Source organism: Pseudoliparis swirei, chromosome 21, assembly GCF_029220125.1.
Source record: "Pseudoliparis swirei isolate HS2019 ecotype Mariana Trench chromosome 21, NWPU_hadal_v1, whole genome shotgun sequence".
NCBI lineage: Eukaryota > Metazoa > Chordata > Actinopteri > Perciformes > Liparidae > Pseudoliparis > Pseudoliparis swirei.
This window is the reverse complement of record NC_079408.1, coordinates 16,161,329-16,295,656: the sequence shown is the minus strand read 5'-3', so window position 1 is coordinate 16,295,656 and position 134,328 is coordinate 16,161,329. Positions and strand designations below refer to the sequence as shown.

The following is a 134,328-nucleotide window of genomic DNA, read 5'->3' as shown; positions in this document are numbered from 1 at the left end:
GAGGGATCCTCCTCTGTTGCTCTCCTGAAGGTTTCTTCCCTTTTTTTCCCCTGAAGGGTTATTTGGGAGTTTTTCCTGATCCGATGTGAGGTTTTGGGACAGGGATGTCTGTGTACAGATTGTAAAGCACTCCGAGACAAATTTGTGAAATTGGGCTATACAAATGAACTGAATTGAATTGAACTACTTATCTCTCGTTTTGTCCCTTGCTTAAATGTTTGTCCTCCATCATGTTTGAGAAATAACTCTTAGAAACGTGTAGAATAGCTGACATGCCCGATCCTGTGTCCTGTAACATAAATGTAAAGGGCATTATATTCCATCTGAAAAATCTGCAATTTATTTGGACAAGATAAGGGTTAATGAATATCACAGAGAAAGGTGTGGTGAAAACTCATAACTGGGAACATTGAACTCAGTGATCTTTAATGTGTGACTGTTGGGTTCCAGATTGAATCTTAAATGACATTATAGGCTATACAAAGACAATTTAGCTGGAAATTGAATCTGGGAGTCAGTGAAGTTGCTCCTTGTCTCCTAGTCTACGAACCCCACCCAGACATACCCTGACCACCTGCTTCGTCAGCAGAGAGACAGAAGCCTCAGCTGGTGAAGCACCAGCTTCAGACTGCTTCTTTCCTCTGGATGGGAGATTCTGATCCTCCATCCTGCTTTTCTTGTGTGTTTTTGCAATTTGCGGTGTATCAAAATTGGACTACATTCTGCATTGGTTGTGCAACTCTGTTGTACAATGAGAATAAATAACATTTTAACCTTGTCCTGAACCTGTAAGGATTAACCTGTGTCAATAAGTGCCAGGGGTCGCTTGAAAGACTGCAGGAACATTGACGATGGTAACACGACACCTCTTACAAGCAGAGTCAGTTCCTCAATGTATATTCATTGCTATTTCTTCATTTATATTTGACCATTTTGTGTAAGGTTGTGTGTGTTTAGAGCTTTTGAGTGTATCTCTGCAGCGCACAAATGAGAGGTGCTACTGCATGGTGGTGTGGCTGAAGGAAACAGCACTCAGCTTCCTGTTATCTTCCTTTTTTGGGAAAGATAGGCTGATTTCTCGAATCATGCCGAATAGATCTAAAGAGGGTGAGTATTTGATGGCGCGAAAACATCAACAAACAACAAAAACAAACGGTTACATCCATCTTAATTTGAACAGGGACTCAGAGTGGCCCCTGGGTAAGGCCGGTGAATAAAACCATGTATGGCTGATCTGCAAACATGTTGCAGATCTTAAATGTTTCAGGATAGCAGGAAGAAGAGACAGTGTGTGCGTTATTATTATTTCAGTGCCACGTCGTCTTAAAGGCAGAAGTGTGCTCTTCTTGAATCCTATTTGTTCATTATTTACATGTCAGGGTCCTTCTGTTGTGCTGCAGCTTGGGAATAAATGGAGAGAGCGATGTTGTTGGCTCAACTGGTCTCAGATCAGTGCACTCCGGGTCCCGAGTGGCAGAACAGGAGCAGAGTCGGTTTGAATATTTGATGTCTGAGGGCAGAAGGTGCATCAGTGTTTCAGAGAAGACAGAACTCAACAACACACTCACACACTATGTTACAGATTGTGTGAATATGTTGCACCCCTCTCTAAATCTTTTATAGTCTATATTTCTCTCCATCCACCTTTGAGTTTAGAAATAGACATGCTGTAGGAAGAGATACGGCCGGCAGGTATAGCCAGAGAGCCACATGTATTTCAGGTATTTATGGGGTGCTTTAAATTAATGAAGTTCAAGTGTAATTGTTTTAATTATTTAGTCATTTTTAACAAAATAATTCAACAGACAGCACTTTACATAATGCATGTGCTTGGAAAATGTTGAATAATTCAAAATTGTATATGTTTTAAAAAGAACTAAAATAAAAATAAATCAGTTGACGTGCGCACACACACACACACACCTAAACCTAGAGCTTCATGCATAAGTCAGGGAGGGCGGCAGCGTGTGACCCCTCCATGACCTCAACTACCAGCACACGGCCTGTAATGGCTCCTTCTAAACTGGAGCTTGTATTTAAATATTTCATATTGCTGTGTGTGCGTGTGTGTGTGGGGGTGTTTATGTGTTTGTGTATGTGTGGTTATGTGTGTGTGTATGTGTGTAGGTGTACATGTGTGTGTGTGTGAATTTGTGTGTGTAGGTGTGTAAGTGTAGGTGTGTTTGTGTAAATGTGTGCATGTGTAGGTGTGTTTGTCTAAGTGTGTAAGTGTGTTTGTGTAAGTATGTACGTGTAGGTGTGTTTGTCTAAGTGTGTAGGTGTGTTTGTGTAAGTGTGTAGGTGTGTTTGTGTAAGTGTGTACGTGTAGGTGTGTGTGTACTTGTAGGCGTGTGTGTGTAAGTGTATGTGTTTTTTGTGTATGTGTAGGTGTGTTTGTGTATGTGTAGGTGTGTTTGTCAAAGTGTGTAAGTGTAGGTGTGTTTGTGTAAGTGTGTGCATGTGTAGGTGTGTTTGTGTAAGTGTAGCTGTGTGTGTAAGTGTGTTTGTAAGTGCTAGTATGTGTAGGTGTGAGTGTGTGTGTGTGGGTGTAAGTGTAGGTGTGTATGTACTTGTAGGTGTGTTTGTGAAAGTGTTGGTATGTGTGTGTAAGTGTTGGTGTGTTTTGTGTATGTGTAGGTGTGTTTGTGTACGTGTAGGTGTGTTTGTGTAAGTGTGTATGTGTTTGTGTAAGTGTGTGTATGTGTGTGTGTCAGAGTTGGTGTGTTTTGTGTACGTGTAGGTGTGTTTGTGTAAGTGTGTATGTGTATGTGTGTTTGTTTAAGTGTGTGGATGTGTCGGTGTGTGTACTTGTTGGTGTGTTTGTGTAAGTGTGTATATGTAGGTGTGTTTGTGTGTAAGTGTATGTGTGGTTATGTGTGTGTGTATGTGTGTATGTGTGTTTATGTGTTTGTGTATGTGTGTATGTGTGTTTATGTGTGTGTGTTTATGTGTGTGTGTGTGTAAGGGTAGGTGTGTGTGTGTAAGTGTAGGTGTATTTGTAGGCGTATTTGTGTAAGTGTGTAAGTGTGTGTAAGTCTTGGTGTGTTTTGTGTAAGTGTGTAGGTGTGTTTTTCTAAGTGTGTAAGTGAAGGTGTGTTTGTCTAAGTGTGTAAGTGTGTTTGTGTAAGTGTGTATGTGTAGGTGTGTGTGTACTTGTAGGTGTGTTTGTGTAAGTGTGTACGTGTAGGTGTGTGTGTACTTGTAGGTGTGTTTGTGTACGTGTAGGTGTGTTTGTGTAAGTGTGTGTGTGTGTGTGTGTGTGTGTGTAAGGGTAGGTGTGTGTGTAAGTGTAGGTGTGTTTGTGTAAGTGTAGGTGTGTTTGTAAGGGTAGGTGTGTTTGTAAGTATGTGTAGGTGTGTGTACGTATAGTGTGTGTGTGTAAGTGTGTATGTGTGTGTGTTTGTGTAAGTGTGTGTATATGTGTATGTATGTAGTGTGTGTATATGTGTAGGTGTTTGTGTAAGTTTGTGTGTGTAGGTGTGTGTGTGTATGTGTGTGTGTGTATGTAGTGTGTGTGTGTGTGTACATGTAGGTGTGTTTGTGTAAGTGTATGGTGTGTGTGTGTACATGTAGGTGTGTTTGTGTAAGTGTGTTTGTGTAAGTGTAGGTGTGTTTTGTGTAACTGAGTGTACGTGTAGGTGTGTCTGTGTAAGTATAGGTGTGTTAGTGTAAGTGTTAATGTGTAGGTGTATTTGTGTAATGATGGCATACAATGCAAATACATGCACATTGCTACATGAATATATATTTACAAACACATGAATACATCCGAACGAGGTCTGTAAACTCCAAGTAGCCTACAGATCGGAACTTACAGGAAGTAAGGGTCTCTTTGACTTCCTGTGTATTCTTTAAACTTTAAAGGCAGCTGATACCTGCTGCCATCCCCGGCTCTTCCGGGCGAGAAGCAATTTCTATCGAACAAGCCTATTATGAGATACTAAGTCATAATTATATGTTGCTCAGTCAAAATTATAAGTTGCTAAGTCATAATTATGAGAAGTTATTATTTTGAGAAAGTTATAATGACTTCGTTTCTTATAGGATTTTTCATCACAGCTTCAGAAATGGGTTTTCATAGTTTGAGGTGGACTTTTTGTCTCTGTCCTTGGTGAGGAGCTTTCACCTTTAACTACAACTCAACCAAACTACACCTCGTCGTCAACCTCTTCTCGGAATCTGATTGGTCCAATGTGAACAGCGTTCTTGTTACGCACTCCTGATTGGCTCAAACCGCACGCAGCTGTCATCACGTCGCGTGTCCGGTCAGCGTGTGCTGCGAGGAGGTTTCACCAGTGGTTCACAGGAAACATGGCGGGTTGGTGTGTGCGAGCAGTGAGGCAGAGCTACTCACTTGTAGCTGTACCTGCGCGAATCAGGTAACAGTCTTAAACTCGACGTTGTTAACTGAAATGTCCCAATGCTGGGCTTGGTTTGTGAGGACTGTGAGCTCATGGCTGCTCGGGGAACGGAGTAGTGCAGCCCGGCTAGCAGCCTTAACTTTCTTACCCGAACATGGTCCCTAATGTTGACCTTTCCGCGAGCGACAGGCTGACGGGACGTGTGTGAGATGACCTAATACAACGTTACCTAAACAACTTGTTCAGTGTAGGTTATATGTGTGACATTGTTAGCATGTAGAAGAACGATGACACATGCTAAACGTCACATGCTAAACGCCACATGCTAAACGGTCCACGGAAGTGACCTCGGTCGGTCTGCTAATAGTACTGTCATAGTCATGTAACGGTGTGTGTGTGTGTGTTATTTAATAAGATCATGTAATCGCATTTGATCAGATTAAATGCATTATACGATGTTGTGTGTCGTCTTCTCTTGAATGGAGAACATGCCAAACCCATTCCCAAATCTAACTAAATGTTTCATTTGTCGTTATCCAACATGTAGCTGCACACGGCATCAGCTGAATGTCTCTACACTACTTGGGCCAGAGACAAATGATTACTCATGGTGAAATATGTTATTTCACTTAATTCAGTTTATTTAGTATACTCCATTTTCACAAATTACATATGCGCCTCAGAGGGCTTTACAATCTGTACACATTGACATCCCTGACCTTTGACCTCACATCGGATCTGGAAAAACTCCCAAAAATCGAAAACAACTTTCACAGATAAGAAAGGGATAGAAACCTTCAGGAGAGCAACCAAATTACACTTTTTAGTCTGTATACTAAATGTAAGTTGTCATTGAATGACCACATTGTGGGTCATCCACCTGTTAGTTGTGAGTCTGGACAAGGGTCCAAATACAAAGGCCTCTGGAGAAGAAACGTACTAACTGATGGGTTCAAAGTATTCCTCTAAAATAATGTTCACAACCCTTGAATAATCTACTTATTATGTCCATGGTGATGTCTTAAAATAATTTGTTTGTTAATCCTAAACTCAAAATGATTCAGTTTACCATCATCATTGACAAAGCCAAATCTCTCTCTCTTCCTGCCACAGAGCATCTTCATGTTTGCTGTGCACAGCCACCCAGCAGAAGAATGGCCCCGGGTCCGAGGAGGCTGAGAAGCCGGACCAGAGTGCAGCAGAGACTCTCCTGATGGAGGAGAAGACGAAGCTGGAGGACCAGATGAAGGACATGACGGTGAGTGCTCGCCCAGTCTGACTGGTGATATCTTGTCTGTTGATTATTACTGCGTCTCTTTTTACCTCATCCTTCAGAAGTTACATTAGTCTGGAGAATTTTATAATTCCAAAAATTCTAATTATTTTGTCATTTCGTGTGTAAAAGATCTTTGATTGATGTTTTGTATGTGCAAATCTGCAATATTTTGCGATGATTAATTGAACGATATGACAGATTAGTTATTTACAGCCTTGGTTTAAAGATGGTTTGACCACTGAACATACGCCCGTTTAAACTTAACTAACAATACATCACAATGATAACAATGTTGTATCAAATGGTATTTATTTGTGAATGGAGGACATGGAACATTCTGTTACATTATCTCCAATACCGCTTCAAATAAAAATGCTTAATGGTAATTTAGTACAGATTATTCCTGAGCCTCTTAATGTCAGCCTTGCTTACTTTTTCCACCATGTTTTCAGGAGAAGTACAAGCGGGCGTTAGCAGACACAGAGAACCTCAGGACAAGGACACAGAAGATGATAGAAGATGCTAAATTATACGGTAAAGACTCAATTTCAATATTTCAACAGGATGTATGAATCCTGCAGAAAGGTTTGATGTTTACTCTGCAGTTGCATGATGTAATCATTCGATGTCACGTTAGGGCCACGTGGCCTTTTTGATTGAACTGAATGTCAGTGAAGTGGTTAGCTCCATTTAGTTTACTTGAATGCATTTAGTTTACTTGAAACCTGTATTTGGAATGTTTACATAATATAACGCACGAGATTTAGATTTCCATCACAAGCTTATTCAATGTTTTTTCTAATTTGAGTGTACATGATGTACTATTTTTTGTATACCTGTTATAGGCTTTAAAGTGAGACTATAACCTTTAGGGGATTCTTTGTAGTGTTCAGGTACTGGAGGCACTCTAATTGTACACATGTATACAATCAATTCAGTTTATATAGCCCGATAATACTAATTTGCCTCAGAGGGCTTTACAATCTGTAAACAGAGACATCCCTGACCTTTAACTCACATCAGATCAGGAACAACTCCTAAGAAACAGAAAAATGCTTTCAGGGGGAAAAAGGGAAGAACCCTTCACAGGGTTTTTCCTGGGTCAAAATGGGTCTTCGGTGCTCCCAAAAAAAAAATGTCACCGTCTATTCGTGCAGGTCGGGCTGTTGAGTGAGCGATCAGCAGCTGGCCGCTCTGTCCATTCGCGGACCTCACAGTTGCGTATTGATCAGACAAGTAGACATGCTTATCAACTCCAGTGTTTCCCCTACCAATATAACAGGGTGAAATCTCCCCCCCCCCCCCCCCGTCAACAATTCTCCGCTCGCGCGACAGAGCGATGCGCGCGCGGGCATCGAAGCTCTGCCGTGATGCGCGCACACGGGTGAGCACACTCTCACCCCCGTCAACAACTCATCTCGGCTCGTGCGCGCCAGAGCTCCGATGCCGGCGCGCGCTTCGCTCAGCGGTGATGCGCGCACACAGGTGAGCACACCTCAGTGTTATATTAAGCTTAGGGCACCAACATGGCTCGCGGCACTAGTCTCGCCCCCCTGAAGCTGCACCTAGGGGAAACACTGAACTCGATTACTATTGACCCAAACAGAACGAGGGTTCGGCTGTAGCCGACTTGAAACATACTATTGAGAACATATTCGCTGACATGCACGTGATGAACACAGTTTTTATTTTTTTTATTTTTTCCATCGCAGACTTTTTTTAGCCTTAGGCGCTCGGGATTTGTCATAGGCGCTCGGGAAAACGGCTTAGGCGCGCGCCCAAATGTTCTCTATGCAGGAAAAACCCTGCTTCAGGAGAACAACAGAGGAGGATCCCTCTTGGTGTATTGTAAATATCAGAAAGCAACCTCTCTGAGTTGTTATAACTGGAAGGTTCTTTGTCTATTGTATTGATATTTCATCTCCATTTGAAAAGCTGTGATCAGGGCTGATATTGTAGCTTCAACAGCCTTAAGTGGTCTGCAATGACCGCTGACTAAATGTTGTTTAATTGACTGTTTCCTCGGTCGGTGCCTCTGCTACGCTGCGTGTCAAAGGTATAGCGACAAGTAAACACTACGTTCCACACCAGGAGCTCTCCTGGTTTTGTGGGAGATGTAAAGCAGGTTGAAGAATGTTCTTCCCTCCTTCCATCACTAGGGATCCAGGGCTTGTGTAAGGACCTGCTGGAGGTGGCCGACATCTTGGAAAAGGCCACAGACTGTGTGCCCAAGGAGGAGGTGACCACCCAGAACCCTCACCTGAAGAACCTGTACGACGGGCTGATGATGACCGAGGTCCAGATCCAGAAGGTGTTCACCAAGCACGGCCTGGTCAAACTCAACCCTGACGGCCAGAAGTTTGACCCTTATGAGCACGAGGCGCTCTTCCACGCCCCCGTGGCGGGCAAGGACCCTGGCACTGTCACCATTGTGACCAAAGTGGGCTACAAGCTTCACGGCCGCACCCTCAGGCCAGCATTGGTGGGCGTGGCCAAAGCCCCCTAGAAAGAGGGTGTAACTGACAAAGTGGGATTGCTCTGTTGCCCGAGTGTCTGATGACCTCGGGTACAACAGACTGGAACCCAACGGAGCTGGACTTTGTATCTGGATCACCATCTTTTAGCAGAAACATTTACAAACACACTTCATCTGGCACAGGACAGTCTCTACAGTAGAATTTCAGTTTTTCATGCGAGTGATGTCATTCAGTTTCAGCCTCACCAGATCACAGATGGAGGCTTTAGCTCCTCCTCCTTCCAGCCAAACTCTACCCGTAAGGCTGTTTTGGGTGAGCTATGATGTAAAATCCTTCGAAAATGGAGTAGTACTGATTCTGAATGGTAAATATCATTCCAGACTTTAGTTTGAAGCCCTAATAATCTTGACCCTGACAGTGTCCTTGTTTGTGAGTTTTAATGAGTTCTGTGAATATAGCGAGGAGCAGGAGGCGACTTGAGGATCTGAAGAACTCGTAATGTCCACAAACATCCTCCCTGGTTCTGGACCCATCAGGCCCGGGGAGGGGGGCCAGCCTCACTCATTGTGACCTTCTGAAACAACAACAACAACGGCTTTAACTGTAGACCATGAAAATAGTGATGTAATATCTGCCCAAGCCGTCGCAGCATGATAATAAACTGACCGTTTAGTCTTCTTTGACACATCCTGAAATTTAATGGTCTCTCAGTGCGAAGCTTTTTAAACCGTCAGCCACCAAGTGAGACACGAGGGGACGGCAGCTGCACACCGCTATCGAGGTTGGTTGTTCTCATAAGCCCTTATGAAATGAGTTGGTTTGATTTATAAGTGTAGTTTCCCCGTTGCATTTTATTGACGAGGAAACAGGACTATATACTGTTATAAAGTGTTTGCCTTTAATACAGCTCCATTCATCCAATGATAACATGTGCAACTAGAACGGGCACTCGGTAGAGCGCATACCTTCGCGTATCACAATATTGGGCATTGAATTATGAACATTTTGGCATTAGTTGTATGCCAATTGGATAAAAATTGACCGCGCTATGGTAAAAAGATTTTGACCTTTTCATGACCTTCGATCCGATCGATCCCAAAATCTAATCAAATGGTACCCGGATAATAACCAATAATCCCACTGAATTTCATGCGATTCGGTTTACTACTTTTTGAGTTATGCGAGTAACACGCATGCAAATAAATAAATAAATACACGGCGATCCAAACATAACCTTCCGCATTTTCAATGCGAAGGTAATAACACAAATAAAGGCTCAGTAGCATCAGACCGGTAACGAGCCTCAACAGCACGCCGTCACTATCCAACGCTTCTCTGTATTACTAAATAATTTTTTGTTATTGTAAAATCCATAAACTTTTCCATGACACAAAATACTCTACATTTCACAGGTCAGTAATTATAGTCTCTTTTTCCAATTAATCTTCAACAACGGGGCGGTGGAGAGGTGGGAGCTGCTCTCATGGTCCTCTCACAAGATGAGGATCACACTCAGCAGTGTCTCAATGAGCCCACGACAGCCGGTCCTACTGACCCCATCAGAACCAGCTGGTCATCTGCAACGAAGGAAAGATGGCCCAACTGATGGTCCACCTCCTGTGGCCCCGAAGGGGTCGGGTAACAACACACGCTGGACCCATTAAACACCCCTCGGCTCAAGAGGTTCCTCTCCTCTAGAACTCTCGTCCAGGGCGTAGTCAGTGAAGAGCTCTGGTCTGACCAATAGGATCTGATTTAAAAGACGTGCAGTCTGATGACAGAACTTCTCCAAACGATCTCTTGGCTGAGAGATGTTGACGAGTTGGTTGAAAGTGGGAGGAGTTTGCTCATGACATGCACCGGACTCAAAGGCTTGATGTTGAGCTCCATTTGACATCAGAAATGCAGCGCAGTAAAGAAGTGTCATGAGCTGTTATTAGCAGAGTTGGAGTCCCATTCAGTTGGACTCATGTTCTCCAACTCCATCAACACAAGCGGTTGCTCCTGGCCGGAGTCGAACCTTCAACCTGCAGCCTGTGCACAACAAGACCAACATATGACCCGTCCATCATGAATCCATCCTGCGGAGCGTCGAGCTGACGTTCACAAACTCAACTCTAACAAATCTGAAATACTCATCCTCGGCCCTGACTCCCTCACCCGCTCTGCCCAGACCTTCTCTCTCAATATCGATGGCTCCATCCTCACCCCCTCCACCCAGGTCCACAACCTCGGCATCATCCTTGACCCCACCCTCTCTTTCCTCCCCCACGCCAACCACGTCACCAAAACTGCCTTCTTTCATCTGAGGAACATTGCACGCCTCCGGCCCTCCCTGTCCCCTGATCCACGCCCTCACAGCATCCAGACTCGACTACTGCAGCGGCTCCTCTACGGCTCACCAACAACACCCTCAACAAACCCCAATATGTCCAGAACTCTGCCGCCCGACTGCTCACCTCCACCCGACGCTCCGAACACATCACCCCGGTCCTACACCACCTCCACTGGCTCCCGGTCAGGTACAGGATGGACTTCAAACTTCTACTCATCACCTACCCTAAACAACCTGGCTCCTCCCTATCTTTCAGAGATCCTCCCCCTCAACGCTCCAACCCGTTGCCTCAGGTCCGCCGGCACAACCGCTCTGAAGATCATCAGGACATTATTTAAGCCCTCAAAACACACCTCTTTCAACTGGCTTTCACCTGCTCATCCCTGACCCCGATACGACCCATCCAGCTTCTCCAGTTTGCTCTCCTTTCTTATTGTTCCATAAGTCCTGTTTGTTTGTTTTGTCTGCTTTCTTTTTGTTTTGTTCTGTTTGTCTCTTGTCCCCTGTAAAGCGTCTTTGTGTACCTAGAAAAGCGCTATAGAAGTCTAAATTATTATTAGTATTATTATTATGAACACGAGGCCATAACCTTTGGAACGTTCATATGATCCTAAACTATGAATGTTTGCATCCTTTACATCTGGAAAGTCTGAACGCGTGTTCCATCCTTTCACCTGTCCATCCTGGAGAGGGATCCTCCTCTGTTGCTCTCCTGAAGGGTTCTTCCCTTTCCCCCCCCCCGTGAAGGGTTATTTGGGAGTTTCTCCTGATCCGATGTGAGGTCAAAGGTCAGGGATGTCTATATGTACAGATTGTAAAGCACTCTGAGGCTAATTTGTGAAAATGGGATTTACAAATAAACTGAATGTAATTTAGGTTCAGAGTAACCCTCAGCTGGGTGACAACACTCTGTTGTGTGTGTGCTCATTTTAACAAAGTGTTCCTCGTTGGTGCATTTTGAAATGACAAACACACATAAGCTAAATCACGCTTTGGATACTAACACAATGTTTGATAGAAAAATCATCTAATTGTTGATTTGTCTTTTCTTGTTGACAATAAGAGAAATATAAAAATGTCCCTTATCCTCGAAATAAATAACTAATATGATGATGCACATGGTTTGTAGCACATTGATGAAATATGAAACAGCATGACCAGAACATTACTTCAAGGCAGAAACTCAAGTTCCACAATTCAATGACCTCCTTCCCAAAAAAAGGGCGGAGCTCTACTTTCAATGTCTCCGGCTAAAGAACTAAAGTGACCCAGGACGTTGACCCCAAAAAGCCAAGTTCACGATGCAGGAAGGAGGCACACACTCAGGCGTCAAGCTCCGGAGGATCCACGAGCTCACACGCCGTTCCTCTGAGTCCTGTGAAGTGACAGATGATGCAGTAAATACATTTCACTAGCGTAATGGCCGCTGTGCCCACAGAGCAGGACATGAGGATGCCTTCATGTTCTGCAACCGACACTAAGTGGAGTAACCTGAAGAAGCAGGAGGTGGTAAACGGCCGACAGGCCGCTGCATGTGAAGCTGCTAACCCATAATCACGTGACATCACAACAACAACACACCTGGAAGGACGTGTACCTCTCATTGGTTAATGTCCTTAAACTCCTCATACCGGTTCAATTGGGCGGGGCTTATTTGGAACGATTTCAATTTCCACCAACAGTCCCGATAAAGCAGATTAGCCGGCTTTAGAAGTGTTATAGAAGACTAATCGCAGAAAACAAAGATTAATATTTAATGTTATGGAGAAATACTTAAGATCTGGCGCCAAGTTTCCGGGGGCTTTAAAAGTTAAATACAATAAAGCAGTCGATGTATATTTCTTTGCCATCTACACATAACTAATACATATTAATGATAAAAATCCTTAACATTGTATTATTAAAAGCCACAGTAAGCCCTCCAAAACAAAAACACATTTTGGTTGACCTTGTTGCAGTAAACGGCTCATGGATCCTGGGAATAGACATCGTTGTGGTTCAGCTTTATGTTTGTTGTTGCTCTGAGAACAATAAGCCCAGTTCATCTAGTCTCCAGCATTAAGCAACTTGCACCAAAACTACATTCATAAATCACACAATCGGTAAGAGAAATAAATATGGATTTGAGATTTTGTGGTGAACCGCCCCTTTAAAGAATTGAGAGCAACAAATGTAGCGAGCGGCTTGTTTTGAACAGTTTATGTCACGACAACAGTCTGAAAACCTTTTAATATTCTTTGGCATTTATTTACATACAGTTCTTGTGTACCAATACTGAGAGAGATTATATATATACATATAAATATATATATAACTCTTGTCAGCCTGTATCTGTGGGACCAGACATACCCTTTGCCTTCAGTACAAAGAGCCGATGACTATTGAGGCTTTTTTTCTTCACTTTTAGGCAGTAAGAGGGAAAGTGAGACGAAATGAGAGTTTACTCCGGATTTGATGAAACAGCTGACACCGGTGATCACTTCGAGAAACATCCCAAGCCACAACGTGAGGATACGTCATTTTTCATTCTCATTTCCGTTCAGGTGCAAGTGGCTTCTGCCCCGTCGGCGTTTGGCTCTAAAGTCATCGACGACCCTGTTGCACTAACACAAAGTGTTACATCGTCTTCTCATGTCTGGAGCAACATTGTGGACACTCACTTTCCAAATGTAAAAATATAGGCTAGTTTTTCTTCCTAAACATGGTATGAAAATAAACCGGTTTTTTTTTCATCCTCTTTCTTCGCAATGTACATATTCACAAGGTCGCCGCTAGCTTTGTCCCGCCCACGGAGCTCATAGCCAATCAGCCATCAGCGACGACCACCACTTCCTGCTCGGAGGTCGGCGCTACGAGGCGTCTCTGGAGATCCAGCCGCTCTCCGTGAGGAAGGAGAGGATGCGCTTCTTGAGCACCTTGTCCAGGTAGCCGGGCAGCCGGCTCTTGGCCGGGATGCCCTGCCTCTTCTGCAGGTGGTCTTTGATGATGATGGTCTTGACAGTCAGGTACCGGGCGGGGCTGAGGCTCAGGGAGTTACACAGAACCTTCTCCCGGTCAGACAGCAGCTCAAAGCCCGCCAGATTCTCGATGGCGGAAAACTCGCCATCTTTGCCCTCTTCTTTGATCCCGCCTCCAACGCCCAGCCCTCCAGCGAGGCCACCTCCTCCTGCTCCTGCTCCACCCCCTAGACCCATCCCAGAGCCCAGCGCGCCTCCTCCTGCGCTGCCCCGCTTGGAGGTGACCACACTTTTGTTCTCCTTGCGTTTCTCCCGCTTGTGGCGCGCCGACTCGTACTCGGCCGACTCGTCCAGGCGGATGATGCCGTTGCGGCGGAAGCGCTGCAGCTCCCGTACTTTGGCCCTTAGGAGCCGCTCTTTGTGGATGTTCTCGAAGAAGTCTTCAAACTCCCGGTGGGCCATGAACTGGCAGAGCCCCCGCAGCCGGACCCGCTGGTCCTTCTCCTCCTTGGTGATCTTTCTTTTGGGCGCGCTGGGAACAGAACCCGACCCCGCCGCCGTGGTGGAACCGGATCCAGGTGGGCCACTGCCTGCTCCCGCCACCCCCACACCACCAGGAGTGCCAGTGACTCCAGGCACGCCAGGCTTCTCCTTCTCCTTGTCCTTCTTGTCTCGGCCCAGGAACACCGGCACCAGGTTGTAGTCCCGGGCGATGTTCTTACGCCGCTGGCGCTCTCGGAGCTTCCGCACGTACATGTCCACGTGGGCGCGTTTCATTTCGATCTCCACGTCCTCGTCGTCGTAGTTCACAGAGAGCCCGCTGATGAGCTTCTCGGCGTCCTGGTCGTACTCGATCTCGTAGTCGTCCCGGAGCGGCATGTAGCCCAGCTGCTGCTGCTCGGCCAGGCTGATGTCCAGCGGCGGGAGCGGCGTGGTGAGGCTGGGCGACAGCGGCCCCCCGCTGGGGCACGTGTGGTCCGTCACCCGGTTGGGGATGCTGTCGGGGATGCAGGCTTTGCCCAGGTTCCCGTGGATGTACATGGTGACGTAGTGCTCCATGACCTCCTGAGGGGTCCGGGATGCTCCGACGTGGGCGGCCATGTCCTCCTGGAAGAGAGCACAAACAGGAAGTTGTTAAGAACTTTGAGCTTTATGGAAGAAATACAAAAGGAAAGCTCTTATTTACATCCATTATCTTTGTTTACATGTCATCTTAACCCTGAAAACGTCCAAGTATGTTTCCAGTCGATACCGATGTGATAAGCTGAAGTAAAGAGTACTCAGCTGAACACCTCCTGGCCTGGAGAGCCTTTGGCTATATGTATAATATAGAGTGTACAACTAGTACAACTTTAAAAAGGTAAACTTTTATTTGAGCTTTTGGAGTTTTGTTGTAAATACTTTTCATATTTAGCATATTTTAATTATTCAACTGTGCACACCTGGAATTTAAACCTTTTAGCAAGATTTATCTTAGATATTTGTGGTAATTCTTTCCGTGTTTTAATATTTTATTTAAATTATTTCTTTTGTTGTATTGGAGCTTTTTAGTAGCTTTGCTGTGCCGTGAGCTCGACTAAATGGTTAAATGGTGCTCTGCTTTCAAGGAAATCAAACTCAGTAAGTGCATTATTTGTTATGTACCTCCTAAAAGTGTGTGTTCTGTAACTCTAAGTAAAGTATTGACAATGTCTCAAACTATTTGAACGAATAAGAAAATTAATTATCAAGGTTCAAGTGTGTCAAACCGTAGTATCTTTATTTATTATTAACAGATTCATCAACAGTTTTAGTTGCGACCCTGAACCCGGCTCATTAGAGGAGTCATATGTCATCATTTATTAATAAAGTGATTTTTACTTGGAGTGCGGTTAGTAAAGAGTACAACTACACACACTACACACCTTACGTTTAGTTGAGTTCCTTCCAACGTGTGTGTGTTACATTCCTCCTGGTGTGGATGAACACAGCATTTATATGTGATATTAAATATCCATCTAAAACGTTACGTGTATTATGTAAGCTCCATCCTCCATGGTGCCTTTAATAACACATGTGACATGTTACATGTCACATGTAGAAGAGCTGCCCTCCTCCAGCCGTCCAACAGAACGTGAACAGGGTCATGAACGCCTCCTTAACCTCTCCCGTGACCTTTGAACTCGCCTCCGTGCCGCTGCTCGACATTAAGCGCAGTAAGTTAAAGTGATGTACCCAGTTCCCGAAGCCGTACTGCTCGATGGCATCGAGCAGCGACTGCTCTTCCCTGCTGGTCCATCCTCCCGCTGCCTCGGGACCCCAGAGGGAGAACCGGCCGCCGTCGACCTGCTGGTAGCCGTGCCATCTCCGGTGGTTCCCGATTTCCGCGCCGGCCGAGAAGCACTCTGGACACAGTTCGATGTCCGGGCAGTCGGTGCAGCGCAGCCGCAGGTTGGTAACGTCTGCGAGGCAGTTCACGCAGTACTTCTTCCCCAGGTCGGCCATGTTGCCTGGCTCCTGCTTCTTGTTGTTGGAGGCACAACTCCGCGCATGCGCACAACTAGCTTCGCCGCGCGACCGACTCACATCCTGATTGTTAATATTAATGAGTAAGGCCCGGGCGCTGATTGGTTCCCGATCCCAGTTTCCAGGACAACCGAAACAAAACGAACCGTGTCATTGACTTGGAAAGTTGACGCGCTCTACAGCCACAGATACATGTCGTCACAGTGTTGGTCTTCTTCTTCTGTTGAACATGGAGAGAGACGAGAAGGAAGGGGTGCTGTCAGCAGGGGCCCCCAGGGAGGAGGCCAATGGAGAGGGAAAGAAGGATGTCCCAGATGAACGCCCATCAGGGCCCCCTGGTGAAGAAGAGGCTCCTGGTGAAGAAGAGGCCCCTGGTGAAGAAGAGGCTCCTGGTGAAGAAGAGGCCCCTGGTGAAGAAGAGGTATCTGGTGAAGAAGAGGCCCCTGGTGAAGAAGAGGCCCCTGATGAAGAAGAGGCCCCTGGTGAAGAACCACAAGAGAACCGGGGGAACGGGTTTCCGGGTCTTGATCATATCAACACACGTGAAGATTTGGATGTGAAGAAGATTGAAGTCAACGACCCGCCGATATCCAACGAGCTGAGTATTATTTTAGAAATCAACAGCATTGACGACGATGGACCTCCCAGAATGCATCTGGAGACCACCGGTCCACCACAGGAGGAAGACGAAGGAGGCGTGGGCCTCCTCCAGGAGCTGCGTGTGCTCCGAGCTGAAGGCCTCCAGCGGCGCCGCCTGCTGCACATGAAGCTCGCCGTGTTCTTCCGCAAGAAGGGCGGGGCCGCCGCCCAGCTGGACCGGGCCGCCGCGGGCTCGGAGCAGCAGCAGTACGAGAAGCTCCTCCACACGCTGACGGGCCTGAAGCTGCAGCTCGCCGCTGACTCTGGGTCAGCTGAGCAGCAGGCGGAGGCTCAGAGGTCAAAGGCCAGAGAGACGCTGGACACGGTCCGTCTGATTTCAGGAAACTTTGCCTGATGAAACCGTAGCATATATTTATTATCAACTTTAATTGTTTCTTATCAATCATATTTGTTGAAATATTTAAGATTTTGAAAACAAATTTTCAGAGTTTGAACAGTTCCCGACCCCCCGGGAGTCAAGGGGTCACCACGCAGCGAGCGGGAGGTCGCGTGCACACGGAGAACTCCCCTGGAATGAGTCATCTGACCCCAGTGGTCCTCTTTAGAGATTACTATAGAAACATTTCACAAGAACTCTTAGAATCATATTTTGAATATAACAAATGCATTTTCATATGACTGCTCAACAAACAATCTCGTTGTCCAACTTATGTTTCAGCAACCAATCAGAAGACCTCGTGTCCCGGTGTACTGACCGGTGGCCAATCGTCTCTTCCTCATCCTCAGGTGGAAGGCGAATGGCGAGCGTTGGCGGCGCAGAAGCAGGAAGTCGCCGTGGCGGCGCTGAGCCGGCGCCTCGGTCGACGAGGCGCTCGGGCCAAAGCGGAGGTTGCCGTGGCAACGGAGACGCTGCTGCAGCAGGAGTTGACGCAGCGGCGCCTCGAGCACATCAAGCTGAGGATGAAGGTCCGCCGGCTGGAGGCGTGGCTCCGCGAGGAGGACCCCCACGCCACGGACCCCCGACACCTCCAGTTTGAGGCGCTGCAGGCGGAGCGGACGGAGCTGAAGAAGCACGCCCAGAAGATCCAGGAGGACGCCTCCAGGATGCAGCGGAACGTCAGCAGCAGCTTGGAGGTAGGTGGAGCAGCAGGAGGTCCAGAGGGCTCCGCCCTCCTGGTGACCGCGTCTTCTGCTTACCCCTGCTGGTTCATGTTACAGAGATGATGTTCTCTACGTCACCCCAGGAGAAAAACAAGTTTCAAAATGCTAATAAAATTGATGAGATCCATGTTACACAGACGGCTCCCCCTCCTGCCCTCGGGCCGGCGCTTCAGGCGCTAACGGTCAAGCACCAGCGGTCAGAGTAGCAGCTTCTTCCACAGAGCTGTGACTCTTGAACTCCACCCCCTCTGATCCTCGTCACCACTCTGTAGACACTTTATGCCGTTTGTTGCACTCTCAAGTCAATATGCACTGAACATTGCAGTAGTTTGTTTATATCTCCACATTATTTCATGTTAATTTCATCTGTCTACTGTTTTGTCTAACTTATTACCAACAGTACCAGGTCAGGCCTCTAGTATAGCACTTTATTTACTATAATCTGTATATCCTGTATTTATTATGATACTTTCTGTTGCACTTCTGGTTGGATGCCAAACTGCATTCCGTTGCTCTGCACTTGTACATGTGTAATGACAATAAAGTTAATCTAATCGAATCTTATGGTAGATTAATTATATCTCGATGTTTCCAATGTACTCAAGAAATAGTTTGAAGACGTGTTTTCCATTCAAATGAGTGACTTCTGACGGGTGACTGTGTCACGGTGGTGGTGGTGAGGTATGAATGATAGTAGTTGGGGTTGTTTGGGTTCTGACCACATCCGGCAGGCCTCAGCTCTTCTGAATTCTGGTCATAAGCATCAGTGTTTTCTTTTCCAGCTCCTTTCCAACGTGAAGGAGAAGCTGTACTGGGGCCAGATGGAGGTACTGACCCTGCGGGAGCAGCTGTCCGCGGCGGAGGCCTCGGTGGCCGGGAGGCGGGACCTCCTGACCCGGACCAGGCGGAACCACAGCGGCCTCCTGAGAGACAACCTGCGGCTGCAGGAGCACCAGGGGCTGCTGGGGAACAGGGTCCTGCTGCGAGACTTTGAGGACACGCTGGACGCCTCCGAACATCTGGAGGAACATCTGGAGGCCCTGAGGGGCCGACGAGCCGCGATGGTCTTCAGGAGACCCCTTCACGAGTGACCGAACTGTGCAAGTCATTTAGTTATGTAAAATGTTTAATTATATCTTCACGTTTCTTGTTATGCACCAAACATCAAGAGAAAAGAAACTCCAACGAACCTCTCATAGTGTACCTGTTCTACTTTAACTCTCATGGACAGTGTACCTGTTCTACTTTAACTCTCATGGAGTGTACCTGTTCTACTTTAACTCTCATGGAGAGTATACCTGTTCTACTTTAACTCTCATGGAGAGTGTACCTGGAAGCTCTAGAGCGCCATCTTGTTTCTTTGTTAGACTTCTAACTCAGACCGCTTCCTCCGTCAGTCCGTCCTGTTGCTGGGAAACGCTACAACAAGCCATCTGCTGTCACTCAGGAGAACTCTTCTACCTTCGGTTTGGAGAAAAGCACAAATGGCTTTTTTCCTCTGTTGCCCTCCTGGAGGGTTGCTCCTGATCCGATGTGAGGTCAAAGGTCAGGGATGTCTGTGTGTACCGATTGTAAAGCCCTCTGAGGATATTTTGTCATTTTGGGCTCTACAAAGTACACAGAATGGTTCTAAAACAAACGAATGAGATGTGAAAACTAGTTCTAAAGAATCATGAAACCCAGGTGAGCCAGCACCGCTGGACCACCTCCGCTGTATCCTGGAGGAATCCTCCTGGATCTTCTGGGCGTGCTTCTTCAGCTCCATCCGCTCCGCCTGCAGGGGGGGGGGGGGGGTCCACTCTGTTATTTGAATGAAAATGAATCACAACCCACCAATAAAGCAGTCATTTGTCTGGAAGTTTATTAATATATATACAAGCATGTCTGTCCCCAAGGCGGAGACGGTCTGAGATATACGAGTAGAAAATGTATAAGGTGCAAAAACAAACATTGATGCATTCCCCCCTCCTCCTCCACCCCCACACACACAACGCAGGTTCACATTAACTGGCATCAGACATGTTGCTCAGTCATGAGCCTCAAATGGACCGGATACATAACGACCCACTGCGTCTGGAAACAGGAAGCAGACGACATTCACACCAATGTGTGTGAATTGATTTCCAAACTCGAGCGTTAGTTAACGCCTTGACGACGAAGAGGCACGCAGCAGCACGACGATGTCACAGCGGAACAGCACCACGGACATGTGACACTGAGTGTGTGTGTGTGTGTGTGTGTGTTATAAAGACACTTGCTGTATGTTTTGCTAAGTGAAAGACTGTGACTGTCATTTTCACACACACACATTGTTGTTCAGCCACAGCGGTTGAGGTTTCTGAGTTTTCCAACGACGAGCACCAAATACACACACACTCACACACAATTGGCTGAGGAACCACTCTGTTAACCCTGTAGTGTCCAGAGACGTCTCCTTCAAGCCTCAGTTACATCTGGACAACAGAATATACGGACTGCTAGTGTTAAAGTTAACAAGAAAACATATTTCATAATGTATTTATTTCATAATGTATCACTTTTGTGTGTAAAAATGTCCGACCCATGACAAAGTCAAAACAAAGAATGGCATGTGTGGTTTTAGTGGAACAGCCAGCGGTCCTCTGAGGCAACACAGCTCCAGAACTCACTCTGCTTCTTACCAATAGAGAGCAGCTGTGTGCGTTAGTTGTTGTGATCACTTTGTTTGTTGTTGTTGACACGTGACTGAGGAGGAAAGGGGATTGTGTGGAGCTCCACAAATTCATCAAACTTTAAATACATCAACATAAATAAAAAAGGGAAGCTGGTAATTCCTCGTAACATTTACAAATAAATACTGGGTTTGGACCTTTTTGAACGATCAAGAACAACGTGACTGAAGAGGAAGAAGAGCTGCAACACAACATGCTCCATGTTACACCGTCTGCTCCTCAACTCCATCAACAGTGTGAAATAAATATATGCACAATTTCTTAAAAGAAAACAAAAAGGTGAAAGTGGAGCGGCTGCTTTATGTGCCGGTCTTCTGCTCCCATTCCTGCAAGAGAAACACAGGAAACCAGATTAGCACAGGACGTCTCAGGATGAAGATAACAGTCTTCATCCCTAACACCAGAACATGTGTCATCAATATAGTCCAATCAACATAGTCCAATCAACATAGTGCACTCAATCTAGTCTATTCAATATAGTCCAATCAGGACTCAGGTCAGACCACATAGGAACAGGTTCTGAACACTGACCCGTTATCCTCTGTGATAATGAAATAACACACTCAGGTGTGCGTGCGTGCGTGTGTGTGTGCGTGCGTGTGTGTTTGTGTGTGTTTTCTGGCTCGTGGAGGACTGTAAACCATCAGACTCAGGAGTGACATCACTCCTCAGAGTCATGGACTCGTCTCCGTCCATGACGAGCTACAGACAAGTACTGGACGAGAGGGACTGTTTCCATCATGGAGTCTCGCCCCAGGTCCGACCCGGTGTGTCATCATACATTGTGACCTCTGACCTTGGCCTTCCTGAGGACATGTCCCCGGACTGGTGATGCCTTCAGGCCCCCCTGCTGCCGGCGGAGCAGTGAGGCGCTGTTGACCGGCAGGGAGCAGGACTCGGTGTCACTGGTGTCGCAGCTGGAGAAGGAAGACGACTCCTGGGCCCGCCGCAGCGTCGTTGGCGACTACACACAAACACACACACGATGTGATGTCACGGGAACTACGGACCATTGGAGCATTCATGACCAGCACACAGTCCAGGGGTTCTGACCTGGACTCCGGAGACGCCTGCTTTGGGCTCGATGGTGAGGCCCAGGGTGACCCCCCCGCTCAGGGCTTTCTTCAGGCTCTCCATCACCTCCGTCAGCTCCAGCTCCAGGTTGACCCGCTCCTCCTCCCGCTGCCTGCAGTCCTCCTCCACCTTCTTCAGTTGCTCCGACAGCGAGGCGTGGGCGCGTTTGCCTAATGGAGGGGGGGGGGGGGGGGGGAGGGTTCTGTTTATCACTTCTAAGATGGCTACCTGCCGAGCTGTGAGTGGAGAGGTTGGAGAGACCTGGGATCCTCCATGCCGCGCTCTCATTGGTCCTACCAGCAGCAGCCTCCACCGCGGTGCGCAGGTCTCTCCTCTCCTTCTTCAGCTGGGTCAGACGGCTGCGGATCTCCTGCTTCCTCTTCATCAGCTCGTCCTCCTTGGCCTGCAGCCGCTTGGCGTCGGCCTCCACGCGGTTCTTCCCGTACATGCACTGCTCTGCATCTGCCCCACAACGAAGGAGAACACGTCACATGACTGCGGGCCGAGTGTCAGGAGGCCAGAGCCCCTCTGGGATTTCTTTTAGGAGCCAGTTGCTCCGAGAAGCAATCGAGCTGGTCAAAAGTATTGGTTATTGATTACTGCATTTTTGGTTTCACAAGGAATTCAACACTGGATTAAGATATGAATATTAAACCACTGAATCTTAAAGGGCTAGCGGGGTCGTCCGACCCATATTGACGGGTCAATAGCTGTTATATATTGCACCTTTATGCGTATGCTACATGTAGAATATTTTCTTAAGGAGAACTGAGCCTTTGGAAAATATCGATTTTTAAGTAGTTTGAGTGAAGCTTTTTGACTTCCCCCTTCGGTCATCAGTGAACATGTGCACCACTCACTGGAGCCGTTCCGTCTCAGAGAGGCCGTCCCACTGGTCCCATTGACTGCGGTCTTCTTGGTCTGGCTCTTGGGCTCAGGCTTCTGTTTGGAGGCCGTCCCATTGGACCCCGTTCCCTTCTTTCCCTTCAGCTGATTGGACAAGAACAAGGAGGAGGGAGTCTATCAGAGTTCAGACTACACTGTAATAAAGCAACACACATGCATCATTTGTCTCAACAATTGTACCGAAAAAAAACACTAAACAAAGATATTTAGCAGTTTATAGATTTGTAAGCACTCGACTGCTAAAGAGACGTTGTTCCTTCTTATAAACATTCATATACAGCATATATTCCCCGACTTCTATGCACATAATAGTTCGCATATAAAAAGTTTGTTTGTGTACTGGCCAATGCAACCAGATTCTGAATCTGAAAACATTGAAGACTCTCAAAAGCTGCTACTGTAATAAACGTTATCCTTAAATTAGACTATTACAATAAAAGTTCATTTCAATATTCATTCATGAAGTGTGCCCGTGTGTCCAACAGTGGTTTCTGTCTGCGTGCTGAGAGGACCAGAGAGATATCAACATCCACATCATCTAGGCAATTATTACAAACAAAAACAATAATAATAAAATAACCAACAATAATTTAATTCTTAAAATTCCAAAAATTCTGATAAATAATTCTGAAATGGAGATATACAATCTGAATTGGCTGTACAGAATCACTCAGAATCGTCGAAAAGGCTGTAGTTAGTTCTTTCAGGTGTGGTGTAACTAAGAACAGAGCTTAAGAATGAATTGTAGTGTAATTTGATTAATTAGGGATTTAATTATGCTCGATTCAAAGATGGCTGCTCTCCCACCTCTCCTCGAGTGGGGCGGGTGTATGAGTATTAATATATGACTATTCAGGCAGGATGACCTTCAAGACATATTGTTTCATGGCTTGATTAGGTCTCAGTTTAAATCATCCAGTAAAATGTATTTATGATGACAGAAATGTCATTTTAAGACAACTTTAGATTTAAGAGATGTCGAATATTTAGAGAACTTATAATAATACTGCTATTTTGCACTGCTGAAAATGTTGGTTTACTGTTGTAAGGTATTGTTGTACGACTCTCTTCAGTGTACTTTTGATTATTTTAATTGAAGTGGGGCAGTCTACAGTCCTGATGGAAACTCAGAAAGTGTGGGTAACTAAACGAACTGAAGAGCAGAAGAAGACCCTTGGTTAAGCACAACTTCTGCTCCCAGTGAGACCTGGACCTGATAGTCATATTCGCAGTGATTGATCAAGGTATTCATATATGATAAATGAGACGCTCCCTCATCAGATCAGAATTTCCCGTCTCTCATCAGTCATCAGATCAGGTTTCCCCCCTGTTGTGTCCAGTTGACCTGACAGCCAGCCAGCTGGGCACCGACCGCCCAACCAGCGGGGTGAAAGCGACATTCGGCTTCGGTCGTCTGTCTAGTCCGTTTGGGAATTACAGAGAAAGTACGGTGTCCGACAACGTCTTGGCAATTTTAGTGAGTTTTACATTAACATTAATTTTAGTGAGTGGCCCGGCTGGCGTCATTACCACTGCCAGTACGCTTTATGTGTTGTAGCATATCCCTTAGCCAGCTCAAACCGTCCACACTCCCGTGGCTAGCCCCCGGAAACACTGCGACTCTGGTCCGTGCTTTATTTACGTTCCTCGATATCTATGGGTGTAACCAGCCCAGGGTGGTGTGTGTTCGGGAGCAGGAAAAGCTGAGGGGGCTTTCGTGGTTGGGTGGGAGCGTGCAGGGCGGAATTACTAGACTCCCGACTCCTGCGACCCAGGTTACACAACCCGGCGGCTTCAGCTAGCGGGGAACAGCTAGACTGTAGCTTACGCGGGCTCACTACGACGGGGGAGGGCTAATAATATAGCTGTCTGTCTGAGCTTTATGGGCCAGCAACCCTGCCTCAACCTAGCAACCCCTCCAAACCTAGCAAATAAACCGCAGCTTGTCATTAGTCGTTATCATTGAAGGCAGGAGATACACACATGACACAGAGGAGCGGGGAGGAGGAGAGAGAGAAGAAAGTCATGCTTTGAGCTGGCAGCAAAGCTTACCGGAAGAGTGAGATGATGCGTTCAGGAGCAGTCTCTTCCCTCTCTTGGAATGTCACACACACACACACACACACACACACACACACACACACACACACACACACACACACACACACACACACACACACACACACACACACACACACACACACACACACACACACACACACACACACACACACACACACACACACACACACACACACACACAGTGTGTACTTCACCTCGCGCTGCAGTCAGTTCTTCATTTTAACCACAAAATACCAGCTTAAGGGAACGTATGTGCACCTGATGAATATACACGGTTAGAATCCATATTCCACCTGAGTCTTCTCTAGCTTTTTTATTAAGATTATTTTCTGTTCAATTTTAGAAATACTTATCAGAGTTTAATTAAATGTACACCTTGTCCAAAATAGTTTAATGACTCAATCTGAAGTTCATGTAAACACAGTCGCTCAGATTTAATTGAATGTGTTTTAACACTATTGCTAAAGCTCATTAATTTCAACATCTGATGGTTTAATAATACCTTCTGCCCCCAATGGATGGGCTTAGATCACCCAGTTGTTGGATTACCTCCCCTCCCCCCTTCCTACTCGTTGCAAGTCATGTCTAAAATGTATGTGCTTATGTGCTAAGGTGTTTTTTTCCTGCTCCCACACTGTACCCCTCTCGGGGCATAGTCGGGGGGTTGGTGTTTTTTCTCGCCTTCTTCCCTCATGTTATGCTGTAATCTTTCATCCACCCTTTCTTGTAATTTCGATGCTTTTGTACCTGTACTCTGGCAAACGACAAATAAATATATCAATCAATCAATCAATCAATCAAAAATCTAGTTTGAAAAGGTCCAAACGATGTCTGAAGAACTACACAGGCTGTCTGTGATGGCCTCGGTTGTAACTGAGTCATTGTTTATTCTCAATAGTTATTGATTGTTGTCATATTGCTAACAGCATAAACCATAATTACGCCTCTATGATCTCATACTGTATATATTGTGTATGAACTTGAGCTCTTCACTGAATATTCATGGCTGCACCGTCATATGGAACTTCATGTCCGGTGTAGTCTGTAGACTGGCTCAGTGGTCAGCAGGGCCGTCTTCCGACCACAGGGGTCGGTGGTTTGATTCCAGGCTCTGCGAGTCCACGGGACCCTGAACGCCCCGCAGCTGTTTGACGGTTCTGAATGTCGCTTTGCAGAACGGCGTCAGCTGAAGGAATGAAACGTGTCACTCTTTAGCCGGCAGGTCGGTGGGCGCTGAGCGCCATGACACCACAATATTCCCATCAGTTCCAAATAAAAACAGTCCAAGACCATCTGGAATGCGGCCGATAGAAACACGACATGTGCCGGTTGGCATGAAGCCGGACCGCTGGAGCCAACAGCTTCCTTCTCAACAGGTGTTGTGTGTCAGGCGATTGGTGGGCGTAGGATGCTGGCTTTCCATAACACGGGGAGCACCTGGTGAAGACCCTCCCTCTCTCCCATCGCTCCCTAAAGAGGAGTGGGGTTCTGCCCGGCCTCCCCAACACGGATCAGTGCATGGGAGAAACCTGGACCATGACGGGCCCTCAGCGGTGCCGCTGAGTGAGGAGAGGTAAACGCAGCTGCATGCAGCTCCTCATCACAAAGCATCCAGTGGCTGGGCATCAGCTACCACAGAGAGACACGCTGGACATCAGCTACCACAGAGACACGCTGGACATCAGCTACCACAGAGACACGCTGGACATCAGCTACCACAGAGACACGCTGGACATCAGCTACCACAGAGACACGCTGGACATCAGTTACCACAGAGACACGCTGGACATCAGCTACCACAGAGAGACACGCTGGACATCAGCTCCACAGAGAGACACGCTGGACATCAGCTACCACAGAGACACGCTGGACATCAGCTACCACAGAGAGACACGCTGGACATCAGCTACCACAGAGAGACACGCTGGACATCAGCTACCACAGAGACACGCTGGACATCAGCTACCACAGAGAGACACGCTGGACATCAGCTACCACAGAGACACGCTGGACATCAGCTACCACAGAGACACGCTGGACATCAGTTACCACAGAGACACGCTGGACATCAGCTACCACAGAGACACGCTGGACATCAGCTACCACAGAGACACGCTGGACATCAGCTACCACAGAGAGACACGCTGGACATCAGCTACCACAGAGACACGCTGGACATCAGCTACCACAGAGAGACACGCTGGACATCAGCTCCACAGAGAGACACGCTGGACATCAGCTCCACAGAGAGACACACTGGACATCAGCTCCACAGAGAGACACGCTGGACATCAGCTCCACAGAGAGACACGCTGGACATCAGCTCCACAGAGACACGCTGGACATCAGCTCCACAGAGAGACACGCTGGACATCAGCTCCACAGAGAGACACGCTGGACATCAGCTCCACAGAGACACGCTGGACATCAGCTCCACAGAGAGACACGCTGGACATCAGCTCCACAGAGAGACACGCTGGACATCAGCTCCACAGAGACACGCTGGACATCAGCTCCACAGAGACACGCTGGACATCAGCTCCACAGAGAGACACGCTGGACATCAGCTCCACAGAGAGACACACTGGACATCAGCTCCACAGAGAGACACGCTGGACATCAGCTACCACAGAGACACGCTGGACATCAGCTACCACAGAGACACGCTGGACATCAGCTCCACAGAGAGACACACTGGACATCAGCTCCACAGAGAGACACGCTGGACATCAGCTCCACAGAGACATGCTGGACATCAGCTCCACAGAGAGACACGCTGGACATCAGCTCCACAGAGAGACACGCTGGACATCAGCTCCACAGAGACACGCTGGACATCAGCTACCACAGAGACACGCTGGACATCAGCTCCACAGAGACACGCTGGACATCAGCTCCACAGAGAGACACGCTGGACATCAGCTCCACAGAGAGACACGCTGGACATCAGCTACCACAGAGACACGCTGGACATCAGCTACCACAGAGACACGCTGGACATCAGCTCCACAGAGAGACACGCTGGACATCAGCTTCACAGAGACGCTGGACATCAGCTACCACAGAGACACGCTGGACATCAGCTCCACAGAGAGACACGCTGGACATCAGCTCCACAGAGAGACACACTGGACATCAGCTTCACAATGTCCTCCCACTGCAGGCTCAAGTTCTCATGGGACAAGCAGCACGGGGAAGGACGTGTGGACCTGGTCATCCACAGCACCCCCCACAACACATGGAGCCACATGGCCTCAGAGCTGAGGAACATGTCCGCTGGGGGTTCAGTCCTCCAGTGATCTGGAAGTCTGTGTTGTCAAGTCCCCATATTTGATGGAAACGGTCTCACAGAAACTTGTTCGATCTCAGATGAACAATCAATATGATCAATAACTTTGAATGGAACATGGAGGTGTCGACAGAAGAAAAACACTCAGAGTTACATATTGTTAAAGTATTATTAAAAGAGTTAGAAGAGGAAGAGAGTGATTCAAGAGCAGAGTGTTAGTCACCTGAGCAGAAGCTTTAGTTTTAGAGTCAGCCGCCAGGAACTTAGAAGAGACTTTAGAAACAGGCGTTCTGTAGCGACTGGAGGAGGAGGAGGAGGGGGAAGAAGAGGAAGGCTTGGGAGCAGAGGGCATGTTTTCATAGAGGTCAGCGTTCTCATAGTGCATCTCCTCTTTCAGCTGGCTCCCCCTTGTGTTGGGACTGGAGTATTGCACCTCCGGGTCCTTCGGTTAAAGCATGCAAATAAGCAGAGGAGAGAGGAGAGAGAGGAGAGAAGAGAGGATACGAGAGGAGAAGAGAGGAGAGAAGAGAGGAAATAGGAGATAGGAGAGAGCAGAGAGGAGAAGAGGTGAGAGAGGAGAGAGAAGAGGAGAACAGAAGGGAGAGATGATAACCAAATAAAGTTAGTTACACTATTGTGCCACAATAAGGTTAATTGTGATATAGACTAAATGTGTCATATCATAATAATAATAATAAATTGGGCCACAAAGGAATATTCCTGCATATTTGAACCTGGATTATTTCCCCTCATTGTGAGGCCTGCTCTCCTCTGGGCCTCCATCTCTGAAACCTCTTTCTGTTTCCAACGTGCTGCTCTAGGTATTCACCGGAGCTCCGTCAGCTCCGTCAGCCCCGTCAGCTACATCAGCTCCTCTACTAGAAGATTGTGTGTCTCTGTTTCATCAAACCACTCCCACCACCTGCACCTGACCTGTCCATCATCTCAACCTGAATACGCAGCATGTAATGGAGCCACAGATGATGTGGCTGGTCATCACTGTGGCATCAAGGTCCTGAGGTCAATATAATCTGCATGTGTATTGATGTCCATGGTGCTCTATCTTTTGCCTCCTTACCGCTCCGTTGATGGCCACGTCGTCGTAGTGCAGCGCCATCCCAGTGGGGCAGGAGTAGCCATTGACGGGGCTGTCCAGGTACGGGTTGGGAGACACGGCGCGCTTACTGGTGAAACTGGGAGGACACATCCACATTCATTCACAACTTCCTGCTGCTGTGGTCCCACATGAGCATGAGGTCTGAACGCTCTGCACATCAGAGGGAGGAGCATCACGTGTGACCCGAGTCCCTCGTGTCTCGCAGCTCTCTACGTCTGTGTGAAGTCAACAACTCAAATAATATCCCATCAATATTCATTATCAGTTTACAAGTTTAACTGGATGAATTATAAATACTCTCATAATGAATGCATAGATTATCCTCCCATTTCAGTTACAATAATGGCTCGATTTAAAAAATTGATTTTGAAAAGAGTTTCTTAAAAATGTTTATTTTACAAAAATGATTGTATGTTCCTTGTAGTTTTAGATTCTGTTCATTCAGGCGTCTAGTGAAAAGCCATGATATTATATTATTCTCTGATGAAATGTGTTATTGACAGCACTTGTTTGTCTATAGTTGGACAGTCATGTGTCAGGACTCTGGTCCTATTGGATGCTTTGTGAGTCCGTGTGAGTCGGGTGAGCTTCGTCTCACTTCTAATGCTCGGCAGTTCTCTGAACACACGAGGCATCCTAGCTGTCAGAACTGAACTCAGAAGAGTCTTCCTGGTTTCTGTCTACATGACTCTTGTTGGAGAACATGCAACATAACTTCTCTCCCTCCTCCGGTCTGTGTACATCTCACTCCAACCGCGACACTTATCGGTATACGCATCTTTGCTTGGCCGAGTAGCATCACATGATGTGATTTACAGGCTGTAATTGGTCGGTGTGTTTCCGGACCGCTGACCGAGGGCCGTAAAGGCTGGAGAAGCTGCGCCGGTTCAAATACAAGCGCTCTGTCGACATTGAATAATTCTCATTAAGAGGTCCGGGGTCCAGATACATCCGGACCCCTGCTCTGTATTCAGCCCTTCAACATCACATTTATTTTACACAACTGCAACTTTTCCAATGACTCAATAATCCATAGGTTTACTATCTGATAACAAACAAGGGTCGCACTTCCTCACCAGAAGGACTGCTTGGCCAGCTGGATGACGTTGGCGGTGGTCTCCACGTCGATGTAGTCGTAGTGCAGCGTGGCGGGGTCGGTGCTGGAGCCGGTCTCAGCCAATAGAATCCCCAACCAGCGACCCATCTCCTCAGAGGAGGCGGCCTGGAGGAACACGATGAGAGTCAGTGGTGCCTCTTCCTCATTTATCCATTTAGCATTCAGAGGTCCTGTTCATTTGTCATCAATAATGCTAAGCCATACGTTATTAACACTTCTAAAAATGCTTTTCTTGACTCTGGTGTTCATCTTCTACAAGATACTTCCTGCCTTTCAGTGAAGGGTGGCCTGACTGCAGCTCAGAGAACTGTCAGGACGATGAGAAGCATCCAACAGGTGCCTGCAGCTCACCTCCAGCACGGCCACCTCCTGGCCGTTGCGCAGCAGGCGGAAGGCGAAGGGGTGCTTGTGGTCCAGGCCCGGGCTGACCTCACAGCCTCTCAGGGGCAGAGAGGCGATGTGGCTCTTCAGGTCATCGCGGTCCTTGTGGAGCAGCAGCTGGTTGTCCTTCAGGCGGCACCAGCGCTCCCTCCAGCGGTTATTGGACAACACGTTGAGGTAGCCTGGAGACCGAGGGCACAACGTCAGGTCAGAACCAAGACGTGCCGTCATTCTTAGTGGAGGTTCTCCTTCTCCACCCGCAGGACTCACACCGTGAGCCCTGCGGGGACATTCAGGGACCTTCAGGAACCTTCTCATAACCATATGGAGACAGACGCACAACGTCAAGACACGCTTCAATTCTCTATTCATTATGGAGAGACACACAGAGGAGTGTCAGAGACACATATAGGAGTGACAGAGACACACATAGGAGTGACAGAGACACACAGAGACACACATAGGAGTGACAGAGACACAGATACATAGTGAGTCATGAAAGACAAACACAGACTGCGCCGAGTTCAAAGTAATAACTGAAGTGATACCATTCTCATTCAGCTGTTTACGCCTGGTCACAAATATTTAGACCTGCTGCTGACCCACGGCCCAGAGGTCGGGAAGCTGCTCCACATGGTGCACTCCACCAACATCGCTTATCTGAAAGCGTGGACCGTTATCCCCATTTATGCAATGAATTACATTTAGCCTTCAAAGACTCTCAACAATTCTTCAGTGGGGTTCAACACAGGCTGTAGTCATTGGGAACACTTTGACCTTTAGACTCGGTTGGATGACACACTTTGACCTTTAGAACATGAACTTGAATGTATTTTTCTCACCACATGAGGGCACTTCTTCTTCTGCTGACGACGTCTGCTCATCTGTGGACGGCTTCTTCTTCCCCAGCCCGATGATCTTAGTGATCTTCTTTCCTGCTCCCTTCCCCACTGTCCCCGTCTTATGCTCAGACTTTGAGTTCTTCTTTCCTTTTGCTGAGCGGGAGAGAGAGAGTACATGGAGAGGACATGAGTACCACAGTGTGTAATGTCCTTCGTCTGAAGGGTCCCTGCAGACTTCATGTGCTCGACCCTCATGATCTAAACATGGGAAGTTGTCCTGTGTTCCTCTCTGTTCACTGTGAGGTTTTAACAAAGCTGCAACCGAGAGAGCAGAAGAGAAGAAGCAACTCTGGGCTCTGCTGTCCACAGACAGGAGATGAGAATAAGATGCGTTGGTCTAATCACACCCTTGTGGGTTGTAAAGCTCTTGCTTGGTGAATTAGGTTCAGTGTGCAATGCCAGCGTGCCCACTGGTCGGAGGGGGCGGGTTTTCAGGCGGCCTAGTTTCTATCCAAGGAGAGAAAGAAAGGGAGAGTAATGACACACACACACATTGTGCTTCAGTGGGGTAAGCTAGGTTAAGAGAGGACATGCCCGAGGCCCTCTGTACATCGGCTTCTTCTTCTCAACTGCCGGATATTGAAGAGACAGTGGAGGAAACCAGGGGAGGAATCTACCAAGTGGTCCTCTCCACTGTTGTCGTCATACCAACATGTGAGTTTAGACACGCACCCACAGAAGGAAACTTTATTTAATGATCAGGGCAGGTTGCTCACACAAACCACACTCAACCAATGAATAGTAGTCCAGACCAATGGCAGGAGCTAGTTGTGTTCAATTATCTTTTAATACAGAACTCCATAAACTCCTATTTCAGCTTGGTATGATGTGTTTCCTACCATGGCGACTGCCTCCATCAAGTAGGAAGCTGTCGCAGACTTTTCTCCAAATATAAAACGTATACAAACACACGTCACACACACACTGCCGTCCTGAGGTGGAAAGCAGACACACAGATGTGAAAGTGATTCAAACAGTTTTTAAAAAGGAGGAATTATTCAGATTTGTTTCCCTTCAGGATGCGACGAGGAGGAAAACTCCGATCGGGTACATTTGACCCCGTTTGTTACCAGCCATGGAAAGAATGTGGATGATTACGTTGAAAAGAGGCTTTTCCCTGAAGGAGGGACTGACTGGAGACAAAGGGGTCGGTTTGTATTTCACCGTCTGTCGTGCCGACTGAAAGACAATGCAAGGAAGCAGAGCTGTCTAGTTTAGAGCCTTCAGGGTGAAGAGTAGGCTCACATGGGAACAGAGCGGTCCATCACATGACAGCTCTGAAGTGATGTCATCAGTGTCGCTGTCGGGGTGAAGGGGTGACGAGTCATAGATATAGCAGCTACTGTGTGCTGATGGAGACCCACAGGTCCACTCCACATTCCATGGGCCAAAAGCCCAACATTAGGACATTGGATACCTCTCTCTCTCTGTGTGTGTGTGTGTGTGATTACTCCTCTCAGCTGATTGGAGGCGTTCACTTTAAATTAACCAATTCTGCACAGTTTCCTTGAGCCAATCACAGCTGCAACCAGCATCAAATTAAGAAATATTGTACTTTTGTTTTTCGATTTTTTTTTGTGTCATTGTTTGCAGTCATTGTTTTAAATGGTTGTAAAATATTCATATTAATTACATTACATTACATGTCATTTGGCTGACGCTTTTATTCAAAGCGACTTACAGTAGTTACATTCATTCACTGTAGACGCAGCTACAGGGAGCAACTCAGGGTTAAGTGCCTTGCTCAAGGACACATCGACTAGGGCGGGGATTGAACCTCCAACCCCCTGATGGAAAGACGGACCTGCTACCCACTCACCCATAGTCGCCATATTCAGTTCTCTAATTATGACACAAATGGAAAAAGTTCATACCGAGGATATATAGGTATGCTCCTCCATAGTAACATTCATCAGACCTCAGCATCACTACTCTTCCAATTATTTTACTTTGCAGTATTTAAATATTCTGCATATTGTTCCAATATAAACAAGTCTCTCCTGACTGAACCACATGTACCTGTATATGGACGGCAGTATTTCAGTGAAACAATCTTTGGGTGGACGAACCAACGCAACTGTTCCCCCTCTGGGAGCGCACGCCTCCGCTGGAGGGGGAGAACCATGACTGCTGCATCTGAATGACGGATTTTATTAGATGGCGCGGCTGTGTCCAGACGCCGTCGAGGTAGCTCCGCGGAGATTGTGCGCTCTTTTAGTTTTTGTGTTTATTTTTAATGTTTTCTTTGCCACAAACACATCGGCACTAACAGCATACGACCACAGCACACTTTTGGACATAAACTTTTGCGCAAAACAAGGGTTTTTGTCCACTTTTTCCATCGATCCAGCGTGGCCGGCAGAGATCGTACGAGCGAACCACAACAACAACAGTGGAGCCGCTACTACGGGAGCGACGAAAACATCGAGGAAACGGAGCGGAATTCGGAACAGACTGAGAGTTCAAGCCCACCGCCCACCTCTGCCCAGCATCCTTCTTGCTAACGTCCAGTCTCTGGAAAATAAGATGGATGATGTTAGGGCAAGAATCAGATTCCAACGGGACATGAGGGATTGTAATATCTTTTGTCTGACGGAAACATGGCTGAACCCGCTGGTGCGGATCGAGTCATATGCCCAACCGAGTCCTTCTCTGTTTTCCGTGCAGACAGAACGGAAGAGTCTGGTAAATCTAAGGGTGGAGGGGTTTGCTTCATGACGAACAACATGTGGTGCGACCCCAAGAACATTAAGACTCTTTCTCGTTCCTGCTCGCGAACCTGGAACATCTGACGATCTCATGCCGTCCATTCTACCTTCCCGGGAGTTCAGCTCGGTCATCACCACAGCCGCCTACATACCACCACAACCGGACACCGCAGTAGCACTATCGGACCTACATGATGTGTTATGTCGGCATCAGAACAAGTATCCCGAGGGGCTGTGGTGGTGGCTGGGGACTTTAATAGGGCTAACCTAAAAAAAGTCATGCCGAACTTTCACCAGCACATTACGTGTGCTACCAGAGGGGAAAGAACGTTGGACCACTGCTATACGCCATTCAAGAGAGGCTACAAGGCTGTCTCTCTCCCTCCGTTCGGAAAATCAGACCATGCCGCCATTTTTCTGCTTCCGGGATACCGGCAAAAGATCGCGCGGGAAGCCGTAGTGACGAGGAACGTGAAGCGGTGGTCTGACCAATCAGAGGCTGAGCTACAGGGCGCTCTGCGTGTCGTCGACTGGGACATGATGCAATCCAGTGCCAGTGACGTCAGCGAGTTCTTGGAAGTAGCAATGAGCCTCATAGCAACGCTTAACGGACACCATCGTCCCCACGGTAAAGTTAGGGTCTTTCCTAACCAAAAGCCGTGGGTTGATAGATCCATCCGTGAAGCTGTGAACGCCCGCATTGCTGCCTATAACTCCGGTCTTGTATCCGGCAACATGGACGAGTACAAGGCAGCGGTCTATGGACTGAGGAGGCGGTGAAGGAAGCCAAGAGGAAGTACCGAGACAGAGTGGAATCACAGATGGAGCAGCGCGACACCAGGCGCCTATGGCAGGGGCTACGGACTATCACAGACTACCAGAGCAGACCCCGCGCTATGGTGAGTGCCGACGCATCCCTAGCGGACGACCTGAACTCATTTTATGCACGGTTTGAGGCTAGCAACAACAGCGCTAGCTCGCCGCTAACAACAACACCGTTAAGCGTAGCCGAGGTGAGTTCTACCGCTGGGGATGAACACACACTCTCTGTGACCGAGCACAGTGTGAGGAGGGCTCTGTTGAGGGTGAACACCAGGAAAGCTGCAGGTCCAGATGGCATATCTGGGCAGTACTGAAGACCTGTGCTAACCAGCTAGCTCCAGTGTTCACCACAATATTCAACCTCTCCTGGCTGAGTCCGTGGTCCCCGCCTGCTTCAAGAGATCCACTATTGTCCCTGTGCCCAAGAATGCTTCTCCAGCATGTATGAATGACTACCGACTGGTGGCCCTCACCTCGGTGGTCATGAAATGCATTGAGAGGCTGATAAAGGACTACATCTGCGCCTTCCTCCCTTCCTCCATGGACCCGCTGCAGTTTGCTTATCGCCCAAACAGATCCACAGATGATGCTGTCTCCCAGGTACTGCACACCACACTCTCTCATCTGGACAGCCAGAGGGGGGGCTATGTGAGACTGCTGTTCATTGATTATAGTTCAGCTTTCAACACCATAGTCCCTCCAGACTGGCCGGCAAGCTGATTGAGCTGGGACTGAACACCCCTGTGTGCTTGGATCCTGGACTTCCTGACCGCCAGGCCACAGGTGGTCAGGGTGGGCAGACACACCTCAAATCCCTCACCCTGAACACAGGATCCCCAGGGTTGCGTCCTCAGCCCCTACTGTACTCCCTGTACACACATGACTGTGTGGCCAGGTTCAGCTCAACACCATCATCAAGTTTGCGGATGACACAGTGGTGGTGGGCCTGATCTCCGACAACGACGAGAAGGCCTACCTGGAGGAAGTTGCTGATCTGTCACTCTGGTGCCAGGACAACAGCCTCATCATGAATGTCACCAAAACTAAGGAGCTGATTGTGGACTTTAGGAGGGTACAACAACAGAGGACGTACTCACCACTGGGGATTAACGGGACTACTGTGGAGAGGGTGAGCGGGTATAAATACCTGGGAGTCCACATCACCGAGGATCTGACATGGTCAACAAACACAGACACTCTGGTGAGAAAGGCAAGGCAGCGCCTCTACCACCTCAGGCAGCTGAGGAAATTTAAAGTTTCCCAGAGGATCCTTCAGTCCTTCTACTCTGGAGCTGTAGAGCGTCCTGATAGGAAGCATCACAGCCTGGTTTGGCAACTGCTCCGCTCAGGACAGGAAGGCTCTGCAGAGAGTAGTGCGTTCGGCTGAACGCACTATTGGAACTACACTCCCCACCCTGCAGGACTTGTACACCAGGAGGTGCAGAACCAGAGCCAGCAGGATCATGAAGGATCCTCACCACCCCAACAACAGACTGTTTCAGCTGCTGCGGTCAGGCAGGCGCCTCCGTAGTCACGCTGCAAGAACAGAGAGACTGAGACGGAGTTTCTTTCCTCAGGCCATCAGGACTGTGAACTCCGACCTCACCAGGACCCCCACATAGACCCACACAACTGCCCCTCTTAGGCACACACACACACACACACACACACACACACACTTACTGTAAATATTGTGTTGTTTTTTATTGTAAATAGTGTGTACTTGTTGCCCTTGCACATTCCTGCTGAGCATTGCCACTTTCATTTCACTGCACACCCTGTGTGTGTATGTGACAAATAAAACATCTTGAATCTTGAATCTTGAATCTTTACATTTCTACACGTAAGAGGGAGAACGGTCCAGACCTGGCTCCCTGGAGAAGTTATAACATGTTCATATGCTCATCTGGAAGGTCCCTGCGGCCCTTAGTTTCACAGCATAGACACAACCAAGTTCATCAATTACAGCAGTTACATGTCCTGAATCCCAAACCCAACTGGAATGGAAAGTGAACTACTCGTGGGGAAACAGTTTTAGACATAATGTTGGAAAAATGCACTAATCTCAAAGAAAAAGAACAAGAGTTACATTTGATTTAACAATCCAAATCACTAAGCTGACGAGTAAAATGAAACTTCTCTCCCCAGGAATGTTGCCTGCTAAGCAAACAAACAGTAAATAATGGTTACGGTCATCCCTCTTTGTCGGGACAGACTGCCTCCGCTATAAAACACTGCAGGAAACAACATCCTTTAATACCATTCTCCTAAGTGTCAATAAAACAGTGCGGTTGGTATATTGACATCTTTCCTGTTCCCTGGTCTGCATGGTAGCTCATCTAGGGTTGCTTATTTTAACTACCCCGTTATTCTTTTGATTTTAATTAACCAGAAATCAGAATGTCCTCTGCCCCAGAGAGGGGTTTTCCCAGGACGCTGCTTCCAGACGTATCTTGTTCACCACAAAAACTCAAACTCACTCATGAACTGGATGAAAATGACAAACTCATCTGTTTGCAGCAGATGTTTTTCCTTTTCCAGCGTGAGGGTCCAAGGATCAGACATTGCATGTTGTACAGACTGTAAAGCTCTCTGTGGCACATGTGTGTTTTGTGATATTGGGATATACAAACATTTCTTTCCATTTAATTGAAAACTGAATGATTATCCTCCAACAGTGTTACAGTCGGTGCAGGTCTTGCTGCTGTGGACTCTCACCGTGGTCCTTGCAGTCGCTCTGTCCGTTCTCATGAGTCACTTCCCCATCGGAGCTCGGTCTGTCACACGGTGCCTTCTGGCAGGGAGGGAGGCCACACAGAGGGGAACCCAGAAGGGACAGAGTAAACACAACCGGACTTTTTAATGCAGAATAAAAACAGGGTGACATAGTCAATAATGGACACAGCTGTCTCACTACAATGTACATTGTGAACATCTTTAAACGCATCTACAACGTGGTGTAGAGGAATAATCCGGCTGGCTGGTGTTTGCTGTGCCAAGTTGGGAGCAGTTTGCCTCATTTTCCATCACTAAACACACATGTGCAAATGCAGGCACACACACACGTGTGTGCAGTGTGTCTCCAGTGTTGTGTTACCGGCCTCTTTCCCAATGAAAGGCAGTGCTCTCCCTTCAGCTCCCTACATGTTCCATCGGGTGCCAAACAGAATGAAGCTCTTACTGCCCGGTGTGATTGTGTTTGCTTATGCCAAGAAAAGAGGCCCTAATGGGATGGAGGTAGAATCCAACATGTGTTTGTTGGTCTGTCCACGACAACAAGATCCAATTCAGCCAACACTGACATGTGAGGAAGACAAGAAAAACAAATCCTCTATTGATTCACCAGAATGAAGGATCCTTTACTGGGACATACAGTAGACTGGACCAGTCGATTGGCATTTCAGGCACCGCACTAAGTTGGTTTAAATCCTATTTATCAGATCGATCTCAGTTTGTATTTGTAAACGATGACGCCTCGATAACCACCAACGTTAGTCACGGAGTTCCACAGGGTTCTGTGCTTGGGCCACTTTTATTTACCTTATACACGCTTCCTTTGGGCAATATTATCAGGAAACATTCCATAAACCTTGATTGTTATGCAGATGATACTCAATTATATCTATCGATTAAGCCAGAACAAACATTTTAGGATACACCGGGCCCCTCTCTCTTCTTCTATCTCTCCTTATGGATGAATGTACATCTATTGGACTTAGATTCATCAGATATGACTCCATATGAATGCTAATGTCACACTAATGTTTCACTATTATCACTGTTTCAACTTTAAATATGTCAGTGTTGTAATATCAGCTTGTTCTGCTTCCCCCGAGTGGTCAATGTATCCATTTTCTGCTGCTTCATCTTTCAATTAAGTTTCAATTGTACATTTAAAAAAAGGTAGTAAATAACTAATATCTAAAGACTCAGTTGAGATCTGGAATCCATCGTTCTGGCGAAGGCAGAAAAGAGAAAAAAAGCCTACTTTTGTTTGCCCAACTTACAGCTCCAAAAACTAAAAAGTCTTCATTCAGAACTGGAACTTACTTCCTGTTAATCTGCGTAAATGGTCCTCTTATGTCTTAATTCTGTACAAATGACAGCTAATGTCCATCCTGATAGAGGGATCCTCCTGAAGGTTTCTAGCCTTCTCCTTAAAGGTTTTTTTGGGGAGTAGTTCCTGATCCGATGTGAGGTCCCGGGATAGAGGATGTCGTATGTGAACACATTGTAAAGCCTTCTCAGGCACTTCCCTAATTTGTGATTTTGGGCTGTACAAAATAAACTGAATTAAATGTAACTGAAGGACAATGTGGTGTTCACCAGAATGTACATCAGTTTGGACAGCATGGTGAAAGATAGGACCGGTGTTTACCTTTTCCAGTTCCGGTTTGTGAACAGGTGATGCAGATCCAGCTCGATCCGAGTCTACACCCCCATTAACACACACCTCTCTCATCACCTGAACAACACAAGAGAATACAGCGTTAGTTCCTGAGACCACCGTTTACAATAGACACAGTGAGGGAGTTCAGATCCGTACTCTACTGCGTCGGACTGGGCCGGTCCCAACTGGGATCAGAACACATGGGTGGATCCCTTCTTTAAAACTCCTCAAATATTTCCTCACATCATTGCCACATAATTAAGCAGCTCATTGCTTCAGGCTGGAAAGCATGCCTGGAGTAATGCAGGCCACATGTACGGTGAACTCCCTCCTCTCTCACATCCCATCATGCTACTGAGTGGCAGCCAAAGGACCACAAGGCAATGCAGCCCATGCAGTGGAGTCACTCCGGGAGGCAGAGAGCGTGCATGCATGGGGGGGGGGGGTCTGGTCCACACACTAGACACCACAGAGTTTTACGATGTCCATGGAGTCCTGATGCTCCGAGGCCCAGATGGGCGAATGAGATCCGCAGGGCTCTGGACGGGGCGCCAGTGTACATTACCATGACCTCATTGGATCCAACGGGTGTTTGGAGATGAGCGGTGGGCAGCGGGAAATTACACATTTCAATCAAACCACGGCGCACACACAGGCGCACGCACACACAGACGCACCCCCCCCACACACACACACACACTACCCACACACCATTTCCACAAGCATTCTGAACCGTCTCTGGCCTTGCAGAGCTCCTCAGCTCATTGCTTTTGGCTTGGAGGAGCATAATTGGGTTTCGCGGGGGAAATGACAGACTGTGGCTCCATGGGTTTGGCTCCGTGAGCCAGGGAGTGGGACGGAACTGCAACATCATGTCTATCGACCACTGGAGAGCTACTCTGACAGACTGGGGTGCTAAGTAGGTCTGATGATGTGCTACAAATCAAACTCGAGGAGATAGTGGGACTGAGTGCAGTAGTTTTGGGTGCTCTATAAAAACTATAACACAACAAACACATCTTATTTTCTATTATTATTATTATTATTATTGGAAAGCAAGCAGTAGTGATGACAGAAGTAGAAGAATGCCGAGATGGGACATTCCCACCCAAACCAGGGACACTTTGGTCCATGGTTGGCACCCTAAGGACACAGGGTGCACCATCCCTGGGAATTCAAAAACGTAATTCAATTGAATTTCTTCGTTCAAGATGCTTTGCAATTGAGAAAGCACTACACACTTACAGTGCCCCACTACAAGTCTATCATGTCAATACACCTGACCAACCAGGCTGCTCCAGTGCTCAGTCACTTGGGAAACCCCGTCAGGAACACAGGGAGCTGAAGCCGTGCTGCTGTATGTGGAGTTGTTTCATGCTATACACTTAAACTATACAACAATCATTAAACAAATACCATGGTGACATTCAAAAGATGGCCATGCATGTCAGTTTGCAATGGACAACAATGATGACCTCTGATGGACAACAGTGATGACCTCTGATGGACAACAGTGATGACCTCTGATGGACAACAATGATGACCTCTGATGGATAACAATGATGACCTCTGATGGACAACAATGATGACCTCTGATGGACAACAATGATGACCTCTGATGGATAACAATGATGACCTCTGATGGACAACATTGATGACCTCTGATGGACAACAGTGATGACCTCTGATGGATAACAATGATGACCTCTGATGGACAAAAATGATGACCTTTGATGGACATCAATGATGACCTCTGATGGACATCAATGATGACCTCTGATGGACAACAATGATGACCTCTGATGGATAACAATGATGACCTCTGGGTAGTCAAGGACGCGTTTGAGAGCACACTTGAGCGATAAGCTGTGAAGACTCAACCGGTGAACTTACAACTTACTTTCCCAGAACTTGGTGCAGAGAAAGTAGCACAAGAAAAGAGAAGTTCGGAGGGAAGATATTGCACCAGTCAGAATCAGGTCAAACTATAGCAGAGGGCCACTGGGAGAGGAGGCAGAAGAAGGCAGAGAAAGACATACACATTTTAAAAAAGGATTGTGAAGGACAAAATATGGAACTGGGTCAGCAACAGTGAACGTCTGGGAGAGTCACGACTGTACCGAGCGGGCGTTGTAAACCTCAGTACTCTCTTACCACGTCTCTCTTCTCTTCCGTTCATTACCAAGGATGACGAGACCCTCTACAGGAGGGAGGTCAACCTTCTGACCACGTGGTGCGGAGCCAACAACCTCCTGCTCAACAACAGCAAGACCAAAGAGATCGTTGTTGACTTCCGGAAAGGCCACACCCATCACCCACCACTGACCATCAACGGTGCGGACATTGAGCAGGTCAGCAGCACCAAATTCCTGGGGGTGGAAATCAGTGAGGACCTCTCGTGGACAGCCAACACTACATCGCTGGCAAAGAAAGCACAGAGGCGCCTCTACTTCCTCCGGAAACTGAGGAAAGCAGGGAGCCCCCCATCCATCATGTGCACCTTCTACCGCGGCACCATCGAGAGCATCCTGACCAACTGCATCACTGTGTGGCGCGGAAGCTGCACAGACCACAGCAGGAACGCCCTGCAGCGCATAGTGAAGGCAGCTGGAAGGATCATGGGTGCCTCACTCCCCCCCCTCCCATCCCTGCAGGACATATACAACACCCGCCTCACCCGCAAAGCGACCTCGATTGTGAGTGACCCTGCCACCCCTCACACGGTCTCTTCAGCCTCCTGCCCTCTGGGAGGAGATACCGGAGCCTCCGGGCTCACACCGCCAGGCTGTCCAACAGCTTCATCCACCAGGCTGTCAGGAAGCTGAACTCTCTCCCCATCCTCCCACTCCGTCCTCTTTCAGACTCACATGTCTGAATGCTGCTAGCACAATTTATGTTGTCTATATGTTTACATGTTTCTTACTATTTTTGCACTTTATGTTGTCTATGCACTTTATGTTGTCTATATGTTCACAAGTTTTTTACTATTTTTGCACTCTATGTTGTCTATATGTTGCACAATTCACTTTATGTTGGACAGAAGAGAAACGCAATTTCGATCTTCTGTATGTTTGCACATATGGAAAATTGACAAATAAAACTGACTTTGACTTTGATTACTGTCTTTCTCCTTCTTTTTCTTCACCGTCCCTTTACTCCTCATGCTTTACCAGCTCGGCCTCATCCCCTCTCTGTCCCTCATCTCAATGCGCTAACACAGGGGTCCCCAACCCCCGAGACGCGGCCCGGTACCGGTCTACGGCTTGGTTGGAACCGGGCCGCGGAAAAAAAGTGAATAAAAAAAGTTGTAATTTTTTAAATGTAATCAGTCGGAAAAATATATTATTTTGAAAAAGGACCGGATACACCCGTGTGTACGTCTGAGCTGCGTTCAGGAGTCTTAAAGTTCGGGTTTATCGCTGCAGGCGAGTCTCACGCGCCGAACCCTCTGCTGGCGGCACATTTCAGTGACAAAGAATCTTAAAACATATTCAACCTGCTCAATGAATTATGTCACTTCAGGGAAATGACAACTGTTTTCAAGTTGGCCGATAAAGTCGCTAGGAGCAGCGTACCAAACACACGTCTGTGTCGCCGTCTCCATTAGCGGCTCGTTGCAGGTAAACAAGCGCACGGCTCACACTAATTCGGCGTAATGATGAGTTGTAGTTTTGGCACTTTATGCCCTTCGTATAATTGTATGAAGTCATATTTATTACGTCATTTATATTGCCGGTCCGTGAAAATAATTTCTGACACAGAACCGGTCCGTGGCTCAAAAAAGGTTGGGGACCGCTGCGCTAACACACTGTTGGCTGGTTCAACAGGGCCGGGCAATGCCAAAGACACCTTTATTTCCACCATCCAAATCGGTGAGAAGAAATGCAAGTATTGCTGTTATTGGAGTCTGAGCATCCTGGGTAGAAGACAAGTTCCAGAGAGACGGACAAGAGTCCAAGCAACACCGCATTCAAGTACAGAGAGAGACACCACTACAGGCCCTGAAACCCTGACGGCCATCGTGCTACAAGTTCAAAACCTTTCCGATATCCAGTCACCTGACTAAACACGCGGAGAAACAGTTTCTCCAAGCAGCAGTTAGTGCTGTGGTAACCAACCAGGTTACTCGCCTTAGCTAACCAATAAACAACGTGGAACAAGTAAAACATCTTTTAATATTTGTGTCTTGACAGCCGTGAAGAGGAACTAGTTGAATTGAGAAATAGACAGAAGCAACCACTGCCAATAAGAAGACTGCTTTCTCCATCAAAGTTCTGAGGGGAAAACTCGCTCCACCCTTTCTTTCTTAACAAGACCCTCAGGGCCAAGAAGGGGGGCGGGGTCTTAAAATAGTGCACAATGCATGGATAAACAGGGAAGACCAGCTGATTCTCAGGAGAGCGAAGACGAGCAGAGGTGAGGAGGAAGAGGGGGCTGTACGGTTTCTTTTAAATCCAAAGACCAGATGGGGTCCGTCTTTCCTCAGAGGAGCTGGCACCGCCCCAACAGCACACAGACGGAGGGGTTGAACAGCAGAACACAGCAGAGTGGAGCTGATGCCGGGAGGGTATGTTTGTTTTGCAGACTTGTCGAGCAGCCAGAGGGAAAGATCAGAGAGTGAAAGAGGAGACGGGGGGAGAGACAGAGAGAAAGAATGTGTGATACCAGAGAGTTCAGAGGAAAAGTACAAAGCAAACATCTTCACGTCAGAGTTAGACCTGTTCAAAACAAACCAGCTAGTCTCAGGAACAGGTCCATCCTGAAGAACTCAAGCTGGGGGCTACACCCTCTCCTCTTCAGTGCTAGCAGCAACATGGAAGTTACAAAGAATCTAAGTGTAACGTTCAAGCCGATCCCAAGAGCTTCCCCCCAGTGTGAACCCCGCGATCATGATCTATGGTGAGTACCTGAGCCACAAGTCATTTTAGAACAGCTCACAAGGTCTTTAAGTCTCTTCACTTTTCAACAATCCAATGGTGACATTATTCTTTTAAAAAGTTGCTTTCTGAGCTGTTATTAAATAGTTGCAGAATCCTAGTTCTACAGGATTGATACCGTTACCTTGAGCCACTCCTCGGCCTGCTCTTTGCTCTGCACAGCCAGCACCAGGGCATCCGCCCCCTGGTGGACAATCTTCAGTTCGTGCTTCTTCTTCTTGCTGTCTTTGGGGATGTGAATGATGCTGCACCCCGTCAGGGTCAGCTCCATCTGGGGGGTGTGGTCTTTGGAGGACTTGTAACACTGGAGGGAGAAAAAAGGGACGCGATTAAACTGGATGTCATGTTTTCTCACTCAACATTGGACTCAGAACTTTCATGTAGCCATTTGCACAAGTATGTCCACCGGTGTGACGTGGGACCTGGACACGGTGCCCTTCTGTGCTCCCTCACCAGCAGCTTGTTGTCTTTGATGACACAGAGGAGTTTGGTCCACTGGCCGAAGCGCTTCTTGCGCAGCAGGAAGGCACAGATCCGAGCGTCCTTCACCAGGTCCATGGACGCTTCTGCAGATGGCCACTGGTGACGCGTCTTCTGGCTCTTCCCATCCTCCTCTTCCTCGTCGTACGACTCATAAGAGCTGCTCATGGCGTCTGAGTCATAGTCTGAGAGACAGGTGCAAAAGGATGATGTTGTTTACATACTGCCTTTTATTTTCTGTCATGAAAGTAAGTACACATAAAACCAGAAATGTACGTGGACAGATTGTAAAGCCTTCTGAGGCAAATTTGTAATTTGTGATTTTGGGCTTTACAAAATAAACTGGATTGAATTAGAAAGAAAGCTATAAATCCACTGTTCATTTAGTGTTCATTAAGTACTTTGCATATGAGTAATGATGTGCATGTAAATCCTCCACCCACTGGCAGTGATGTATTCAGGAGCCTTTCCAGGACTTAAAGGAACCGCTTCCTCGTAGTAGCCTTCTGGTAGAGAGGAGCTGGGCAGAGGAGGGGGGCCGTTGTTTGGAGGCTGCAGAGAGAAGAGAAGCTTCTATTGATTAGTGACAAGGACAAAGTACAAAGTACATCGAGAGAAAACTAAACTTTAACTCTATAAAGCGTTTAACAATTACTTCTTTGCAATTCACGGGCAGAGAATGACAATTTTCAAATAGTTCACTCATGTTAAAGTGTTGTCAAGCACACCTAATATTTCTTAAATATGTTTTATATAATATTAGATACATATATATTATAATATATTATATTTGATATTCTGGTCATTGTACTTCAGACCATATGATTACAGTCATGACAGTAAACGGTATCAAACCAGCAGAACATCCACTGAACATGTTCTAGATCCTCCGTCTACCTCTGAGGACGTCGGTGTCGGTGTCACGTTGTGATTGAGGTAGTTCCGTGACAAAAGATACCCTAAATATCAGGAATCATCTTTGTGCTCCTTCAGTTGACTGAATTGATGCTCCAACTGGGATTTTAACTGTGACTATCCAGACTCTCCCTTTATGAGCCAGCCTCCAGTGGCGACTCAAAGAACTGCAGCTTGTGGCACTTTTGCTTTATCTCTCGGCAGTGGTGGCTGCCACTTAGTCTGATGCTGCGCTCACACCAAAAGCGTCGAGAATATGTGCAACGCTTTTGATGTTACCGCAGCATCAGCATCAATTGTGTCACCCACTCCCATCTTTAATTAATGTTGGTTGCAGTGGTGCTGCCTTGAAAATGTGATTTCTTATCAGCCAATTATAATGTCTGGATTTGTATACATTGGTAACAATAACAATGCCAATGACTTTTCCCCAAATGTATTCATGTTTTCCTTTATTTGTGTTGTATTTGTTAGCTAGTAGTATTGTTATTCCATTCATTTATGGGCATGTATAGGTTTGCCCTTTGTTTTAGCAATATAAAAGACCCAAATAAAACATTGTCTCTTTACGTACCAGTGAGTCAGCATGAACAATACCAGGACCCTGAAACTGAAGTACAGCCATCATTCATTGGAATATTTACACAAGTCAGTACCAGACAACCTCAAAGTGCATGAAATAGTGTAAAACTATAACTTTTTGAAAGGACCATGATCAAGCTGTGATGGCTGCAAACTTTCCTCTTCTCATGGGAAGCCTGGTTTTTATTTTATTTACTGTTGGCATCACTTATTTTCCACTTTTGGCCAGCTATAAAAGAGAGAAACTCCATAACAGTTATGAAACAGTTTGTGCTACGAGCCGTTGGTTAGAGCTCACCCAGTGAGGCGTCAGTGCTGCAGTGATGTCAGCATCCATTGTGGTAACAACGGGGAACACACATAAAAGGGTTTGGCTGACGTGCAGCTTCAGTGGATAACTTCTAAGTGCAGAAAGTATGTGTCATTGAGGACACATTGGATTGAGGAGGACGTGTGTCACAGCGACTCTCACAAGATCCAAGATGGCGTCCCCCAGCTGTTAGATGACTGATCCAAACAAAGATCTCTCTCCTTTGTCCATTCAAAAACCAGACTGCAATATGAAATGGCCCCGACCATTTTGAAGAATACAATGATGAGTGCTTCAACATAATCTGCATCATGAACCAGGGAAAAGCCAGCTTTACTCCAATGAAAAAGAGACTCAGGGGCAACACCATCCACATCTCCAGAACCCCCTTGCTGCACAGATGTAACATCATTCTCGTTTCAATCGAAAGTAAACTTACCGCACTTCATAAAACTCCAGAATTGCCCTCATCGAAGTATTGGACAAACGTTCCAGGCACTGCGCCAGAACCTAAAAGAAAGTCGGAACTAAATAGACACTCACAGAAGAAAACAAATCCCTCTCCAACACTCTGTCACCACCCAGCTCGACTGTGTCACCATCAACAACGAAGCGATGAAACCGACCATGCTGGGCCTAAAGCCACAAGTCTGACAATCTATCTAGTTTTCACAACCATTTCCCCAAAAGACACAGAGGACCCCTAGAAACCATGTCCAATCAGGTCAAACCGCCAACACAGACCGTCGACAATACCACAGTCCAACACACCGAGATCTGGACTGAACAACATCAATAACCGCCCACGGACGATCAACGGCGAATGAAAACACGACAAACCAAGGAACGGACGGCGGACTCAAAGATCATCATCAAAGAGAAATCATGCAACGACACAAACATCCACCAGCTGAACACTGATGATAAAGGGAACACAAGGCAGTCATCTCCACATCCTGTGGCACCTAAAGAGGTAGATGCTGAAATATAAAGAACTGAAGAGTATTTCTTCATTGAAACAATAAATAAAAAATGTCTCTATGGAAACAATGTGTTTGCTCTTCTCCTGACTGGCCTTGTAAGAGAACGATGGCTCATCCCATCTCCTGCCAAGTATGGAGTCCAGAGTGCCGACCTTTCCAACAGCAGCGTCTCTCGTGTTTCTGTGTAAACAAAGCATCTGGCCAGTCAGATACGTGCTTACTACACGCCTCTCAGAATCGGACTATAATGAATTAAAATCATCACAATTCAATCACTTATTCTCATCTTAAATTAACACAAAGCAATAAGGGATCAAAATGGTCACACATCATAAGATTAGTCTCTATGTGGATGATATAATGTGTTGACTGATGACCTCCGGCACTAGATGGACCTGCCACTATTCGTGGCAGTCGGCGCGTGGCAGTCACTGCGTGGTAGTCACCGTGACGTGTCCCGTTTTGCTCGTGGACTGACGTTTTGAAGACTCGAGTTTTGTCCATCACCATCTTGGATTACGGCTTGAATGGAGGTGACCATATTTGTAATGTGAAGTAGTGACGTAGTGACACTGTATAACTCTCTGGCAGCAGCAGTGCCGTGTCAGCCTAAAGCATACTCACATCACTATGACTATTAAGCAACCATAGCATCGATAATCATGCAGAAGCTAATTTTTTGGATGAGCATTCTTCCCTCCGAGCACTGCAGCAGGATGAAATAAACTTCAGAGAGTGATCCAACCGCTCTGCTATTTTATGACTCAAAGCTTAGAGGCACAGAGTGTGTTTGCATAAACGCACACTTGAATCTAGACGGGCATATAAACACACAGCCTGACGTTTCCCTGAAACAACAGCTTGGCCCTGTCACACGAGTGGTCAGGAGATCAATTATGATGCAACTCACTAACTTTAAAGAAGTGATTCATTCTGCATTTTATTCAATGCCACGTCCCAATGTGATATTATGTAATAATTGTCGATTGCGCTACAGGCTCACTGACAATGACACTGGACTCGATAGCCCCTCTGAAGAAGAAGACAGTGAGGCAGAGGAGGTTTGCTCCCTGGTATAACCCTCAGACCCGCAAACTAAAGCAAACATCACGAAAGCTTGAAAGCATATGGCGTTCAACTAATCTGGAAGAATCCCGCTTAGTTTGGCGAGATAGTCTTAAAACTTATAAGAAGGCCCTCCGTAATGCCAGAGCAGCCTATTACTCATCAGTAATAGAGAAAAATAAGAACAACCCCAGGTTTCTCTAGTCTTAAAAAGTAGGATGGGAGCCAGAGCCTTCAGTTATCAAGCTCCTCTTGTATGGAACCAGCTTCACCTTCAGTCCTGGAGGCAGACACAGTCACCTCATGTAGAGTAGACTGAAGACTTTCCTCTTGATAGTCTTATAGTTAGAGCTGAATCAGGTTCACCTGGTCCAGCCCCTTGAGATGCTGCTATAGGCTTATAAGCTGCTGGGGGACGTTTTAGGATACACTGAGCACCTATCTCCTCTTCTCTCTCTACTTATGGATGCATTTTCATCTCTCCATCACACATTATTAACTTGCTTCCTCCCCGGAGTCCTTGTGACTTCACATCTCATAGGGTCCATTGGACCTGGTGAATCTGAAGCTGGTCCTGCCTCCTTCCCAACGGCCCTGCCTTCCTCTTTATGCCTCCCTCCTCAAGGGCCTGGCCTCACTGGTCCAGCGTCTTTCGCGATGCTTCCTGCCATCACATGACATTTGCTCGTGGTACCATCTCGTCCTATGGACGGTATAGACAGGCGTAACATAATAATCGTTCTGGCTCCGGATGTTGCAGAGCCATAAAACGTGTAACAAATATGCAAGCAACACTGCAACTTTATATTATCATAGAATTCATATTATGTCATACTTTATTCACCTAAAGCAATGACAATAAGAGCTTGAAGGAGTTGTTCATGTGCCTTCATGGTTTGAATACTGTGCCTCCCGGACGAGAATACATTTCCACAGGAAGCACCGATACAACCATAAGACCAGCAGCCGGAGCAGGTCATGTGCATGGATGCAGATCAGAAATGTCAGAATTCCACAGTCATAATGTGTAATTAGCTAGTGGTAAAGGAGTCCTGACCTTGGTTTGGACTACTTTGAGTGGGAGGTATGTCTGCTGCTGCTGCTGCCCTGAAACTCACGTCCAAACATTTATGCCAAGTATCAATTTTTGCCCTGCGTAGGAGGACTGGACCTGAATAAATGTTTCTGCTGTTGTGCCAATGGGACGCTGGAATGGATAAACGGAGTGGACACAGGAAAGCCACTCCCTTAGGAAAGGCTTTGGAAAGGGAACACTGCATTTCCAATGAATCTTGGCAAATGACCCGATGTGGAAGCACATAGGTTTCCAACTTCAGCCCATCTTCACAGATTCTCAGAATTTTATTTGACAGTGAAAGATGTTGAATAAAACCAGTTAGTATTGGTGGATTACAAGATCACCATTGGAACTTCAGATATAAAGTAGTTTTTGTGTGCGTTTTAAATGTTGCTAAAATGACGTTTTGTTTGTAATATCGATGGTCGAAAAAGTTGTTTAATGATCAAAAGACACTTTCAGGTGACTAGCAGTTGTAGCATCTCCAAGGATGGACCTGAAATAGTCCTGGTTGAATCATCAGGACCAAAGATGATTAACAGTTTTAGAAAATAACTGGTTCTTCGATTAAAAAAAAGAATTTTCAAGCCGACATAACAATGTCAAATCATTAAAAAATAATGTTTATTTTTGGATAAATAATCATTAAAAAATAATGTTTATTTTTGGTTAAATTTTTTACGATTATTTGTGTGTGTGTGTATATATATATATACACACAAATAATCATATACAGGACTGTCTCAGAAAATTAGAATATTGTGATAAAGTTCTTTATTTTCTGTAATGCAATTTAAAAAACAAAAATGTCATGCATTCTGGATTCATTACAAATCAACTGAAATATTGCAAGCCTTTTATTCTTTTAATATGGCTGATTATGGCTTACAGCTTAAGAAAACTCAAATATCCTATTTCTAAATATTAGAATATCATGAACAAGTATACTAGTAGGGTATTAAACAAATCACTTGAATCGTCTAATTAACTCGAAACACCTGGAAACACATTTTCAAATGTTTGATTTTGTTTTGCTGTTATAAATCTTTTTTTTTACTTGGTCTGAGGAAATATTCAAATTTTATGAGATAGGATTTTAGAGTTTTTTAAGCTGTAAGCCATAATCAGCAATATTAAAGAATAAAAGGCTTGCAATATTTCAGTTGATTTGTAATGAATCCAGAATGCATGACATTTTTGTTTTTTTAATTGCATTACAGAAAATAAAGAACTTTATCACAATATTCTAATTTTCTGAGACAGTCCTGTATATACATATATATATATTATTCTTATTCAGTCAAGCATATATGCATTACTACTGGAACACAAATATGGAAGTTGAGTGCTTTGAATCAAAACTGTAAACTTGTATACTTGAAGAAAGACAGATGCAAGTACCTAAAAGGTACCAAAAGGTTTTATTTGGTGACCATATTTGGAATGTGAAGTAGTGACGTAGTGACACTGTATAACTCTCTGGCAGCAGCAGCGTCCTGTCAATCTCAGTTAGCCCCGCCCTAAAGCTGATCGCTATGTGGTCAAAAGGACCATCATTTACTAAAGGAACATCTGAGTTATTAAAGAAGAATTTGTTCATAAAGTTCCATTCAATGGGACTTCTTTTTGCAACTGAAGTCACACACACACACAACCACATGCACAACTACACACACACAACCAACTACACACACGCACAACGACAACCACACTACAGAACTGTACACATTTGTGTCAGACTCACTGTGATTCTTAAAATTATAAAATGATCCCTTAAATCTGAATATTTGTTTCAGATTTATAAACAATAAATGTTTTGAGTGGAATATTTTACAGTTGGAAAACAAACTCGTTAAGAATTGCCTTTTACGCTTTGAATGAGTTAGCATTGCACAAAGATTATTATATTATGAAATGTGTTCTTACCCACAATGCAATCGGACAGTTGTGTTAGCCTCCTTAAGCCAGCAGCCGAGATGAGGAGCGACAGAGGTGTGGTGACCTCACTTCTCCCTTTCCCCAAAAGCCCAGATGATGTTATTTCTCAAACTTGTAGTCAAGTATCAGTGAGAGAAAACTACAGACATGGTAGTCTGGGCCCAGAACGATGACGGTGACGCCGCAGCACGCTCACTGCTCTCAAGTGCAGCGTTTGGATTGTTTTCGGGTTGAGATTGTTTCATCGTTGCCGTCTCAGGTTCTTTACATGCAGCCGTTGTCTGGACAACAATGTTTTAGAAAGACGTGGAACCATTTACAGTCAGTGCTAATGTCAACGTGTCACCAAAGAAAGTCCATTCATTGTGTCTGTCAGCCGCCCGGGACGTCATCTGCTTCAACAGTAAACTGTATTAGCTCTCTCGTCTTCGAGACTGCACAAATAGCTACAATTTCCCCTCAGTGCTTTATTAAGTCATTGGGATCACATCATGTGTCAGAAAAAGAAGAAAAAAAATCTTGGCATTGTAAAAAGTCTTCAAAAGCACTTGAATGGGGGAAAAAGTCGTGAAATAGTTTTTCCATTTGTGGCCCAGTTTCTCAGCGGGGACTTTTTCCACAGAGTGTGACTGTAAGAAGGCAGAATACATTCTGAAGCCCAGATGTACTCATGCTGTGTGGCCATGTGTCACTCACTGAGCACCCAACTTAGGACGGCATCAATCTCCAAGTAGGATCCATTCGATAGGATCTGCTAAACATCCCAGCCCATGACAGAATAGTGATGATGTCACTGGATGGTTAGCTGCGGTGAACCAGGCCTCAAAGCTGGGGAACCCCACTGAGAAACGAAGTCAAACCGATTCATCAGCACCAAAATATACCGTGCAACAAACTCCCAGAACCATTTCTGAAGAGGTACACAGACCGATTCAAGTGAAATGGTGTGAGTCGGACCCAACTCCAGCCTGACGCACCGACCCGCTACAGTGTGCTCCACTTTCAGGCTCCAAAACATTTGGTTTGGCCAAATACAAAAACACAATGCCGCTGGTCTGCGGCCACCAACATGGCAACGGCCTGCTGTGAGACGGAGACGTGACTCTGTGTGTACAGTATGGTCTACACTGGAACACAAGGCGAAAGCACAGACACATATTTATCTTAAAGAAGGCTGGAGGCGGAGGGGGTTGTCTGATTCAAAATGAGAGGGGGAGGAAATGAATTCCAAATGGAACCCAGACTGCAACCTGGCTGCTGTGTATACAGTGTATCCATCATCTCAACACACTTTGGTTGACTTGCCTGAAGGGAGGGTCTGTTTGGGGGAAGACGGAGGAAGGGGTTGGGAGGGGGGGGGCACTGCTCTCCAACATCAACACAGATGGAAATCATTTGTCTCGACAAAGGGACCGGTCCACATTCTACGTGGAGGCGGAGCCTCACACAGTCTGATGCTGCGACTGCAATACGGACTCTAATGGAGCTGTTGCTAGAACGATTAGTCAACACTTACAGAGAGATGCAGCCTCTTTGAACTGAGGATGTGCATCTCGTCTCCGGTATGATGAATAGAATATTTAGGGGGATTTGGCTGTTGGCCGGACAAAGCAAATCATTTCCTTTCAGCCATTAGCTGCAAGTCCCGAAGGCATCAGCTGTGTTGTTGTTCACAGGAGGAGAACAGACGTGTGAAAGGTGAGTGAGGCCTTAAAGAAGAGTCTCGTGCTGCTGATGCTCCTGAGACACAAGTCGATGGGCAACATGAAGTCTGAAGACTCCAGGAAGCAACCAGCATGTGACCAGACACGCATCCTTCCCTGAATAGGTCAGCTGGTTTTCTCCATCTGGAGGTCCATTTGTTTGCCTCATGGAAACACACATAATGTACAGTCGATGTTGAAGGATGTTGGTTCTGACTGCTTGACAGCTGGATGGAAACGGTTCATGTGGCCGAGGCCGTGAGCTCGTTGATGATGACAGGAATGTGGTCCATGCCAAAGATAAAAGAGCAACGTTGGTGTGCCATGAATCCTGGATATGAAAAGCGAAAGAGGGAGATCATTGTCGTCCGACAAGACTTCAGCGGGCTTTTGCCACACTTAGTGGCCCTTACGTTGTAATGAGAGACAGGCCGTGTGTTTTGTGGGCTTAGATATGTGTGTGTGTATGTGTGTGTGTTCACGCGTTACACATTGTCACAGGGATCCTCCCCTCAGATCCCTTTAGTGATTTATGAGGAGGGTCACACTGACTGGTTGAGTGTAGACCATGTGTGTGTGTGTGTGTGTGTGTGTGTGTGTGTGTGTGTTTGTGTGAGTGTGTGTATGTGAGAGCAAAGTTACGACTCAAGGTCATTACAGTCCTGCACACAAATGATTATTGATTATGAAGAGCTCAAGTAACAGGATGAAGGGAAGTATTTTAAAAGAACTAAAAGCGTAATAATCACATTCAAAATATGTGAATTATATTATTATTTAATTAATGAGTTTACACACACACACACACATACTAACTGAACAACTAGCATGGTTTTCTTTAGGCTGTGGCTACTTGGTGACGCAGCAGGATGACAGCTCCAGGTTCTGCCGGTCCAGTGGCTGAACGCAGGCGGGAACGGGCGGTGTGTGACACTGCAGAACATCGAGTAAACCCATCATGAAGGTCCCTATAATTTGATGACTGTTTGATTCACAAGCAGAACATTGCAAACGTCCACTCTAACCATTCTGGATGACGTTTTGGTACTTTACGATTAGTGCAATAACACGGTCGCTGTCAAACATTTACGACTGCATTTCAAATCCACAAGAGCTCCGTTAACTATTATTCCTTATATAACGGAGAGCAAAGCCACAGGCTCTCAGCGTCGGTTTGGCTCCACGGGTCACAGACAGAACGTGGCTCCATTCTTTCTGCTGCACAGACAGAAACTCATGCTAACATATGACATGTGATGCATTAGAACATGAGAAACAAGGTCCAGGCGTTTTGTCTCTGGACCGTTTGACCCTGTACTCTTTTCTATTTCGTCTGCTCCCCTTTGTTCCCTTTGACCATCTCTCTGTTGGGCCAGTCTCACATATACAACTAAAAGGAATGGAGAGCAGCAGAAAGGATGCTTTCTCTCTGCCTCAACAGCTGATCCAGAGGTCAGAGTGGAAATGTAATGCAAGAGACCGCAGCAGAGAGTCAAAGAGCTGGAAGAACTAAGAGACAGTAGCTGGGTCTCCATCCAAGTCCTGCTCGGCCACCAGCTCGGTCCCTGAATGTTATCATTGGAAATAATGAAAGGATGGATGGACCACAAATACAAGCCAACACGATGTGCTCAGCAGCCTCATTATGTATCAACTGGTCAGAATCAAGAGCAGCAGAGGAGGATCCCTCTATCGGGATGGACAGAAGTACAATATATGTCATCTATATATATACCCTGAATGATTTAGGCCATTGCACCCATATTTGATGTACACTTGGCATATAGGTGGCGCTGTAGCAGCATCTTCTCCAGAGACATGCAGGCGTGTCCTTCACAAATGCAGAGAACTGTTATTGATAGAAATACAGCCGCCGCGTGGGAAGTCTGAGTTAAATATGAATCAACTATTACCAAACGGACAGCCCTTTGTGCAGGGCTATTGTTATAATCAGCTCCAAGAAAACCAATCCATAACCGATGATGGAAGTATCTACAATAGTGTTATCACCTCAGCTGACCGTTGCACATGTGCAGTATTGATCGGGCCGGTCCTAGCAAAGATATCATCAATTCTGTTAATGTTTTTAAAGGGTTTAACCCGAGCCAATCATATCACATCCATACAGAGTTAGTTCTACATCGTTGTTAAAGAACAATAGATGTTGTTTTGAACACACTGGTATCAAATCGATAACTGGTACTGGCTTAGATGTAAGCCTTTTATTTCATTTTAAAAAATGACTAAGACAGTAAATATTGCTATGAAGACAGGAACAACAAGCAGGGGGACTTAGCTCCTCCCCTTTCATCCTGGGCTGTGATTTCCAGAACCACACTGGGTCACTGGCTGCTCATGATGTGGAACAAGGTGTTGCGTCTTATTGTTATGGTGACGAGGCTTTGCACAGAATTACTTAATGATCAAAGTATCAAATCCTCTCTCTCCTGTAATCCTGTAGCGGTCCCCACTGGAGCACTAATACAGGATTATCTTAAACACATCACACAGCCTCCACATCCCATTAGATTACCACATCTCACATTTATGTTGCTGTGCTTTTATTCAACCTTTAACCCTAATGGCGGATGCTTCATACTACAACTTTACACAATGCTATTTATAGTTATGTACTGGTGCCACATGGAAAGCTATGATTCTTTTGATTAGAGTCTTCAGTTAACTGAAAGAAAAAGTCTGATTCGTGCATTTCTTTGTTTGGACAACATTTAACAACATTGGCTTATTTTGTTACAAGTAAAAACTGAAAACTCATTGCAATGGCACCAGACTCAAAACGATTCAAAAGCTTTCCAGCCCTAATTCATTCCATTCCGTCTGTCCTTATAATCCAGAGATGAAAAAAGACACATTTTATTTAAATACTTTGAGAGAACATCTGAAGCCGAGCATGAAGCCGCAGGACTAAATGTTGGCAGGTGACTCTTCAGCTTTAAGGTCAAAGGGTCAGGGTCTTACCAGCCAGGGGTGAGGGATCTCAGGGAGGGGCATCTGAGGCGGGGCCGGCAGACCACTGTGGATCTCGGACTTGAATGATGGCTCTGGGAGGAAGGATCAAGTATCAGATCACGTGACAACGTTCTTAACTAAACATGTAGACAGTGGGAGGAACTTTGATGTTATCGCATACAACTTTCACCGGTTGGACGACGAGTCACAGCCGGCTCTGATGACACAGATAGGAAAGGACACAATGGATGACGGTAAACTAAAGGTATGTATTGTAATGAAGTAAAGAGACTACCATTGTGAAGTGTGTCAGTAACATCAGTAATGTAAACATGAATACATGAGCATGATGAAGTGCATTAGTAATGTAAACATGAACACATGAGCATGATGCAGTGCATTAGTAATGTAAACATGAACACATGAGCATGATGCAGTGTATTAGTAATGTAAACATGAACACATGAGCATGATGCAGTGTATTAGTAATGTAAACATGAACACATGAGCATGATGCAGTGCATTAGTAATGTAAACATGAACACATGAGCATGATGCAGTGTATTAGTAATGTAAACATGAACACATGAGCATGATGCAGTGTATTAGTAACATCAGTAATGTAAACATGAACACATGAGCATGATGAAGTGTATTAGTAATGTAAACATGAACATGATGAAGTGTATCAGTAACATCAGTAATGTAAACACGAACACATGAGCATGATGCAGTGTATTAGTAATGTAAATATGAACACATGAGCATGATGCAGTGCATTAGTAATGTAAACATGAACACATGAGCATGATGCAGTGCATTAGTAATGTAAACATGAACACATGAGCATGATGCAGTGTATTAGTAATGTAAACATGAACACACGAGCATGATGAAGTGTATTAGTAATGTAAACATGAACATGATGAAGTGTATCAGTAATGTAAACATGAACACATGAGCATGATGCAGTGTATTAGTAATGTAAACATGATGAAGTGTATCAGTAACATCAGTAATGAAAACATGAACACATGAGCATGATGCAGTGTATTAGTAATGTAAACATGAACATGATGAAGTGTATCAGTAACATCAGTAATGTAAACATGAACACATGAGCATGATGCAGTGTATTAGTAATGTAAACATGAACACACGAGCATGATGAAGTGTATTAGTAATGTAAACATGAACATGATGAAGTGTATCAGTAACATCAGTAATGAAAACATGAACACATGAGCATGATGCAGTGTATTAGTAATGTAAACATGAACATGATGAAGTGTATCAGTAACATCAGTAATGTAAACATGAACACACGAGCATGATGCAGTGCATTAGTAATGTAAACATGAACACATGAGCATGATGAAGTGCATTAGTAATGTAAACATGAACACATGAGCATGATGCAGTGTATTAGTAATGTAAACATGAACACATGAGCATGATGCAGTGTATTAGTAATGTAAAACTAGTTTTATCTGCTAAAGTTACTGTTGTATTTGTTGTCTAAAGCTGCTAGATTGTTAGTCTGTCCTGTTTTAAGGAGTTGTTTTGGTAGAGAGGTGTGTCCTGTGTTCCGACACCTGAATCTTCACTGATTGGACGAGCGATCATCACCTGGTTTCTATTGAGTGTCATTTGAATACCAAAAGCCAAGGGGCGGTGTCAACGTGGCTGGCTGAGTGTCTTTAAAAAGATCTCCCGGGGCCAAGTCTGCAGTGTGCATTTTCTACCTGTGAGGCGAGACTACTGACTACTTGGATCCTGCTAAGTATCTTCTTTAAACTAGTTTTATCTGCTAAAGTTACTGTTGTATTTGTTGTCTAAAGCTGCTAGATTGTTAGTCTGTCCTGTTTTAAGGAGTTGTTTTGGTAGAGAGGTGTGTCCTGTGTTCCGACACCTGAATCTTCACTGATTGGATGAGCGATCGTCACCTGGTTTCTATTGAGTGTCATTTGAATACCAAAAGCCAAGGGCGGTGTCAACGCGGCTGGAGGTAATTGGTACTAACTTGGGCTCATAACCGGGTGGGGTTTTCGCGTCAGCTGTAGCGTCAGCGTGACTCATCGGACAAGACTCGGAGGACAAAGACATAGGAGTCTTCCGTTGGAGTCTTCGGGGGTGGCTGAGTATTTCCCCATTTTTTAAATATGTGTGTCTTTTCCATACCTGTGCGTATCTCTACCGTAGTTACTATAGGACTCGCTCATTCATGTGCCGGAACCCCTCCTCTGTTATCCTTCCTACCCGTTCTACACACCCAGCACCTGGTCACAGGAGGCCTCTGGAACTGTCAGTCAGCCAACCGCAAGGCCGACTTCATCTCTGGCTTTGCTGTGGAGCAGTCGCTTGACTTCCTGGCTCTCACTGAGACCTGGATCACAGCAGACAACACGTCTACCCGGCTGCTCTCTCCTCTGCCTTCTCCTTTAGCCACACACCCAGACCCTCTGGTCGGGGTGGAGGTACAGGTTACTCATCTCACCCACATGGTGTTTCTGTCCCTACCGCTTCCACTCTTTATCCCACTGACTTTTGAGTTTCATGCGGTGACCGTTACTCATCGGTTCAACTTCACATTGTTGTTCTCTACCGTCCCCTGGTTCTTTGGGAGATTTCTTGGACGAGCTAGGCGTCCTCCTATCGAACTTCGGAACCACGGCCCCCGCTCATCCTTCTGGGTGACTTTAACATCCAGACAGAGAAGTCATGTGATCTCTTACTCTTACTGTCTTCCTTTAACCTCTCACTCAGTCCCTCCCCTCCTACTCACAAAGCCGGCAACCACCTTGACTACATTTTCACAAGAAACTGCTCTACCTCTAACCTCACTGTGACTCCTCTCCATGTCTCTGACCACTTCTTCATCTCTTACTCTCTCTCGCTCTCTGGTACTGACAACCCACCCATATCTACAGACTCTGCACCTGTACGCCGCAACATTCGCACCCTCTGCCCCTCCTCTCTGGCCTCCTCTGTCCTATCTGCTCTCCCCTCAACTGACTGCTTCTCACTCATGCATCCTAACTCTGCCGCAGACACTCTCCTCTCTTCCCTGTCTTCATCTCTTGATTCTCTTTGTCCTTTTAAGACACGACCGGTTGAAATCCTCTCCGGCTCCGTGGTTGTCGGACTCGGTGCGCGCCGAGAGAGCCACCCTGCGAGCGGCGGAAAGAAAATGGCGCAAATCGAATCAAGCGGAAGACTGCTCTTCTATCAATCTCTCCTCTCCTCCTTCTCTTCCTCTATCTCTGCAGCCAAAAGCTCGTTCTACCTGACCAAAATTCAGTCTTCCTTCTCTAACCCCAAAAAACTCTTCTCTATCTTTTCCAACCTCCTTGATCCTGCTTTTACCCCTCCTCATCCCACCCTTTTGCCGAGACACTTTGTCGACTACTTTACTATCAAGATAGGCGACATCGCTCCTCCTTTACAAATCCATCTTCTATCACCTCACCAACACTAACTTCTTCATCCCCCTCTCTTTCCTCTTTCACCCCCTTGTCTCCCAATAAAGTTCTTAGCTTGGTGACCTCCGCCCGACCGACCACCTGCGCCCTTGACCCCGTCCCGTCTCCCATTCTCCAGGCTATTGCTCCTGACCTTCTGACCTTCCTCACCCATCTTATTAACAGCTCCCTCTCAACTGGCTGTTTCCCTAACTCTCTGAAGGAGGCGAGTCAACCCTCTCCTGAAGAAACCCACGCTCGACCCGTCTGAAGTCAGCAAGTACAGACACGTCTCACTTCTTCCTTTTCTCTCCAAAACTCTGGGCGAGCTCTCTTGAGCCAAGTGTCCTCCTATCTCCACAGTAACAACCTTCTTGACCCTCACCAGTCTGGATTCAAGGCCGGCCACTCGACAGAGGCGGCCCTCCTTGCTGTCTCTGAGCAGCTTCACACTGCTAGAGCAGCCTCTCTCCTCTGTCCTTATCCTTCTCGACCTTTCTGCAGCATTTGACACCGTGAACCACCAGATCCTGATCTCTTCTCTTCAGGACCTGGGGATCTCAGGCACTGCACTCGCTCTTTTCTCTTCCTACCTTAAAGACCGCACCTACCGGGTAACTTGGAGAGGATCTGTGTCTGATCCTTGTCCTCTCACTACTGGGGTTCCTCAAGGCTCCGTCCTGGGTCGCCTCCTCTTCTCTCTGTATACAAATTCTCTCGACTCTGTCATTCGTTAACATGGCTTCTCCTACCATAGCTATGCTGATGACACCCAACTGATCTTCTCGTTTCCACCGTCCGAAACACAGGTGGCGGCACGAATCTCTGCCTGTCTGACTGACATCTCTCAGTGGATGTCTGCTCACCACCTGAAGATCAACCCTGACAAGACTGAGCTACTATTCCTTCCAGGAAAGGCTCCCCACCCACGACCTGACTATCACCTTCAACAGCTCTGTGTTGGCCCCTACCGGACTGCCAGGAACCTCGGGGTGACACTCGACAGTCAACTCTCCTGACGGCCAACATCGCTGCGACGGCAGCGTTCCTGTAGGTACATGCTGCACAACATCAGGAGAATCGTCCTCTTCTTACTCAGAAGGCGGCGCAGGTTCTGATCCAGGCTCTGGTCATTTCACGCCTCGACTACTGCAACTCCCTCCTGGCTGGTCTACCTGCTAAGGCCATCCGACCCCTGCAGCTCATCCAGAATGCAGCAGCTCGACTGGTCTTCAGCCTCCCGAAATTCACCCACTCCGCTCCTCCGCTCTCTCCACTGGTTACCGGTGGCTGCTCGCATCCGCTTCAAAACACTGGTCCTGGCGTGCCGTGCTCTGAGCGGATCGGGCCCGTCTACATCCGGGATATGGTCACACCGTACACCCCGGCACGTTCACTCCGCTCGGCAACAGCCAATCGACTTGTGACTACTGCACCTCGAGCTAATCACTCGAAATCCAGACTGTTTGCTGTCCTGGCTCCTCAGTGGTGGAGCAGGCTCCCCACTGACATCAGGACAGCAGAAAGTCTCTACATCTTCCGTCGGAGACTGAAAACACACCTTTTCCGACTATATCTGGATTAAAACACAGATTAGCACTTCAGTGGCACTTAGATAGCACTTACTTATGGTACTTTTGTAGTTCGACTATGTTGAGGAAATGTTACTTCCTGTATTCTTGTTGTTCTTAGTTTGTACTCTAGGTTGAAATGCACTTATTGTAAGTCGCTTTGGATAAAAGCGTCTGCTAAATGACATGTAATGTAATGTAATGAACACATGAGCATGATGAAGTGCATTAGTAATGTAAACATGAACACATGAGCATGATGCAGTGTATTAGTAATGTAAACATGAACACATGAGCATGATGAAGTGCATTAGTAATGTAAACATGAACACATGAGCATGATGCAGTGTATTAGTAATGTAAACATGAACACATGAGCATGATGCAGTGCATTAGTAATGTAAACATGAACACATGAGCATGATGCAGTGTATTAGTAATGTAAACATGAACACATGAGCATGATGAAGTGCATTAGTAATGTAAACATGAACACATGAGCATGATGCAGTGTATTAGTAATGTAAACATGAACACATGAGCATGATGCAGTGCATTAGTAATGTAAACATGAACATGATGAAGTGTATCAGTAACATCAGTAATGTAAACATGAACACATGAGCATGATGCAGTGTATTAGTAATGTAAACATGAACATGATGAAGTGTATCAGTAACATCAGTAATGTAAACATGAACACATGAGCATGATGCAGTGTATTAGTAATGTAAACATGATGAAGTGTATCAGTAACATCAGTAATGAAAACATGAACACATGAGCATGATGCAGTGTATTAGTAATGTAAACATGAACATGATGAAGTGTATCAGTAACATCAGTAATGTAAACATGAACACACAAGCATGATGCAGTGCATTAGTAATGTAAACATGAACACATGAGCATGATGAAGTGCATTAGTAATGTAAACATGAACACATGAGCATGATGCAGTGTATTAGTAATGTAAACATGAACACATGAGCATGATGCAGTGCATTAGTAATGTAAACATGAACACATGAGCATGATGAAGTGCATTAGTAATGTAAACATGAACACATGAGCATGATGCAGTGTATTAGTAATGTAAACATGAACACATGAGCATGATGAAGTGCATTAGTAATGTAAACATGAACACATGAGCATGATGCAGTGTATTAGTAATGTAAACATGAACACATGAGCATGATGCAGTGCATTAGTAATGTAAACATGAACACATGAGCATGATGCAGTGTATTAGTAATGTAAACATGAACACATGAGCATGATGAAGTGCATTGGTAATGTAAACATGAACACATGAGCATGATGCAGTGTATTAGTAATGTAAACATGAACACATGAGCATGATGCAGTGTATCAGTAACATCAGTAATGTAAACATGAACACACGAGCATGATGCAGTGTATTAGTAATGTAAACATGAACACACGAGCATGATGCAGTGTATCAGTAACATCAGTAATGTAAACATGAACACACGAGCATGATGCAGTGTATCAGTAACATCAGTAATGTAAACATGAACACACGAGCATGATGCAGTGCATTAGTAATGTAAACATGAACACACGAGCATGATGCAGTGCATTAGTAATGTAAACATGAACATGATGAAGTGTATCAGTAACATCAGTAATGTAAACATGAACACATGAGCATGATGCAGTGTATTAGTAATGTAAACATGAACATGATGAAGTGTATCAGTAACATCAGTAATGTAAACATGAACACATGAGCATGATGCAGTGTATTAGTAATGTAAACATGAACATGATGAAGTGTATCAGTAACATCAGTAATGTAAACATGAACACATGAGCATGATGCAGTGTATTAGTAATGTAAACATGAACATGATGAAGTGTATCAGTAACATCAGTAATGTAAACATGAACACACGAGCATGATGAAGTGTATTAGTAATGTAAACATGAACATGATGAAGTGTATCAGTAACATCAGTAATGTAAACATGAACACATGAGCATGATGCAGTGTATTAGTAATGTAAACATGAACATGATGAAGTGTATCAGTAACATCAGTAATGTAAACATGAACACACGAGCATGATGCAGTGCATTAGTAATGTAAACATGAACACATGAGCATGATGAAGTGCATTAGTAATGTAAACATGAACACATGAGCATGATGAAGTGCATTAGTAATGTAAACATGAACACATGAGCATGATGCAGTGTATTAGTAATGTAAACATGAACACATGAGCATGATGAAGTGCATTAGTAATGTAAACATGAACACATGAGCATGATGCAGTGTATTAGTAATGTAAACATGAACACATGAGCATGATGCAGTGCATTAGTAATGTAAACATGAACACATGAGCATGATGCAGTGTATTAGTAATGTAAACATGAACACATGAGCATGATGCAGTGTATCAGTAACATCAGTAATGTAAACATGAACACACGAGCATGATGCAGTGTATTAGTAATGTAAACATGAACACACGAGCATGATGCAGTGTATCAGTAACATCAGTAATGTAAACATGAACACACGAGCATGATGCAGTGCATTAGTAATGTAAACATGAACACACGAGCATGATGCAGTGCATTAGTAATGTAAACATGAACACACGAGCATGATGCAGTGTATTAGTAATGTAAACATGAACACATGAGCATGATGCAGTGTATCAGTAACATCAGTAATGTAAACATGAACACACGAGCATGATGCAGTGTATTAGTAATGTAAACATGAACACACGAGCATGATGCAGTGTATCAGTAACATCAGTAATGTAAACATGAACACACGAGCATGATGCAGTGTATTAGTAATGTAAACATGAACACACAAGCATGATGCAGTGCATTAGTAATGTAAACATGAACACACGAGCATGATGCAGTGTATTAGTAATGTAAACATGAACACATGAGCATGATGCAGTGTATCAGTAACATCAGTAATGTAAACATGAACACATGAGCATGATGCAGTGTATTAGTAATGTAAACATGAACACACGAGCATGATGCAGTGTATCAGTAACATCAGTAATGTAAACATGAACACACGAGCATGATGCAGTGTATCAGTAACATCAGTAATGTAAACATGAACACACGAGCATGATGCAGTGCATTAGTAATGTAAACATGAACACACGAGCATGATGCAGTGTATCAGTAACATCAGTAATGTAAACATGAACACATGAGCATGATGCAGTGTATCATTTACTCCTTTGTTGCTCTCCTGAAGGGTTCTTAGCTTTTCCCTCCTAAAGGGTTTTCTTGGGGGACTTGTTCCTGATCTGACGGGAGGATCGAGCCAGAGGATGTTGTACGTGTACAGATTGTAAAGCCCACTGAGGGGAGTTTGTCATTCGAGATTTTGGTCATCACAAAATAACTTGAACGATTGAAGGATGATGAGGATGGACGAGGATGCTGATGGATGGTTACAAAGGTAAATATACACAGAGTCATGCAGCCCTATCAATCCAGATATCTGTAAAGTGGTGGATGGGTGGTGGATGCATAGATGATGTTTAAAATAAGCTCTGTGAGGGGTTTGTCTTCTCACCTTTATCCGACAGGACTCTGAGGAGGATGTTGGAGAGGTGGATCTTCTTCTCTCGAACCCCAGCGCTCAGATACTCCCTGTCCAACAGGTCCAGGAACAGACGGAGCTCACACACCAGCTCCTCCATCGCTGTACACACAACACACAAGACACACACACACACACACACACACACTTTAGGGATGCCATCATCATGTCACACAGACGTGTTTCACATACTACCCTCTTTAAATGTGATCATGTATGGCCTTCTTAGAAGTCTGATCTGCAGTAAGTTGGAGACGTTTCTAATCTTCAAGCCATTTCGCGGTCTCCAAAAGTACGGCCCTCCATGTGATAACGTCTGTTGTGGTTTGGCGCTTTATAATAAAAAATAAAATGTACTTTAGAAAGTACCGGAATTGATTTCTAGCCTCAGATCCCCCATGATGCTACACTGTGAACAACGGGCAGAAGGAGAGCGAGTCAGTAACAGCTGACATGGAGACACCACCTGACCATCTCCCAGGTCCATAGTGTTAGCTCTACTGTCGTCCTTTATACTGTTAGAACTAGAAGCATGGTTATATAACACACACACACACATATATTTATTAGAAATGCACCGATCAGGTTTTTGGTGCCGATCACGATCACTGAAATCAGTATCTGCCGATCACCGATAATACCGATCACCGATCACTGAAATCAGTATCTGCCAATCCGATAATACCGATCAACGATCACGGTGTCGATTGAAGCATTCTATTTATTGTGTAGCATTATTACCTAGTACTATGAGGAAATACATATATAAAGCACCTCAAACATGAAAGAAATTAACGATTTCTTTAAACATTTAGGATTTTTACTTTGAAAAATGTCCTAATTGATACATTAAAATAGTTTAATTGCTATTGTAGGGGATTCCAGATATGTATGGAACACATCTGCATTATTCATTTCCTGGAACTCTTGGGGAAATCTATATACAGGACTTTTTTTAACATACAAAAGTCTGACTTATTTTTATAAACTCTTCCTTGGTCCAGTAAAAATGTTTTAATGTTAGCATAATTTAAGCTAAATCTCAGAAATGATCTATAAAGATACAAAATCAGTTCATTGTTTACTTTTATATGTAATCGTGTATGATTTGTCGACATCTTATTTTGATAAACGGATGTTGTTTCACGTGGTTCTTTCCGCTAACTTTGCAAAACCGGATGTTGTCACATAAATCCTTCCGCTAACTTTATCAAAACCCTCGCGCGCTCCCGATCGAATGCGTTTACCGTCAACATCAGTCTATAGGGGCTCAGACATGTGAGTGTCGGCTGAGGAGACACGATTTCAGTTCAAAGCGGTGTGCCTTGTGATTATGGTACTGTGCCTCATTGTTGGATGTGGGACTGATTCAGAATATGAGTTTATCAGCTCAACAAGACAGGCTATTACTTCAACTTGTCATGCATCTCCTTCGGCTTCACTCGGCGTATGAGCGTTAGGACTGTTCTCATGTGTTTCTGTCGATACATCGGGTTGTGGGCACGTTTCCATTGACACGCTCTCGTCAATAATCTCTTTTTGCTTTTTTCGCCGAGCGAAAATCAATGTCTTTCACTTGCGCAAAAGGAACTGTGGATGGAAACTTGGGAGGAAGCCGTGAACATGGCAACTCCGTCGGGCGATGTCTGCCTTTACTCTGTGATTCATTTCAAGGTCAAATAAAACACTGGCTCCATGGGAACAGCACTCAGCACGGCCACCAAACAGTCACTGCTGGTCCTGAAGGAGCTGGAAGCGGCTTCATCCAGACACTCGTCCTGGAGGCGGAGCTGTGCGACTACGGATCATATATGAACCCAGACACGGGGCGCTTGATGTTCCGACATGTGTGGTATTTCCACAACAAGTATAACGCAGAAATAGTTGTTAATGTCCCATGGTCGATAGCGGAAATGAAAACTGTTTGACAGGAATGTGACCGGGCTATGTGCTGGTAACTAGGGGTAACTAGCGAATTAACCACAAAGTGTTGAGCGAGTAAAATCAGGTAAAAAAGTGCTGCGAATATTCAATTCCAACCGTTGAAATCTTTCTTTGGTAATGCAGAAGGACATGAGGTTGCTGGGCTCTCGCATAATCAAACAGCGGACACGATAGGAGGTCAACTTCTTCTGACATTTAATAAGTGGGACCCCAAGATGGCGCGATTGAGATTCTGACGTCACGTGAATACGCTCTATAGGGGCTCAGATATGTAAGTGTCGGCTGAGTTGACCACGGAGATTCAACTCGGGGGACAGGGACGCCGCTCGGCGCGTGAGGATCCCCTCGTGGACATCTCACTCTGCGGCCCTCGCCGGGCGCATTGTCTCCGTTGCAATGCGCTGCGATTGAAACGTCTGATAGTTCTCGCAGATGTTACGTCTTTTGATCGGCCGTTTTGAGAACGCCGATCAAAACCGATAATGGGAATATTGGCCGATCCATCTATTTATAGCATATTTAATATATAAAAAGTGGATTTGGTGTGTTAATATGGAGGTTTTCCCCACATCAAACCTCTAGTCTAGAGAAACCCAAACTACACACATGAGTTCATTCTGATGTAATGGTTTAGTTTTGCTCCACACTAAACTGGGACTGAACACAAACACGTCACAGACAAGTGGGCACTAGAGACGGCAGGCGTGTGGCTGACCTGCAGGCACAGACCTGGCAACCCAGCCGAACGACAAACTAGTGCCGAATTATTGCTGCAAATGGAACATACACCAAGGCCCCCCTACCCCGCAATACCAAACAACAGGAGGGACTCCGGATGGAAGCTCACAGACCTGTGGCGTCGCGTCACGCCTCGAGAAGAAGCAGCAACTTATCATCACACTAGCTTTGTGAAAGATCCACCTAGGCCACCGTACCTGGACGATTTCCTCTGCGTCAATGGCGCTTTTCATCTGATTGGGCTCGTCTGCAACTCTGCATGCACTCAAGAATTATGAAACATCTTTGATCTTTTATCCAGGATGATGCAGCTCAGTCCCTCCAGCCACATGTTGGATTCAGGCTCAGGATTAGAATGTACTAGGGCTGCAACTAACGATTATTTTGATAATCGATTAATCGGTTGATTATTTTATCGATTAATCGATTAATCGGATAAAAAAACTAAAAAACTTTCATTTTCAACCCTTTATTCAAAACAGGGTCCGTACGGTCATGGAAAACCTGGAAAAGTCATGGAATTTTTAAATGGCTATGAGCAGGCCTAGAAAAGTAATTGAAAAAAATAAAATCCCAAAATATTTGGAAAAGTAATGCAAATTAGTTTCATTCAAATTTTAATTCACACGGTATATATACGGTATGCTTTGGAATTCTCATTGTTAGTTTAAATACTACATCTTCTCACTTTGTCACGTATAGACAGAGTTTTCACAAAATGTTTAATCATGGAAATGTGGTTTAAAGTCATGGAAAGATCCTGGAGATCCACTGGTCAGCATGTGGATAAACCCGTCACAAACAGACTGACAGCTTTCCTCTCCTGAGCAGTGGTCCCCATGTGGATCGGCCCCCTGAACAATATCAGAGACGCGTTCCGATTTATTATTATTTTCACCTGGCCCGCTGCCGTTGAGATTACAGTGAGACGCGGAAAAAATGTGGAGTGGTGCTCTTCGCAATAAAACATCTTTGATGGGACGTGTCGAGTCTCGGCCAATCAGCGTTCAGATGTCCACAGCGTTTGGGAAGTTAGGTTAGCTTGAATGTTAGTCCGCTACATCTGCTGCTGTCATGCTGCATGGTGTAGCGATACTAACAAATGACCCGTACGTTAAAAACGATGTGATTTAGCATATTTTTAGTATCGATACTTCATTAAAAGAGCGATCAGAGCGCCCGATCAGAGCGCACGCGCTGCTCCGCTCCGTTAAATGTCTGCACGCGCAGCGCTCACACAGCGATTGGCGTCGTGGCTTATCTCCGTTGCCTTTCTCCGTGGAAAAATATTTTCCGCTATCTGCCACGGAATAAATAACCACGTTTTCTACGTTATACTCTTGTGGAAATGCTACACACGTCGTGCCATGTAGCGCCCTGGTGTCTGGGTTCATAACGTCACCCGTAGGCGCACACAGCTCCGTGAATGTCTCCGACTACGTGAATGACTTCCGCATCCAGCGCCACGTGAGCAGCAGCAGCCAATTAGATTCATCAACAGACAGCTCAGCGCTGATTGGCTCTCACAACGCAGCGTTCAGTCTCTCCGCTCCGCTTGTGTTTCTCCTGCGCCGCTCTGCGCTCAACTCTACTTTGTTTATACTCCGTGACTTATTGAGCGCTGTAATAATCGCGCTACACAACGAATCGATAATGAAATTCGTTGCCAACTATTTTAATAATCGATTTTTATCGATTGTATCGATTCGTTGTTGCAGCCCTAGAATGTACCAAAAGGTATTTTTGATTATAATGTACCAAAAGGTCTTTTTGGTTATAATGTAGCAACAGGTCTTTTTGATTAGAATGTACCAATACGTCTTTTTGGTTATAATGTACCAATACGTCTTTTTGATTAGAATGTACCAATACGTCTTTTTGGTTATAATGTATCAAAAGGTATTTTTGGTTATAATGTACCAATAGGTCTTTTTGATTAGAATGTATCAATGTATTTGAATGTCTTTTTGGTTAGAATGTACCAATAGGTCTTTTTTTCAGGGACTAGATGTTGTTGCTACTTCATGCCTGGTATCTGTGATGATGCAACAAACTCTTATATCTTCTTCAAAACATGTCAGAGTGCCAGTTGTGATCAGCACTCTGCCGAGCACAAAGGTAGGTCAGCGGCTGACGATGGACCAGATTCACCCCGCAGATTTTTATCAGGCCATCTCTGTTATGACAATGAATTATCCCACAGAGATTATAAATAACCATAAATCATTCTCGCAGCAGCAGGAGGCATGTAGGTATTGGACAGCAGCTCTGAGGCACACATTCCTCAAATAATCGGATTATCCAACAGGAGGGAGGGGGAGGTAAACCAGACAGGACAGAGAAAGTAGTGTAGCCAGGCTGAGAGAAAGACCAAACTAATGCAGAAATTGATGCTTTACTAAAACTATATATTTGTGTAGCTTTGGCCACCATTTCTCTCAGGTATATATATATATATAAATATCACAGAAGTACAATATACATCCAAATGTGTGTGGAATGTGTTTCCAACAGTCACATTTAAGTCGGAGTTTCACGATTCTCCACCACAACTCCACCTTTAATCCTAAAGTCATAACTCCATTATTGATTTAATTGTTTTTGACCCTTGCGAACATTAGACTATTGAATGAGAATTTGTAAAGAGATTCTTCTTTACATCGATGGAGCATAAAGGTATCAGTGTGGTACGAATGGCATATTATTCAGGAATGTCCCATATTGTATTCTAAATGCAAGCTAAGCAGTTTGGTCTTTCAAGCATTGTCTTTTCTTTTGAATCAACAACAGTGTTGTTCCCACTTTCTGTATTTCGTTACTTTCCCGTTTGGACATGGCGTTGGCCGAGAAATGGAGTCCACATCCAACATCTGGAATAAAGTGGAGCAGGCGTTGGTACCCAGCACCAGTGTGGACCTCATTAAATCTGAAGTCACACATGGGAGGAAATCCAAAATATGGAGGAAAGCCTTCCAGGAGAGTGGAGGCTGTTACTGAAATGTTACTCAAGGGATCAGTTCATTATTCAATTACTTGATGAAAAGAAAACTAGATTGCGATCTTTTATTTTTTTATGTCCCACATTTGCAGCTTTTCTTCAACCTATGACAGCAAATTAATTATATTTGGGTTACTCTTGGTCAAATGTAGCCTTTTGAAAACATAACGTTGGGCTTCGGGAGGTTTATATGGTTGATCAACTGATGAAGGAAATAATCATTGCAACCATGTAACACATTACTATACGTGGGTATTTAGCAACAAAGTAAATTGAATACCTATAGAAGAAAAAAATGTAATTAAAAAAAATCCAAGAAAAATCTCAGAAAGCATCCTGGGCATTAAGGATGCTGATATTAGCTTTGCACATTCAGAGATAATAAAGTAGCAACCACCTTGGTAAAATAGCTCAGCGCTCGCTTTGTAACTGGAATGACCTTTAAGGGTCTTAAGTCATCTCCACTCAACTCTACCGCCTCCATGAGCAGCTACAAGAGAACTCAGAGCATCGCCTTCTCTGAAAACGGAACTTCACGGTCATCATCAACCGATCCCAACTCCTCAGAGCATCCTCGTTGTGAAGGTCCTCCCTCACTTGTTTTTGTTTTCTTAAAAGCTAGATAGCTTCAGCCTTGACGATAAGCTACTTTCTTCTTTTGTTTTATTCTGATTGTTGTATATTTTGCTGATCGAAATAAACTCAACTCAAACTCACAGCCCGGACCATGTTCAGCTTCTATAGCACACGGAACAGCCACGCTCTCTTTACTGTTGCATTTACCGTTTCATAGCCGTGTGCAACCTATGCCTCTACCGGGGTGGCCAAAGAGCGTGTGAGCGTGTGTGTGTCATTAAAACCTGAACAAGCTCTCTAGATCAGGGGTCCCCAACCCCCGGGCTGCGGCTTGGTTGGAACCGGGCCGCGGAAAAAAAGTGAATAAATAAAGTTTAACTTTTTATTTTTATTTAATCAGTCGGAAAAATATATCATTTTGAAAAAGGACCGGATACACCCGTGTGTACGTCTGAGCCGCGTTCAGGAGTCTTAAAGTTCGGGTTTATCGCTGCAGGAGAGTCTCACGCGCCGAACCCTCTGCTGGCGGCACATTTCAGTGACAAAGAATCTTAAAACATATTCAACCTGCTCAATGAATTCTGTCACTTCAGGGAAATGACAACTGTTTTCAAGTTGGCCGATAAAGTCGCTGCTGTGTGGGCGAGTGAACAGCGGAATATTCTACATGTTTCAGACGTTGACCGGGTGGAAGAGGCTTTTAAAAGAGTTTGAGCGGTACTCCAACCACAAAAGACCCGACTGCAAAAGAATAGACCTGCAACCCATTTGTAAACAAACCCACTCGGTGAATCGAGCCCGTCCGAACTAGAAAAAAATGTGTTCGAGATGCAAATGACGGTGGCCTTAAGGGACATTTCACACAACAACTCTGCCGGTGTTCTAATGACAGCGACCAGAACTCGGTTAGGAGCAGCGGACCAAACACACATCTGTGTCGCCATCTCCATTAGCGGCTCGTTGCAGGTAAACAAGCGCACGGCTCACACTAATTCGGCGTAATGATGAGTTGTAGTTTTGGCACTTATGCCCTTCGTATAATTGTATGACGTCATATTTATTACGTCATTTATATTGCCGGTCCGTGAAAATAATTTCTGACACAGAACCGGTCCGTGGCTCAAAAAAGGTTGGGGACCGCTGCTCTAGATCACCAAAGGTGTGGAGGGGAAATTAAGTGGCATGGAGCGAGAAGGACCACACTCCAACCAGCCAGGAGCAGAAATACCTCTTTAATGCAAACAAACCACCCACCCTCCTCCTCTCCTCATCTTCTCCTCAGTCAACTCCCTGCTAACTAGGGCTGCAACAACGAATCGATAAAATCGATTATTAAAATAGTTGACAACGAATTTCATTATCGATTCGTTGTGTCGCGCGATTATTACGGCGCTCAATAAGTCACGGAGTATAAACAAAGTTGAGTTGAGCGCAGAGCGGCGCAGGAGAAACCAGAGCGGAGGGAGAGGACAGAACGCTGCGTTGTGAGAGCCACTCAGCGCTGAGCTGCTCCTCTGTTGATGAATCTAATTGGCTGCTGCTGCTCACGTGGCGCTGGATGCGGAAGTCCTTCACGTAGTCGGAGACATTCACGGAGCTGAGTGCGCCTACGGGTGACGTTATGAACCCAGACACCAGGGCGCTACATGTCACGACGTGTGTGGTATTTCCACAAGAGTATAACTTAGAAAACGTGGTTATTTATTCCGTGGCGGATAGCGGAAAATATTTTTCCATGGAGAAAGGCAACGGAGATAAGCCACAACGCCACTCTTTGTGAGCGCTGCGCTGCGCGTGCAGACAACATTTAACGGAGCGGAGCAGCGCGTGCGCTCTGATCGCTCTTTTAATGAAGTATCGATACTAAAAATATGCTAAATCACATCGTTTTTAACTTACGGGTACTGTTGAATTAGATAATTTACTAAAGCAATGTGTAAATTTGGATTTACTAATATACCATTACTTCATGCATGTTGTTATGGAATGTGTTATTGTTTAATAATTTACAATATTGTTTGGTAAATGTCTGTGGATTATTATTTAATGGATTACTGTAACTGGTAAAATGAATCTTTCTGTGTGACAAGGAGCAGATCAATTGCAGCAAGGGATCCCCTTCCCCCGACATGGAGAGACCCCATTCATGCGAATTGGGGCCGGAAAGGAAGTTCACACCTGGCTCGGAGAGACTGAGTAGCAGACGGAGAGGCATCCTGAGGACCCCTGCGATGCCATTCAGAGCAGAGGACAGAACGACGCAGAGGAAGATGGACAGATGACTTCAAGTGTCAAGAGGCGTGGACACGCTTTCAACACCGACGGACAGACAGCTCAGCCAATGAGTAGATTAGGACTAATGTTTTACCTAGACAGGTTAACCAATGAGAAGAGAATATCTCTCCTGGGGCCGGGACGCCCGGGAGGTATAAAAACAGATGTTGACCAGAAAGACAATGCTTTTGACCTTTGGATGACGGCGGAGATGCACTGCATGCAGGTTAGCTGCATGTAGGCCGTGATCCTGTGAGAAGCCCTCAGCTGAGGATTAGATTTAGTGAGCTTGAATCACTGTTAGACAGTTAACTGCTTTGGCGGTCTGTGGACGCAGTGATTCATGCTCCCTCAGCTGAGTTATACTCTGTATCTGAACAGTTATTAGTTATTATCAACGATTGGTAATACTTTTTATTAAATACATTTTATTAGAACTTTTCGACTCCGGACATTTTATTCGGTTCAGCACCAGGGGATTTCTGAATACTTAACAGTACTTTGTTAGTATCGCTACACCGTGCAGCGTGACAGCAGCAGATGTAGCGGACTAACATTCAAGCTAACCTAACTTCCCAAACGCTGTGGACATCAGAACGCTGATTGGCCGAGACGCGACACGTCCCATCAAAGATGTTTTATTGCGAAGAGCACCACTTCACATTTTTTCCGCGTCTCACGGCAGCGGGCCAGGTGAAAAAAATAATAAATCGGAACGCGTCTCTGATATTGTTCAGGGGGCCACATGGGGACCACTGCTCAGGAGAGTAAAGCTGTCAGTCTGTTTGTGACGGGTTCATCCACATGCTGACCAGTGAACAGGGTTCATCACCATGGTGACCAGTGAACAGGTTCATCACATGCTGACCAGTGAACAGGTTCATCACATGCTGACCAGTGGACAGGGTTCATCACATGCTGACCAGTGGGTCTCCAGGACCTTTCCATGACTTTAAACCACATTTCCATGATTAAACATTTTGTGAAAACTCTGTCTATACGTGACAAAGTGAGAAGATGTAGTATTTAAAATAACAATGAGAATTCCAAAGCATACCGTATATATACCGTGTAAATTAACATTTGAATGAAACAAATTTGCATTACTTTTCCGAATATTTTGGGATTTTATTTTTTTCAATTACTTTTCTAGGCCTGCAACATAGCCATTTAAAAATTCCATGACTTTTCCAGGTTTTCCATGACCGTACGGACCCTGTTTTGAATAAAGGGTTGAAAATGAAAGTTTTTTAGTTTTTTTATCCGATTAATCGATTAATCGATAAAATAATCAACCGATTAATCGATTATCAAAATAATCGTTAGTTGCAGCCCTACTGCTAACCTTTCTTTAGTCTCTCTTTATGGCATGTGTGGATGTTTTGCATACTTTGGATAGTGCAACTGCATTTATTTTAAAACACAAATCACATTTTGATCACTTATCTGATATTTGGAATCTTGTGACCTAGAAACCCCCACAGCCTAACTGCAGTCCGGTCAGACGGGGGTCTTGTCAATAATAACAATAATAAAAGTCCATATTCATAACCTGTGTTGACATGACAGGTCAGTGATAACCCTTACAATAACAAAAAGTAATGTAGTGTACAGTACTCCTGTAGTGTACAATACTCATGTAGTGTACAATACCCATGTAGTGTACAGTACTCATGTAGTGTACAGTACTCATGTAGTGTACAATACTCATGCACTGTACAGTACTCATGTAGTGTACAATACTCATGTAGTGTACAATACCCATGTGTTATGATTTGGAGTGTTTCCTCTTTTGTTTTGAAGTCCCTGTCTCGTTTCCTGTTTCCCTGCGCTTCCTTCCCTGTGCTTGTCCGTTTCATTCCTGATTGTTCCCAGCCACGCCCTGATTGTTTCCACCTGTGTCTCGTTTCCCCAGTGTATTTAGCTTGTGTCTTTCTGCTTGTTCTGTGTCTGTTCGTTTTTGTTCCTGTCCGGTTCTTGTCCCTGTTTCTGCTAGTTATTAATAATAAATCCCTTGATTTTTTGAGAACTCTGCCTGCTGCGTTTGGGTCCAAACCTTGCCCTTCCTAACACCCATGTAGTGTACAATACTCATGTATTGTACACTACTCATGTAGGTACAAGGCTGCGTTTTCCCCTCTGCTCTTCTCCCTGTAGACCAACAGCTGCACCTCCAGTCACCAGTCTGTCAAACTCCTGAAGTTTACGAATGACACCACCCTCATTGGGCTCATCTCTGGTGAGGGTGGATGACACCACCCTCATTGGACTCATCTCTGGTGAGGGTGGCTGACCACCCTCATTGGACTCATCGCCAATGGGAATGAGTCTGCCTACAGGTGGGAGACGGACCATCTGGTGACCTGGAGCTCAACGCTCTCAAGACAGTGGAGATGGTCGTGGACTTCAGACAGACTGCAGCCCCACCCGCCCCCCTCACCCCGTGAGACTCCCCCGGTGATGCTGTGGAGTCCTGCCGCTTCCTGGGCTCCAACATCACCCGGGACCTCAAGTGGGAGCTGAACATCAGCTCCACCATCAAGCAGGCGCAGCAGAGGATGTTCTACCTGAGGCAGGTTCCCCCACTGACCCTCATAAACAGAGCCCGGGTCCCCCACTGACCCTTATGAACAGAGCCCGGGTACACATGGCATCTCCTGAAATTTCCCGACTGTGGGACTAATAAAGGGTTATCTTATCTTATCTTATTCTTCTGTCCATCCTGGAGAGCGATCCTCCTGTTGCTCTCCTGAAGGTTGCTTCCCTTTTTTCCCTGTGAAAGGGTTTTTTCTATTTCTTGGGACTTTTTCCTTACCCGATGTGAGGTCAAAGGTCAGGGATGTCGTATGTGTGCAGATTGTAAAGCCCGCGGAGGGTAATTTGTAATTTGTGATATCGGGCTATACAAAATAAACTGAATTGATTACAAACAGATGTTTCCCTGACTGCAAATACACATCTTCAAAAACCCTGAACTAAAGGAAGAAAGAGAAGAGGGTTAGATATTGAGAGAGGCGGGGTTTACACTCCATATCGGAGAGCAATAGCGAGCTAAAGACAGAGCGTTGGACGCTTCAAACCACAGGACCAGGAGAGGGATCCCGTCTTGTGGTGGATGTGGCTTCTCTGAATGGAAGCTGCCTGAGAGTAGGGATGGGTATCGTTTGGGTTTTTTCCGATACCGGTGCTAAACCGGAACTTTTAAAACGATACCGGTGCCTAAACGTTGCCTGAACCGATACTTTTTTTTTTTAACACACAATGAGGACATTAAAAACCTCTTTGGCCATATTCCCTGTAGAAGCCGTTATCATGGAGCACTGACACACAACGGATATCAGACTGTTAACATACACAACACATGTTCTCCATTATATGATGTGATATGTATTGTCATGTGCAGACTTTATAGGGTTAATCATGTCACTGTTTTGATGGGCAAAGAGAACAACCAATCAGAGGTACTGAAGATGACATGTGACAAATAAAGTTTTGCTTCTGACAGCGAGAGTTACACTGAAACAAAGTGACGCCCCACGGTCTTTATTCCTCCGTCATTATATTCCCGGTAACACCGGGTATACAGCCGGGACCGCTGTACATCAACACATCTGCTAGCAGACTGTTACGCTCGTAGCTAGCGCTAGCTGCGAGCTAGCTTAAACATGGTTATGATGGCTAATTTATTATTTCTTGGGCTACTTTTATGAATGCAAGACTTGCAAACAACGATACGGTACTAATCTGAGTTAAGGCTGCTCGTCATCATCGGTCTCCACGTGTTCAGGGGGACCGGTGACGGTCTCCCCGTCGCGCCCAGCCTGACGCTGCTCGATACGGGCTCACGTAGTCACACACGGCGCAGCCTCCGCTGTCAACGTTAAATATGTTAGGCTATCGTAACCTGCTGACAGGGCGGAGTCACCTGAGAAGTTCACAACAATAGTTTTTTTCAATTTCAATCGGCTCAGGCACCGGAAAGAAGCACCGGAATGTGCGTTGCGTTTTGGTCCGGGTAATACCGGTTGTATTGGAACCGGTACCATATTGGCACCGGGTTTCGGTACCCAACCCTACCTGAGAGTCACACTTTCCAAAACCCTCTCATTAGAGAAGTTATGGAGGTTGCAGGCCTACTAAGCTATCATCGTATGATCTATGTGTGAACCAATGACATAACCCAGATACAAGCAGGGCCCTGGGATCATCATTGATCACACTTCGCCCGTAAAGCATTGGGCCATAATCCTTCTCTTCATTTCCCATCTGTGAAGTACGTCAAGTCACTTACAGACCCGTCAATAAACACCACAAAATAAATATACATGAATATATTTGATTTCCTGATGTTTTTAGTGCTGTTTTGGACTCCGAGTCAAACAATGTGAGGGCATTCCTTTCTCTATAACCTCCCTGCAATGTGTGTTGCCAACAGGTCACACTTTGTGTTGCTGAGGCGTTTGGAGTTTCCCACTAAATGAACAGAACACCGATCATCACGTCAGACAGCGCTGTCAAAGTACACACCGGAGCTCGTACTGCTGCAGCTGGAAACAAGACACCTCTGGGCAACATGTGCAACTCGGTTCAAGCTTGGGATGACAACACAGATCTGGCAACTAGAGCTTTCTTTAAAGTTTGAGGTTTGGCAGAGTTGTGCTCACCCGGGGGAGGGGAGGGGGGGGGGGGGCAACAGAGAGAAAGCAACAGAGAGAAAGCGACAGAGCGAGCGAGACAGAGACAGACAGAGAGAGAGACAGACAGACAGACAGAGAGAGAGACATACAGACAGAGAGAGAGACATACAGAGACAGACAGAGAGACATACAGAGACAGACAGAGAGAGACAGACAGACAGACAGAGAGAGACATACAGAGAGACAGACAGAGACAGATAGAGAGAGACAGACAGAGACACAGACAGAGAGAGAGAGAGAGAGAGACATGGACTGAGTGCAGACTTGATACTTTCTTCATGGACTTGAAGTCATCCTCTGCTGTCCAACGTTCCCGACGTCTCCCTGCTCTCTTTATTCCCCATGATGAGGGATCATGCGTCTTCTTGTCCCTGCAGTAGCTCTCTTGTGTTCTTTCCTGTGACTTGTTGGACATTCACTCAAATCCAGAAAAACACCCATTTACATGAAGAGGGTGGTGCAGATTGGCGATTAAAACGCCCTGACATGCATCACAGTGTAGAGGTTTTCCTTTAAATGGAATTAGGTGTACTAACATTTATTTTAACATGAATTATATTTGTCCAGATACCTTCTTGATGTGTTTGTTGTGAGAGAAGGTGCTATCCTGTAACTTGGTGCATTTTTGGAGAAAACCTTTTTTTTGATTGCTTTTTAATATTCTAGAAAAGTTGTAACGAAGGTTGTTTAGTTATTAAAAAGAATGAAAACTGGAATAAAACAAATCAAAAAAAGGGCAGGTCAGAATTTGCCCAGCACATTGCCATCTGCTTCTCACTTCAGGAACAGGTCTTTTCATCTCTGCAGCCCGGTTACATCCCACCTTGGAGACCAGGGCACCGGCTCCCCCGGCACCAGAGCCGCCGCATGGGCATGTGAGAGGAAAATCAAACACACAGGACCTCAGCCCTTCTTTGTTGTTCTCAGAGACCTCTTGCTGTGTGACCCCCCCCCCCCCTCCCCCCTCGCTGCACCACACCCTGTCCTGGTGCATCACCAAGACAGCTGTGTCATGTCATCCTGAAAGCTTTGACAAACAGGCACCCTGACGCGCTAACAGGGTCGTTCCATTACAACAATAAGCGTATTAAAGATGCCCGCTGAGGCAGATCCCAACGGATCCTCTCTTAATGGGCCCAAATTAGCACCAAGACTATTTCAACTGCTAGTTTTACAGTTTGAGGAAGGGCTCCAAAAGGTAAATTCTGAGATGATGATGATGATGATTAAGTCAACAGGCCGGTTGCCGGTTGTGTTTCAGCCATATTAAACTGTCCTCTTGGCATCCATCAGGGTGTTCTGAATAGATCCCCTTCCTCCTGGTGTTTTTCCAGAAGAGTATTGACACAGGGGGAGGCCGGCCGGGCGATGATTAGCCAGCCCCAAAAAGGTCTCTGTTCCCGCAGGCCAACTTACTGACAGGCTGGCGTTGCAGAGAATACAAACTAATTTCTCCTCATCTCTCCTCGAGACTTCTGGGATCCTTCTTCCCCACCAACACCAACATAAAGGGCGGGGCTCTCACGTGAAAGCTTTTAAACTTCAATCATCGTTGGGGCAAACGGATTCTCAGAGAAAGGCGGAAAGGGAAAGCCACCCCCGACTCGAAAGCAGAACCAAATAGGCCAGAGCGGTGACACCATGTACCCGTTCTGCCCACATCACACACACCCCAATTAATTGTCAGTCAACTCAAGGTTTCCGTGAGGAAAGCTGTAATAATATATGGCAATAAACACAAATGGCGCCCCTTTAAGTGGGAGAGCTCTTGAGCAAGGACTTGCTGAGAGGGATCCCTGATCGGGTTAATCACAGGTTTTTGTGGATTAATCATGATTAATCACATATGACCGATATTCTCGGTATATTTTGTGAGAACATAGAGATTTATGACAAAAGACGGATATATACATTTATACATTCTTCTATACAATGGTGCTGCAACTCAGCAGTTATTTAGCAGTTTTCTTCCATATGGAACATTAATACATCTTCATCCTAAACAGAATGTTTAACCCTCCTGTTACCTTTCGGGTCAATTTGACCCCATTCAATGTTTAATGTCGGTGTTCTTTGGGGTCAATTTGACCCCAGGCTGTTTTTCACTGTGTCAAACATATAAGAAATATCAACTTTTTATTTATTTAAAGGGCTATTTAGGTAGTCAACAAACAAACATAAAGTACCTCACACTTAAACTTGGGAAGCAATATTAATTCTAATAATTTTCTGGAGGTTTTAATTGCTGGGGTCAAATTGACCCCGAGGGTAAAATATGTTAGTAAATGTAAAGGTAACAGGAGGGTTAAACAGAACATTTTTCTCTTGTTTGTCAACCATTAACTCCACCATGATACAATCTAAAGGCCTCTAGTCTTCCTCGAGCAGCTGCTGAGGCAAACTGACTGTGTGGGTTTTCTTCATGAACTGGGCCGTGATGAAAGGGACGGCGGGGACACCGCTGCAAAGCTGAAACCTCACCGGCCCGGACACGGGGACAGATTGACAAGTGACTTTTTTTTTGCTCGGTTCCGATGCGCGCACGGAGCTCTGTGGTGCGCGAGACGGAGATCGATAAGTGTTAACGCAACGCGAAGAGACAGAAATGACATGCTGCTGTGGAGATACGATCAACAACAGACGTTTAGTTTAATAAAAGAACAAAGACGTGCTATAGAGAACATGTCAGGGGGCGGGCCAATCTTTTTAATGTCATGCGATCTACCGACACGACGCCGCGATCGACTGGCAGGTCGCGATCGACGTGTTGAGACCCTGATCTACAGGAAGTAAAAGTCGAAACAAGGTTTCCGTAGGTGAACCTGCGGAAGGATCATTACCGATGAACAGACCGTCTGCATGAGAGCGGACAGAGTTCAGATTGAAGTGGTGTATTGGAAGCTCATTTTGCAAGTTACTTTTTTTTCGTCCCGACGACCAACAACAGACGGATTGGAAGCTCATTCTGCGCATGCGTTAAATGCGTTTAAAAAAAACAACTAGTTAAACCTGAAATTGAATTAACTGAGTTCACGCGTTATTTTTCACAGCACTAGGAAATACATATATAAAGCACCTCAAACATTAAAGAAATTACAGATTTCTTTAAACATTTAGGACTTTCACTTTGAAAAATGTCCTAATTGATACATTAAAATTGTTTGATTGCTATTGTAGGGGATTTCAGATATGTATAGAACACATCTGCATTATTCATTTCCTGGAACTCTTGGGGAAATCTATTTACAGGATTTTTTTTAACATACCAGGGTTTTTCCTGCATAGAGAAAATTTGGGCGCGCGCCTAAGCTGTTTTCCCGAACGCCTATGACAAATCCCGAGCGCCTAAGGCAAAAAAAAGTCTGCGATGGAAAAAAAAAAAAAACAACAACAACTGTGTTCATCACGTGCATGTCAGTGAATATGTTTTCAATAGTATGTTTCAAGTCGGCTACAGCCAAACCCTCGTTCTGTTTTGATCAATAGTAATCGAGTTAATAAGCGTGTCTTCTTGTCTGATCAATACGCAACTGTGAGGTGCGCGAATGGACAGAGCGGCCAGCTGCTGGTCACTCAACAGCCCGACGTGCACGAATACACCTGGACTATCAGAGAGGTTTCAATCGCGGCGCACCTCAACGGAGTAAATGCGCCCTCCGAGGGCCGCAGAGTGAGAGGTCCACGAGGGGATCCTCACGCACCGAGCGGCGTCCTCGTCCCCCGAGTTGAATCTCTGGGTCAACTCAGCCGACATGTCTGAGCCCCTATAGACTGATGTTGACGATAAACGCGTTCGGTCGGGAGCGCGCGAGGGTTTTGATAAAGTTAGCGGAAGGATGTATGTGACAACATCCGGTTTTGCAAAGTTAGCGGAAAGAACCACGTGAAACAACATCCGTTTATCAAAATAAGATGTCGACAAATCATACACGATTACATATAAAAGTAAACAATGAACTGATTTTGTATCTTTAGAGATCGTTTCTGAGATTTAGCTTAAATTATGCTAACATTAAAACATTTTTACTGTACCAAGGAAGAGTTTAAAAAAATAAGTCAGACTTTTGTAAGTTAAACAAAGTCCTGTAAATGGATTTCCCCAAGAGTTCCAGGAAATGAATAATGCAGATGTGTTCCATACATATCTGAAATCCCCTACAATAGCAATCAAACTATTTTAATGTATCAATTAGGACATTTTTCAAAGTAAAAGTCCTAAATGTTTAAAGAAATCTGTAATTTCTTTCATGTTTGAGGTGCTTTATATATGTATTTCCTCATACAGGCATGAAAACGGGTCAGGGGTGAAAAAGGTGAGGATAGGCGCGCAGGGGGGGGGGGGGGTGCTGGTGGTGACTTCCACGAACATCGATGTTGGACGTTGTATGATAATCTATAGGCCCTCCATTCTGACACCAAGTCAGTGATCGGGCCCTATAATACTATAATAATAGTAATATTGTGTATAATATGGTCATTCATGAACCAACTTCCTTTTTTTGTTGTTGGGGTGAACAAGTCTTCAAGTCTTGTGAGCCATGAGTCTGTTCCTCGAGTCTGTTCTGCCTCTACCTGGTTGTCACAATCTTCTATACCATAACTGCCATAGATATCATGATACAATACCATAAAAACAGTATACCATAAATACGATACTGGTATATTTATCTATAATAGTAATAAATAAAATATCTGTATGGTTCACTTTTTACCAACTTTTTCAACACTTAACAAATAGCAGTAATATTAGTATTAATACAGCAAGATATTAATGAAACTACATGGAGCCTTCATAGCATTGATGATACACTATGAGGCCGTTAGTCTCTGACCAGATGATACAGAGTTCATCAGGAAGAGCAGCTGTAGAGTTACACAACTTTACAGACTGAACTTAAACATTTCACTTCTGGCATCTTTTTTTATTTTTATTTTTAAAGCCGAAAATTCCGCCACTTAACGCCCCTCTCTGTTAGCGCTGCGCAGTGTGCGCAGACAGCTCGACACGGAGCAGCGCGTGCGCTCTGATCGCTCTTTTAATGAAGTATTGAGACTAAAAATATGCTAAATCACATCGCTCTTAACGTACGGGTACTTTGTTAGCATCGCTACACCGTGCAGCGCGACAGCAGCAGAAGTAGCGTCTAACATTCAAGCTAACCTAAACCACCAAACGCTGAAGACATCTTGACGCTGATTGGCCGAGACGCGACACGTGCCCATCAAAGATGTTCTATTGCGAAGAGCAACACTTCACATTTTCTCCGTGTCCCACTCCAATCTCATAAACGCCGGCCGGCCAATTGACACCCCCCCCTACCCCAAAACAAAAACTCTTCGGTTCTACACGATTCACGTAAGTCACCTATTTTAGTTTCAAAACGGCGAATTTCGCCGAAAGGTGAGGGATTCTCATGCCTGCTCATAGTCCTAGGCAATAATGCTACACAATAAATAGAATGCTTCAATCAACACCGTGATCGGTGATCGGTATTATCGGATGGGCAGATACTGATTTCAGTGATCGGCACCCAAAAACCTGATCGGTGCATCTCTAATTGTCAATCTATTAGCCTATCTATTTTAGCAAAATGATTTCCTCAAGCATTGCCTCCATTATTTATGGGGAAAAAAGCAAAAAAAATACATAGATGCCTGCTAATTCCAGTGCTATAGCAATAGAGACCGTGCGCGCGCGGCACCCAACATTTTTTTTGGGGAGCACCGAAGACCCATTTTGACCCAGGAAAAACCCTGCATACAAAAGTCTGACTTATTTTTATAAACTCTTCCTTGGTACAGTAAAAATGTTTTAATGTTAGCATAATTTAAGCTAAATCTCAGAAACGATCTATAAAGATACAAAATCAGTTCATTGTTTACTTTTATATGTTAGTGTATGATTTGTCGTCATCTTATTTTGATAAACGGATGTTGTTTCACGTGGTTCTTTCCGCTAACTTTGAAAAACCGGATGTTGTCAATTAAATCCTTCCGCTAACTTGATCAAAACCCTCGCGCGCTCCCGATCGAATGCGTTTACCGTGAGCATCAGTCTCTAGGGGCAGACATGTGAGTGTCGGCTGAGTTGACGCAGTGATTCAACTCGGGGGACAGGGACGCCGCTCGGTGCGAGAGGATCCCCTCGTGGTCCTCTGCACTCTGCCGGTCCTCGCCGGGCGCATTGTCTCTGTTGCGGTGCGCTGCGATTGAAACGTCTCTGATAGTTTTTCTCGTCATCTGATCGGCCGTTTTGAGAACGCCGATCAAAACCGATAATGGGAATATCGGCCCATATGGATCGGCGCCAATCAGATCGGTGCATCCCTAGTACTTACATGCATTTTTATTACCGACACTAACTAATGCATTCACTGTTCTTTCCAGATCGGTGAAAATGCTTCTATAGACAGGGAGGTTGTGGTCATAAATGTATCATCAGCCAGATCAATACACTCATGTTCGCCACCTATTATGTGAACACTGGGGCCCCCTCACGGAAATCAAACACTCCACTGGGGTTGTTCTTATGTTTCTCTATTACTGATGAGTAATAGGCTGCTCTGGCATTACGGAGAGCCTTCTTATAAATTTTAAAGGACCCATATTATGCCCATTTTTCCACAAGTTGATATGGTTCCTTGAGGTCTTAATGAAATGTTTGTAACATATTTAGGTCAAAATACCACAGGAATAATTTCAAACAGCACCCTTTTTACCCTGTCAAAAACACCTACCCACAGATTAACCTGTTTTGAGTGCCTGTTCCTTTAAATGCTAATGAGCCAGCTCCCCCCTCCTCCACGAGATGCGCTCGCCTAGCTGCTGCCTGCCTACTGCAGATGAAGATAGCGTCCTGCAACCATCTCGTTTTGAACCAGAGTCAGACCCTGAACAAGAAGAGGCTCCCGAACAAGTTCGAGAAGTTAGGGCTCAACAGGACGTTTCTGAATGTCACTTCTACATTTGTGTTTGTTTGTACATTGGCTAAGGTCTCACAGTCTTGTTAGCGGTTTTGAGAGCATCGTGGTGCTAGAGATTCGAGTACGTGAATAGTTTGTGCATGTATGAGTATGTAGCAAATACAGTATATTTATGTAAGTTACTGTTTGTGAAAGTGTTTGTGTAAATGCTAGTAACGGGAACGCCATAAAGATATAAATGCTACATGAGTAAAGTTCCATCTGTAAACTAAAGTGTTATCTGACAACAGTAAGTGACCAAGCAGGGCGGGGGTAACGTTTTACCTCCATTAATTAGCGTTTAAACCTTGTTTACTTATTAAATCGTTGTATTTGATGACTTATGACTTATTTGATGACTCATGTCTGTAATATGAACACAACTTTCAAATAAACTTTACCTGCAAAGTTGTGGTGGGGGGCGGTCCAAGGCCATGTAGCCAGACTCCCTACATGGGCGTGCTTCAAAATCTACGTTGACGTTGGTGGTGATCCCTTTGGACGCACTCAAGCATATCGTTTCTGATATAGAGGAACCACAACAAGCCGCGTGAGGTTTTTTTCCCCAGCGTTTTTGTGTTGGGAGACATGCCAGATACCCAAATTAACGTATAGAAGCACTAAAAAAGTGGAATTTTCATAATATGTCCCCTTTAAGACTATCGCCAAACTAAGCGGGATTCTTCCAGATTGGTGGAATTGGCCTAGAAGTCAATTAACACGCTTCCTAACACACGCTCTATTTCTTAACATGTACATTTTTTATGCTTTTCAGTTGTCTATTCTGGCCGGTTTCCTTTGTGTACAAACACAGCAAACACATAAGTGTTTCAAATGTTTTTTTTCGTTTCCCAAAGTTGCCAGAGAAGGTCTCCCTCTGTCCCCAGCAAGAGGCTTCTGTCTGTATTTGCAGTGCCGTCTGTTCAAATTCAAAGAAAAGTATCCGCCGTACCAAACTGAGAGCCCAAAACGGGTATGAACCTGATTGAACTTTACCGAGTAGAGACTGTGTCTGTCCCACGGCCACTTCAATTAAATAAATCAAAAGTAAGCAGAAGAGGAGTCGTACACAATAACCTTATACAAGTTAACACAATTATTTCAGCAGTGCAACAAAATAGGTCTATTAAATGTGGTCTCCTAAATATTCGATCTCTGTCATCTAAAGCTGTGTTACTGAATGATTTAATATCAGATAATCACATTGATTTATGTTGCCTAACTGAAACCTGGCTGAGCCATGAAGAATATGTCTGCCTGAATGAATCGACTCCTGCAAGTCATATTAATACTCACATTCCTCGAGGCACCGGTCGAGGAGGTGGAGTAGCAGCCATCTTTGAATCGAGCCTATTAATTAATCCTCAACCAAAATTACACTACACCTCATTTGAAAGCCTTGTTCTTAGTCTTTCACATCCAACCTGGAAAACACTACAGCCAATTCGATTTGTGATTCTGTACCGGCCACCAGGTCCATATTCAGAGTTTATATCTGAATTCTCAGAATTTATATCAAGTTTGGTTCTTAAAACCGATAAAGTTATTATTGTTGGAGATTTTAATATCCATGTGGATGTTGATAATGATTGCCTTAGTGCTGCATTCATCTCCTTGTTGGACTCGATTGGCTTCTGTCAGAGAGTACAGAAACCCACTCACAGCTTTGGCCACACGCTTGATCTTGTTCTTACTTATGGCGTTGACATTGAGCATTTGAACGCCTTCCCACAGAATCCTCTTCTGTCAGACCACAACCTCATAACTTTTGAATTTATACTACCGGAGTGTACTCCGTTAGTCAAAAGTTTCTACACTAGATGTCTAACTGATAGTGCTGTAGCTAAATTTAAAGCGATTCCTTCTGTATTTGATTCGATACCACGTCTCAATATAACAGAGGACTCCTGGTCTAACTTTAGTCCGTCCCAGATTGATCATCTTGTTGACAGTGCCATAGGCTCTCTGAGAATGACACTGGACTCGATAGCCCTCTGAAGAAGAAGACAGTGAGGAAGAGGAGGTTTGCTCCTGGTATAACCCTCAGACCCGCAAACTGAAGCAATCGTCACGAAAGCTTGAACGCATATGGCGTTCAACTAATCTCGAAGAATCCCGCTTAGTTTGGCGAGATAGTCTTAAAACATATAAGAAGGCCCTCCGTAATGCCAGAGCAGCCTATTACTCATCAATAATAGAAAAATAAAGACAACCCCAAGTTTCTCTTCAGCACTGTAGCCAGGCTGACAGAGAGTCACAGCTCTGTGGAGCCGAGCATTCCTATAAACCTTAGTGGTAATGACTTTATGAACTTCTTTAATGAAAAGATTTTAACTATTAGGGACAAGATTAATAATCTCTTGCCCATAACCAGTGCCAATCTGTTCTCAAGTGGAATGGCCTTGGAAACCGCTGTATGCCCTGGTGTATATTTGGACGCATTTTCTGCTATTAACCGTGACCAATTATTTTCAACGGTTTCTACTTGAACACGTCTACCTGTCTCTTGGACCCCATCCCGACGAGGCTGCTTAAAGACGTTTTGCCTTTAATTGGCGGCTCTCTATTAGATATTATCAATGTGTCTCTGCTAACAGGCCACGTACCACACTCCTTCAAGGTGGCTGTTATTAAACCTCTCCTGAAGAAGCCCACTCTGGATCCAGAGGTATTGGCTAACTACAGACCGATCTCTAACCTCCCTTCCTCTCCAAGATCCTTGAGAAAGTGGTCGCAAATCAGTTGTGCGACTTTCTACATCATAATAGTTTATTTGAGAAATTTCAATCAGGATTTAGAAAACACCACAGCACCGAGACGGCACTGGTGAAAATTACAAATGACCTCTTAATGGCAGCAGATAAAGGACTCCTCTCTGTCCTGGTCTTGTTATACCTTAGTGCTGCATTCGACACCATTGACCATGACATCCTGTTACAGAGACTGGAGCAGTCGATTGGCATTTCAGGCACGGCACTAATTTGGTTTAAATCCTATTTATCAGATCGATCTCAGTTTGTATTTGTAAACGATGACGCCTCGATAACCACCAACGTTAATCACGGAGTTCCACAAGGTTCTGTGCTTGGACCAATTTTATTTACCTTATACATGCTTCCTTTGGGCAATATTATCAGGAAACACTCCATAAACTTTCATTGTTATGCAGATGACACTCAACTATATTTATCGATAAAACCAGAGGAGAGCAACCAACTCTGTAAAATTCAAGCATGTCTTAAAGACATAAAACATGGATGACCTGCAACTTCTTGATGTTAAACTCAGACAAAACCGAAGTAATTTTAATCGGCCCTGAGCACCTCAGAGATCAATTATCTGGTGATGTGGATTCTGTAGACGGCATTGCCCTGGCATCCAACACCACTGTAAAGAATCTTGGCGTTATCTTTGATCGGGACTTGTCCTTTAACTCCCACGTAAAGCAAATCTCAAGGACTGCATTCTTTCATCTACGTAATATTTCAAAATCAGGCACATCTTGTCTCAAAAGATGCAGAAAAATTGGTTCACGTTCGTTACTTGAGACTGGATTACTGCAACTCCTTATTAGCAGGCTGCTCTAATAAATCTCTTAGGTCCCTCAGTTGATCCAGAATGCTGCAGCTCGTGTTCTCACTAAAACTAAGAAAAGAGATCACATCACTCCTGCACTAGCTGCTCTGCACTGGCTCCCAGTAAAATCAAGAATCACTTTTAAAATTCTTCTCTTAACCTACAAAGCCTTGATTGGTGATGCTCCATCATATCTTAAGGAGCTTGTCGTACCATATTGCCCCACTAGAGAGCTACGCTCACTAAATGCGGGACTACTTGTAGTTCCTAGAGTCTTAAAAAGTAGAATGGGAGCCAGAGCCTTTAGTTATCAAGCTCCTCTTTTATGGAACCAGCTTCCAATTTCAGTCCGGGAGGCAGACACAGTCACCTCGAGTAGACTTAAGACCTTCCTCTTTGACAGAGCTTATAGTTAGGGCTGAATCAGGTTTGCCCTGGTCCAGCCCCTTGATATGCTGCTATAGGCTTATAGCTGCCGGGGGACGTTTAGGATGCACTGAGTACCTATCTCCTCTTTTTCTCTCCTTAAGGATGAATTTTCATCTCTCAATCACACGTTACTAACTCTGCTTTCTCCCGGAAGTCCTTTTGACTTTACGTCTCATGGGGTCATCGGACCCTATGAGACGGCATAGATCTATCTGCCTGATGGATCGTCTGGGTCGTGGAATTCCTGCTCATGACTACGCCACTGTCCTGTTGAGACTCCGCCCACTCCTCCTCCCCACCGCCATCTGCCTGATGGATCGTGGAGGTCTCCATCGTGGAATATGCCTACTATGAACTATTCATACACTCTGTCATATTCATTGAATGTATTTTAACTCTAAATCTGTCCTTCTGTACACATTACATCTATTGCATCTGTCCATCCTAGGAGAGGGATCCTCCTCTGTTGCTCTCCTCCAGGTTTCTTCCTTTTTCCCCTGAAGGGTTATTTGGGAGTTTTTCCTGGTCCGATGTGAGGTTTTGGGGCAGGGATGTCTATGTGTACAGATTGTAAAGCACTCCGAGACAAATTTGTAATTTGTGAAATTGGGCTATACAAATAAACTGAACTGAACTGAACCGTATACTTCATTCCTGTATACTAGTTGTCATTAACTCACATTGGTTAAACCCCCGTCCAGATGCCAAACCAACACATGATCCGCGCCACTGAGATGTGATTACACCCCCAACACACAATAGGTGTCTGTCAGGAGCTGAGCAAATGCAGGGCGGAGAAGCGCTCCGGGCCACCCGATACCCTGCAGCTGCTCGCGGAGGTCCTGTTGTTGTAGGAGCACATTCACTGCTACAAGCAGGACCCATTAGAGAGGCCAGGAGCATTTGAGGAAACCTCTGGCTGCATGGACTCACCCCATCATGGCTCACTGCAGCTTCAGTTCAACTGGGAAATCTGATGCAATGCATTGACTCTAACATCGAATACCGGAGCTGTTTAGGGGATGGACTTTATCCTCATGAGGGACAATAAAAGAGCTTTAATTCATTTAATCAGCTTTTAAGTGAGTCTCAAACTCTAAAGCAAAACCAAAAGGTGGTTGGAATGCCTCGTTTCTTTTCGAATGAAGTCTAGAAAGTCAGAGTGGGTATCATTTCAAATGGAGGCCAAGCGGGTCCAGGATAGAGCCCCCATAGTTCTACCTTACAAGTCTGACACTACTGCTCCATTATTTTAAGTTTCAGTAAAGCATGAAACATTATACATGTTGTTGATGGATCTGTTGTCTATCAACAATAAGGAAATGAAAACCAGACTTGATTAGGTCACAAAACTAGAAAAATTACGTGCAGTCATAACAGTGGGCTCCGTCAGAAAGCTGACATTATAGCAAAGTACAGTAAACTAATATTAGCAGCAGCTACATGCTTTAAAGTGAGTTGTTCAGAATTCAGAAGGGAGTACAATACATATATTCAGTCAAAAGACAATATTTCTGTTGTTTTCAAGGACAATTTAAAGGTGAACTGTGACTACCATCTAACGAAAAACAGCCTGCAGGTTTATGTACTGAACAGACCAGACATGAGCAGCCGCAACGAGACCCAACGAGACCCAACGGTTCCATTGGGATCAACCAAAAGCTACACAGGGGTCATAAAACCAGGTCCAGGTCCAGACCCCCGAAGACCAAAGACATCCTTCACATTAGGAGCGTCGTGACCACATCACTTCGACAGATGACTGAAGGGAGCTTGGTGTGAGTTCATACCACATGGGCACGTGACCACGACCACAACCCTGATGACGCTGTCCTCCCCTCTCCTCCAGCACCATAGGTTGAACAACATTGATCAGAGACTGCTCGACCACCGGCTCTGCACAGTCATGACCCAAGAGAGGCCAGCTGCTGTTTTACGGTGGTCGCGTGGATAGGCTAGAAAGTACAGAAATGTACCTGGAATGGATATCCTTTTGCGCGTGCGTGCGCGCAGCACAGATACTTGCATCAAATAAAATAAATTGTAGCAATTTTGCAAGAATGCTTTGTATAAATTAAGAAAATAGAAGCACAACATCCACAACACAAGATAGTAGAAGTGGCAGACCGTTATCAATTCATGGAGGCTGAGCTACAACCTCTCGATGCGAGCAGCTCGCGCGCGCCCACAGACCTTTTAAGTCGAGTTATGATAAGGAAAGAGACTCAGTGGATGACGTCACTGTAGCCTCATGGAGGGGCTCCTGTCCTGTGAATGTAACTAAACGGTCAGAATGCAGCCCCAGGTGGAGCAACTCACCCCGGGTGGAAGTGAACAGAAGAGGGTCGCTCCTCATCGTGAAGTCAAACGCATCCGCCCGACGACGCACACGGCAGCGGGCGCGTGCCCAGCGGCTCCCCGGCAGCGGTACAGTCCACGCCGAGAGACGGCACAGCTACAGCGTTAGTTCCTCCACGGGTTCCTTCTCTGGCGAGCCGACCACTGAAACGCCCTCTGTTGCTTTGAGAACTTCTCTCCGGGTCTTTCTCTTTCTCCTCCTCCTCCTCCCTCTTCGTTCCCCTTCCTGCTTCTTCGTACCTCCGCCCCTCAGCTTCTCCAAACGTCCCCCAAACCCTCGCGCTCTCTCCCCTGCAAACGGCCCGCACGGATACTCATGCTGCATTTAAAGACCATCGGAATTAAAACAATTCCTTGCCTGAATTATGTATTTGTTTCACACTATCACAATAACTAGATCAGGTCTCACATTGCCTGTTTTTCATTTATTCTTCATTATTTTCAGTATGGAACAACAACAAATGATTTCTATTATTTTCTTAATAATTGCTATATCCAGTTACGATTTACCTGAGCGACCCTGAACGCCTCTTCTTGTTCTGCCTCCTGCCTCCTCCTCTCTGTCTGCATGGACAATCTATCGCCAGCATTCTTTAGGCTCATATTTCTAAATATACTTTGTAAACATTTATTTAATCAATTTTTCAAACAGAGTGCAATTATTTTTGGCAATTCCATTACTGCTTTGATTATCATTATTTATTATTTTACAATATCCACTGTTATTTTTGGTAGTTATAACTTCTATTACGCCTACTGCTCTCATTATGTGAATCATCTCTCTCATATTTTATTGAAAGTGCTATAACTCTGTTATGTTGTTCATCCTGGTCACATGGCATATATTATACTTCTGTCTCTGTTTCCTCCCCAAGACCCAGGAGGTCGTATGTGTACAGATTGTAAAGCCCTCGGAGGATAATTTGTGATTTGGGGTTATAAAAAATAAATGTAATTTAATTTAATTGAACCTTCATTGTTGTTCCTGGGGATATTGTTACTGTACCAGGCCTCGACCATTCATCTCTTTACTATTAAATGCTTGTAATTTTATATTGGTTTACGTGGTCACTCCCTGGATGTCACCCTGGAGAAAAGTGTGTCAAAGCAAAGGATTTTCTTCTCTTCTGTAAACCTCGTGTTTACAGAATTATAACCTTCATAACCCATTAACTTCAAATCAGATTGTTCCTCAGCAGCTCAGTCACACGTTGCCACATACAGGAGAGCAGGAAAGAGACAATAAAAGAGAGCAAAAGGCTAGCTGTCCTAATTACACCCCATTACTATAAGCTGCAGACCGACCCCCCCCCCCCCCCCCCCCCATCCCCCATCCCCAGGGACAGGAACCAGTCTGAGTTCAATATCCCATCTGCCATAAGGCAGCAGCAGGAGGAGGAGGAGGAGGAGGAGGAGGGGAGGGGGAGGGGCTGGAGGGTAACCAATGTCGGGGTTTTCCATTTCTCTTCTCTACACTTTTCCAGAGAGGAACCTGAGAATGAAGTGTGGAGAGAAGAAATAATGACTGGGAGAGGTTCTTAGGAGTATATTTCCCTCAAGGATAATCACCATAATGGTCCTGTAACTGACAGAGTGTGTGTGTGTGTGTGTGTGTGTGTGTGTGTGTGTGTGTGTGTGTGTGTGTGTGTGTGTGTGTGTGTGTGTGTGTGTGGTGCTTCGTAGTAAATCTATGCAATTCTTTTTAGTTTATGACTTGTTTATGACTTGTTTATGACTTGTTTAGCTATTATTGTATTAACTATGCATTGTGGTATGTTGCAGCGTGTGTGTCTGAGGAATAAGTGTGCACGCTTTTCATTGAGAGAAGCACCTGCACAGCTCTGCACCTCTGGTGGGGGGCCAGGCCCCTTGAAGAGGGAACGATGTACGGCTTAGGCTGTAGATAAGAACACGCGTGCAGCTTCAGAAATACAGCGTGTTCAAACTGTGACGTTCTATCTATCTAACTGACTGGGTGTCATATATATCTGCTCATTGCATGGATGGAGTCTTTTCAAAATAAACTTCTGCCTTCACAGGAAGTTAGGGAAAGGCAACACAACCAATTAGTAAGGTGTAAAAAGAGTCATGTGACCATCAACACTAACGATTCACGTGCAAAGTGTCTCCTGGGTAAAAAGTTCTCTGCGCACAACGTGTAGGGCTGTCAAGAGGACATTGCGTCCCTCTTGCCTGCAGAGGGACAGATCAACACGGTTATCCAATGAGGGAGAGAGGAGAGGGTGACGTACGGATCTAAAGACACACCGTGTCCTCCTGCTGCGTCAGCAAAGAGAAACAGATGTTACGGTTTCGAACCCGCCACGGGGTTCGAACCCGCCACCTCTGCGTTCTGCTGCTGGAGTTCCTGTGCGCTATCCACTGCGCCGTCCACACTCTACCATCTAGACACTCAGGCTCATCTGAGCCTTCCTCCCTGGTGACGAGCTGACTGGGCGTTGGCACTGCACACCTGCTCTCAGTTACAATCAACTCCAGAGACTACAATAACCCGGTCTTCACTCCTGCTCCTCGCCAGATCATCCCATAGAATCACCTGGGAAGGACCAGTAGAAGCTTAGAGCTACATTGTTGCTGTCCGTACTTTGTAGAGCTGTTTTCAGTGCTTTGCTGCATTCCTTCTGCCACCTTTTTTCACTCCAGACCTGCCGTGCCACGACCCCCTGCCTGGACTCTGACTACTCTTCCGAATGCCCCTAAGTATATTTTATATTTTAGATATCTACCTAAATACGTATGCTTAACAACAGCCTGTGAGTTTTATGTATTCAGGTAGATTTATATATATATATATACATCTAATTGCCTTGTTGGACATTAAAACGCCTCGTTAGGCATTAATTCATTCCCTGCCTTCGGAGTACTGCATTTTGGGTTCAAACACCACTCAGTCCTAACAACAGAAGCATCAGCTGGTGAAGCACCAGCTTCAAACAGCTTTTTTCCTCTGGATGGGAGACTCCTCATCCTCCATTCTCCTCCATCCTCCTCCACCCTCTTCCATTGTTTGTATTTTTCTTATGCAGCCAAATGGGACTTTAAACTGCATTTTGTTGCACATACTTGTTGTACAATGACAGTAAATAACCTTGTTGCCTTACTAAACTAACAGCTGTGACAGGGACACGTCCAGTCTGTCCACAACACTCACAACACTTACCTGCTTATACAAAACAATTCATGCCTAAATTATGGATGTTTTGTCTTGGAAAAGCAGAGGAAAAAATACATTACGTGTTATGTTGTTATTTGGATTGAAATCCTCTATCTCGCCTCCGAGTAGTGAACACTGGTTCATCTGAGCTCTTTCACTGGCTGCTGCTGAGAAGCCAAACCAACCAAAGAACCAGCTACAAAAAATCCACAGAGCTGAGGTCAACTGCAGGTCATTCTCTGTTGGCTTGTTGTTGTAGTGCCAGTTTCTTGTTTTTTTTGTTTCTTGTTTTATACAGCCCATAATCAGACATTTCTTTAGAGGGTTTTACAATCTACACGACATCCCACAACTGGCACCAAAGTATCATATTATGTTTCCATACCTGCTGTGATTGGCTATAATGTTCTGTGATTGGCTAGTACTACTGTGATTGGCTAGTACTACTGTGCTCTGATTGGCTAGTACTACTGTGCTGTGATTGACAAGCACAACTGTGCTGTGATTGGCTAGTACTACTGTGCTATGATTGGCTAGCACTACTGCGCTGTGATTGGCCATCTACACTGTGCAGATTACCAATTAATTGGCCCTTGGAAATGAAGCGACTAGTTCACATTCTTGTTTGTTCTTGTTTTGTGGGACAACTGCTTCAGACATTTCAAAACAAACGGTCAGCTACTCTGAACCCAAGAACCCTCCAGAGTTGATCTCTATTAAAGCCCATTTCACCCAGGAGAAAAAAACTCACAAGAGGCAGGTTGGGTTGGGATGTGTTCATGGGTAGAACAAAGTGGCATTCCTCACAGCACTGTTCATTGTATCTGACTGAGGCAGTATGGAAGCCAGATGACCCTAAAACCAGTCAAGACAGAGCAATCCAGTGGGAGGATTTCATCTTGAGCTCTGAGACTTATCAGGCTGAGATATGATGAGGGAGTGTGAACATGCGATGAAATAATGGCTGCTTTACAGAATATGTGTTGTAACTCTCTGTTTATTCTTGACTCTCTTCTGCATTCGAGTGTGTATAATGTGGACGTGCGTCACTTGATAGATATGTGGCCTTGTATCAAAGTCAAGAGTGACATCAGTGTGTGGCCCCCTGGCTGAGATGAAATCTAATAGAGCGTAAGATAATAACTTAGACCCTTCCCTGCCTCGGTCAGCCATCAATCTATTATGTTATTCAGACACCCTGCTGAGCAATCTATTGCTTTGGACTAATTTGAATTACAAATATCCATAATAATACATATGTAAACAATGTTGTATGATTTCTCTCACAGCTGGTCAGCAGCTACAACCAGAGAGCAAGGACTGCCTACTGCACATGGCTCTGAGCCAACGGCTAGCAGCTAACAGTGCTAGGCTAGAAGCTAACAGTGCTAACATGGCGAACAATGTCAACAACAGCACTGACAGAGCTAAGGGTTATAACCTGGAGGGAACCAACAACAACACGTTACCAATGGTTACTGCTGCATGAGCTCTGTAAGCCAGTGGTACACACACACACACAGCTTCAATTCTCAGGATGGATATCTAAGTACTCTATTGGTATAAAGTATCCTGGTATTAGTACTACACACAGAAACATGAAGGTGCCATCTGGAACCGAAAATGTTTTTTTAAGAGTGATGCCATAGAAGAACCATTTATGGTTCCACATAGAACCTTTCAAACCAGGGTTCTTTAAAGAACCATTTCCTTAAAGAGTTCTTCAAAGAACCTATACAGGACTGTCTCAGAAAATTAGAATATTGTGATAAAGTTCTTTATTTTCTGTAATGCAATTAAAAAAACAAAAATGTCATGCATTCTGGTTTCATTACAAATCAACTGAAATATTGCAAGCCTTTTATTCTTTTAATATTGCTGATTATGGCTTACAGCTTAAGAAAACTCTAAAATCCTATCTCATAAAATTTTAATATTTCCTCAGACCAAGTAAAAAAAAAGATTTATAACAGCTGAGTGTTTGTCAAGGCTCAGGAAACCCTTGCAGGTGTTTCGAGTTAATTAGACAATTCAAGTGATTTGTTTAATACCCTACTAGTATACTTTTTCATGATATTCTAATATTTAGAGATAGGATATTTGAGTTTTCTTAAGCTGTAAGCCATAATCAGCAATATTAAAAGAATAAAAGGCTTGCAATATTTCAGTTGATTTGTAATGAATCCAGAATGCATGACATTTTTGTTTTTTTAATTGCATTACAGAAAATAAAGAACTTCATCACAATATTCTAATTTTCTGAGACAGTCCTGTAAAGGTGTCTCACACTAAAGAATGGTTCTTTGGTAGGTGATGGTTCTTCATAGACCTTTCAAAGCCTTTTAAAGAACAGTTTAAGAACCTTTATTGTTCTGTGTGTTGCATGAAGTAAAATAAAAAGAACAGCCAGAGTATACAATGCAGAGAGAATAATGAAGCCTGAACTCTAACATCTGGAACCTTTACCTGCACTCTACACCTGAACTCTAACATCTGGAATATGTACCTGTACTCTAGACCTGAACTCTAACATCTAGAACCTGTACCTGTACTCTAGACCTGAACTCTAACATCTGGAACCTGTACCTGTACTCTAGACCTGAACTCTAACATCTGGAACCTGTACCTGTACTCTAGACCTGAACTCTAACATCTGGAACCTGTACCTGTACTCTAGACCTGAACTCTAACATCTGGAACCTGTACCCTAGACCTGAACTCTAACATCTGGAACCTGTACCCTAGACCTGAACTCTAACATCTGGAACCTGTACCTGAACTCTAACATCTGGAACCTGTACCTGTACTCTAGACCTGAACTCTAATATCTAGAACCTGTACCTGTACTCTAGACCTGAACGCTAACATCTAGAACCTGTACCTGTACTCTAGACCTGAACTCTAACATCTGGAACCTGTACCTGTCCTCTAGACCTGAACTCTAACATCTGGAACCTGTACCCTAGACCTGAACTCTAACATCTGGAACCTGTACCTGTACTCTAGACCTGAACTCTAACATCTGGAACCTGTACCCTAGACCTGAACTCTAACATCTGGAACCTGTACCTGTACTCTAGACCTGAACTCTAACATCTAGAACCTGTATCTGTACCCTAGACCTGAACTCTAACATCTGGAACCTGTACCTGTACCCTAGACCTGTACTCTAACATCTGGAACCTGTACCTGTACTCTAGACCTGAACTCTAACATCTAGAACCTGTACCTGTACTCTAGACCTGAATGCTAACATCTAGAACCTGTACCTGTACTCTAGACCTGAACTCTAACATCTGGAACCTGTACCTGGACACGAGACCTGAACTCTAACATCTGGAACCTGTACCTGTACTCTAGACCTGAACTCTGCTTCATTAATTTTACTCTCAAGTTTCCTGATGTAACATTTTGCTGGACCTTATACCCGGCTGGGGTCATCAGAGGTCACAGGTGACTTTGTTATTAAGACTCGACATGCATTTGCGCGAGATGGAAGATATCCAGTGCTAAGCCCCGCCTCTGGCGGTCAGGAAGCATGAACTAGAACTACATAGTACGTGCACCAGTACAAATACACAAACTGCTCCAGAGCCTTGAGATGGGTGGTAACCCTCTGGGAGTCTCAATCAGGGACCACGTTCACATTACATCTACGACTCATTGTTGATTATGTTCAGTCGGAATACATTTGAGAGGAAGTCCAAGTCAAGTGTTGTGAATTAAGGCTAACCCACGAGAGAACTGGAGGAAAATACCAGAAGGAACTAGAGCTTGTGTTGAGATCTTGCTAAACTCAAGATACATACCGCCGCATGTTTGATGTGGTGACAGCTAGAGTAGCTACAGCTAACCTCAGAGCTATGGCATCCACAGTTAGCAACACCTTTACACCTATCACAAAGACACACCAGTGGACCATGCAACCACATCAGAGGCCCACATTAATGATGTGTCTTTAGGTAAAAATACAAATAATTACAACTGCCCTTCAAAGCTCATATTATCTAAACATGCTGTTTGTAAAAGAAAAAGCAGAAACAACGGGGGGAGACTCAACAGAACAAGACCAGATAGAGTTTGAATACATGTGAGTGAATATAGTCTTTGTCCAAGAAAGGCTTGAGTGTGTAAGTGCTCGGCAGCCTGTTGTGTTCAGTGTGTTTCTGTCTTCCCAGACAAAGGTTGGTATTCCAGGTATGCCTGTCAGAAGCTCTCGGCAGGCCAACACAGAGACCCCATCTACTGCTGCGTCAAGACCAACAGGGCAGGGAGACTTAAGAGGGACGGCTGCTCTGGATTTGGTTGTATCCCTTCATTAAAATGTGTGTGTGTGTCTCTGTGTATGTGTTTGTGTGTGTGTTCTTGATAGAGTTTAAGGTTAGACAAAGGTTGCATAGGAGCTTGAGAAATGTTGGAGTGACAGTGTTGCTGTGAAGGTATGACGCCTGGTACAAGGTCAAACCGTGACACGTGCTTCCCAACCTGGCAACCCCCCACTGACTCTAAATGTACAGAGAGTCACTCATTCTCTTTGTGCGTGCTCCAGAATACTCCTTGTTCCCCCAGGAGGGTGAGACGTTATTACATTACATTACATTACATGTCATTTAGCAGACGCTTTTATCCAAAGCGACTTACAATAAGTGCATTTCAACCTAGAGTACAAACTAAGAACAACAAGAATACAGGAAGTAACATTTCCTCAACATAGTCGAAACAGTACCATAAGTAAGTGCTATCTGCTGCCACTGAAATCCTAATCTGTGTTTTAATCCAGATATAGTCGGAAAAGGTGTGTTTTCAGTCTCCACGGAAGATGTAGAGACTTTCTGCTGTCCTGATGTCAGTGGGAGCTCGTTCCACCACTGAGGAGCCAGGACAGCAAACAGTCTGGATTTCGAGTGATTAGCAGGTGCAAGAGGCACAATCCGATAGCGGAGGCGAACGTGCGGGTGTACGGTGTGACCATATCCCGGATGTAGACGGGGCCGATCCGTCTAGAGCACAGTACGCCAGGACCAGTGTTTTGAAGCGAGCAGCCACCGTAACCAGTGGAGGCGGAGGCGGAGTGGTGTGGGTGAATTTCGGGAGGCTGAAGACCAGTCGAGCTGCTGCATTCTGGATGAGCTGCAGGGTCGGATGGCCTTAGCAGGTAGACCAGCCAGGAGGGAGTTGCAGTAGTCGAGGCGTGAAATGACCAGAGCCTGGATCAGAACCTGCGCGCCTTCTGGAAGAGGACGTATTCTCCTGATGTTGTGCAGCATGTACCTACAGGAACAGCGTCGTCGCAGCGATGTTGGTCGGGAGAGTTGACTGTCGAGTGTCACCCCTGAGTCCTGGCAGTCCGGTAGGGCCAACACAGAGCTGTTGAAGGTGATAGTCAGGTCGTGGTGGGGCCTTTCCTGGAAGGAATAGTGGCTCAGTCTTGTCAGGGTTGATCTTCAGGTGGTGAGCAGACATCCACTGAGAGATGTCAGTCAGACAGGCAGAGATTCGTGCGCCACCCGTGTTCGGACGGTGGAAACGAGAAGATCAGTTGGGTGTCATCAGCATAGCTATGGTAGGAGAAGCCATGCGAACGAATGACAGAGCCGAGAGAATTTGTGTACAGAGAGAAGAGGAGGGACCCAGGACGGAGCCTTGAGGAACCCCAGTAGTGAGAGGACAAGGATCAGACACAGATCCTCCAAGTTACCCGGTAGGTGCGGTCTTTAAGGTAGGAAGAGAAAGAGCGAGTGCAGTGCCTGAGATCCCCAGGTCCTGAAGAGAAGAGATCAGGATCTGGTGGTTCACGTGTCAAATGCTGCAGAAAGGTCGAGAAGGATAAGGACAGAGGAGAGGCTGCTCTAGCAGTGTGAAGCTGCTCAGAGACAGCAAGGAGGGCAGTCTCTGTCGAGTGGCCGGCCTTGAATCCAGACTGGTGAGGTCAAGAAGGTTGTTACTGTGGAGATAGGAGGACACTTGGCTCAAGATAGCTCGCTCCAGAGTTTTGGAGAGAAAAGGAAGAAGAGAGACCGGTCTGTAGTTGCTGACTTCAGACGGGTCGAGCGTGGGTTTCTTCAGGAGAGGGTTGACTCGCCCTTCAGAGTTAGGGAAACAGCCAGTTGAGAGGGAGCTGTTAATAAGATGGGTGAGGAAGGTCAGAAGTTCAGAGCAATAGGAGCAATAGCCTGGAGAATGGGAGACGGACGGGGTCAAGGCGCAGGTGGTCGGTGGCGGAGGTCACCAAGCTAAGAACTTGATTGGGAGACAAGGGGTGAAAGAGGAAAGAGAGGGGATGAAGAAGTTAGTGTTGGTGAGGTGATAGAAGATGGATTTGTAAAGGAGGAGCGTATGTCGCTATCTTGTTTGTAAAGTAGTCGACAAAGTGGCTCGCAAAAGGGTGGAAGGAGGAGGGGACAGGGGGATCAAGGAGGTTGGAAAAGATAGAGAAGAGTTTTTGGGGTTAGAGAAGGAAGACTGAATTTTGGTCAGGTAGAACGAGCTTTTGGCTGCAGAGATAGAGGAAGAGAAGGAGGAGAGGAGAGATTGATAGAAGAGCAAGTCTTCCGCTTGATTCGACGGCGCCATTTTCTTTCCGCCGCAGGGTGGCTCTCTCGGCGCACCGAGTCCGACAACCACGGAGCCGGAGAGGATTTCAACCGGTCGTGTCTTAAAAGGTGAAAGAGAATCAAGAGCTGAAGACAGGGAAGAGAGCAGTGTGTCTGCGGCAGTGTTAGGATGCATGAGTGAGGAGCAGTCAGTTGAGGGAGAGCAGATAGGACAGAGGAGGCCAGAGAGGAGGGGCAGAGGGTGCGAATGTTGCGCGTACAGGTGCAGAGTCTGCAGATATGGGTGGGTTGCCAGTACGAGAGAGCGAGAGAGTAAGAGATGAAGAAGTGGTCAGAGACATGGAGAGGAGTCACAGTGAGGTTAGAGGTAGAGCAGTTTCTGGTGAAAATGTAGTCAAGGTGGTTGCCGGCTTTGTGAGTAGGAGGGGAGGGACTGAGTGAGAGGTTAAAGGAAGACAGTAAGAGTATGAGATCACATGACTTCTCTGTCTGGATGTTAAAGTCACCCAGAAGGATGAGCGGGGGGCCGTGTTCCATGGTTCGATAGGAGGACGTCTAGCTCGTCCAAGAAATCTCCCAAAGAACCAGGGGGACGGTAAAGAACAACAATGTGAAGTTGAACCGGATGAGTAACGGTCACCGCATGAAACTCAAAAGTCAGTGGGATAAAGAGTGGAAGCGGTAGGGACAGAAACACCATTTGGGTGAGATGAGTAAACCTGTACCTCCACCCCGACCAGAGGGTCTGGGTGTGTGGCTAAAGGAGAAGGCAGAGGAGAGAGCAGCCGGGTAGATGTGTACAGTGAGAGGAAGTCCAAGTCAAGTGTGGCTGAGAGAACAGGAAGGATAACAGAAGGAGCCGCATGTTTGATGTGGTGACAGCTAGAGTAACTACAGTAACAGAGCTATGACACATATCACAAAGAGGCAGGGAGACTCAACGGAAGACCTATGTCTTTGTCCTCGAAAGTCTTGACTCAACGGAAGACTGTTGTGTTCAGTGTGTTTCTGTCCTCCCAGACACTCCTATTGACTCTAACAGAAGACTCATTCTCTTTGTCCTCCCAACCTGGCAACCGTATCTACTTTCAAACCACAAAAGGTCTGTCTGTCTTCGAGGTGGCTCCCTCAAGGAACATCGGGCGTCATCTCACCCGACCTGGAAAGCGCCTGCTTCAGCTTCAGGAGCTGTCATTTCTCTCAATGTTGAACTGGCAGTCAAAGGTCATCGCAGAGAAAGCCAACAGAGAGAAGCCTTCAGATGATGGGTCCTTTTCAACTTGCTAGAATGAGGAATGTTTTCCATCGGCAACAGATGTCGACAGCTCAGGAGGTCAGGAGGTCCAACAACACAGAGGTTGAAACAGTAAGTCCACTTCAAGAGTGTAAATCCACTTCATTAATGTAAGTCCACTTCATTAATGTAAGTCCACTTCATGAATGCAAGTCCACTTCATGAATGCAAGTCCACTTCATGACTGTAAGTTGACTTCATGAATGTGATCAACTTCATGAATGTAAGTCCACTTCATGAATGTAAGTCCACTTCATGACTGAGTCCACTTCATGAGTGTAAGTCCACTTCATGAATGTAAGTCAACTTCATGACTGTAAGTCGACTTCATGAATGTGATCAACTTCATGAATGTAAGTCCACTTCATGAATGTAAGTCCACTTCTTGACTGAGTCCACTTCATGAATGCAAGTCCACTTCATAAATGCAAGCCCACTTCATGAATGTAAGTCCACTTCATAAATGCAAGTCCACTTCATAAATGCAAGTCCACTTCATGAATGTAAGTCCACTTCATGAATGTAAGTCCACTTCATATGAGTAAGTCCACTTCATGAATGTAAGTCCACTTCATGAATGCAAGTCCACTTCATGAATGTGATCAACTTCATGAATGTAAGTCCACTTCATAAATGCAAGCCCACTTCATGAATGTAAGTCCACTTCATGAATATAGAGCAACTGTGGGTCAGTGGGTCGCAGGTCCGTCTTTCAATCAGGGGATTGGAGGTTCAATCCCCGCCCTAGTCGATGTGTCCTTGAGCAAGACACTTAACTCTGAATTGCTCCCTGTAGCCGCGTCTACGGTGTATGAATGTACCAGGATTGTAAGTCACTTTGGATAAAAGAGTCACCTAAATGTAATGTAATGCTAATCCACTTAATGAATGCAAGTCAACTTCATGAATTTAAGTCCAATTAATACATGTAAATCCACTTCATAAATGTTAGTCCACTTTAATGAAAACCAAGAGATGCATATTGTGGCTCCATAGTCCAACAGGCCTAGTTGTGACTCCTCCACAAGAGTAGCAGCGCTGTGGTCATCATGTCTTTGTGTTGGGACAGAGGAGCAACAGGAGGTATTTACACCTCCATCAAACACGCGTGTTGCTCTCCCAACACACCGAGTATCAAACACAACTCCACAACATGTGTGCCTATACATCTTTCCATCACAGTAGTAGGATCTCTGCACTGATCCAGCTGTCTGGTCCAGTTGTCTGATCCAGCTATCTGGTCCAGCTATCTGATCCAGCTGTCTGATCCAGCTGGTTCTGTTTGCACAACATGCATTGGCATATCTCCATGAATATGTATCTGTTTTTGAGTTAGCTATTGCTTCATAGACACAGGTCACTGGTTACCACGGTGATTGGGGGACCAGGGCGAAGGCAGACGAGATCTTAAGACCGGCAGTGGATTTTCAACCAAACTATCTGTTAAAAAAACCTGGCTTTCGATTCAAATCCCCAAAATATTATAATCAAAATCAATAGAGAGGAAAGACTCAGCCGAACGCGTTAATATGCTTGTTGTTTGTGGAGATAAAACATTAGTCTTAAGAGGGGGAAGCTGACAGGTGACCAACTGACTCACCACCACCACCATGCTCCTTCACTCATTACCAACCACGTCAGGTCTGCACACGCATTCTGGACACAACCAACTCCACCTTAGTGTTCCAACTCTCATAGGAAACCACTGGGTCCTTATATATTATCATATATATATATATATATGTGTGTGTGTGAGGGAGGCTGTGGTCAATCAGCAGACAGGAAATCTGAGCAATCCTCCTTAATGGCAGCACTGATTGACCCTCGGTTCAACCAGACCCGGGCGTTGTGTTTGTGTGTCGTCCAATCAGACGATTCTTCCTCCACACAACAGAAAACTGTCTGATGACATATACAATACAAGCTTTTGTTGAAAGACCTCCGTGGTGAAGCTGCTCTCCTCCGTGACGTTCTCCACCGTATCCTCAGAACTTACCAAGCCCAAGAAAAGTTACTCTTCATGTGTTGTGTGTTTCCTCAACAAAACATGCAACATGTGTCAATTTGCATTCATTAAATGCATATACCGTCTTTTCAAAATAAACTTCCCTCTTTGGAGTGAACTCTGTAAAGACTACTTGGTGTGGTTTAGGAATAGATGGTGATTCATGATGCTCATGTAGCTTTAAACCCCTGGATCCTGGTCAAATGGGTATGAACAGCAGTAAAGACCCACTGCAACCAAACATTTAACAAATCCTTAACCCTGATAATTGCCTAATGAATTCATAAATTTGACAATGAGATCAAATAAGTCCACTTGTTTTCAATCAGCTATCTTTCTAAACGAAGAGTAGTCAGAACATAAAACCTGGTAGCATTTTCCTTCCCAGTGCAGCAGAGAGGGAACGCACTTCACCACAGCGGCGCTATATAAAAGCCATATGCTCCAGCCATGTGGCGGGTGATCTCTGAGATGGAATGACTTCATCTCTTTCCACAGAGAGGAAGACTTTGGGTGGAGGAGGTGGGGCAGAGGGAGCGTGGAGCGCAGAGGAGATTTCATCATCACAGAGACCTCATGTGGTATTTATAGCATGATGCTTGTTGAAAGGCATCTGTGTGTGTGTGTGTGTGTGTGTGTGCACGTGCTTGACGTTTCATATTTATGCAACTTCACAGCAAATACGCAAAACTTTATGCACACACCTCAGATACTCGCCGTGCTGGTTCTGTTTGTCATGCAGGCAGGAAACTGCACACAAAGAATGTGTGTGTGTATGCACATAATCCGTGGATGCAGGAGATGTCTGTGTATGTGTGTGTATGTGTGTGTGTGCATATAATCCATGCATGCAGGAGAGGTGTGTGTGTTTGTGAGTGTGTGTGTATGCACATAATACATGCATGCAGGAGAGGTGTGTGTGTCCAAGCAAATGAGTTGGCAACACCACACACACTCTTAAGTATTCAGAGCAGGCTCCAATCAATATTTAGTCAAATCCCAACAGCATTTCCTGTCTAGGAATCTCAAAATGTTATACATGAAACTGGATATTTATATACATATATATATATATATATATATACATATATACAGGACTGTCTCAGAAAATTAGAATATTGTGATGAAGTTCTTTATTTTCTGTAATGCAATTAAAAAAACAAAAATGTCATGCATTCTGGATTCATTACAAATCAACTGAAATATTGCAAGCCTTTTATTCTGATTTATTGCTGATTATGGCTTACAGCTTAAGAAAACTCAAATATCCTATCTTTAAATATTAGAATATCATGAAAAAGTATACTAGTAGGGTATTAAACAAATCACTTGAATTGTCTAATTAACTCGAAACACCTGCAAGGGTTTCCTGAGCCTTGACAAACACTCAGCTGTTATAAATCTTTTTTTTTACTTGGTCTGAGGAAATATTAAAATTTTATGAGATAGGATTTTAGAGTTTTCTTAAGCTGTAAGCCATAATCAGCAATATTAAAAGAATAAAAGGCTTGCAATATTTCAGTTGATTTGTAATGAATCCAGAATGCATGACATTTTTGTTTTTTTAATTGCATTACAGAAAATAAAGAACTTTATCACAATATTCTAATTTTCTGAGACAGTCCTGTATATCTTTATCTACAACACTAAGTATTGAAGTTTAACCTTTAAGTTTGATAAAATCATTCGCATTATGATGGTATTTTACATCTTCAGGTAAAATACTGAGAGGTTAGATGTTTTCACACAGGTCAGTTAAATTACAATTGAATCTTTTTAAAAGTCAAATGAAGGCCATCCTGTTCCCGATTGGTTGGGACCAGGCACGTGCACAGACATTTTGGGGGGCAGGTGCTCAAACCAAAAAAAAGGGCACCGAATGCCCAAAAAAATTCGGACAGAGTTGAAGCATAAGCAGCAATACACTGATGATGCTGTCCTCGACCTGCGTTTCCTCTGGGCAGCATCAGACCGCTAGCTTACATTTTCTTTATGAATAAAGATGAATTATTATATAGCAACAACAGTACAAGCATTCTGATTGGCTAATGGGTCGTCATGCCAGCCACGTATTGCCCTACTCGCTGGTGTGATACGGATCCGGACTGCCCTCTTACGTCATTTTCAAAATGAGCGATATTGATAGACATCAACAGCCAAGAGCAGTGGTCCTCAAACTAAGGCCCGCTGGCCTCCACATTTGGCCCGGCCCTCTGAACAAGAGAGGCCTTATGAATTTTTTTTCAGTCTGGCCACGCAAATCCTAGACCAGCCCCTGTTAAATAAAACGGAATAAGAATTCTCTCTCTCTCTCTCTCTTCTCTCTCTCTCTTCTCTCTCTCCTCTCTCTCTATTCTCTAAACATAACTAACGTCAGTAAACAGCTGGACGAGGCTTTGAAATCACGGAGTTTTTGTTTGTTAATTTTTTTAGGAAACGTCGGACCACTGTCATGATCTGTTTGCAGGGCTCTCAAGTGTCACGCATTGAGCGTGACAGTCACGCATTTCGGTCTTAAGTCACGCACTCCCGCCACACATCGTATTTCTCTCGCTGAAAAAAACTCTCGGCTATCTAATGTTTTAATGTGCCGCAGCGCGCAAACATGAGCTGGCCGCGCTGCCCTCACCATGGAGGAATCAAGCGCTCCCCTGGAGTTCTGCTGTGAGGTGCCGCTTATCAGCCGATCCAACAAAAAGAAATGGGCCAATCAGGAAAAAAAACGTATCTGTTGTATCTGGGTAAGATTGAATCCAGCAACCAATGAAAATAAAGCATCCTGGAATTGCGAGCGTCGCAGAGCATGTCGGGGCGAAATTCTCACAAGAACTCATATAAATGCCCCGTCGGATATTAAAACACATTTGGGGGGACTTGATGACAGAGAGAGTAACTTTTATTCTTAAATACTGATGAATGAAAAAAGTGGGCTCCAGCAAAAAGGGCACTTTTCTCATCCAGGGCAAAGGGGCTGGTACTTGAGCACCACTAGGGCTCTATCTGTGCACGTGCCTGGTTGGGACTACACCAGACTGTGGCCTCTCTTCTCTTTCTACACTATCACTCTCCTTGTTCTCTCTTCCAAGAGACACTGAGAACCGAAACAGCAGCTTGAAGCTAACAGTCTAATATCTCTGTCACGATAAGTCATGTAAGTATCTACACAGCTAGAACATCAAAGAGAGCAGAGCTCCCCACATCAGAGCGGGGGCCATGTAAGGGTACACCAGAGGTCCACACCATTCATTAGGATGACCAACCGTGGTCCGCCATGACACACCATAAATAGCTTCAGCTTCGATGCTTCTTATTACTGAAACCTCACTGAGTCTCTTTTAGTTCTAAATTACAGAACAAAGCCAAGCTATATTAAGAGATATGAGGTATTCCAGTAATGCAGAACATGTCCTCCTCTCACTCCAGGCCTGGGGCATTAGTGGCACAGACACTGTGGCTGTGTCTACTACCGGACACTTGAGCACTTCGAGCACTGACTTTCAGTGCTTAGGGCGCCACACTGACAAAACCAGCAGAATTCAGTGCACTGAAAGTACCCGGATGGCGCACTGCAAACGGGCAAAAAATGCAGTGTAAAACGATGGACACTACTCGCCCTAAACGGGTGCCATCTTGGCTACGTAGCGGAAGAGGAGGAGCCCTTTTGCCAGCTTTTCATTTTATTTCTAAAACAATGGCGGACGAGATGGCTACGGTAGCACAAGCGGTAGACCACGGAGGCTCCTGCCGCGATTGTGGAGGTATCGCAGTTTCCACATGGGGTGGAGAAAGGGGTAAACAAGGGACAAAAAGAGTGCAAGAAGTGCATTCATTTTGTCAGTTTTTGTATTTCAGAAATGTCAAAGCCGGTTGAAGCCTGTGACGTTACTTTAATTCGGAACGTAACATACTAGACTTTTATTGTGAAGGAACTTTTCAGTCAGCTGACAGGAAGTGTGACGTCTCATCGCAGCGAGCATAGTGATTGGCTGTTGGAGACTTATATAAAAAGTCTGTGCAGGTGAAGGTCCGGTCTCTCGTTCCGGTCCCTTTGTACCGCAGATCTGCTCTCCGGTGTTTACAGGGGGAGGAGACTGTGGGGCTCAGGTCGGAGCGGAGCCACGATCACGAGCATCGTTTGTTTGTTTAAACTTCTTGCCATTTAATAGTTAAACTTAATTCACCGCATCCGATCCGGATCTCCATCGTCTGCGAAGTGCCCATCAGAACCCCTAATACTGGCTACAGCAGTGGTGACAGGCCTCTAATCAGGACACCTCCTAGTGGAGGTCCAGAACACACTTTAGGGCTGACGTTCCCCGCCCGGCCCCGGCTCGCCTCGGGGGTCCCCAGACGGAGCTTTCGGACATGGAGAGCAGCCCCCAGCATCCAGACATGAACAAAGACCCACTCTGTCTCCTCAATGTTAGTTTGAACACCGGTTGTAACAACAGAACGTCTCTGATGTTGATTATTGACTCGACTGCTGTGTCCAACATTGCCAACGCACAAGCAGAGCAGAGATCTAACCAACACTGTTTTCCTTGTGGAGTCGATGGAGAGGAAGGGCTTACGCTAATTAGATGACAAGTGATGTCTCTATTCATTGTCTGGCAGCTGACTTTCAGTAGGAGACTTCCATGTGTGGCGGTGCCAGCAGAAAAGCTGGCACTAAGTAAACAACCCACAACTCCACTGCGTTGCATCATTTTCTTCTCTGGCGAGAAGTCGAGGTGCAGACACACGTTGCCAAAGGAAACACCGATTTTGAAATACACAAATTGTGCCGTAAATCCATAGAGCTGGACCCAGATTTACAGTGTGATGGAGGCAGAGAGAGGAGCATGATGAGTTTCATATGTCTGCCTCACTAAGACAGAAGGAGATGGAGACCATGCGTCAGCCTTCAAGAAACACTCCATCACAAAGATGCTCGATGGTAAACACACGACTGAAGAACACAGCTGGATGACATCATGTACCTGTTTGGCATTCTTCTGTACTGTATTCATCTTAAACCATGCTCAATATCCAATCATGCAACAACAAAGCCTCAACATTTAGTGCAGCAGCTTATAATGTCATGCTTAAACTTGATTGCTTGAATAAAGAAACTGAATCGTAAACTCTACTACATGTATACTTTACATGTTATGCAACATTTAAGTGAAAAATCTGACGTACGTTTATCTTGTGTTAGCTGTCAGTCTGAGTTCACAAGAAAAATAGTAGTCTGATCAAAAGTCTGATGCTGATTAACGCCTTCTAAGGAGACAGGAAATCCTCATATTATTCGCATATGGGAACCTTGTTTTCACAACATTAAAAAGGATTAGATTGTACGATTAGTGTTCAAATGTAAAGTTCCAGATGCAGTAGATTTATTCCAGACAGACCTCACAACACACAAACAGTCCAAGTTAAATACGGATCGGAGAAGATGAGGCAGAGTCAGCAGAGTGATAGAACTGATGAGGTGGGTGTAGCTACCAGGTGAGCCGAATAAGATGATGAGGTGGGTGTGGCTACCAGGTGAGCAGAATAAGATGATGAGGTGGGTGTGGCTACCAGGTGAACTGAATAAAATGATGAGGTGGGTGTGGCTAATAGGTGAACAGAATAAGATGATGAGGTGGGTGTGGCTACCAGATGACAGATTTGGTTCCACCGTGCCCACTCCGAGAACACACAAACACACCTGGGCGTCAGAGGTTGATGCAGTAATGAGATATTTGTGTAGGCCAAACTGGAAGTTAGCTTCACACTGGTTTCTTCAATTAAAAAACAATGGGGATTTTGGAGCGTTATAATGTAAGCTCTTTGGCAAACACAAGTGTATGTTACCTATACTGTGTCTTCAGCATCTTTACAAATGCCTAACAGCATTTTTATGATCTTCCAAACCCTAGACGTGAAAAGCTAACGTTAGCCTCCACCACGGTCTCATGAGTATAAACACACCGATGTTGTTAAGATGCACTAGTGGGGCGTGATGATGATTAATGTCCCTGTAGTCAGCCACAGGCACAGATGAAGAGAACGAAAGTCATCTTTCATAGACAATTAGTGCAGACTGGAGTAAAACATGACAGATGAGTGTGTGTGTACGTGTGTGTGTGTGTGTATGTTTGTGTGTGTGTTTACACACAACAGCCCTGGAAAAGCTCAAGCTAGCAACCTAGATCCTCAATAGACACAAACTATACACAGTCATGACAGTCGAGTGTTGTGTCAGTGTGTGTGTGTGTGTGTGTGTGTGTGCAATGGGAAGCCATAGACAGACGATACAACAATTTCCTTTCATAGGAGACAGACGCATTTGTCTGCAATATTCGTCTTCTCTCACATTAAAACACCTCCAGTGAAATCGGACATTTTCTCTGCTATCAGTTTGAAGCCAGGATGCTCCTTCAATGACCTGGAAACCAAATGCATGGTGGAGGTTAAGCTCAGGGTTGAAGTTATTGAATGCTAATCATACAGGAAGAGGCAGACATAGATAGATAGATAGATAGATAGATAGATGGATGGATAGATAGATTGATAGATGGATATGTGGATGTATAGAAAGATAGATACATGGATGGATAGATGGATAGAGGGATAGATGGATAGATAGATAGGTACATGGATGGATAGATGGATAGGTAGGTAGGTAGATAGATAGACAGATGATAGACATATAGATGGATATATGCATATATATATATACATATATATATTTAGTGTCAAAAGCTACATACATAAATGCCATAGCAGCATATAGAGGTTCATTCTCATGGTCCTCAGTGATTTATGAATCAGACCAGTGTGAGCATGAGGGATGGGCTGAACAGGGAATGGACTCATTTATACACTGGCTGGGGAGATTTAACGACTCAGCACAGCAGGAAGTGACTTTATAAATCTGTCACCGGTCATTTCCTCTCACAGGACACCTGTGGTCAATGGGCTTCCAACACTTCCATGATTTAAATGTTCCCTTGTTCCTTCCTTCTCTCACTCACACCTCTGTTGCCCTTTTTTCACGTGAGAGGAGGAAACGCTCTTTTACTTTTAAACAGCCAACAAAATGACAAGTATTTGTTTCCTGTCCCCCAAAAATGGAGGAGAGCGTGAAGAGGCAATAACTAGAAAGAGACATATACACGCCATAGAAGGCTGGCAGACACGACACACACTCACTGGATAAGACATTAAACATTAATGTGTGTTTGTGCACAAGAGGTAGAGAGGTTACGAGTGAAAGGGGGCGGGATAGATAAAACTCCCACACACCCACACAAACACACACTTCATCCTGTGCTGGAAGAGTTTTTGGCCACAGCAGCAATGTGCCTCATCACATTCCATCCAATCAGCCTTCAGCAGGACTTAGTGTGTCTTGCTGGTCTTCTGGTGTGAAGGAATGCAGAGGCCATAGGTGTGTGTGCTGCATGCTGCAGTGAGTGTGTCTAAATGCATATTTCTTGTCCCAGAGTGTGTGTTTCTCTATGTTATTGGGGTCAGACAGCTGTGTGGAGGGCTTCTGGTTGTCTCTACTGTTTTCTCCCTGCAGGCTTTTTAATAAACAGCCTGTATCTGTGTTCAGCCTGTAATAACAAGGCAGAGCCAGACATACATCCTTCATTCAGGAACTAGAATCCCACTGGCATGAAAGCTGGGTGTCAGGACAAAAAGTCAAACATTTGGACGACAAATCTTGTAAACCGACAGCCAAAAATTAGGGTGGTATCTTTCATCCATCTATCTATATATATATATAGATTTTTCCTGATCCGATGTGAGGTCAAAGGTCAGGGATGTCGTATCTGCACAGATTGTAAAGCCCACTGAGGGGAATGTGTAATTTGTGAGAATGAGCTATACATATATATATATACTGTATGTGTATACATGGTTGTTCCTCAACAACCACAATCAAAAACAGACATCATCTCAGCTAAGGTCTCAAAAGAAAGGATCCACACATTAATGGGTTAAAATGATCCAAAGTGAATTTGCTCCTCATCCCTCAATGTCTCCTGGTTGCTGGTGAAGCATCTTCTCAATAGACTCTTAACAGGAGCTGGGGCCCTCAACCAGATGAACACCACCCTCACTGCTCGCATTACCCGGCTCCCTCAAGGTGCGTGAGGCTGAAGCTCCACCCGCTGCTCTTGAAATACATCTACTCTGGACCAGAGCCACGCCACTTCTCCTTGGATGTGGCTGAGGCGCTAACGATACAGCGCTCCTTCATCCCTCCATCTCCATCTCTTCATCCCTCAATCGCTGCCATGTGGAGATTACTCGGTGGTCAGGTTCATGGTTCAAGATTCAAGAGAGATTCAAGATGTTTTATTTGTCACATACACACACAGGGTGTGCAGTGAAATGAAAGTGGCAATGCTCAGCAGGAATGTGCAAGGGCAACAAGTACACACTATTTACAATAAAAAACAACACAATATTTACAGTAAGTGTGTGTGTGTGTGTGTGTGTGTGTGTGTGTGTGTGTGTGTGCCTAAGAGGGGCAGTTGTGTGGGTCTATGTGGGGGTCCTGGTGAGGTCGGAGTTCACAGTCCTGATGGCCTGAGGAAAGAAACTCCGTCTCAGTCTCTCTGTTCTTGCAGCGTGACTACGGGCGCCTGCCTGACCGCAGCAGCTGAAACAGTCTGTTGTTGGGGTGGTGAGGATCCTTCATGATCCTGCCGGCTCTGGTTCTGCACCTCCTGGTGTACAAGTCCTGCAGGGTGGGAGTGTAGTTCAATAGTGCGCTCAGCCGAACGCACTACTCTCTGCAGAGCCTTCCTGTCCTGAGCGGAGCAGTTGCCAAACCAGGCTGTGATGCTTCCTGTCAGGACGCTCTCTACAGCTCCAGAGTAGAAGGACTGAAGGATCCTCTGGGAAACTTTAAATTTCCTCAGCTGCCTGAGGTGGTAGAGGCGCTGCCTTGCCTTTCTCACCAGAGTGTCTGTGTTCGTTGACCATGTCAGATCCTCGGTGATGTGGACTCCCAGGTATTTATACCCGCTCACCCTCTCCACAGTAGTCCCGTTAATCCCCAGTGGTGAGTACGTCCTCTGTTGTTGTACCCTCCTAAAGTCCACAATCAGCTCCTTAGTTTTGGTGACATTCATGATGAGGCTGTTGTCCTGGCACCAGAGTGACAGATCAGCAACTTCCTCCAGGTAGGCCTTCTCGTCGTTGTCGGAGATCAGGCCCACCACCACTGTGTCATCCGCAAACTTGATGATGGTGTTGGTGCTGAACCTGGCCACACAGTCATGTGTGTACAGGGAGTACAGTAGGGGGCTGAGGACGCAACCCTGGGGGGATCCTGTGTTCAGGGTGAGGGATTTGGAGGTGTGTCTGCCCACCCTGACCACCTGTGGCCTGGCGGTCAGGAAGTCCAGGATCCAAGCACACAGGGGTGTTCAGTCCCAGCTCAATCAGCTTGCCGGCCAGTCTGGAGGGACTATGGTGTTGAAAGCTGAACTATAATCAATGAACAGCAGACTCACATAGCTGCCCCTCTGGCTGTCCAGATGAGAGAGTGTGGTGTGCAGTACCTGGGAGACAGCATCATCCGTGGATCTGTTTGGGCGATAAGCAAACTGCAGCGGGTCCATGGAGGAAGGGAGGAAGGCGCAGATGTAGTCCTTTATCAGCCTCTCAAAGCATTTCATGACCACCGAGGTGAGGGCCACGGTCGGTAGTCATTCATACATGCTGCAGGAGCATTCTTGGGCACAGCCACTATAGTGTATCTCTTGGAGGAGGCGGGGACCACGGACTCAGCCAGGGAGAGGTTGAATATTGTGGTGAACACTGGAGCTAGCTGGTTAGCACAGGTCTTCAGTACTCGCCCAGATATGCCATCTGGACCTGCAGCTTTCCTGGTGTTCACCCTCAACAGAGCCCTCCTCACACTGTGCTCGGTCACAGAGAGTGTGTGTTCATCCCCAGCGGTAGAACTCACCTCGGCTATGCTAACGGTGTTGTTGTTAGCCGGCGAGCTAGCGCTGTTGTTGCTAGCCTCAAACCGTGCATATGGTATGTGTGTGTGTGTATATATGGTCTCAATCTCTAGTTTCAAGTCTTCTTTAACACAGTAGAATCAGAATCAGCTTTATTGGCCATGTGTGTGTAACATGTAATTTGACTCGGGTTGCACGTTGCTCATGTCGTACATATGAACATAAGATATACAATAAACAAGGGAAATATAACTAGTATGTACAACAAATACATACATGTTGAATAATACATATGAACAATTGTAAATAATATATACTACAGCTTAGCATAGCCTAGAGTTGTGTGCATAAATGTTATGTGTAAAGTGGAAAAATCACTGTGGAAGGTTAGAAGCTTCAGCAGGGCATTCCGGCGCCTGACTGAACAAAGAAGATAACAGTGACACACGAAAGAAACTTAAATGAACCACACATCCTAGGTTTGAACAGAACAAAGCAACATTCATGCTCACATGAACAGGAAAGTCACAGGAGACATCTACGGAGCGCAGATAAGACAAGAAATGGCCCAACTGTTCCAACTATTATCCGGATTCAACCACAGGCTCTCTCTCTGCCACTCACACACACACTTACATACACACATGGCCTCTCTGAACCCTCACACACACACACCTGTACTGGCCCTTTGTAACTATCCTGGGATCGTCCTAGATGCAGCACATCCCATCTCGGAAGAGATAAGACTATCTTAGAAGACTCCCAAGCTCAGTGGAAGAAGCTTCAAAGAAAGCAACAAGTGAAACATGTCTTTTCTTTTCCCACACTTTTTCACAACATATGCATTCATTGGCGGGCCGAGAAGGACCAATGACTGAGCGACAGTGGTGGAGGCGGAGAGAGGAAGAACCAATGAGAAGACACCGCCCTCTCTTCACTGGACCAATCAGACCTGTTCTTGATGACTATTTAAACTGTCGCGCGCTCTGCTCAAGCACCTCTCTCTGGTCTGAAATACCTTAGGTGTCAGACTGATGGGGTCCATGCATGATGTCTACTTGTATCCTGATTTTGAATAAAACGCTTAATAGATTTAAAGTAAAGTCTACCGCTGTTTTCTTCCAGTCAGAGCCATCCGGTGGAGATCCTGGTCAACCTCAAAACAATGACCCATGAATTTGGGATATTAGTGCAAAAAGAAAAACTCTGACTGTACGTCAACGCTCCTTGGCTTCATGCGTATCGCCTCATTTCTGGTTGCCAGCGTGTCTGCTTTCTGAAAATTTAGATGCGCGTATTCAAACACTCGCATCTCTTCTTCTTTTAGCGACTTATTTTCACATTGTTTACTTCTGCTAAGGTTAGCTACCATACGTTAGCTTAGCATCTAGCGATGGCTTCCTTCTCTTCCTCTTCCTCTCCCCTCCCACTCCCTCTTGCTCAGTGTGTCACATGTTTAGCTATTCCTCTGCCTCCCTTTATCATAACGGTACATGCAAGGGCGCAGGTTTGCATATGGTCACAACCAAAGTTTTGGGAAAGATACACTTGTCCCCAACTATATTTTGGGTTAAACATCTCTCTTGTTCTGCCTGTTTTGTGATATACATGCCTAAAAGGTGCCTAGTGCGTGTTATGGGAGCGGCGGCACTGGTAGTAGTGTATAGCATGCCGCACAAACAACAATGCAACTAGTGGAGGCGGCAAGGTGCTCAGTGTTGCCAGATTGGAAATGGTGAAGTATCGTACCAAAGGCTCAAAATTGTCATATTTTGAGGATAATTATCGTGTATCTGGCAACACTGAGATCGGTCGACCAATGACTTATCTCTACAGTCAGAGCTCGCGCAAGAAGGTGGAACGTAAGGGAGATACCATTTCCAAAACTTGTAAGGGGTAATAACTACTTTGTGAAAGACCCAGAGAAACACAAATATCCGACGAAGCAAAATCCCAGACGTTTTTGGAATCCCTGCCGGACGCACTTTTTAGGTCTCAAAAAGAGGACATGTCTGGGGAAAAGAGGACGTCTGGTCACCCTAATATAATACAGCCTCATATTAGTTGAGTTTGGTCTCAGCATTGATATTGTTGACCCGGTTGTAGATAAGACAATGTCACCAAAAAAGAAAAGAGATATCTGAAGTTCTTTCACCACCCACCAGAGGGTCGTTGTAGTTAGCTAGTAGCATACTAACTACCCACGCAGTGCAAACCTGCATCATTTTGAAACGCATTCAGGTTGAGGAAGCAGCAGCTGGACCATCGAGGCTCCAGGTGAGGTCTCACTCACCTACCATTCACTTACAAAGCCTTGATTGGTGATGCTCCATCATATCTTAACGAGCTTGTAGTACCATATTGCCCCACTAGAGAGCTTGTAGTACCATATTGGCCCACTAGAGAGCTTGTAGTACCATATTGGCCCACTAGAGAGCTGCCTTACTAAATGCGGGGCTACTTGTGGTTCCAAGAGTCTTAAAAAGTAGGATGGGAGCCAGAGCCTTCAGTTATCAAGCTCCTCTTTTATGGAACCAGCTTCCACCTTCAGTCCGGGAGGCAGACACAGTCACCTCATGTAGAGTAGACTGAAGACGTTCCTCTTATAGTTCGGGCTGGATCAGGTTCACCTGGTCAAGTCCCTAGAGATGCTGCTATACGCTTATTCGATAAAAATAACATTTTCAATTCAGCGAATTTTGTTTAGCCCAATTATCACATTCTATTCAATTCAGTTCATTTGTATAGCCCAATTTCACAAATTACAAATTTGTCTCGGAGTGCTTTACAATCTGTACACATAAACATCCCTGTCCCAAAACATCACATCGGATCAGGAGAAACTCCCAAATAACCCTTCAGGGGGAAAAAAGGGAAGAAACCTTCAGGAGCGCAACAGAGGAGGATCCCTCTCCAGGATGGACAGGTGCAATAGATGTAATGGGTACAGAAGGACAGATTTAGAGTTAAAATACATTCAATGAATATGACAGAGTGTATGAATAGTTCGTAGTAGGCATATTCCACGATTAAGACCTCCACGATCCACCTGGCAGATGGAGGTAGAGAGGAAGAGTGGGCAGAGTCTCAACAGTGGGCAGAGTCTCAACAGGCCAGTGGCGTAGTCGGTAGTAGGAATTCCACGACCCAGACCTCGATGATCCATCAGGCAGATAGGATCTATGCCGTCTCATAGGGTCCGATGACCCCATGAGACGTGAAGTCAAAAGGACTTCGGGGAGAAAGCAGAGTTAGTAATGTGTGATGGAGAGATGAAAATTCATTTACACATCCAGCAGTATTCACGTGTGGGTGTGTTAAGTCATGCTTTACTTGGAGCTCTGCTCGAATCTCTTCCCTCTGCTTGGCTGCTCAGCGCTCCGACATGTGTTCATCAGCTGGTTGCTGGCTGGTCTGGGGGTTCTCAGCAGGTTGTGGCTTTATGAGAGTTATTTTACTGGAAACCAAAACAATGAGCTGAAAGCTGATACAACGCTCCAGCTGAGGCGATCATTGTCTATGGGTTTATACAAGTGACCACCTTCACATCACATGGTGCATATGGAAACATAGTAGTGGCGCTTTAACCTTTGCTGCTTCATTGGCCTGAAGGGGGGAGCGGAGCTTTGTTCAGTTGGATACGACCACAACCTCACGGGCTCTTACTGGTTTCTGTTGTCTAAAAAGATTTAATCAGAGGCTTTCTTGGATATAGAACAAGTAGATACAAAGAAGGCAAAAAGAGGGAGAGTCCATGAGAATAGTGGTAATCTGTGGGACGTCTGATGGACGGATTTCAGAGAGTGAGACAAAGGCTCCCCTGTGTACCCATCAACACGCAGCGCAGACCCCCCCAGACAGTGACTCAACACAGGGATGCATCTGTTAAGTATTTTGCCTTTATACACACACACACACAGACACACCCAGACACACACACTATTCCTTTTCACGCATTGAAAGCCAAACAATAACCTAATTTGAAACATATTTCTGCCTTCAAGAAGCCTTTGGATGGATATTGTGTTTCCATTAATATAGGGTAATGAAAATAACTCCCCCAACACACTCCTGGATGTGTTCTACCCTGCCCATTGCTCATGTTAAGAGCCTGCTTGTGTCTGCATCACAGCATGTCAATGAGATGTGTTAGTCAGCGGAGACAGGAATGACAGGAATGACGCTGTGTGGACATTGACAGGCTGAACTATCCACACAGACCGAGAGCTGCAGATGCCGGCCGTGTCCCGACTTGAAGTTTGGCTCCTCTGCTCCTTGACTCAGTGCCATCATGCATTCTGTCTCTTGCAAACACCGACAGGAGGAGGTCAGGACCGACCGACGTGCTCTGATAACAGACCAGGCAGCAGTCCACAGACCGACCGGCCATCAGTGCAGCAGGATGAACACCGGGTCATTTCAGATATTGTGTCTCTACTGATTAATACAACTGAATGAATGCTGATCGATCAGTTTCTCCTCAGTCTTCTTCCCAAAACAAATCAATGGGTGCAATCATGTTTAAATTATAAATGTATAATAAATGCAGTGCACAAAATCCTAAAACTAATTTCACCAATGCACAGTGCCTATGCATCATAAGTTATAACAATTAGACACTTTGATTTATCTTAATGAAATGGACTGTGTCTCAATTTAATATATACAGACACACAGTGTACACGCATGCACACACCCGAGAACACGTTTTATAATGTTCTTTTCCCACATGAAGGCAAACACCCAGACCTGTGACGAGAGCGAGAGAGCATGACCGGAGACAGACAGCAGGTTGGAATGTTGGCCTTAACTCTTTATAGGGCACTCATTGAAATACTTTGAAATTCAAAATGTCAACACTACAGTGCTATTAGAGGACATAACAATACTGTTTTACTGTTGTGAGATTAGAAAATAATATTGTTTTTAGGTAGAAAATCAACATCAACGAAGTACCCATATTTGGTTCTTTGCCCGTTTGTGGTAGAAAATGAAGTGCCCATATTTGGGTTTTTTCCCATTTGTGGTAAAGAAAATCCAACAAGTGTATATATTAAAAAAATACAATAAATACATATACAAGGTGAAAGGAGCATGCATTAAATAATATTCTAACATCACTTTTAGAGGATTAAGAAGTGTAAACACGTGCTGTTACTGGAACAGTCAACATACACATCAATATAAGGCCACAACATGTGGCCACTTATTCACTGCAGGGTTTCTGCACAGGTGAATATTGCAAACCCTGCAAACCACATGTGATTTTTGATTTGTTGGCCTTCCTGCTGCAGTACTTGCAGGTCTGGTGTTCGGCATCGACAGGGACATGAAGAGGAACCGATGGAACCGGTCAGCATCACTTGGGTGTGGCTGGACCGACTCAGGGGTATCTGGCTGTCAACAGAGGTCAATAAGCTCCTTCTGGAGCCAGATGAGGCTGGCCTCGGGCTGCAGGCAGCCCTAAAGACCTTGATTCTGAAATCCTTCAGGCACGGGCCTTTGACACCAGGAGTAGGCAAACAGTGCATGTACTCCTGGTGTCAAAGGCCAGTGTCTGAAGGATTGGCTGGGTGAAGTCCATGTGATTATTGAGCTCACTGAGGCACGGAAGTGCCCATATACGGTTACTTGTCCAATAAAGGGTTATGGCTCACTTGGGATACAAATAATGTATGAAGGAGAAGAGGGAGAAGAAGGAGACAGAACGAGAGATGAAGAGTAAAGAGCAGAGGGTGAATGAGGAAAAAGAGGAAGAAAGAACAGAGAAAGGAGGAGGAGAGGACAAAGGGAGGAGGGGAGATGGTGAAAGAGAACTAAAGCACTCAGTCAATCCTTCACAACTAGAGTACCATCAAAACAAGTTGATTGAATTCAGAATATGTTAGGCAGCAGTTTACAACAGGAATAATAAACTCAACACACTGGGGGCTTTACTGGGGGGACGGGGACGTATCAAATCTCATCAGCTCACACTGTTACCATAGCATCTCAACACGCACGCATACTGGACCCAGATGTCCAACAGTGATGATGTCACAGGGCTAGAATAATGGAGACAGCTGCTCAGAAAGCTCAGAGCTCATGTTATGTAGTCAAAGCTTATGGAAGTACATAGTTATGAAGTATGTTTTTAAAGTTGCAGTTACATGCTTTCCCCCTCCCGATGCAGACGTGAATGACCCTGCATCAATGTGACCAAACATAATCGTGAGTCTGGGCCTCAGTGACTGTCCGTCACGCTCGTTTCTCTTCTGTTACTGATGAGGCGGAGCTTACGCTCACAGCATTGTACTTTTTGGGGGGGGGGGGGGGGGGATGGAGAAACGCAGGTTCAGCTCTTTTCCCATGTTTAAATAGAACGGGCACTCGGTAGAACGCATACCTTCGCCGCAGGCACTTTTTTGGTACCTTTTCATGACCTTAACCTTTGACCCGATCCATCCCAAAATCTAATCAAATGGTCCCCGGATAATAACCAATCATCCCACCATTTCATGCGATTCGGTTTAATACTTTTTGAGTTATGCCAATAACACACAAACAAATAAATACACAGCGATCAAAATATAACCTTCCGCAGAATGCGAAGGTAACAATGTTGTAATATGTTAAATATCCTAGGATAACTAATGTTGTAATTTCAACATAAAAGTGATCTTCTGTAAAAAAATTAATTAAAAAAAATCACAAATTCATATCACTAATCTCATTTTATTCCAGTTATGAACCAGAAACATCATACAAGACCTCTCCGTGGGCTCAGAGCTCTCTCTCCCAGCCAGCAGGATGTTTACAATGCGTCTGCTGCTATTGTCCATTGTCCCTGGCTGTGGTGGAGCTTTCACACAAGCAAATACCTCGGCATCGAGAGTGAACTCAAACTCAGGGCAGAGCCGGGGCAGGAAGTCAGAGCCAGGGCAGGAAGTCAGAGGGCAAACATGTAGTAGTCCATCCTATACTGGACACCTGATTCTATACCATGAGGAAAACACTAACACAATAAACACTTGGAGCTGGTGTTAGAAAGGTAAATGGACTGGATGCGGTGGGCGTGGCTAACAGGTGCCCTGGATGAGCTGACGAGGTGGGTGTGGCTACACAGGTGCACCTGATGAGCTGACTAGGTGGGTGTGGCTAACAGGTGCACTGGATGAGCTGATGAGGTGGGTGTGGCTAACAGGTTCACTGCATGAGCTGACGAGGTGGGTGTGGCTAACAGGTTCACTGCATGAGCTGATGAGGTCGGTGTGGCTAACAGGTGCACTGGATGAGCTGACGAAGTGGGTGTGGCTAACAGGTGCACTGGATGAGCTGAAGAGGTGGGTGTGGCTAACAGCTTCACTGCATGAGCTAACGAGGTGTTCTCCGTTATCTAGCCCAAAAGGAGCCGACTGCTAACGTTAACTCAGATTCCTCCAGTCGTAATCCTCAATGTAGCATCATCAGGGACAGTTCACTGTATCAGGAGGACGTGTTCTTTAGCCCTGAACCCTGGTACCTCTGAACCCTGGTAGCTCTACACCCTTGATAAGCACATTAATCAATGAGTTATTGGTTGAACACAACGTGCCCTTTTCAAGCATAATCACTGTTTTCTGGCATGTACAAATGTATGACTGTATAATCAAGTAAATGATTAGCAGATGAAAATAAACCTGATGTATCCTTAATTTCTAACACTTGAAAGCAGCAAGTAAAATAAGAGACGCGTTACTTTAGACTAGCCTAGATGGCTAATGCTCATTCTTAAGTCATTTCCAATGTTGTACTTGTCTTGATCCACAGCTCCTCATCTCTGTCTGTTAAACTCATTGGATTTGAGCTGCTGGAGGCCCTCCTCCATCCACAGGAGGGCCACGCTGCAGAGACTGAACCAAGCCCAACACAATGTCTGAACATCAATCAAATGCATATGTCCAAGAAAATATCATTGAAAAATAGATATGTTGTTGCCCTCACTAAAGACCCACGGAGCTCTCCTCTGAGGTCACATCATGGGGGTTGGTCAGAGATCTCGGCTCCCAGCTGTTCCCCCACTCCACCCTGCAGGGCTCCTGATGATGCTGGGAGCAGCCTGCAGCACAGGGCGGCCCACACCCTTTATACCAATTAATCACTCCTCCTCCTCCTCCCATCTCCTCTCCTACCACATGGTCCTTTGTATCCCTAACTTCCTTATTACTGCTGAGATGAAACCTTCAGTTAACTCTATGGATCATACTCGTGGATATATATATATATATTATGATTCAGTGTTATATTACGCTAATGCACACAAGGATGCTAATAAGATGAAGCTATTAAAGATGATAAAAAACAGTAAATAACAACAAAAAGACAATTAATGAAATTGTTGTCCTGTTATTGGGCCTAATAATAAAGAGAACAAAGTAAACCACTACTTGACACCATAGTTGTAGATTGTGTCCTGACATCAGAGCCATATATATATATATACATATGTGTGTGTGTGTGTGTATAATTGTCTTTATGCAGGAGTGTGCAGTGGTTATAAGGAGCAGAGCTTACCTTTGTCGCTGTTCTCCATGCTTCACATCAATAGACAATGGAGTGCATGTGGGCGTGCCTGTCAACCCCCAGCAGTGACTGACAGCTGTGTCGGCCAATGGTCCTCTCTGTTACAGGAGGCGGGACTTCTGTGGTTCAGAGCCCTGTGGGACCTTTCTCCTCAAGGTGATAGAGGAGTTATGGTGTCCTCAAATAAAGAGAAATGGAATTACAGACCTATGTATTTGAATTATTATTATTTATATTAACACCTAAGCAGAATTTTAATGTGATGTTGTTCTCATCTAAAAATCAACAAATAATAAAATCATAATCATAGCTTCATTATTTTAATTGAGTTATTGTTTCTGTAGCTGTCATGGTGTGTCACAGATGTCGCAGCGAGAGAGGACCCAAATGCCGACATAACTTCTGCAAAAAACAATGTTTAATCCAACAAACCAGACAGGACGACAAAACGCGGACCAAACAGTACAAATCCACACTGGGAATGAGACGAACAGGGTTTACATACACAGGCAAGGTGAGAGGATTGGGCAACGGGGAACGAGACACAGGTGAACACAATGAGGGAGGGACCAGCAATCACACAGAAGGAAACAATCAGGACCAGGGCAGACAATCACAGGGAGACAGTTGACACAAGGACTTCAAAACAAGACACAAAACAAGACACAAACTCCAGATCATGACAGTAGCTAATTTATAGAGAACATGTCTGACCCCTAACCCTGACCCCATATGAGGGATCTGGGAGGATGTCGGACGGAGACCCAGCCACTAAACATGTGGAACAAGAGAAGAGGGGACATGTTATATTATTTATTATAATGTTTGTTGAAGATGTTTTGGTAACATGCAGTCATGGTAAAAAAAGGCACTAAAATGTAAAACTTGAAATTGGGAAATGCAGAGAAAAAGAGAAGCTAAACATACACACACACAACACAGATACACAACACAGAAACAAGCACAACAAAGACACACACACATGCACATACACAACAGACACACACACACACGCACACACAACACACGCGCACAGACCAGCGGCTGGTGAAATTTGGGGGGGGGGGGGGGCGCAGTTGGGCGGCGCGGTTTAAATAGCACTCCACAATGAGAAGAAAAGAGGTTTTGAGTAGAATATTGTAAAAAATAAAGCTTTATTTCAAGAACACAGTGCTCAACACTGTCCAATAACAACTAAACAAACAAAACATTGGATTCAGAAAGAGATGCATCACATTGTACATTGGCCCCACTACTTGTAAAGAAATTTAGCCCTCCTCTCTTTCAAGTTGGCAAACTTCTCAATGACTCTCTGCTTAAAGTCAATCATGTCTGTGACCAGCCATTTTTCCATTGAGAGCATGGCTAAGGCATTCAGTCTCTCCTGAGTCATGGTGTCTTGAGAAAGGTTTTAACCCTTTTCAGTGTTGAAAAACACCTCTCAGCCTCAGCAGTGGTCATGGGAGTTGTGATGATGATTTTCAGCAGTGTTTGTGTCTCTGAAAATACCTCCGATAGATTATTTTCCATGAACAACTGGAAAAGATCCACAGCACCACAACAGGATCGAAATTCCTCTGTGCCATAGATGAGGCTAAGCTCTGTCTTCAGCTTACTTCCATTGAGCATTGGATAGGCCTTCAATGTGGTGGCCAGAGCAACTTCAGGGAATACATTGACGTAGCATTCAAACTGGGGGCCCTGCAGTAAGGTGGCACTGATGAGGTGGTCTTTGAAGGCAAAGCGTTCCCTGGTGTGTCCAAGTATGGTGTCACAAACCTACAGATAAATATAGAGCGAGAGACAGACAGATAGGTTGTGGGGAAATATCTACTACAAACAGGCTTCATACTACAGACAAAAGCCAACAATCAGAGTTGACAAAAAAATACATTTTGTGTGTCTGGATGGCTCATCAACATAGACAAAAGGCCAGGAGCCACCTTGATGCTCGAGCCTGGAGCTATCACTTTTTTGACACTCACCTCTGCAGCGATCCTTCCAAGCTCATCTTCCTTCATAGCCCGGCGCTTCCTCGGCTGCTCAGAGCCACTGCGTTGCTCCACCACCATTGCATCGATTGGATCTCTGCAAATAAAAAGAATACTTTACAAATCATATTTGTCTTATTACTATGGTTGATGTAAAAGAAGAATGTTGTGACTACGCTTACAGAATAATAACAATAATGAAATTACCAGATTTTTTGTATGTCCGCTTGGAACTGCTGGATGCATGTATTTATATGGACTGAATCTATTTTTCTCTTCTGGAGCTTGGCATAGAGGATGTCCACGTGTGGCATTATCCCATGGAACAGTTGAAGGAAGAAGTTGAAATCAGGATCCTCCAGTAGCCTGATGTGGCCCCCTGCTTCTTGGCTGGTCTTGTCATCAAAGCCACCTAATGCTCGAATTCTTCCAAAGCATTCAATGAGGTCATCTTTATGCTCAAACACAGTGTAAATAACCCCTTAAAAGGTTTATTGTTTTGTGTTGATTGCCTTATTTTGTATCTGTTTTATTGGTTTTGATGTATGCCTTTTTATATTGTATTGTTTTAATGATTTTGTATATGTTTTAATCTACTTCCGCTTTGAGCTAAATGTGACTTTTATTTTGAAATGTTAAAAGGAAGCGCACCTTTATTTTATGTAATATACAAACTTGACGGTACGGCTAAATGTTACGGAGGGATGCGCATTTTATTTAAAGTTTGATAGTTTTAATGGACCCGTAGAGGCTAATGCTCTTAAGGTGGTGACAAGGAGGTATTAATTCAAGAGTTTTGGTTCATGTTTATACAACGAAAGAAAGCAAATAAAGAAGTTCACCAGCAGTAAAGTCTCACGCCGATTGATATACGGGGATCCGTTACATACAGTATTAACGGCATGGCTGCGAAAGTTCCACCTCACGTTGCTGGCTGTTGGCAGTCTATGGACCACTGTTTCATCAAGGACAGCGGTCCGCTTGGAAGATCTTGAAAAGAACGCAGCAAATCCACCCAGGTCGGAAAAAAAGTTTTTAACTTTGACTATGTTAGATACAACCGCGACGCGGTGATCCTTGACTTGACTTCCGGTCTACAGAGGGGGACGCTGGTGAAATTAACGCCACTCCGTCTGGTCTGTTTTTTGTTTTTATTTGTTTGACCTTCTCCCAAATTCACACCCACACTATTTCTTTTTGTTTTGTTTGTTGTTTTTGTTTTGTTTGCTACCTGTCACACCTGCTCTCCACTGCCACAAACAGCTGGCTTGCTAGCTAGCTAGCTGACGCCTACCCGCGAACCTACCGGCTTCCTACCAGATACTCCTGCCCTCGGTCCCAGCGGTTCAGCTCCGACGGCCTGCCTGCCGCGGATCGTGCCGGCCACTTCTCCTGCTCTCCACCTCATACCTCCTCCCTGGACAACTAGCCGGCTGGCCGCCGGTCTCCCGCTAGCAGTCGGCTACTAACGAGCCAGCCTCTCACCTACCACGTCCACTTCAACCACCCCGGCTGCCATGACTCTACAATACTCCTCCTCACAACTCCTCAAACTAAACAACTGCTCTGCTACTCCGTTAATTGCAGCCATCACAGCACTTGGACTCCTCCGCCGTCGCCGTTACATCCACAGAGCCTCCCGTAGTATTTACTCCCTGCCTGATCGCTTCACTCATTTCATCCCCTCCCTCTGGTCCGCACATCGCATCGCCGCAACTACTGCACGTCCCCACTACAACAACCTGAACGAGCGCGCTGCCTGGCTCCGCCCACTTTCCAAAGCATCCCAGCATGTCAAAATTCACCCACACCTCAAGGTTGCTCTGTTCAACACCCGTTCCATCAACAACAAGGGCCTCTTACTAAACAAATTCATCATGGAAAATAATCTGGACTTTCTCTGTTTAACTGAAACCTGGCAAACCCCACATGACTACTTCTCATTAAATCAAACCACTCCCCCTGGATATTCATACATTGACAAGCCACGCCTCCATGGGCGTGGTGGTGGAATAGCCACAATTATGCGAAATGACATCAACACAACTGCAATAACCATCCTCGTTCGAACACCTTGTTTTTAAACTGTCTGGTCCCAAACCCCTGATTACTACAGCCATTTATCGACCCCCTAAACCTAACCCTGCTTTCCCCTCTGAACTATCTGAATTCCTCACAGAACTCTGCGCCATCTCTCCATCCATCCTGCTACTCGCTGACTTCAACATACACGTCGACTCTCCTGACTCCACAAGCACCAAAGAACTCCTGGACATCTTCAACTACTTCAACATCACCCAACATGTCGACTTTCACACCCATAAAAAAGGACATACACTTGACCTGGTCTGCACCTCCGGCATTACCATCTCCAATTTCACCAGCATTGACCTCACCATCTCAGAATATGTCTGCCTAAATGAATCGACTCCTCCAAGTCATATTAATACTCACATTCCTCGAGGCACCGGTCGAGGAGGTGGAGTAGCAGCCATCTTTGACTCGAGCCTATTAATAAATCCTAAACCTAAATTACACTACACCACATTTGAAAGCCTTGTTCTTAGTCTTTCACATCCAACCTGGAAAACACTACAGCCAATTCTATTTGTGATTCTGTACCGGCCACCAGGTCCATATTCAGAGTTTATATCTGAATTCTCAGAATTTATATCAAGTTTGGTTCTTAAAACTGATAAAGTTATTATTGGAGGAGATTTTAATATCCATGTGGATGTTGATAATGATTGCCTAGGTGCTGCATTCATCTCATTGTTGGACTCGATTGGCTTCTGTCAGAGAGTACAGAAACCCACTCACAGCTTTGGCCATACGCTTGATCTTGTTCTTACTTATGGCGTTGACATTGAGCATTTGAAGGTCTTCCCACAGAATCCTCTTCTGTCAGACCACAACCTCATAACTTTTGAATTTATACTACCGGAGTGTACACCGTTAGTCAAAAGTTTCTACACCAGATGTCTAACTGACAGTGCTGTAGCTAAATTTAAAGAAGCGATTCCTTCTGCATTTGATTCGATACCACGTCTCAATATAACAGATGACTCCTGGTCTAACTTTAGTCCGTCCCAGATTGATCATCTTGTTGACAGTGCCACAGGCTCTCTGAGAATGACACTGGACTCGATAGCCCCTCTGAAGAAGAAGACAGTGAGGCAGAGGAGATTTGCTCCCTGGTATAACCCTCAGACCCGCAAACTGAAGCAAACGTCACGAAAGCTTGAAAGCATATGGCGTTCAACTAATCTGGAAGAATCCCGCTTAGTTTGGCGAGATAGTCTTAAAACTTATAAGAAGGCCCTCCGTAATGCCAGAGCAGCCTATTACTCATCAGTAATAGAGAAAAATAAGAACAACCCCAGGTTTCTCTTCAGCACTGTAGCCAGGCTGACAGAGAGTCACAGCACTGTGGAGCCGAGCATTCCTATAGACCTCAGTGGTAATGACTTTATGAACTTCTTGAATGAAAAGATTTTACCTATTGGGACAAGATTAATAATCTCTTGCCCTTAACCAGTGCCAATCTGTCCTCAAGTGGAATGGCCTTGGAAACTGCTGTATGCCCTGGTGTATATTTGGATGGCTTTTCTCCCATCAACCGTGACCAATTATCTTCAACGGTTTCTACTTCTAACACGTCTACCTGTCTCTTGGACCCCATCCCGACGAGGCTGCTTAAAGACGTTTTGCCTTTAATTGGCAGCTCTCTATTAGATATTATCAATGTGTCTCTGCTAACAGGCCACGTACCACACTCCTTCAAAGTAGCTGTCATTAAACCGCTCCTGAAGAAGCCCACTCTGGATCCAGAGGTGTTGGCTAACTACAGACCGATCTCTAACCTCCCCTTCCTCTCCAAGATCCTTGAGAAAGTGGTCGCAAATCAGTTGTGCGACTTTCTACATCATAATAGTTTATTTGAGAAATTTCAATCAGGATTTAGAAAACACCACAACACCGAGACAGCACTGGTGAAAATTACAAATGACCTCTTAATGGCAGCAGATAAAGGACTCATCTCTGTACTGGTCTTGTTAGACCTTAGTGCTGCATTCGACACCATTGACCATGACATCCTATTACAGAGACTGGAGCAGTCGATTGGCATTTCAGGCACGGCACTAATTTGGTTTAAATCCTATTTATCAGATCGATCTCAATTTGTATTTGTAAACGATGACGCCTTGATAACCACCAACGTTAATCACGGAGTTCCACAAGGTTCTGTGCTTGGACCAATTTTATTTACCTTATACATGCTTCCTTTGGGCAATATTATCAGGAAACACTCCATAAACTTTCATTGTTATGCAGATGATACTCAACTATATTTATCGATAAAACCAGAGGAGAGCAACCAACTCGGTAAAATTCAAGCATGTCTTAAAGACATAAAAACATGGATGACCTGCAACTTCTTGATGTTAAACTCAGACAAAACCGAAGTAATTTTAATCGGCCCTGAGCACCTCAGAGATCAATTATCTGGTGATGTGGTTTCTGTAGATAGCATTGCCCTAGCATCCAACACCACTGTAAAGAATCTTAGCGTTATCTTTGATCGGGACTTGTCCTTTAACTCCCACGTAAAGCAAATCTTAAGGACTGCATTCTTTCATCTGCGTAATATTTAAAAAATCAGGCACATCTTGTCTCAAAAAGATGCTGAAAAATTGGTTCACGCATTCGTTACTTCGAGACTGGATTACTGCAACTCCTTATTATCAGGCTGCTCTAATAAGTCTCTTAGGTCCCTCCAGTTGATCCAGAATGCTGCAGCTCGTATTCTCACTAAAACTAAGAAAAGAGATCACATCACTCCTGCACTAGCTGCTCTGCACTGGCTCCCAGTAAAATCAAGAATCACTTTTAAAATTCTTCTCTTAACATACAAAGCCTTGATTGGTGATGCACCATCATATCTTAAGGAGCTTGTAGTACCATATTGCCCCACTAGAGAGCTACGCTCACTAAATGCAGGACTACTTGTAGTTCCTAGAGTCTTAAAAAGTAGAATGGGAGCCAGAGCCTTTAGTTATCAAGCTCCTCTTTTATGGAACTAGCTTCCAATTTCAGTCCGGGAGGCAGACACAGTCACCTCGTTTAAGAGTAGACTTAAGACTTTCCTCTTTGACAGAGCTTATAGTTAGGGCTGAATCAGGTTTGCCCTGGTCCAGCCCCTTGATATGCTGCTATAGGCTTATAGCTGCCGGGGGACGTTTTAGGATGCACTGAGCACTTATCTCCTCTTTTTTTCTCTCCTTAGGGATGAATTTTCATCTCTCAATCACACGTTACTAACTCTGCTTTCTCCCCAGAGTCCTTTTGACTTCAAGTCTCATAGGGTCATCGGACCCTATGAGACGGCATAGATCCTATCTGCCTGATGGATCATCGAGGTCTGGGTCGTGGAATTCCTGCAACTGACGACGCCACTGTCCTGTTGAGACTCCACCCACTGTTGAGACTCCGCCCACTGTTGAGACTCCGTCCACTCCGCCTCCCCACCGCCATCTGCCTGATGGATCGTGGAGGTCTCTATCATGGAATAAGCCTACTATGAACTATTCATACACTCTGTCATATTCATTGAATGTATTTTAACTCTAAATCTGTCCTTCTGTACACATTACATCTATTGCATCTGTCCATCCTGGAGAGGGATCCTCCTCTGTTGCTCTCCTGAAGGTTTCTTCCCTTTTTTTCCCCTGAAGGGTTATTTGGGAGTTTTTCCTGGTCCGATGCGAGGTTTTGGGGCAGGGATGTCTATGTGTACAGATTGTAAAGCACTCCGAGACAAATTAGTAATTTGTGAAATTGGGCTATACAAATAAACTGAATTGAATTTAATTGAATCTCCGACCACCTGGCTATCACCCTGGACATTGACATCCCCATCCCCCATGTGAAGCAGAGTGCCACCATTACATTCCGGAACATTAAATCCATCAATCTCCCCTCGCTCTCCTCCTTGTCTGCTATCGTCTCTTGCCTCTGCTCCTATTCCGACCGCCTCCCCCACTGCCCTGGTCAATTACTATAATCATGCACTCTCCACCTGTCTTGACCTTATCGCCCCCAAAAAAACCAAGCTTGTCTCCTTCAACCATTCTGCCCCCTGGTACACTGACCAACTCCGCCTCTTCAAAAAACAGGGCCGTCGACTAGAATGACTTTCAATAAAAACTGGACTCACTGTTTACCTGGATGCCTTCAAACTCCACCAACAACAATACAAAGATGCACTCAACGCCGCTCGCTCCTCTCATTACTCTTCCATCATCCAATCCGGCTCTAACAACCCCAAAATGCTGTTCTCCACCATCAACAAACTCCTCAAATCCATAGACACCATCACCACCTCCTTCACCACCAGCAAATGCAACTCATTTCTATCCTTATTCAACAACTAAATCACCCAAATACACAATCAGCTGCTTGGTGTGCGTTGGTTGCTGAAATAAATATGTTCCCCAACGAAACCTCTCTGTGCCTGGCTGGTCCTTGGTGCTGGTGGGGGAAACCCACGGGTAGCGGCGTCGGTCCTGCTACAGTGGAGCCCAACGTGGGGCCCCCTGGAACCCAGCGCCTGGAAGGGATGCGGCCAGATCCAGAAGAGGAGCTGATGAACAGCTTGGGCCAGATGCTGGCCCGTATAGAGGAGATGCGGCGGGCAGAGGCGGAGGAGAACCGCGGGTTCCTCAAGGCCCTCCTGGACCCGCCGGCTCAGCGGCTGAACCCCGTTCCCCAGGAGACGTCGGAGCTGCCGACCCCCGAGCCCCAGGACCAGTCGGAGCTACCGAGTCCAGAGCCCCAGGACCCGGCGGAGCTGCCGACCTCCGAGCCCTAGTACCCCGCGGAGCTGCCGACTCCAGAGCCCCATTACCCGGCGGAGCTGCCGATTCCAGAGCCCCATTACCCGGCGGAGCTGCCGACTCCAGAGCCCCAGTACCCGTCGGAGCTGCCGACCTCCGAGCCCCAGTACCCGGCGGAGCTGCCGACTCCAGAGCCCCAGCAAATGCAACTCATTTCTATCCTTATTCAACAACAAAATCACCCAAATACACAACCAGCTAGCTGCCTCCTCCACTACCTCTCCCCCCAGCCCTCTACCTGACCCTCCCCCACCTTCAATCCACTCACTCTCTTCCTTTAGTCCAATCACTAAAACCGACCTCTCCACCATCGTCTCCAGCATGAAGACCTCCACCTGCGCCCTCGACCCCATCCCCTCTTCCTTAGTCAAGGCCTGCCTCCCCTCACTCTCCCTTCTCATCACAAACATCATCAACTCCTCACTCTCCTCTGGTTTTATACCCCCCCCCCCACTTAAGCTCGCTGCTGTCACCCCCGTGCTGAAAAAACGTAGTCTTGACCCTGATATCCCCAACAACTTCCGTCCAATCTCCAACCTCCCCTACCTTTCCAAAATCCTTGAAAGACATGTTGCATCTCAATTAAAATCCCACCTCTATCTCCATAATCTCTACGAACCCTTCCAATCCGGCTTCCGCTCCAAACACAGCACTGAAACCGCCCAACTAAAAATCACAAATGACATACTTCTCTCTGCTGACTCTGGCTTCCTCACCATCCTCATCCTCCTTAGACCTCAGTACCGCCTTTGACACCATCAACCACTCCATCCTCCTCTCACGTCTCCATCACTCCGTTGGCATAACTGGCCCCGCCCTCTCCTGGTTCACCTCATATCTCTCAGATCGACATCAATTCATTGCCATAAACAACTGTAACTCCTCCACCTCCCCTGTCTCTCACGGTGTCCCTCAAGGGTTCGTGCTCGGTCCCCTCCTCTTCATCATCTACATCCTTCCCCTTGGACAAATCATCCGTCGACATGGTCTCAACTACCACTGCTACGCCGACGACACCCAACTCTACCTATCATCCAAGACCATCACCTCAGTCACCCATACCACTCTCACCACCTGTCTAACTGAAATAAAATCATGGATGCAACAGAACTTTCTCAAACTCAACTGCAACAAATCTGAAATACTCATAATTGGCCCTAACTCCCTCACCCGCTCCGCCCAGACAATTTCTCTCAATATCGATGGCTCCATCGTCACCCCCTCCACCAAGGTCCGCAACCTCGGCATCATCCTTGACCCCACCCTCTCTTTCCTCCCCCATGCCAACCACGTCACCAAAACAGCCTTCTTTCATCTCAGGAACATCGCACGACTCCGGCCCTCCCTGTCCCCTGCCATCATTGAAATCCTCATCCACGCCCTCATAACATCAAGACTTGATTACTGCAACAGCATCCTCTTCGGCTCCCCCAACAAAATCATCAATAAACTTCAATGTGTCCAGAACTCTGCCGCCCGTCTGCTCACCTCCACCAGACGCTATGAACACATCACTCCGGTCCTACACCACCTCCACTGGCTCCCGGTCAAGTACAGGATAGACTTCAAGCTTCTACTGATCACCTACAAAGCCCTAAACAACATGGCCCCTCCATATCTTTCAGACCTCCTCCCCCTCCACGCTCCAACCCGTTGCCTCAGGTCCGCCGGCACAAACACTCTGAAGATCATCAGGACCAAGCGCCGGACCTGGGGTGACCGCGCCTTCTCGGCAGCTGCACCCCCCCTCTGGAACGCTCTCCCCATCCACATCCGTCAGGCTCCCACCCTACCATTATTTAAGCAAGCCCTCAAAACACACCTCTTCCAAATTGCTTTCACCTGCTAATCCCTTACCCTGATACGACTCATAGAGCTTCCCCAGTTTGTTTTCCTTTCTTTACGTAACTGTTCCTGTTTGTTCGTCTTGTCTGCTATCTTTTTGTTTGTTCTGTCTGTCTCTTGTTCCCTGTAAAGCGTCTTTGGGTATTCAGAAAAGCGCTATAGAAGTCCGAATTATTATTATTATTATTATTATTATTAGAGGTGGCCTGTTGCATTATGAGATTGAGCTGATGGGCATAGCAGTGGATATAGTGGGCATTTGGGTAGTCATCCTGGATTCTCTTCTGAACACCTGAAGTGGCACCCCTCATTACACTGGCACCGTCATATGCCTGGCAGATGAGTTTACTTTTCTGCTCACCTGGGAGGATGGCAGCAAGGTGTTCTTTTTATGCCACGGCAATGCTCTCTGCTGTAGCTGACTGCAGAGGGATAAACTCAAAGAATTTTTCCTCCACATTAGCACCATTGATGTAGCGAAGCACAAGCACAAGTTGGGTTTGTGTGCTAATGTCCATGGTCTCATGTGCTTGGATCGATAGAAAATCGCTGCTTTGAACTTCACTTATGATCTGTTCCTTCACAACAGACAGCATACAGACACAAAGCTCATTCTGGACTGTTTTGGATGTTCCCTTAAACACAGTCGCGCTCTCGAGATGCTCTTTTAGTGCACTGTCAAGTGAGGCAACAACGTCCACCAAGCCACGGAATATCCCTGGGTTATCAG

General features: G+C 45.3%; 4 protein-coding genes across 6 annotated transcripts; 2 read left to right on the top strand and 2 right to left on the bottom strand.

Annotated features, from left to right (window-relative positions):
• Nucleotides 1–4,286: 4,286 nt before the first annotated feature.
• On the top strand, nucleotides 4,287–8,791 carry grpel1 (GrpE-like 1, mitochondrial). The gene is made up of 4 exons (XM_056443030.1): nucleotides 4,287–4,379; nucleotides 5,475–5,619; nucleotides 6,090–6,171; nucleotides 7,797–8,791. The coding sequence occupies exons 1-4, from the start codon at nucleotides 4,312–4,314 to the stop codon at nucleotides 8,141–8,143; spliced, it is 642 nt and encodes a 213-aa protein (XP_056299005.1). The 5' UTR covers nucleotides 4,287–4,311; the 3' UTR covers nucleotides 8,144–8,791.
• A 3,842-nt stretch (nucleotides 8,792–12,633) lies between these two features.
• On the bottom strand, nucleotides 12,634–15,890 carry tada2b (transcriptional adaptor 2B). Its single transcript, XM_056442232.1, has 2 exons — nucleotides 15,621–15,890; nucleotides 12,634–14,513 (listed from the first exon to the last, which is right to left on the bottom strand). Exons 1-2 carry the CDS (start codon nucleotides 15,888–15,890, stop codon nucleotides 13,299–13,301), a joined length of 1,485 nt encoding a protein of 494 aa, XP_056298207.1. The 3' UTR covers nucleotides 12,634–13,298.
• Nucleotides 15,891–16,140: 250 nt separating this feature from the next.
• Nucleotides 16,141–19,465, top strand: ccdc96 (coiled-coil domain containing 96). Its single transcript, XM_056443313.1, has 3 exons — nucleotides 16,141–16,875; nucleotides 17,298–17,645; nucleotides 18,455–19,465. Exons 1-3 carry the CDS (start codon nucleotides 16,141–16,143, stop codon nucleotides 18,761–18,763), a joined length of 1,392 nt encoding a protein of 463 aa, XP_056299288.1. The 3' UTR covers nucleotides 18,764–19,465.
• Nucleotides 19,466–19,508: 43 nt separating this feature from the next.
• Nucleotides 19,509–91,600, bottom strand: afap1 (actin filament associated protein 1). 3 transcript variants are annotated; one of them, XM_056442229.1, is made up of 18 exons: nucleotides 91,300–91,600; nucleotides 64,760–64,888; nucleotides 56,142–56,224; nucleotides 45,032–45,140; nucleotides 44,562–44,773; nucleotides 44,233–44,412; nucleotides 39,160–39,246; nucleotides 37,500–37,575; nucleotides 31,192–31,344; nucleotides 30,320–30,531; nucleotides 29,928–30,073; nucleotides 28,813–28,927; nucleotides 27,958–28,176; nucleotides 22,318–22,447; nucleotides 21,755–21,919; nucleotides 21,437–21,627; nucleotides 21,180–21,347; nucleotides 19,509–20,709 (listed from the first exon to the last, which is right to left on the bottom strand). In XM_056442229.1, the coding sequence occupies exons 1-18, from the start codon at nucleotides 91,334–91,336 to the stop codon at nucleotides 20,683–20,685; spliced, it is 2,439 nt and encodes an 812-aa protein (XP_056298204.1). In that variant the 5' UTR covers nucleotides 91,337–91,600; the 3' UTR covers nucleotides 19,509–20,682. The 3 variants fall into 3 exon arrangements, with proteins under 3 accessions (XP_056298204.1, XP_056298206.1, XP_056298205.1); XM_056442231.1 differs by lacking the exon at nucleotides 27,958–28,176 and having other exon boundaries at nucleotides 91,300–91,598; XM_056442230.1 differs by lacking the exons at nucleotides 56,142–56,224; nucleotides 64,760–64,888; nucleotides 91,300–91,600 and adding an exon at nucleotides 46,078–47,306.
• Nucleotides 91,601–134,328: the final 42,728 nt, after the last annotated feature.

Coding starts and splice junctions, on each gene's coding strand:
- grpel1 (XM_056443030.1), top strand. CDS start 4,312: ATGGCGGGTTGGTGTGTGCGAGCAGTGAGGCAGAGCTACTCACTTGTA. Junction 4,380..5,474: donor GCTGTACCTGCGCGAATCAG/GTAACAGTCTTA, acceptor TTCCTGCCACAG/AGCATCTTCATGTTTGCTGT. Junction 6,172..7,796: donor AGAAGATGCTAAATTATACG/GTAAAGACTCAA, acceptor TTCCATCACTAG/GGATCCAGGGCTTGTGTAAG.
- afap1 (XM_056442229.1), bottom strand. CDS start 91,336: ATGAGGAGCGACCCTCTTCTGTTCACTTCCACCCGGG. Junction 45,141..56,141: donor AGATCCCTCACCCCTGGCTG/GTAAGACCCTGA, acceptor TTCTCTCTGCAG/CCTCCAAACAACGGCCCCCC. Junction 39,247..44,232: donor AGGCCGAGGAGTGGCTCAAG/GTAACGGTATCA, acceptor TGTGTTGTTCAG/GTGATGAGAGAGGTGTGTGT.
- tada2b (XM_056442232.1), bottom strand. CDS start 15,890: ATGGCCGACCTGGGGAAGAAGTACTGCGTGAACTGCCTCGCAGACGTT. Junction 14,514..15,620: donor AGTACGGCTTCGGGAACTGG/GTACATCACTTT, acceptor GCTCTCTTCCAG/GAGGACATGGCCGCCCACGT.
- ccdc96 (XM_056443313.1), top strand. CDS start 16,141: ATGGAGAGAGACGAGAAGGAAGGGGTGCTGTCAGCAGGGGCCCCCAGG. Junction 16,876..17,297: donor CCAGAGAGACGCTGGACACG/GTCCGTCTGATT, acceptor CCTCATCCTCAG/GTGGAAGGCGAATGGCGAGC. Junction 17,646..18,454: donor ACGTCAGCAGCAGCTTGGAG/GTAGGTGGAGCA, acceptor TTTCTTTTCCAG/CTCCTTTCCAACGTGAAGGA.